Below are 144179 nucleotides of genomic sequence, written 5' to 3' on the forward strand. Positions count from 1 at the left end.
CAAAGTCAGAATTTTTTTCTCAGATGAGTTATTTGTTGTTAGTATTGCCAGCAAACTGAATACATGAGAACAGCAGCTGAACGTAAACAAGAAACAAAGCTTTAGCTAAAAGATTCAAAATATTCAAAATATTTTCAGAAGCATTTTCTCAGAACCAATATTTATATATTTATCATTTTTGATCCAGTCAACATCCAGAATTCACTGACACTCAGAAACAACAATGAGAAAAAAAAAATCAATACTGAAAATCCCAACATCTAATCTGTTCAGGAGAAATGATGTTTTGAAGAAAGAGACTGGGGTTAGAAACTATATTCTGTTTATTTTCTCTAAATGAATTGGACACATTTCTAATAAAATCATGCTTTTTTCATTTATTAGATTAATTTAGGTAAATTAATTATAAAACAATTATTGGAGTTTTAATGTCATGTAGGAAGTGTCATTTATATGCCAATTGTATGCAAAGAGAAAAAGGGTTGCTCCCTTAATTTATTGTAATGCATGCAACATTGAAATATGATTTAATTGAAACAAAAGACAAGAGGATAAAAAGAAACTTTTTTTTTCTTTTTTTTTTCAGAAAAATCCTAAGCATTTGCATGCAAGGCCTTGAAGCATTTCCACATTATAAATTATATATTTATATGCAAATTGACCTCTGGCTTCTCTTCAGAATATTTGGCAAATTGACTGCTAGATTCTACTGCTTTACCTCCACTGAGTTGTGAACTCTTCGCTGAATATTGCTATAGATTTCTACAGCTTTGCATATCTTAAGCTACCATATGTAAACCACATGTGAAGGTGAAGTGGTCTATAAAAAAATGGGTGCATCCAAGAGCTGCCTAACTCCCCATTTGTAAAATAAAGTGTCCATACTTATGCGGATAGTCAAACCTTGGGATCAAAACAAAAGTTTTAGATTGTTTCACTGATCTCAGAAAGATTTTCTCCATTAAAAATTAACTCTTTCATGGTGACATGAATCTATGATGGCTCAAAATTTGTTTATGTGGCTTTGAGGAAGAAATTGTAAAGGGGAAAAAAAAGAAAAATCCTGATGTACTTACAATATTACAGGGAGTGACCGGGAATACCCTGATCACAGAGTCAAATTGTGATCCCTCACAACTGGACAAAACTGCAGGAAGGAATGTGATTACTTAAAATATTTAGAAATAGTTAGAAACGTCTTTGATTTGCTCTGGAATCTCAGATTGAACCCAAGAAATCAGTTCATGACTTCAAGACAATTAATTGTTTTCTGGCAAAATTATTTTGTCAGGAAATTCCTGACCAGCTTCTATTTATGAACTTTATTTCATAATTGTCAGTAATGATCATACTGCTGGAAGGGGTTTAAATCATTCGATTCTGACTCCACAATCTGAGTCAAGGTAAAGGTGACTTGCTAATAAGGGCTGTAATTTCAACATCAAGGAAGTGCAGGAAGACATACAGCAGAATACCATTCTGCTTTAAAAAGGCAAAGAAAGAAATTTATTATTTAATCCTTTATTGTCACTGGAAAAGAAGTCTCTGAGGAGGTGACAAAAATGTAGAAATGTGAACAATAATGCACTCGGTCACCATTTCACAGAATTTAGCTTTTCTCATTATTTCCTGCACAAATAATTTATTAAATATTTATTTTGTTGATTATTGACGTATATCTTCTTGCATTACTTCTTTAGGCTGTTCAATTTGGGGGTTCTTGTTTGAAAACAAAAGAAAGAAAGAAGCATTTTTCTTTGCTTAGAAAATCCTAGATCCTCTCCTAGAGATCTCAAGTTTCAAAGCAGAACTTTTCCAGGTGAAACAAACCCCCTACCCTGAGGCTTCTAAAAAAACACAAATTTCAAGCAGTGGCTTTCTCTTTTGAAATGCCACTGGGGCACATAGTAGAACTGTGGTCATACATCTCATGCTTCCACTCTCGTTTAGGCTAGAATCTCTCACATTAGCGTACACCATGCTTCAGATAACAAAGCAGGCATACACTGTAGGACAGCATATAAAAAGCTGAGCAATATTACCTTACAAGCAAATGAAGCTTTACAGCATATTATCCAGAGGGAGACCCATACTGCTTCTTGAACCTGGGCCACCTTAGTTTTTCTGCCTCTGCAGTGCTTCATGACAGTCCATGTGTGCACCAAGTCCACAGAGGAAGAGCAGAGATGAAGGTACCAAAGCATCATTTCCTGCTAAACAACTTCTGATACATGCCAAAAGTTGAAATTTTCCACTAGAAAGAAAAGGAATTTCCAGCAAAATTCTTATTTCACATTTTGGTGTTATAGACACAAAAAAAATCTGACATTTAGTAATGGAGCTGATACCACAGCAATGACAGAGGAAACAGGAAAAATCTTAATCTGATGTCACATAAAACTAAAAACAAGATTTTGCACATACCACATCTGATAGTGTCTGTTGGTTTCCATATGTAGATTTTGGAGTATGACTTTATAAAATGCTTTGTTTCAAAAGGCTACAATACAACCACTCTTGGTTGGAATAGTCTCACAGAGTCCCCTAATATAATTTTACAGCAGAATTCAAGGCAGTAGTAGTTCTGCTTTCAAATATTCCAAGGGAATATTCCAAGCTCTTGATAATGACTTAAGATAATAAATAGATTCTGCTTTTAAAATATCACTTTCTATTTTAGAAAAATGTATTTGCTTCAAAATGGGCTTTGACTGGTTTAAACAAAAAGCCTTCAGCTTGTGACACAGAACAGGGGGTGGGCCGTATCATGATCTTCAGACACAGTAAGTCTGGACTCATGTTTTAGTACTGGGCTACTCATGAGCTCAGAGACGCAGCTGATCTCCTTCAATCTGGAGTCCCTCCTGGAGTGTTAGTAAATAACTGTTCCACTTAGGCAGGTGCTGTTACAAGGCAGATTATGTTATAATTACATCTATACTGCGGTTGCAGTAGGAAAAACACAGTGTTTCAAAGCCTTAAAGTTATGAATGACTTCAGGTTCAACCAACTTGGTTTAAAATGTGGACTGCGGCAAAAGTACAAATCCCAATAAAATAAAATATCACAGTCACCTAATATAATTAAAGCCAGTGAGCCAAATGATTTACTGGTTAACTCTATAATTCCCCCTGGATGGGAATACATCTGATCCATAGCCAACACTGCTGCAAACATTGTTCCTTTCTCTGTAGCTGAAAATAAATATCTCTGTTGCTTTTTGCAGGGTAACAATCTCTTGCAGGCCATTAGGTCACTGCCCTCTTCAGTGTGACATTAAGCAGAAAAGGTAAAATACTGTCAATGAGAGTTTTGCTATTGATTTCAGCTAAGCCAGGACTTCATTCCACATATTTCCCTCACTCTTAAATTTTATTAACACTTACCTTATCTACCCTAGGAAATTTCAATGGCAAAAAAATATTTGACAAGGATGTAAATCTAGAAATTTGGAATTTAGTGTGAAGGGAGATGAGCTGTGGAAAATTGGATCCACATTCACTGAGACAGTCTCAGCCTCCTATGGAAATCTCCAACACATTAGTACTTGATCCTACCTCTCCCCAGTGTCAAGTGCATCATCTCTTCAGATTTTGGCAGGACAATGTAGTAATAGGCACGCAAAAAGAGTGAACTCTGCCTTTTAATGCTATCCCTCATAAATCACCTTTGTTTGCATAAAGCCCAAGGCAAAGTCCATTGAAATCAGTACAAGCATTTTTAACTTTGGATCAAGCCCATTATGTCTGCTTCTCCTGCTTCTTTTTCTTTTGGCTGAAATGTCACATCTCACTTAAGTGCTACAAGGGTGGCCAGCTGAAGAGATGGAACCAGCAACAGGAGTGTCAAGAGAATACATGAATGAGATATGTATATTCATAGAAAGATCATTTTAAATCAGAATAGCAGAGCAAAAATGCACCAGTTGCTCTTACACACTGATAATTTACACATTTTACACATTATTACTTTGCTGTTCTACAGCAAAAATGTAGTTACTATAGCAACTAGTTTGTCATATGATCAGAATACTATTTTTAATATCACTCAAAGTTACATATTAACATGCATAATATATGGACTGTTTATGGTGGCCGGAAATATATATGCTAACATCTTTAAACCTGTAAGATTTAACTCTTTCTAATTTCCTTTACTGTCTGTGTTTTTTTGTTAGGCTATGTAATTAAAGTCTGTCGAAGACTGATGGAGTAAAACTGTCCTTAGGTCTCCTGGTGATCCTATTCATTTTTTTTCTTTGTGACACAGGAGAACAGAGGTGCCCATCATGTTCACAGCTCAAGAGAGTCCAAGAGGACTGCCAAGATCCAACTGGATGTCACTGAGAGCTTTGGCTTCTGAGTGTCTTTATTACTAGCTATCACTGTCTTCTCCTACCTTTTTGTACCATGCTCCTGGGTTAGCTTATTTTTTTGGATAATCTCCATCTAATAACTCAGTTCCCCAGGGTCACAGCACTCCTGAAGACCCAGACACCGGATGGCTGATATCACACTTTTCAATTTGCGGCTAACCTGAATTTTTCAAATAATGGATTTCCACTACAGTGGACCAAGTGAGTGTAGGAGAAGGGGATGTTCATGGAAAGAATAATTTTAGAATCATGGTGGGAGGGGGCTGTTCACTTTTTCTCTCTGTCTCATTGACTATATTATTCAAAAATTTTTGGCAGTGTGGGGGTGGGGAGATCTCTTACTGAATTTGAAACTCCTATTCTGGGAGCAGAATATTTGTACATTGATTTGCTGCAACAGCCAGGGAATATACTCAGAGCAGAGCTTCTCAGGTTGCTCCAGCTTACAGTTTGTTTTGGAGGCTAAAGTAAAGCATTCCTATTGCTCTATTGAGCCTTAAACTATTTAAGATTGTAACTGGCTAGGGAGGGGGAGGGCTCCCAATTCAAATTATTTCAACCTTTTTACTCCCTGTGGAGGCTTAACATACTGCCAAGCCCCTCTGACTTCAGTTGATGGAAGACTTAGACAGTTTCTACTCCAATGTATAGGTTTAATCTTACAGCTCCCTTAACACAGAACTCCATCTATACCATGCCCTATAGCCTTCAGCAAAGTTGCCCACATTGCAATTCTGAACTCTCAAAGGTGACTTGGAAGTACAACTCAGGTTCTTTCTTGCCATAGGAAGCTTAGAGGAATCAGTCTACATGTCACTGACTTATGAATAGCAGAGATGGTTGAGAGATGCAGAGCTGCCAGAAGTAAGGAAGGAGAACTTGTGGTATTGCTTTTGCATGTCTAAGCCCAGAAGATCAGGTCAGTTCTCGACATCCTGCAGAAAAAAATTGCATCTGTCTCTCAGTACGTTCCTATCATCCATGGAACCTTCAGTATGTAATTGATGCTGCAACCAGAGCTCATGCTGTCTGAGTGACTGTTGCTGGTTGGCTGGTGGGATTAAAAATTTTCTCAAATTGACCCAAACTTGAGTCCCAAAGGAAAGCATCTCTCTCGGTGCTGCAGCAAGCTGCAGCAGTTCTGCCACAATGCTTCTAGGGTGCCCACCAATAATCATCAGCTGAAAAGACAGAGTACTTGCTTTGCAAAGAGCATGAACAAATTAGCCCCTTGCCTAACTGAAAAAGGGCCCAAAAGACAGCATTCCAAAAGGTTTTGGATCATGTGGAGGTTTGCAATTAAAAAAGCTTTACCCTATTCAGTGGCTAAATGGGTTGGAAAAGTGAAAAATATCTTGCTGTAGATAGTGGCTCTGATATCTTGGCATAAGGAATATGTATGTGTTTGTGCAGGAGCACAGAATCATGATGAATCTCCTATATAAATCCCAGTAAATGTATATTTCAAAACTGCTGTCACATAAATATCTGCTTCTGTTCCTGTGCTATTATTGTGGCATTCAATAGAAAGATTCATTATCTATTTACATCAACATTCTCGCAGGCCAGAATAATTTTTGCTTTCTGTTGCGATTATGTTGCATTATGTGTGGCAATGTCATAGCAACCCAAGATAATACAACTACTGTAGGACACCAACACAATATTTTCTGGGTTTTGATTTTGAATGAGACAGAATACAGCTACCCACACCATGCAAGCTATCTACACATATCAAAGATTTAACACAATGCATAGCAATTAACAAAACAATATTTTTTATTGCAAGCAAGCATTTCTCCATAGCATTCTAAACTATTAGAATAACTACAGGCTAGAATTAGAGCATCACAAAGGTATAAGCAGTATACAGAGCAGTATAGTTCATAGGTTTGGTATATTTCACCATGCACTTATCCACATTTGATCTAATTGAACATACATATTAGACATCTGGGCAACAACTATATATCTGTCACATCTGAACTGGGCCAGGTCTCAGATTAATAGGCTATAGGCTGAGGATCACCTTAGGATATATTTACTTGGTATCCAGCACCGCAGTACAATTGCAATTGGAATTGGTAAGAATAATCAATATGTGCATACATAGTAAAATGACATTTTTAGTCACTTGAGACAATGAGTTCAGAGTGTCTTCTCTGAAATACACAGTGATTACAATGCCATGACCTTGATGGAATAATGTATTTAGGCAATCAGGCATAGGAAAAAAAAAGAATATCACCAGCCACAATACCAAATTTTCCTCCTGCTGGAATTAGGTTGTGTGCTGAAATCTCTCTGGTATGCTGGGGATAATGGAATCTGCCAGGACAGAGTTCAGTTTCTCAATACGCTAGGATGCTCACCACAGAGGTCACATCTAGTATTCTGGTTTTGTGACTAATCTAAAATTATAGACAACAAACAGTATAGTTCACACTAGCAGGATACACTGTGCATTAAGTTGACTACTTTCTTTTTCATTCTTTACAAGAGATTTTTTCCCATGCTGAACTAATTTCGTTGCATTGGATGGGACCAGATGACAACCATTTTGAAAATCCTGACATGTATTTTCTATGCATAGAAACTAGACATCTAAAAAAACTGAAATATGAATTATTAGCAGTAATAAAAGTGGTCTTAGCTATTAATGAAGAAAAAAAATACCATTAGAGTTTCGATTAAGCACTATTAACACTAATATATGTTACTACTGGCCTAACGTCTGAAAGAAGGCAAGAGGTGTGCCTGGGCAAACAGATAATAACTGAAATCGATTCCTAATGCAAAATACAGAAAAATGCAATTTCCCTCAAGATCTTACATGGATGCCAAGGCTTTGCTGATTCCTGTATGTGGGAATGGATAAGGATGAGAGAGAGAGGGAGAACATGCTTGGAGGAAGAGGAGGCAGCTTTGGTTAGACACAGAATTAGAATTGCAGTGAGGCTCTGTGGAAAAGCCTATCTAGGGCAGAAGTTGCTGCCTGGAAAAGGCTTAAAGATACAAGTAACAGAAAACAAACTGAAAACAGTGTACAGTAATTTGATCCTCCTGTGTTTGTGACACAGGATAGTGATAATTTTTTGTAAACAGAATTATGTGTAAAATATCTGACTAATATGATTTTTTTTTTCTTAACTGATCTGCAAGATGTCCAAACTACTGGATAGTTTCCTGGATTAAAAATGGAAATAATTTATAAAAATATAGTTGGGGCATAAGATTATTTCACAACCATTTAAAAAGTGTTCATTTTTATAGTGCAGACAAAGCCAGAGTTAATTAACACTAGTCACTGGAGACAACAGTAACTCATTCACCTCTTTTTTTTTTTTTGCTTGTGCTAAATGGATTGCAATTACTCCCCCAGTAATACTGTGATAACAAAGTTTCATACATAGAAAAAGTATTAACAGCATCAACGATGCATCATGGGAAAGCAGTAACTTAAGGAAAAATAAAGTCCTGCTTTTTTGTTCAGATCTGGAAAGAAAAGACTATTCCTAATAAAGAAATATATTCTTTATTTGTTTTCTAAGTCCAGAAAGACTGCAAAGATTCAAACTCAGAAATCTTAAGTAAGACTTAAATATTTTTATAATTACATACATCTGGATTATTTTATACAGATGCTTATAATTAGGAATGCATTATTAGAACAAGAAAATGTCTTTCCTATCTATAAGTTAAGCAGGGCCATATTCTAATGAAACTGAATAAAACTGAGTTATTCTTCCTGCAGGTTTGTTTTTTGTTGGTTTGGAGGTTTTTTGGTTTTAAATGCGGGTATTTTATCTTAGTACAGTTTGCTAACAGAGCTCAAAACTAGCCTAGTTGTATACCGTCAAGTCTTAATAACATTGTTAAAGAACCACATAGAAAATATTGCTTAAAATACTCCTGGGAATGGCTAAATCATTCCACAGCAGTAGAGTATGGACACTGTAAGTGCAAGGCTATACAAAACCCAGAATTTTCATTATTGTCCCTAGGAAATTGTGGATAATGCCACCACTGCCCTCCAGATCAAGCTAGAAAATGAAACTAGACTTTTAGTTCACGTATCTTGGTAAATTGAATTTTAATAGGTCATGAAAAGATAACAGTAGGTTGCTCTATTTAGCTCAATGTGCAGAACAAGTCTTTTAAAAATGCCACTGTAGGTAAAAGCTGAAGCCTACAGGACACAAAATGCTTTAGATTTGTAGCTATTTTGCAATAATATGGCATTTTGTTTTCCAAAGAACTGTGCTAGAGAGGCATGCTGTAAAAATCCAGAGATGCTGCCAGTAATTAGGCAGCTGGGTGGCCTAGAAATCTTCTCCATTACACTTTTGTTTCCTTGCCAGTTCTTCATGTTCTCTCCTGAAAGAATGTTTTGTTTTTGTTTACATAGCTCTCGTAGGCAGAATGAATAAACCTTTTTTTCCCACCAGCCTTCACCGACACAATATCAGTTTCTCCATTTATGGGCTTTGGATAGGCAGTTCAGAGTATTTGGTTTGATCAGAAATAAATTTTCACGCTACTAAAAGAAAACATCTTCATAGTACTCAAAGTATTGTGAACTATCAGTCAGGCAACGTTGAAGATGAAGTTTATATGTGTTTTAGAAAAAAAGATCCAGATGGAAACCTTGGTTAAGCTGAGTAAGGACCAGTCAGGCATCTGCTAAGAAGAAATTCCCCATGGGAAAAACACCTTTCTCCACAAAAGCCCTGATATTCCATCTCTCTCCTTCCTTCCACTACTATCTTTTTATTCTAAGTGTTATGTCTGTTCTGCTGAGATATTTATAATCTCACTATTCAAACCACCCCTTTGGGGCTCTCAGGCTGAGCAGGGCAACCAGGCAATGGGAGCTCACAAAAGAGAAGCTATTTCACTTGCTGCCTGAAATATTTTGGCAGAAACTCATTGAGCATGCATAGGAAGAGATTAGTCAACTGCCCAAGATATTTGTGATCGTTAAATTTGGCTTGACTACCCAAATACGTGGTCCTCACTTAGGGCAACAGATCAACGTTCAAAAATTCATCTTGTTTCTCACAATAACAGAGATTAAATGTTACATTTTTAACATATGGGCTACTTTCACACTTCCCATTGTCCAAAATGAAAAGAAAATAAAAAGAAAACGAGCATGAGATTTTTCAGGGTAATTATTCTCCTTTGGATGTAATCTAATCACAATGTGTTTCAGAGCAAGGGGAGGAAGTTTTAGAAAAATGAATGCTAAACAGAAATAGTTTTCAGCTGTAGTTATTTGTCTCTTAATCAGTAGATACTAAAACAAACTGTAAAAAGAAATAGTTACTGAAAATAAAGTGATATGAACGCAGCAGAGAAACTGTAAATTTAAGCAACTATATAAAGCAACAGTCACGTTGGCGATTTCATTGTAAGATCCCCAAATAAAGGAAAAAAAAGTTTAAGACTTCAGTCACAGAATGTTCTTACACTGAACATTCAGAAACTTTAAAATAAACTTTTTACTATATAAGATAATACATACAATATAAGATTAAATAAATGCTATCACAGAAACCTTAACTCTGTCATTACAAGAGCTTGTAATTTATTATATTCTGTTGAAGAATAAGTTTTTATATTCACCCAGAACTACAGCCAGAAGAATCAGTCCAGTTTTGTGACTGGATTAGATTTTGCATTGCGTATCATTTCTCATAGATACTGTTCACTATTTAACATTTTCAGGCATTTTCATCTCCTGTTCTGAAATGCTCTGAGCTTTATTCTCTGATCAGATATGAATATTTCTGAAACAAATAAAAATATTTTCTTCCTCATTTTGAAGTGGAATCAGTGTTATTTTGTAGTAGATTAAAATTGAATACTCAAAAGATATCCCTTACTTTGCTATGAACATCCTACACAACTACATTCAAGTCACTGAATCAGTTTTTTTGTTTTCCAATGGATAACAAAAATTACTTCTATACTTGCCAACTGCAATGTTTTGTGCATGTAAGTGCTTAGGGATACGATTTAGTAGTAGACAGGTCAGATTGGACTTGATCTCAAATGTCTTTTCCAGCCTGGGGTTTCTATGATTCTGTGAAAGCTATAGAAACCTGGAACGAAAGTGAATTAAAAAAATGTTAACTATCTATTTCCTTTTGCATCTATTTGCAAAACACCCACAATCCATGTCCAAATAACTTCAGGTTTGAAATAGCAGATGCTCTGGGCAGTAGTTTTTGAGAATGCTGTAAGTGGACCATAAAATTTATAGTACATAATAAGCAGATGGATGGAGATACCTGCAGTTGCTCTGTTTAAGGTCAAAATTATTTTTTAATTTCCAAGGGTAACCCTTCGCACTGCCGTTATTTACCTCCAAGAGACATGAGTGCAGTTCCTGTACCCAGCAGAACTGAAGCTTCCCTCACACAATGCCATCTATCCCTAGTGGCAGGGCTCGACCTGCGTCAGCTTCTGTCTTCCACACAAGGGATGTGCTGTGCTTTGAAGAAGCCCACCGCCAGGATAAACAATGCTGCTGTTTGTTTCAACAGCTTAAAATAATACCACCGTATCACTGACATGCCACTGAACATGTCAAAAGCTAAGCCATTTCGCTGCACTGAAGTGCTTTTCCTTTTATTGCCAGGCCTATAACAAGATTATTGAAATGATTTAACAATAGTCAGGCTGCAGCTATAGATACTTGTTGAAAGTAAATAATAAAAGTGTTTTATCAGAATTGCTGTCATTTTCCTGTTGAGGGATACATCTGTTCCATAAGTACATTTTTATGTGTGCCTGCCTTATGTGAACCTGCTCTAATTTAGTTATACTGATAGGTACAGTTGTAGCTTTCATTCTAACAATATTAACAGATGAATAGGGCAGTCATTTCAGACAGCAATTTGCCATGGCTACAGTCAAAGTGGATTGGTTTGAGATTGCAACCTAGAAAGAACAGGGAGTTTTTTGTTATTATTGTTGCGGTTACTTTGTTGTTAGGCTGAGATTTTTCTGTTTTGTTTTTTGGGTTTGTTTTTTTTTTAAAGTGGGCTACTGTAAACAGTTATACAGTAATTTCAGATAAAAATTCATCGCAAGAAAAACTGAATGAGGGCCAAAAACACTCTTATGAAAAAAAGAGTAGGTAAAGTACAGTCTATAAATACAGAAATGTACAGACAATATTACCTGTCTACATCCTGAGTATTGTCTAGTAACGCAAACCTTGATCATGCAATGCAGCCATCTGACATGTATACAAATAGCAGGGACAACTGTAAAGCAAGTTGCATTTCTGTGTGAGGAAAGGAATCTCAGCCTGTACTTGGAGATGCAGGGAAAACACATACTACTTTGAAAAACAAGTATTTCGCCAACAGATTCAAACCGTGAAGGTATTGGCTAAGTAAGTCTAGATGCTGTTGTTCAAAACAGCAATCCCATAAACTTTGCCCAAGCACTATCAGCACCTAAAGGCAACTGAACCCCATCCTAGTGGCACCTGTCCATCTTTGCTACTAAGTAAGTTTCAACCTGATCAATTTCAATCAGCTTTAACTGACAACAATTGTCTCTAATAAAGTTCCACCTAGAAGTTGGTGACTTGACAGAGGAAAGAGACTTAAACCAACATCTGCAGCTAAAGAAAGTTAGGGTTCAAGCTCACAGGTTCCCCTTTCTGTTTGACCTCCTGGCTAACTAACCAAAACTCTGCCAGTGGCCTGGGCACTGATGGATTTTCCTTCCCCAGGGCTGCCCCTATCCTACCCATCGCCCAGAACCCTATATCAGTCCCCCAGGACCGTCAACCCCTGCCTCAACATCACTGCAGCAAGGCTGGTCTTCAGCTCCCCATAGCCCTGACCTACCCGACAACGTTGAGCCAGGCCCTCTTGAAGACTCATGGCCTGGCCTAGTCTCAGCATGTCCCTCTCTCCAGGGAGATGCCTGGCACCCAGGGTTGGGGCTGACAAACATTGATTTAGCAGATTTTCAGCATACAGATTTCCACTGCTACGAGTTTACAGATGCCAGTGTTTAACTCATGTTGCTTCTATTTAATTTTCTATGTGCCTGCTCTCAGCTGGCAATATTCAGGTAGCAATAAAGACCACTGAAGCCCTCTTTCCTTTAATTTGTGAGGAATCAGGAACAAGAGCCCAGACACCCTCCAGAGACAGCGGATTCTGAACAATATTGCAACCTGGCAATAATGAAATCCCTCATCCTCTAGGGGGTTTGCACCTCACAGTGAAATGTAGAAATTCTTAGTTGCTGGAATCTGGAAATATCAAAGTTTGCATTAGTATTGATCACCACCACTGCTCCAAGAATATCTATTGAAGGAAACACTGCCAAAGTCTGCCTATTCCTCTCCTGCTCCTAAGCAACACAGGGCAGACAGTGAAACCTTACAGGGAAACTTTGCAGGAAAGTGCTGGATTGCAAAGATAGCTTAAACTGTGTCAGAAATTCTCTTTTAGTATCATTTTTTCTGTTCCATTGGTTTTGCTTAGAAAAATATTACTTTCCTTCACATTTATCTCCAGCCTCCTCTCCTTTTAAATAATTGCAGGAAGGAGAAGTTTAAGCAATCATCCCTGAGGGAATACCTAAATCAAAGGTTACCTTCAGGTGTACTTTCCTTAAATAAATTTCCATTAAAATATACAATAGAAACAAGATAACTATTTTGCAACACAGAGGAAGGGAGAGCTGCAGCCTGGCTTGATGCAGGCTCTGAAGGGATACCAACCCCCTCCCCGACCCCTCACTCCAGAGCATGGAGGAAGAAATGAGCCCCTCCCGGCTCCCATGAGTCCTGCCTCCGCTTGGCTTTGCAGGCCTGGTGAGAACATTGATGTGAGCTTCTGCAGAGCCAGAACTTCTCCCCAGAATATGAGATTCAGCACAGCACTGTTAAACACATCTGAAAATCTGCCATTTCTCATGAAAAAAAAGTTGGTCCTCCCTCCTCTTCTACAGTGGAGGGAAGCACTTCACACTGTTTGTAATACATCCAAGTATCTTCAAATAAAATATTTCCCTCATGTACCATCTCAGCCAAAAACCTGGAGAAAACCCTAGTACAACTTTTCCTCTGAGATGACAGTCCTTACTGGGAAAAATATAATGTATATTCTGTGACTGGGAAAGATCTTGACGGAAGTGATATGGGATGTCAGAGTGGGGAAGGGAAATAGTTTCCAACATAAAAACTGACCTCTGCTTATTGGGCTTTTTAAAAACAACTGAAGAAGGACTCAGCTTTTTCATACATACACATGTTTAGATAGACATATACAGAGAGAGAGAGATGATTTATACAAATGTATTTTGCATGGTAGGCATCTAAAGCCTAAGTAATTGTGGCTGTTTGTTTATTTTACCCAGCAAAATTACACTAAGATCCTTGAAGACAAGGATTTCTCTTCTCATTCATACAAAATTTAGCACAAGGAGTACTAGATAATACCAAGGATGCCTGGTCAGTGCAGTGGTATAAAAGGTAACTTACTCTTCTTGTTCCGCTGCACTTTTTCTTGTCCTTTGCCTTCATAAAGGCTTCTTCCTCCTCTTCTTCCTAATTACTTCTCAAGCTTTGCTGTTCTTCACTTTAAATTAAAAAAATTCATTAATTTTCAGCACTTTAGCAACCAAAATCTTTTGGGCTCTCAACTTACAGTTGTCATAGACAGCTGCTTATTGTCCTTTACTAATAAAAGCAGTCAAATTGAAGAGACAACAAAGATCAATATTGAAGCTTTCTTCCCCTTCTGAAGTGATTTCTCTGAGTGAACTGGCCCATGAGCAGCAGAACTAGTGAAGCCTTTTGTCCTAAACGTACATGTTCAATAACTCACACTTACACTCATAGCCCCCACAGACCTTGCCACAAGACGTCCAGTTCTTCATTTAAGACCTCTTGCTTATTACCAGGTCCTGCACTCATCAGATGGATGAACCAGAAGTTGCTTCTGTGAAGGCTTCTTGTGAAATAGGCATCCAGCAATTAGTTGAGGAATACATCTATAATTTGGCTGGTCAGCTACACAGTACACAGCTGCTGGGCTCGCAGTCCAGATACACTCTCAGTGGAACTATTAATTTCCTATAAGAGGCTATCCTCTTTTAGCTGTTTGATATTTTTAATACAACTGGTACATTACTATCTTTGAAGACAGTTTTGGTAGAAATTGATAAACGGGCTCAAATAGTTATAGAAGGGGAAAGACTAAGATTTCATGATTGTTTAAGTCTTTTCACATAAAGCCAAAAATGCCTACCCTCAAGAAACATCTTTTAAAAGATATTTCACCAAATTTTCCATGCAAGTGGTTAATATGTCACAAGGAGTAGAAAATCTGGAAAAATATGTTTTCAGACTACTTTTTCTTGGTCCTAGCATCTATTTTTTTTTTCATTTCCACATTAAACAAAAGAGCCAGTCATGTGTAGGTTAATAAAGTGAACACAAGGGAGATGTACCTCCAAATTGGAGCCAGACAGTGAATAACATAGCAGGAATGTACTTAAACCTCAGTACCAGCTCGTGACAAGGTCTGCCTTCTGTCTTAGCCGTTGGATTTTGGAAAAAAAGCTTCAGGAGCTAAGAGAAAAACTTTCAACCTGACAAATACTCCTTGGCTGGAAAAGGCTCCTGTTTTAATTCAGCACAGATGTGACTTTTAATGAAAGCATTATGGCTTTGCAGCTGCATGGATGATACAAACCTTTTTAAAGGAATAAATGACTCAAAATGCTTTATTTTCACTGCACCGTTACGCTTGACCTTTGCTGGGGTACAATCCTAAAACCAGCTACAGTGCTGTTTATGGTTATCTGTCTTTTATCCAGTTTAACACTGGGAGAAACGAGGCAGACTGACTCCTGCTAAACGAGAAAAGAAAGTAGCCCATACCTTCTGGGTGGGACTCAGCATTTTGCAGGATTATGTGCCTGGTGGGTATAGACACCAATGGTAAACAAGAAGGGAAATACCTAAAAGGACCAGGCAGCTAACAGCACAGAAATACTGGGTCACATTAGCACAGAGTCACTACATAACACTGAAAACTAGGTCGATTTGAGGAACACTGGGAGCTTTTCCTACAGCAGTCATTCTCTAGAAAGTAAGCTGGATCTAAGGGCTGGCTATTTGGCTTGTATTCAGACACTCACTTTATGCACGCACAAGATTAAATCACAAACATAATTTCTTCCTTTCATTTCATGCCTTAATACTGCTGGGCAAGGGACAAGATAGACACTTGTGTAACAAGGCCTTTTTTATAGTTAGTCAGGTAGCACCATCTTCATCCTATTTTTAACTTGCATCTCATCAGAGTTCACTAGTTTCTTTCCACACAGCAGCATCTCTGGGGGTAATTTACCAAATGTGCCTCGAGATGGGATAAATCCACTCCTAGAGAGATCTTGTCTCTTAATACATAAAGAAGCTGACTAGACAGTTTTCAGATAGTCATTAAGGTGCAGCAAATCTGACCTTTGTTATTTATGACCCCAGTGAGTAATTAAAAAAAAAAAATCCCAGAAAAATAATGAAGACATTTTCCATCTCACAAAAAAATTAGGACAATAGTGTCCTAAATGAACAACTTTGTTACATTCTTGTAAGACTTTTTGGTCCATCTTCTTTCTTGACATTGTTTGTGTTTGCATATAATTCTCCTTACTTATTTCAGAGAATCACAGAGTCATTTAAGTTAGAGAAGACCTTTAAGATCATTTTCAACCATAAGCCTAACACTGTCAAATCCACCACTAAACCTTTTCCTTAGCTGCCACACCCACATGTCATTTAAGTACCTCCAGGCATGATGTCTCAACCAGTTCCCTGGGTGGCCTGTTCCAACATTGACAACCCTTCCAGTGAACTAATATTTCCTAATATCCAATCTAAGCCTCTACTGGTACAACTTAAGGTCCTTTCCTCTCATCCTACCACATATTACTTGGAAGAAAAGACCAGCACTCTCCTTACTACAACCTCCTTTCACGTAGCTGTAAAGAGTGAAAAGGTCTCCCCTTAGCCACCTCTTCTCCAGATTGAACAATCCCAGTTCCCTCAGCCACTCCTCATAAGTCATCTGCTCCAGACCCTTCCACAGTTTTATTGCCCTTCTTTACACGCACTCCACCAGCTCAATGTCTTTCTTGTAATGAGAAGCCTAAAACTGAACACAGTATTTGAGGTGTAGCCTCACCAGCACCAAGTACAGGGGGACAATCACTTCCCAGCTGCTGCTGTAGTTCTGATACAAACCAGGATACTGTTGGCTCTCCCAGCCTCCTGGGCACAGTGCTGGCTCATATTCAGCCAGCTATTGACCAACAACCTGAGGTCCTTTTCCACTGAAAAGCTTTCCAGCCATTCATTCCTAAGCCTGTAGCACAGCACGGGATTGCTGAGGTCCAAGTGCAGGACCCAGGCCTTAGGCCAATATAGAATCATAGAATCACTAGGTTGGAAAGGACCCACTGGATCATCCAGTCCAAACATTCCCATCAATCACTAAACCGTGTCCCTGAGCACCTCATCCACCCGTCTTTTAAACACCTCCAGGGAAGGTGACTCAACCACCTCCCTGGGCAGCCTGTTCCATTTTGCTGCTGATACATTTATAGAAACATTTCTTATTTTCTTTCACAGCAGTAGCCAGATTAAGTTCTAGCTGGACTTTGGCCCTTCTAATTTTCCGCCTGCATGACCTCACAACATCTTTGTAATCTTCCTGAGTTGCCTCCTCCTTCCTCCAAAGGTCATGAAGTCTCTTTTCTTTTTTTCCTGAGTTCCAGTCAAAGCTTTCTGTTCATCCAGGCTGGTCTTCTCCCTTGCTGGCTTGTGTTACGGCACATGGGGACAACCTGCTTACCATTTCTCAACTTGGATTTCCTGAAGATCTCCACATTACTGTAAAAATGTGGACTTCCAGTGACTGTGCCCTTTGTACTGGACATGTAATATTTTATATCTTCCTGTTGACTCAGTGAAGTTTTGAAAAATATTTACCAATATTCATATAAGACGCTTGTACCAGTCTCCAATAACTGACCCATAAAATGTATGTAATATGCAAAGCACATGAAAATAAAGGAAATAGTGTTCATTTCCAAGGGTAACAACAAAAGGAAATAAGAGGACCCTGAACAATTGATGAGACAACCCTAAACAATGCTGTTTAAAGAGAGAATGTTTAAAGTTATTATTATTCAGCAAATCATTCTGAATGAATTTCATCATTCCTGATTGAAGTGCGTTTTTTTGACACTTTAATTATGAAGAAACTGTTCCTGAACCATTCAATATGAACAGAGATGCCATAAGTTTAAGTAAAATGCTATTACTTCCTCATTTTGCAAAATTCACATTCTCATCCAAATTAAATAGCATTTCTCTGCAATAGAGAAAATGAATATTGCAAAAATGAAACTGTATGCATGGGTTCAGGAACATTTTAATTATTTCATGTTTTATATACATATATATGTGTGTGTATGCTTGTGTGTCTCTGTGTGTGTGTATGTATATTAAGAATGCCATGCTGGCAACTTTGCAACTTAATGAGTATATCTTTTTCCCAAGTAACATGCCCTCTTATCTTCTTGGAAATGAGAAATATTCACTACAGCAGTAAAATGAAGCAATGTTCATTAAAATAGGGTATGTAGGTGACAGATGTCTATTACCACATTACACCATCCACTTAACTTAAATACTGAGCGCTCCATGCGTTCACCTAATTTTATTAATTGTACCCCCCTGCTCCCCATTTATTATTGAGCTACCATGTTTATAATTCCTTTGAACAAGTTTGCTCCAGAATAAAGCCCAAACAATCCAAACAGTATAATGTTTACCTCTCACCCCTCCTCATTTTTCCCTCCCTTCCCTTTTATAGTCACAAATCATTTTTACAAGCTACATGTGATTAGTCGTCAGCTTGCTCCCCTTTTTAAATTTAACACAAAATCCTGAGCTCAATTTGTTTATCTTTAATAAATATGTGCTTCTGAATAATTCAGCATAAGCAGTTACTTCAGGTATTACATCATACTCTAGCTCAATTGATAACATTTTAAGCCTGTAAATCAAGTTTTAAATTTGTTTGACAAGTACAGAACATATGACATTTAAGCTAATGAGTCACTTTACAAATTTATGGCCCCTTCTCATTCCTATAATGCAAGAAAAAAAAGGAAACTTTTGTGCTAAAGTATTTGGATTCCAAAATGTTGCAAACTCTGTTTCACATTTTTGGGATGTGCTCCTCTGCCATGCAGTAAATTTTCAGGTGGTAAAAGGGCACTGCACAGGGTGCAAAACACAGAAAAGAGACAGACCATAACAAGCTCTTTTTAACACTAGGCAGAACTGAACTGGGGCACTTTGCTTTACCATATACATAATAAAAAAAACAAAAAAAAACCAAAAAAACCCCCACCAAAACAAAAAAAAAACTTCCTTAGGTAACAGGGCAGATGTTTGTAGAACTTCTTTTCTTACAAGGCATTTTCAACTCTATTTTGGCTGAAGGAAAGAAGCAATATAAAGTTGCCTGAACAGAATCAGCAACAAACCAAGTGTCCCACATTAGCTCCCTCCTTCATTTTCACACTGAATTGTGCAAAGGGAATAAATGTGTAGAGAAAAAAAAATAGCAGCCTGGATACAGTGAGGTAAATGCATAGATATTTTTGTCTCATTGGCATTAGGACAGTTAGGTTTTCACAGAGCCACTTAGTTCCTTACCTTCCTTCTTTGTCCAGCTCCATTAAAATATAGAACATGCATAAGTGTATTAATTCAGATTACATACTGACCTGATTTATAAGAACAGTCTTCAGGAAGTACTTAACACTTTGAATCTCCAGCTCAGCTGCACTCAGATGACTTATATTGGACTCAATTATCACCTCAGCTTGCTCAAATACAAAATTCCCTGTTGTTCAGGAGACTGGTGGCTAATCAAATGCCAACCAATTAATGAAAAATAAGAGGTAAGATACCAGACACACTGAAAACCACCAGCCAGCTCAACAGGAAACAAAGCTGAGTGAAATTACAATTTCAGAATTATGCTATTAATTTGCAATTGAAGAAGACTAGTTTTGTGGTTAAGAACCTGTAATAGGACTTGGGACCAGACACGTGATTTGCTTCTTGCCTGTGCTGAAGTCTCCCTGAATAATTTCGTATTGACCAATTTCTCTTCCATGTCATTTTCCCACATATGACATTATGATATTTGCACTTGTTTCTCCTCCTGTCTCTCCGCCCTTTTTCCTCACCTTCAGCCAGGAAGAACCAGAACAGCAGCTGCTCTCTCCTAAATGCCTATTACATAGAGTTTCTATGCTACTAGGGATTTTTTATCTCTATCATTATAAAACGGAGTTTCATTTCTTTTTCATAAAAGAATCCAAGCCCCTTAAGGTGTAGGTTAAGGAAATCTGAAATGCAAAATGTTACAATTATATTGTTTCAACAAAAATCTATTACTATTGCTAAAGAAAAAAATATCTATCTGAGGACTCAATGAAAGTGTATCAATCTGCTAATCATAAAATACAAATGGTATGCACATTAAGTTGTTAGCTATATATTTCAACACTATTCAGCCTTACCATATCATGAGCCCTAAGCTTAACTCTGTAGTACTATTTTTTCAGCAATATTGAACTGTGCAAAACCTACTGCAAAATAAATAGAAATAAATATAAATTAAACATGATTCAACCTTAAATAAGTCTGCATATATAATTTTAGTATAAGACAAATAATATTTTTTATTTTCCTATTAAACAATGTTAGCACTTTAAACAGGGCTGTCTTTTGGTGATGTTCTAGGGCTTATATTATGCAAAATATCAAACTACAGGGCCCACTTCATGACTATATATGCCTTTTCTTCCAGCAACCTCAACAATTATTAAACTTTTTCAATTTCTTTTTTGGCTCTACAGTGAAATATATTAATTGAATGAACAATATCCATGCATGTTCAACCAAAAGGGGTTGAGTGACTACATAAAAGCCTTTTTCACCTATATCAACTTGCCTCCTGGAAGATATACTTCTTTTCACATAAATGTAACCGATAAAGACTAAATTTATATTATTAAGACAAAAAAAGTAGAAATACTTGAGTACACAAAGAAAAAAGAACAAATTAAAATGCAACTTTAGCAATACAACATGGCATATCTCAACACATTAAATATAGGAATATATGTGTGTTATTAGATCAATATCCAGAACACACTTGTTCATAATGCATTACAGATGGCTCTCCTCTAATTATTTACCTATTACTATGTGGATACTATGATGCTTAGGGCTTTGATGGTACTTTGAGTTACTGTTTTGACGACTCTGTAAACTTCAAGGTGGTGCAGCATTCCACTTACAAATCCTCTCTTGTTCTTCTATATGTGTTTAACATATGAATTGGAAGATTTCTATTTGCAGGCCAGACGCTAAAATCAAACAACAGTCTGTATCGGATAATCTAAAGAATATACTAATTTATGCTTGTTATTCATTGTTTGTGTTGTTGACCAGCCAGTGTAATGATTCAAAATTTAAGAATTATTTCTCTGTTCATAATGTTTATGTTGTTTGTGTAAGTCTTTGTGAATAATTACGCACAACAACTTTTCAAAGTTATTCAGGACTGTATCTTACACTAACCTTCTATCTACCCTGTTCTAATGGAATGACTTAAATAAACCTTAGTGGAAGCACCATCCTCTGTAGAATCATTCTCTGCATGCAAAATCTTCTTTTTTATAACAAAAGATGCTTCAGAAGAGAAAATTATATTATTTAATGTTATTGAACAAATAACAATGCTATATTAATCAATAGCAATAAAAATGATTTAAACATTCAGAATAATCCTACAAGCATGTACATTTCTTAATATACCATTTCCATTGTCTAGATATAACTGTGAAGTCAACTTAGATTTACGTACAGTTTTTGATCTTCCTGGAGGAAGAATGATGCAAGTCAGAAGAGCAAAGTACTTCAGAAAATGTCTTGCAGGAAAAGGAGACTTTTTGTAATTTCAAGGTGGAAGAGGGCTTCTGCAAAAACTCTTCCAAATTACTTTCTTCCTCTGAGTCAATTTAATCCCTGGGAGAGAATTCTGGACTGACCTCCTTGAACCTTTGTGACCAATGCAATAAAACACTAAAAGACTTAGAGATTAGAAAAGAGAGCCTTGAAACAAAAAAAAAAAAAGTGTTCCTCAGGGCTATAAGTTACACCAGCAGAGTGAGAATGAATCCCAGTGGGAAAAGAAGAAGATCCTGTATCCCTACCATTAATTATCTGCTTCGTAATCTACTCCCATTATAATTGTAATACTTTCCAAATGCAGCTCTCCTTTCTCAAGCCTGCAGCAATGCACATTGTTCCTTGTCTGACAAAACCCCTCTTTGTTTGGGAATTGCAAGCTATGTAAACTGCATAATAGTCTTTAAGAAAAGAATTGGATCTTTGTTGTGCTTATGCTACACATTTCTATTCTGTGTTTTATATAAATGATTTGCCCATAAAAACCATACGGATGTTCCAGTAGCACAACTTAAAAAATACTGATCTACATGTCTAAATGCTGGGTTATTCTGTGCACAGCTTTGATTACTGTATGTGTCTTCATTAATTATGTTTGTTCTTCCTTGTTATTAAAAATAAAGAAAACCAATTTTATTCTTGGGTACAACTGAGGACACCAGAGGCTTGCTCAGAACTATCCACAGGAATAATTTTAACCACAGAAAAATACAGCACATATGTTTAAAAGAGGAGGAATGTACTCATTCCCACAGAACATACAACTCTGTCAAACTATAGTAGGAGCATTATCCATTGGTACAACATAAGCTGCAAACCACTCCTGCACAGGCTGGTTGGAGGCACTACTACTCTACATTCTACTCTGCTTTACTGCCTGACCATCCCACACTGTACTCTGCCTGAAGACAGAAGACATGTTCTTGGGGCAGGGACTAAATGCTGCAGTCTCTCATTGCAGAAGACCTCCCTGGACTTGCAAGGATTCCTCTGACTCTGTTACTGCACATGCTATCAAGCGGGGCATTTCTCACAGCTTCATTTTTGTGGGCCTTGAAAAACACAGGGCAAGGAAATATTCAGAGAAGGTAATAAGGTATGAAATGCACACCTGTAATTTCACAAAAAAAGTCAAATTATATTTTATGCCTGTTTTCTACATGGCCATACATATTGTACACCAGTTTTAGAGGTTTCATTGATTTTTGCTCATGTATTTCACTTTTCCCAAGGGTACAAAATTAACAGAGAACCAAGACTCTTTCAGTTGCTGTTGCTGAGTACAATCTTTCTAAAGCCTAACACCTGAGTATATCAAGTGTAGGTCAGCAATGGGTGGGTTGTTAATGAAATGTAAGAGAGGTCCCTAAAAAAAGAATGAGGCCTCCAGTTTATGAAAGGACTTGTGGGAACTGGGAAACAATTACCATTCACTGAGACACTTGCTCTGCCAGCTGCATACATATTCTCTCCATGAAGACCTTAATCTACAAAGCTGAAACAATCTTTCAGGGAAGGCCAATGCTTTGAGGGGTTCATCATTACAAAGGCAAGGAAGGTAATCAAGAACTAGACACTTATCAGAGCTTTCAGCAATAAACACACGGGTTTGAATCAGGAATGTTTCTAAATTATTTCATAGTTATTCAATGTTCTTTTTCTTCTCTGCTTTAAAATGAATTTTTTTTTCAAAAGATATCCTGTTTGGGTTAGAATTTGTGTTTAAGGTTTGCTGTTTAATTTTCTAATACTTTAAAAACACAGTAGAAGGGCAGTAGTAGAATAATCTTTTTACATTAAGCAATAACAGAAGAGTAATGAAGTGGAATCACAGTATTCAAGTCCTTCATTTACAAAACACTCTTTGATCCCAAACACCTGCATCTTCCCCCAGGCTGAGGGAGCATTTTGACTTAAAATAGAATGTTAGAAGCTCTAGTACATTATCACTTCAGATCACCTACAGGCAACTGATTCTGGGTGTCAATTAATGCTATTACCACCTAATAAATGCTACTTAATGTAAACTGTGGACTATACCTTTGGCTTTGTATACAGCTTGGGATTCATAGTTGAAGAAAAAAAGCTGTTTGCAAAGGGCACTTTACAGAAGCACAAATATTATGCTAGTTTCTAAGCCAGACAGAGAAGTAAAAAGAAACACATGTATTTAATGGAAAGTGTCCCTGCCCATGGCAGGGGTATTGAAAACAGGTGATCTTTAAGGTCTCTTCCAACTCTAACCATTCTGTGATTCTACCTCAAGAGGTAAATTTTACAGTATTTACTTTCAATATGCAAAGATCATGTCAAGACTATCACATATTTAGAGGTTTCAAAAGCATAAAGTCTCTCTCCCTGCACTCTAAAATATTCCTAAAATTGGTCTTGAGGTTGGGGTGGACTAGATGATTTCCAGAGACACCTTCCAACCTCAGCTGTTCTGTGATTCTCCAATAAGTAGGATTAGCGTTCCAGGTGGTGGGCATGCAGTTATGATATAAAACCAGTTATGGTACACAGCCTTTTACCTTTTCAGTCACGTAAGTGGTAGCTCATACTAAATCCAAAATATCTTTCTTTTTTACCTCCATCTTCCTGATAAAATACTTTAAGCAGCAGCTTGTAATCTAAGTTGACATCTTCTGAATTCCTTCCATCTTCTTTGTAAGCATTAATGTAATATTTATAATAAGAGAAGAGGTGTACAGATCTTGGGCTTCCTGTGCTCAGTAGAAAGCCCAGACACAGAAAGATTAGCCTTTGCTGCAGTTATGATATTGTATGAATATGCATCACAACATGGTTTGGAACTGGAAGAACTAAGCATGAATGATGTCAGGACCACTGAGCCTCCTTGTTCTTTCATCTCAGTAACTGCCAATATCTCACCTTCAGATTCCATAAGGGCTGGCACTTACAGCTGTCTCCTGGGAGTTCCCTGGTAGAGTGTCAAATCCCTTGTAAATGAGCACAGAGGAAGGTAAACCCAAGACTCTTTTCCCTTAGGGTTATACTCCAGTTGTTGACACCCTTAATAAAGAAAATAGCAGCACCAGCTTTCCCCACAGGCATAAGCACTGGTGACAGCATGAGCTTTTCCAGCACATCAGAGCTCACTAAAGAGGACATGGACAAATCTCTTCCTGTATATCCTGTTGGGGCAAAAACTGCAGTAGCCATGTGACACAAACAGCTAATCTAGCTATTTACTTCATTTTCCCAGTCCAAATTCATTCAAAAGTTCTGACAACCTTAATTCTTTTTCTTGCCAGAGGAAGCATAAAGCTAGCATAAAAACATGAACTCTAAACCCTGTAATGCATGCTGTAGCTAATTCAACAGAAACATTCACATGCTCATTTTTGATTCAAATGAAATCTGGACTTCACAAATCAGATCATATACAGCACAGCCACCACATTCCTGTAAAGGGGAGTATGTGCTTCTTACCTTCCCAGTGGAGGCCGTTCTATCAACCTGCTTTGGTCAGGATTTTTATGGTTGAGTATAACAGTACAGTTCTCGACCTCTGATGGAATATCAGAACACCTTGCACACAAAAGTACTTGAACACAGACTGAACTCTTCCAATTCCTTCTCAGAACTCTATTAAATTGGGATGGAAGCTGAGCTGCAGTAGCCGGGCCTGTATAATGTGTTGGGTTTGTTGTAATCCTAACAAACAATATGCCATCACTATCTGATACGTTATTTGAAACCCTGCCGAGACACACTTGAAAAATGTTATCTTACAAATGATTTCTGAAGAATTTCTTTTCTATTATAATTAAAAGCCCACTTTATATACACTAGACATCTTATTTCCTTAATTATTTCCAAACAGTTCCTGAATGGTTTATGCATTCATCCCCAAACACACCAGCCTGTTATTCCCCACTGGAATATAACATATGCTGAAAATTAATTATTTGAATATCTAAATGACAAATATGCTTTTCCAATGTTTTTTTACTGACCAAACTCTCCATTATGAATTAAGCATAGCTAGGGAAGTTGACTATTATAAGAAGAAAAGAGCAATGACATAATATGAAGTCTAATTTATGGTATGGACTGGTCATACTACCAGATCTACACTACATGTTGTATGCTGTGTCATAGCTTGAGCACAGGAACCCTTCAGACTTCATATCTACATCAGCAGCTAATTCCCACTTGGCATCATTGCCTAACTGGAAGGGCAATGTCGACCTCTAGACCTCATTAAGGCTCCAGGCCTTGCAGAATCTTATCTCCAAGCTGTGTTGGATAAAGTTCATAATGCCCAAACCTTAACTGCTGCCAGCATCTCAGTCTCCGTGGACTTTTTTCTTTCTTTTGAAAGCCACTTGAGCAATTTCTTACAGAGTTGGTCACAACTGAGTTTTAATGCCTACTGCTTCTTTGATATTATTTTCTAGTGAAATATAGACACAATCACCTATATTTAAGCAAGACCACCATTATTTTTTAATGACCAAATGCCAAAAAAGCTTAAAACTTAATGGCATTTAATCCTGGAATAACAACGTTCTGCAGATTTGAACATGGTAAAGAACAACAATCTTAATAAAACAGAAAAATTAATTTTTTATTGCATAATATCTTTGATTTAAAAAAATTAAATTCTTTTTTGTATACCTTCATGCATCTATCAGGAATCCTAAAATATACTTTGAATTGCATAGAAATACAGAAATAATAGTTTTAACTGAGAGAAAGGCAACAAAATGTTGGTATTTATGTGTGCTCCAAACCCATATCTAATTCCCAATCTAACTGCCTGAGGTCAGTGCCTTGATTCTAACCTTTGAAGAAGAAAACATATAAAGTCATCGTCACATTAATCATAGAATCATACAATCACTAGGTTGGAAAAGACCTTTGAGATCAACAAGCCGAACCATACCTGTCCACTACTAGATCATATCCGTAAACACTTCATCTAACTGACCCTGAAGTCACCTTCAGGGATGGTGACTCAATCACCTCCCTGGGCAGCCTGTTCCAGTGCTTGATAACCCTTTCAGTAAAGAAGTTTTTCCTAATGTCCAATATGAACCTCTCTTGGCAAAGTTTGAGGCCATTCCCTCTTATCCTACCACCTATCATTTGGGCTAAGAGACCAATACCCTCCTCTCCTCAATCTCTTTTCAGGTAGTTGTAGATAGTGATAAAGTCTCCCCTCAGACTTCTCCAGGCTAAACTACCCCAGTTCCCTCAGCCCATTCTGGTAAGACTTGTTCTCCAGCCACTTCACCAGCTTCATTGCTCTTCTCTGGACATGCTCCAGCACCTCAGTGTCTTTCTTGTAGTGAGGGGCTCAAAACTGAACACAATATTCGAGGTGCAGTCTCATCAGTGTACAGAGGCAGAATCACTTCCCCCATCCTGCTGGTCATGCCGTTTCTGATACATTGGCCTTCTTGGCCACCTGGGCACACCGCTAGCTCACGTTCAGTCGGCTGTCAACCAACACCCCCAGGCCCTTCTCTGCCAAGCAGCCTTCTAGCCAATCTTTCTCAAGCCTGTAGCACTGCATGGGGTTGTTGTGTTCCAAGAACAGGACTCCACACTTGGTCTTGATAAACCTCATCCCTCTGGCCTCAGCCCATCAATCCAGCCTGTTCAGATCCCTCGGTAGAGCCTCCCTACCCTCAAGGAGATCGACACTTCCTTCCAACTTAACATCATTTGCAAATTTACTAAGGGTACACCCAACCCCTTAATCCAGATCGTTGATCTGGACATACTGAATAGAACTGGACCCAGCACTGAGCCCTGGGGAACACAACTTTCATCTCAGAAACCATCAAAGTAGCTGCATTTCTATGTGCTAAATCTTACTGTAAATTGTTGTGACCATAATGAAAACTTTTGATATTTGGAAGTAAAATATTTGAAGTAAAGAAGAGGAAGCTGTGAAACTAACTCCTAGAAACAGGTCAGAAAAATGCAAAGTGCAACTATTTTTGAATATGACTCCATATTCAAGCCCTTTTTGACTTGAACATGTTTTTGCTGTAATGTTTCCCAGTGATTTAAGAGGTATAAGTGTAAAAAATTTGTCCCAGGAAAACACAACCAGAGAGTCAGACTGAGAAAAAAGTGAAATAGGTGTTTTTTATGGACAGTGTTTTGAATGACCTAGAAATTAGTAATGGAAACTGCAGAGCAAATTTCAGGCTTTCTGAAGTTCTGGGGATCAGTTGTGGGGTGTAGGTGGATTTTCTTCCTTAAGGTTCTAGTTGCAAAGTAGGAAATATGGTCTTGCTGTAATTATAGATGACATTATAACTGCCAATTCTAAAAGGGAGCACAACTGGTTCTTTTTAAAGTGATATAAAAGATAAGTCCATGAAAAAAAAAGTCATATCTTGATGTAATAAAATATTGGTTGCAGAATTCCTTAAGAGAATGCACAAGCAAACAAAAGTTGCTTGGGAGTTGGATTTATTTTAATGAACTTCCAGAAACATTTATGACATAGCTACCCCAGTGACCACAGGTGGATGTCCCTGCTGAGTAACACTCGGCTGCTCCTGAATAAAACAGGAGAGAGCAAACAAACAGAAGAGACAAAAGAAAAAAGGAAGATATTTATGTCAGGGCACACTTAATGAACACCTGCACTTCACAGGCCTGGGTAACTATTTACCACCCTTTTCCTTCCAGATAAATATCTACTAAGAAATTACTCCTCTTTCTACATCACAGGCAGATTAAATGAAACCCTTGAGGAGTGCATGGAGGCAAACTACACATAGGTTAATTTTCCTTTTTCCTATACCAGGAAAATAATCATTATGGAAGCACCTAATTAAAAAGGAATCAACCTTTTGTGCACGATCATGCTTGTTGCTTTGTAACAGAATGACTATTGATCTGGACATGGAGAATGCAGTTAAACATTTAGAGGTCCAGTTGCTTGGGACCAGAACACTCCGACAGTTATCTATTGGAAAAGCACCTGTGTAAACCTCAAACTGGCCATAGTGAGAGAAATCACAAGGTAATATTACACAAGATAAAGGTCTCAACAGACTTTGCTTCATTGCCTGTTAATGAACTCAGCCGATTTGTCCAGATCTGCCTTCCTTCATCTCCTCATTTGTGATGACTATTTATGCATGGGCATGTTAGGCCTGTGGAAGGCATTTATAAGCCCAAAACAAGTTATCCAAAGAGCCTAGTAGCCTATAATGAATCCTGGGTATTTTGCAACCCGGATGCAAGCTATATTTGCAATCCACACAGCTAACAGGGACCTAGGTGTACAAACACCCCCCACCACAAGAGTGCTCAAAAGCTAATTCAGCAGCCCGTTTAGAAGGGTAGTAAAATAAGCAGCACATTCTAGATACTGCTCCAAAAAATAAAATCCTGATCAAAACATGGAAAGCAATCACTCTCCATTGCACACTGAAAACTAACTAGTAGCAATTCAGCAAGATGAGGCCTCCAATGCTGCTCAGGCCAGGAGCTGAAATTCTGGAAAGTCCAGCACGCTGTTGTTCACAGGCTGATACCTCTTGCTAGAACAGTGTGCCACCCTGCCCATCAAATGGTTCTGCAAACCACTAGTGCCCTTGCAGTATGAAAAACATGTATGTCAGAAAAGGAAAATCTGTTTTTTTAAAGATGCCTCCACAAGTACTGATAGGAATCTAGAATGGCTGAAAAGTGAATCTTAAAGGCTAGAGACAGAAGTAATTTTAATCAAGTTTACTTAGGTGTCTAATCCAAATTAGTCACTTGAACATATCTAGGAGGTTTGTTCCACCTAGCTTGCAATCTTGACCACAGGCTTAGATGTCAGGTCCTCTGGGGAGGACTATTCCCACTCAATGAGCATAAATGGAAATTAAACACTAGTCTAGAATAGCTATAGAGTGTCAGACTGTTTAGACTTGTTTTAGATTACACTTACATCTAGATACGGTTACATCTAGGTACCCGAATATGTATGTCACAATCTCAGAATGAATCCTGCCCTGAACTTATAGCGCAGCCTAGGAAAATATTGTCTTCATGGGTTGAGAAGAAGCTACTTCTTGAATAATCTTCTGAAAGATCTGTAATTAAGTAGAAGTCTGTGCAGTAATTTATTAGCCCCTGACTAATCCAAATTGATCGTTTTCAGATTTTCAACCTTTATGAGCAAAGAGCAACTCATAGCACAGTCATAAAGCAGATCTTCCTCAGGTGTTAAACCTTTAAAATATCCCAGAGGAAATAATTTCTTTCTAGAAAGTCTTTCTATTAATTTTGGTCATCTCTTTACTTCCTACAGTACCATAAATGATAGCGTTTTCATGTTATCTTTTGTCTTTCCTTGTTTCACAGCCTCACGTGACTCCTTTTGTAAGTAGTTACATAATCTTCTGCTGCACTGACCTGGTTCTGAAGAAAACAGACCTTGTATTTTTTATTTTACATGCTAAACAAGAAGAAAAAGGATGAAAATTCTGTTTGCAAAAAATTCTTCACTCATATTTCTGTGTTCTAACTATTGAACATGCAATTTTTTGCATTCACTAATTTTGGAGACATAGTCAGAGAACAATACTTAGAGAAAACAGCAGTACCGATGTTATTGCATGAATGTAAAAGTGAATGCTCCATGCTCTGATGGCAAGAAAGTCAGTCCATCACCAAGGGTCAATTGCTTTTGCTAAAGGTGGCTTAGTTGTCATTAAAACAAATACAGTGTTGTGACAAAAGCATCATCGGAGTTATGCTGCGTGCCCCTTACAAAAGGAGCCTTGACATCTTACAACAAAACTGGACCTTTGTTACAAAAGGCCAAAAGCTGCAAATACTCTATGTATGACAGAAGAGAACAGGAAAGGTCAAAGTGCACCTCCTGGTGTCTTATGTCCTCATAATAGCAGCTAGTGAAAAAATGGATTATCTTAGGAAATGGACCATATACTACAATGGCAGAAAAAGGGCTCTCAGTGCTCTTTGCCAGCCTGACCAGGGGAAATCCTGACCCCAAGTCTCCAGTGAATGAGCAGCTGGGTACCCAAGCTGCTTCACAGGCAGCTTTGGACATCCCCTGTGCCCTGCCCAACATCCTGAACCTGACTGCAGCCAAACCCTTGTGCTACTGCGAAATGCATTCAAGAATGCGGGACACTCACTTTTGGGAAGTGTGAATTTGCAGATTCTTTCAATCACACTGCAAGATGATATCTCAGGTGTTGATACCAAAAAGATAGACAGTGTGTTGTAGTCTTTATAAACAAAACAATATATTGCCTCAAACTGAAAATAAGACAGTAATTCAACAGAAAAAATTATAGACAACACGCAATGCCTGCATTTACAGTCCCTCTTGGCTTAAAGCTTTTCTAACACATCAGAGAGAATCAAACAAACAAAGTCTATATTTTTGCATAGAATGTTTTATGTTCAATAGTTCAATATTTGTGTGTGGCATTATTTACCCTATACACAAATGTAGGCTTTGAGTCTTCCATTTATTCAACACTTCAGAATTGCTAATGCCCATGGGTATATTACACCCACAGGTTTATTCCTATGACAATCCTTACCTCAGAAAATGAAAATTCTACATTTCAAATTAAAGCTAATACTAATTTGCAATTGTAATGTACTGTAAAAGATTATTATTATACACAATGTGTGCCAAAGGAGCTGCCTTATGCTGGTAAGATACACCGTAGTAAGGGCTGCTATGAATGAATGTGACACATGAGAACACAGGAAAAAAATAAATCAAGTAACTCAGTTTACTAACTTTAACAACTCCACACTGCTAAAATAACTTCAGACGCGGCTGATAATCTGCTAGAACACATCAATCTCTCCAGCCTGGCAAGGAAACATCAGTCACATACTACTTGACTGCAAAACAAACTTTGTAACTATGCAGAAAAAGTGATGCCCCCCCATAGTATCTCCCTTTTTTTTTTTTTAATTGCCTTGGCATTTAATTGCCTTGCCTGTTGTAGAATATTTTATCAAGGAAGCTTTCTGGATATATTGCACAAACAGAAAATCCTCAGTGTATCAGTTACAAATCTGCATCTTCCTATTAAGCCTAGATCTATTCAAGGTGTTGAGGTCAATGATCCCTGTTCCAAGAAGCCACTCTGAAACAAAGCTGCTAATGTTTTAACCCAGATCTCTCTGAAGCACTAGCCTGACAAGCTACCTGGTTTTAATTCCACTTCCACGCCAAGGAACCTCCTGCTCCATCACTATCCTCCTCATCCTTCAGAGCTAGAAGCAGGGTACCGGGTTTAACTTGGCTATACCATCTCTAGGACCCACTTCTATAGTGTGAGTGGTGATAATAGGATAAGATTCACTCAGGATGAGGCTGACCTCCTTCCAGACACATATCAAGCCTAAATTACTTGCTCCCTGCATCCTAGAGATTACTTCCACAGGCTTGCTACAGGACATAGAAGTTAATAAATCTTCAGAGTGCTACCATTTCTCAAGGTGTGGTTCCTTGTCCTTAATGCAGCAAGAATAAGAGAGCTCATGCTCTTTGACAGCTTCAAATGCCCTGCAGAAAGGGGTTGCCCATCCCTTATGAACAATTACCAGGGTTCATAGGATTTGTGGCCTGAAACAAGAGAGAGTATTCCCACAGAACACTTCAAGAGGCAGGAGGCAGAGGTGCCAAATTTCCTCTTACACTAATTACGTGCATCAACTGGCCTTATATTAGAAAAGTGTCTTATAAAGGCCTGCATGAAAACAGACCCTTTTGCCATCGTGCGTTGTTTGCTGCCAGTGACTGCGGCGTGCAAGTTACTCTCCCTGATGTGGTCTATCAAGTGTTTTTGCTTAAAGCCAATAAGCTGTGAGAGTGTTACTTGTTCCCCCACCTCCCACTTTTTTTTAATTTTCACTGCAAACACAGCTTATTTACACTCTGTCTCTTTTAAAAATCAAGTGTCAAGCAAGTGCTAAACTGCTCCTATTTGCCAATGTTTCATTAACACCTTATTAACTTCCAACAGCTGAAGGTGACTGGACCCTCACCTCTGTTTATTTCCTCAAAGTAACAGTTAACTGAAGCATCAGGATACAGGCACCCCTGTAAATACGACTGAAAACAAATATGCATGCAGAATATAATCACACACAACTTCAGCCAGATCTGCTAACAGACACATCTAGTTAATTTTATGCATAGTCACATACTATCAAGTTTGGAGCTCAGATTCCTATTAAGAGATGATAATAAAGATCTCTGTGATTTTTGTCCCTAGTCCATATCAGAAACAGGCTAAAACAGGAATACAAACCTTGTACAAATTATGCCAACAGTAGTTTGGTATTTCAGTTTAAATAGGAAGCAGAATGGCCTGATCCTCTTGTGTCATGTAAATCAGCACAGCTCCACTGATTCCCATAAAACCTGTAGTAGTCTACACAGCTGAGACTCCAGCATGTATATATGCACCTTCTTCTATACTGAATCCCAGTCTATGAAGATGTAATAGTAAAAGAAAGAAACAAAGAAAGAAAGAAAGAGAGAAAGAGAAAGGCAAAACCCAAGAAATGGGGCTTCCAGAGCAGTAAGATAGGAAAAATCCTCCTTCAGAGGGATCCCTGAGGAATTAAAAGCTTTTTTTTCAGCTTTCCCATATTCCCCTTCCCTTGTTTCCCCCTCACCCTTTCCCAGTTCTCATCTAATTTGACAGCAGAGAGACAGGAGAGTTTAGATATATGTATCTTTGCTATAACTCTCTTTTCCCCTGTTTTCCATTGTATGAAAAATCTTTCCTACTGTTTTTTGTCCCACACTTCCACACCAACATTCTGCACACCTGCAAAAAGTTGCCAATACAGTAGAAGGCAGTTACAGAGGTTCCTGCTCCCCTGCCTAAGTGGGCAGGGCCTTCTGAGCTTTGCTAATTCTGGAGGAGCTGGAGCTTTTCTGTTTGTTCCCCAGTTCATAATACTGTTATTTTCTTTTCTTTTTTTTTTTTTTTTACAACCACATCACACACATATTAATATTGGGAACTTGGCTATCAGGAATTGGCAGGTATTTGGGAACAGAAGTACAAAGAATCACATACATGATTAATAAAAGATGCAAAAATTAAATGAGATGTTGGTGCCAATAAAAAAAAGCAGTGTACTCCAGTCTTTGCAAGGCAAGAACTTTGAATTATTCTTCTCATCTCAAAATATTGTGTTCAGCTAGAACACTTTAAATATAATTGCTAACTCACAACTTGAGCATTCATATAGCTTATCTGACATGATTAAAACATTTTTGCATCTTCCCAGGAACACTCCCAGGTTTTACTAGTTTTGGGTATAGGTCAGTGGGCAAATTTTAATCTGTTATTCTTTTAGTGTTCACTCTGCTTACTCTTATTGTTACACACAGACTTGTGATCAAAGATTTTAAAAAGTCCGCAGGGCAGTATATTTTATTTGAGGCCTGAAATGAAGGTTTTGCTCTTAGTTCTGTCTCTGCAAGTACATTGGACCCGATTTTGATGTCATTAGCACCAATATAAATCTGGAATATTTCTACTAGTTTCTGTGATGTTACTCCCAATACATGCTGATTTAACTGAGATCACAAGCTGGTCCATTGACCTAAGTGGTGTCAGTGGGGATGTACTGAGAAGAAAATTTGATCTACTAAATTCAAATCCTTGAGGTGTTGTTCTAGCAGCCAAGTTATTTAGAAAGAAAACACTGAACTTGAATGTTGACCCTCCATCCCAGCTGGATCTCCATGTAAACTGTGCTCCTGCTGTAGCCTTTTAAATAGATCAGCAATTTACATTTTAAATAGATCAGCAATTCAAATTAGTGAAATGCCAGAATGTAGGTAGCATGGAGGGGGGAGAACCTAGCACTTACTGAAATTTCATCAGCATTCAACAGTGTAACTGTCCTTACATTTTCTGAGAGCAGGGACTGGTTGGGCTATAAGGATTCAACTCGTGTGTGTCTGTGCCCAGAGATGGCCCAGGGAAAGGATGGGCAGACATGGACACAGCATCACAGATCTTGACCAGACTGACTGGCAGTAGCAGGTGGGCTCAGCCACAAACTTTGCCTAGGAGAAACCTGCCAAGGAAACAGTTCAGATGACTGCAGGAGACACAACCGTGTTCCAGTCCGGTGTGATTTGCTAGTATGATTGTGTCCCATAGGTATCCTCCAGGATGTGGGGTAACCTAGGGGGAGCAAAATACATGGAGCAGAGATGTGACAACCCTGCCACTCACACTGGGCCCTAAGCTGACACAGGCTCATGGGTCAGACAACCCAACCATGCTTCGGCTGCCTCTTGACTGCTGCGTGCAAGCACAAGATAATGACTTTGTGCTCCAGTTCTTCCTTTAAATGTCTAAATGTTTCTGAGAGCAGGAGGTGTTTGCTTCCAGGAGCTCTGAGGTCTGAAATGGATGCAGGCGCCTCTCGGGTTAAGCTGTGACAGCCTGTGGGGTTTTAAATCATATTCTTGGATTTTAGCACCAAAGTAGGTGGTCTGACTCTCACCAAAGATAAATTATTGGCAGTGTGAGCAATGCGTAAACATAGGAAAAAATTAAATGGAAAAGCCAGTGTAAAACTGTATGACTGTGTGATGTTTTCTTCAGAAGGTCCTGGCCTAAGTCAGCCTGTCTTATACAGCTGCTCATCAGGCCTCATCAGACAAAAATCTGTCCTTATGTCTACCCATGGAGCCTCATACGCATCAAAAGTCACTTGCTAATGAGGACTCAACCTCCGCTAGTTACAACAGCATAGAAGCAGCCCATTCTTCTGAACCAAATGTGGAAAAACACAAGACTGACACGAAGAATGAGATTTTAATAAAAGTTTTTTTTATTCACTACTTTTTGTTTTGATTCTTCATTTATTTTTTTCTCCCTTCAGGTGTCTAAACATTGCTGCTGGGCATCGAAAGGACTTTGAGCTACATTATTTCCACCTTTGATCTTCAGTGCTCATCTTACTCTGAATGCACTGGATGATTTTTGGCTAATACAACGCTGCTACAGTGCTCAAGGACAGGTTCATTCCCCTCTGAAGAAACAGTGAAGCCTCAGTTCAGCTACATCACTTGCTTCACACACACAAACAGCCTTTAATTGCTGCTGCCAATTAAAAGCATGTAGCATAAACAACTTGTCCCCATGGTATTGGGTCTGGCTGTCCTTTGCTGAAGGAATACCACGGCATTTTATCTGCCCGCCTCATGCCCTGACACACAGCATACAGTATCATGCACTTCAGTGTCTGCCTTAAAAAGCATACGAGTCGGTCACAACGCAATTATTCTTAATCCCTCCAGCTCTGATATTTGTTCACCTCATGCCAGGAGGAAGAATGGGGGGCAGTTTCTCAGGATAAACATGAACGACTGAGGGAGATCCCCTCAGGAGCAGCTCTGTCACTGAGGATGTTTGCCTCATTGACAGCCCCATGTAGCCTGTCGGCTTGGCTGCTGCTCTCTGCAAGAGAAATGGCAGCATTTCAGGCTGTTAAAGGTGTGATTGATGGGTGCTGTCGGTCCCTACCTGTCAGCCCATTGCACTGACAGGAGTGAGATCCCCCCAGAGAGACAACTGTACACAATGCAGCCCATCCATCCCATTCAGTGAGACCCTAATGTCCTGCTGCAACGCTCCTGGCAGGTGGTAATCTGCTCAGCGAGGCTGGGGAAAGGGCAAGCAAAGAGCTGGGAGCACTGTTTTTGCTGGCAGGGGCAGTGATATCTCTCTCAGAAGTACCTGGAGACACGGGAACTGGGCTGTGAGCGCAGCTGAGGTGGGCTGGCTGCTGCAGAGGGCTGGTTCAGCCCAGGGTTAGGATGGATCCTGCTGCCACAGCTGCAGCTGCTGGGATGTCAGTGGGAGAAGCTTGTGGGATGCTGGCATGACTCCATGGCTTTGCATGTGCAACATTAAACACGTGCAGACGGTTTGCAGTATCTGCTTCTGAGCCAGAGGGATGACAGAGGTGATATAACCATTTACCCCTGCTTGGAGGAATCCCCCACGGATGCACATGGTGGTGCTGGCACACATAGGTGTGAATTCCTCACCCCACAGGAGCAGGGCTCAGTGTCGTCTGAATGTTCCTCTGATTTTACATCAACCTAAATAAAAGTATCCGGTACAAATAACAAATCACCACAGGAACCAGGGATATTTTTTTTTCTATTTTGTGTTTGCTAGCAGGAGTTTTAAGGCTGTTTTTCAACACTGCATTTTAAAGAGAATCTTTTTATCCATGAGAGCATCTAAATCAAACCTCAGACCATTCAGCCAAAGTCAACACAAGAAAGCAACAGCAAGAAAATCCAGTTACCATTCAGCAGCCCCTTCCCTTTCTTGCTGTCCTCTTCTTTTCCCCACCCTCTGCCTCCCAGACCAGTGGTGGTTAACCTTTGTGCAGCTTGATCTGCCTTTGATTGCATCTAGCTGATGGCATCACTGAGGCTTTCGAGGCAGCATACCCCAGTGAGGCCATCCAAAGCCCACTGATGTCAGTGGAAAGACCCCCACTGACTTCAGGGGAGGCTGCATCAGACCCAGGTTGAAGCAGAGCCATCTTTCCTTCAAAACCTTTACTTGACTCTTCATAGACCAGCACTGGCCATGCCCTAAGACTTTTGAGGACTTGCTACAGTGCCTACAAGGCAAGCGCTGCTGGCGCTGCTGGATCACTCTTTTCATCTCATGCCTCAGATATGAGTGCGGCTCACAGCTTCCCTCTCCCCTCCAAATCAAAGGCAGCGACTGCAGCTGCACAGACCGGCAAGTCTGTTTAGTTTCTGTGGGCCAACAGCCACCAGCTGTAGAGGCTGCTGTGCTTTTTGCTGGATGGGAGCTTTTAATTCCAATAGACAATGTGTACAAATATTACCCATATCAAAATTGTTCCATATCTTCCTAACTTAATTAAATGCTAATTTTCTAATGAGGTGACAACAATGGCAACAACCTGTTATCAGCATGCTAGCTAGTGCCTGTAACCAACGGATGAACACAGAACTCTAGTGCTGTTATTAAACTGCATTCCTATATCAATTAATTGCTTTTGCAGCTGTATTATTCTGAAGCTGGACAGAAATGTAGATAGTAATTAAATGGAAAAAAAATTACATTATTTGGAGATTGAAGAGTTGCTTTGTGGTATTTATTATTTTGCAGTGTTGTTACAGAAACATCTCATGTGTTTTCACACCCACCATATGTTAGTTTAGCAAAAAATGGTGGACGGAAAACCCTGGATAAAAGTCCTCCTCAATATGCAGTGAGCATAAATTAGGGTATAGAAGTTTCCTGAGTTTTACTCATACTCAGAAAAGGACTTAGGTGCTTAAAACCTGGCAGAGGTGGAATTTATGTGGTTACATTCAAAACAGAGATTCCCGCTGTCTGCTTCAGGAGGTTTCCAAACTCTCTCTAGCTTCAGCTGGCAGTGAAAAAGCTCTCCAGACATCTTGAATTCTGGTCAAACCCAAGAGGTCTTCAGTCTTAAAAAGTCTAGTTGCTCAACATCCAGTTCAGACACTAGCTTAGTTGGGACCCCAAAAATACGTTCCTCTATCTTCCCCAAGGGCTGGTTTGAGTGCTCTAAAAATTTCTACCAAAATGCCCTGAAATTTGATTTTTCATAAAACACAATGGCAGCTATAATTTGCTTTTGAAATATGGCCACTGGAGTCCTTCCCTTTCCTAAGCTACTGCAGCATTTGAATGGGACATGAAAGACAGTTCAGTGCCTCAATCTGCCTGGTCAGAGCTCACTCCTTCTGTGATACACTCTAGTAAGGAGACATCATCTCCCTGGAAGTCAGTGCAAGATTTTCTCATACCTCTCACAGAAAAGGAGTGGTAATTTCCATCAGGACTGTGATTTAGAGATGTGACGTCTGCTCCAGCTTTGACAGAGGTGGTTTAGGCACCTACCATAAAGATTGTATTCAGATGGTGAAGAATGGGACAAGTCTTCATGTTGGCACAGAAATTCAAAAGCCTATTTAAAAGCCATTCAAAAGTGGGGAAGTACATGGGATTCCAGACAGGCTCCATACTTCCACTTCTCTGTGCCCTATAATCAAGGTAAGGGAATATTTTCCACCCTGGGGCACCTCCATATACTATTCAGGGACCCTGGACACTCAACTAAGAATCAAGGACTGAGAAATAGCATACTGCAATGGCAGAGTGTTGTGATGGGTAAAGCCTTCATTGGTCCTGAGTCCTCTTAAACACTGGGGTTTCTATTTAAGAACCTCCAAATATTTTTCTGCCATCAGGCACCATGCCTCAGAGGTAAAAAGGATGGATTTTCCCCCTCTTTTGGAGAACAGGCTATGTTAACAGAGACTGATGCAGATTTTATTAGGAATTAATTGTATGTACCATGTTTAGATAGTCAGGTAGTGAATGTTCATGTAGAACATCTTACAGCCATTCCCTTAACAGTATGCATCTTGTCACAAAGAGCAACAGGTGAGATGCACCTGTAAACCATTTATCTCAGTGCTTCACACAGTCACAGAAATGATGTTCTACAATGGAATAATAAAGCCTGCCAGGAAAATGAAGCCATAATGTGAAATTCATGCTCAAAACTGTTTAAAAGGATTTGTTTACTGAATTCAGACAAACCTCCAAACTGCCTTCATTGAATTTAGTGCAGTCTGAGTCAAGGCAAAAAATATAAGGCTGATAGTAAAATATGAGTCCATTCACATGAAGCAATAGTTAGACAAATGCTTCTACTGTATTCCTCTGTGTGCCTCTTTCTATACCAAATGTGGACAAATAAACACTTATTGTTCATTGCTGGTAGTTGCTGCTGCTAATAATAATAATAGTGAAATAATTTACATTTAAATAGAAAGTTTCCAGTAAAATCATTCTACAAACTTTACAAAATACAGTGGGACCACTTTAATCAGTTTCTGAAGTGGAGTGATTCACAAGCTATGCTTAAGCATGAATAATGCCAATACGGGTGACAGACTAGGATTGGGAGAAGGGAAAAGTACAATAACTAAGCAATAATGAAAGGGAAAATATCTGAGCTGAAGTTTGTAGGAAAACCACAGCTCAAAACCCTTAACTCTATAGAAAAGTTCTACGAGGTGTTCAGTAATTATTAGGTTTTTGAGATTTGCCTCATAGTAATGACAAAATCTTAAGCTGTACAGCTATCCCAACAATGTACTGGAGGAAGGAAAAACCTGATGGTGATTGGGCCAGTACTGCAGCTTCCCAATGGCTGCGAAATGTGTCCTGAGCAACTCTCAAGATGAAGCCCATGGGGATCACACAGTGAGCAAAATGAACCAGTTTTTAAGATGCCTAATTTCATCCTGATCTATCACTTTAATCTTAATGAATTAGTTATTATTCAGCGTGGTGGTTTTAATTAAAATATTTAAACTATTTAAATTATTAATGATTTAATAATTAGAAATAAGTATTTTAATCCATGACTGAATAATGTATACAACTATTCAATTTATTTTTTTGGAAATGAGGGTCTAACTTTATTCTTTACCCGCTATTTTCAATTCAGAACTATTTAGAAGTAGCAACTCTTCTATACTGGCTTCCTGCAAAATACAGTGAGTGCAAAACATCTTATTTAATGCAGCCCAAGAAAAAACACGTGTGTGGGAGACATAAAGTGATACAGTCTCCTAAAGTTCTGGTAAAATCTGAGTGGTGGTTAGAGATACAGATGTCTGAAAAACATCAGAAAAAAACAAGTCACAAGTAGTAAAGAAAAATAATGTAACGCCAATTTAGAACCTTTACACAAAAAGTTGACCTACTTTGAATGTGCCCATAGAGTCTTTTTCAACTGCAATATTCATGCATATTCCCCTTTTGTTGAGATAACAAACATGGGCTAGCCTGGGAGCAGCTGGAGACAACCCTTCAGAGATCCTGGGCCCACAAACCTGAACACACCCATAAGTATTTAGTATTGCCACAGCATGAAGTGGGTCAGTGTGCCTTCAGACAGGTTGCTGCAGAAGTCACCTCTGGTCCCACTGTGGCCAGGGAGCAGCCAGCCAGGTGGGCAGCAGCTCTTCAGAGGCATATTCACACACCTGCAACTCCATTTCACCTTCTGCTATCCAGAGACTTCTGTTGTTCACTGTACATTCAGGATCATCCAAGAATCAACCCTAAACAAAATCAACCTCTATATGCTCTTAAGTTCTAACTGGAGTTGGATTTAGGCACTGTCCTTCTGACAACACAGTGTATAGGTTCTGTGTCCCCTGGGGCTTCTGCTCATCCTCCCATGTGCATTCCCCACCTTGGTTTTGCCCCCAAGATACTGCTTGCTCAGGTCTACTGCCCAGATAAGCCCTTGTCAATACTTAAACTGCTCAGAGCGCTGATGCAGCAGCAGCGAGCATGGTGACTGCCCTGGCTCTGCAGGGACTCAGGACTCCCAGGGCAGGCAGTACCACTGGGAGAAGGCATAACCATCAACAGATTCCTGTCTTCTCCAATGCAAGCTGCCCTGCCAGAGGTGCTGCACTCTTCTCCATGAGCAAAGATGATCTGTGCCAGATGCAGTGAATCAAACCACTATCTGTATGGTTGGTTTTGATTGGTTGTTTTTTTAAAATGCAGGTGTCAAGCTGTCATATATCCAAAACCCAAGTCATTGGGAACATTAACAGTATTAGTCAAATCAGCTTGGTTTTTCAGAGGGATGAAAGCGAGTGATGTAATTCACAAATAGTAGGTGTTTGTGGGTGGTATCATTACATGGAGACTTTCAAGCTTTTTGTCTTCTGTGTGAGCAAATTTTCATTCTTGGAGAGAATGTAATTGCAGTTCAAGGGCTACGCAAGGTTTATTTTTCCACGCTCCCAGGCAGAGTAAGCTGCCCAGAGGCTTGGGCTTCAGACGGAGGGGCACGGCGCTGCTGTGGATTTGAGGCTCTGGAAGAAGGGGCTGCTTTGCTTGCTAGTTTCTGTCCTTATTTCAGGACCATCTATTGAGCGTTCTGCATCAGTGACTACATCTCCACTGGGACATAGATGGTGCAAAGCTTTTTCCACTGTGTTTTCCAATGAGGAACAAGTGTCTTTCCCAGAGTACTTTATCCCAGTTCCACCTCCAAGGACAGCCGAGATGCCTGCCTCTAAATGATTAAGACTAGCATATAGCAGAGGTTTTACACTATATCTTCTGTTTCCTCCTCATTAGCCTGCCAACTCCAGCTCTCAGCCTAAGCTAAGGTCAAGGAACATCTTGTGAGAGGTGCAACATAAGACAAAAACTCTCACACGTGACAGTCTCTGTATTTCTCAAGACTTCCGAGACACAAGAGAGCTTGACAGCACGTGAACATGTTGCTGGTGGATCTTCTTTTGATATTTGGCTGTGAGGCACGTAAAAGTGGGTAATTTATAAGCTATGATTTAATGAATGGAGAGCTTTATTTCTGCAGCTCTCTAAACTGGGGCAGTTAGGTAGCCTGGTGTTTCCTAATCCTGTTTTACTTGATTAAAGCATTCCTGTTGGCTGGGTGGAAAGATGGGCTACACTGTTACTAGCACATAATGAAAGGAGGCAGATATCATTAGTGACATAACTTCTCCCTCAGATTCCATCAAGCTGAGGCCTCTGCAGTTCCTCTGGAACAGAATTAACATATTTCTCATTGAAATGTTTTTTTTCTCTCATATTCAGCTGCATAGATTTCCCTGTTAAAGATATTAAAATATTTGGTTATCTGTAATGTGCCTGGACTTTCACAAAGGTTCATTTACAAATGAACCCTGCTGCTAGGTCAAGGAAGGTTTATTTTAGCACTTGCAGTTTCTATAATGCCGAGTTGTTAATAAACTGATCACCTTTTCATCATGTTTAGCAAGAGAGATACTTCTCGTGATCTTGACTCTTACTCCAGAAGAGCAAGACTGCACTGGGGTCCTCATAAGTTTTCTTGGGTTTGTGCCACTGGAGGAGGGAGTGCACAAGAAAAAGCATCTGGCAGTACATCTGCATCCAGTCCCTGCTGGCATCCTGAGATCTGTCTGCCCAGGCTCACTCTTCCTTTCATACAGTTTGACATATCTGGTACCCTGCTGCCAGACAACCTCAGCAAATATTTCTTTCTCCAAGGAAGGCCAAGTCACTTTTTCAGTTTCTTCATTTCATGTTGATCTCATTACTAACCTGATAGAAGAGTATATAGCCTCTTATGCTTATGGCTCTCCAGAAGGAGTCTACTGAAGAACCTTGAGCTGAGCAAGTTGAAAGCCCTGATCTATGTGCAAAGATAAAAATCAGCCTGCTCCAGATTGATGACCTTGAAGTTTAAATTCTTTTCAAAGGACATGAAAACTAAAATGGTAACTGAGATAAATGTTGACGAGTGGATGTTCCAGATCTGTTCCTCAAGGCTTTGCAAGGAACCAGCAAGGAAGTGCTAAAAACCCTTAGGACAGCTCCATAGTTAGCTGATCAGTTGAAAGCTATAATTTTATTCTGATATTCTACATCACACATTATTGTACATACCCTCTGGTAGACACTTTGAAGGCAACTGAATAACTCATGACTTAACAGGAATACTTTACTTTTCTTCTTTAACTTCTGGGAAATACAAGATCATTTTTCATTCCAAGTTGGCAATGACGATCCCCAACTAGTGGTGGAATAGAAAGAATAATAGCTTCGTGGAAACTACTCTAGAGATCTGTACTGTAAGGAGTGATGAATATATGACAAGGGAGTCCTTTATAAGAGTGCAGTGTAGTGAAAACTTCCTTTCTGGATTTATATTATCTTTTCAATTTAACACATTTTATGCCTACGCATATCTCCTGTCTGCAGGAATTATTCTTGTTTCCAAAATACCCTTGCTCACAGAAGGCATGTTTTCTTTCTCTTATCCATATATTTTACATGTACAAAACAGAAGTTTTCTTCTTTTGTATGTAGGAATTCATTTAGTAAGAGACATCTCTTCTGTGTTTAGGAGCATAACAGTGCAACAGAAACACTTGTCCATGTGAGTTTGTGAGTTTGTGAGTTTGAGGGTGCAGCAATCACAAGCAAAACAGATTGTCTCAGATTCATTGCCTCTCCATCACCCTGTAACACTGACATAGTCCAGTCATACCAGTGTATATATGAGAGATTGAATAACACAAGTGAAGAGTCTCGTAAGAATTTATTTTGTTCTTTTCAGCTGTCCTTCAGGCATTACCCACTCCATCATGATATCAGCTTGAAAAATTTCCTAATATGTAAAGTAAAACTTGTTGACAAGGAAAAATTTCAAAATCATTGCTCCTGTTAGAGTCATATATCTGACATTTCTGTGGAAAATTTACCATATTTCAGCATCACAGTATTTGGAAAAAGTCATATATATTACAAGAAATTCCTGCTTTAAGGCAACCTTTAGCCAAAGGGAGGTAATTATCATTCTATAATGTAATATAATAATATTTATAACTTGCCTTATTTTAACTAGAACTTGCAAGCCTTTATATATATGGGCAAAGATGGTCACATTGCATTCACAAAAACAGAGTAGGTTTTAAAGGGCTGCTCTTCAAAAGAAAAATACATATAGCACACTGGGAAAATTTTCCCCACTTTTATCACCCAACTTTAAATGAATTTGTGGCTTTGGTAATGATCAATGAAGAAGTCACTCTACTCTCTCCTCTGTTCAGCATGTCCCATTATTACTGGTGCAGCAGAGACACAGTGGTACAAAGGTAAAGTACTGCCTGAGCAGCTTGAGGATGGCTGTGATAAACAGAAATGATTGTCTGCCTTTTAAGAAGGAACAGTCATGAGCTCATTAGGGCAGTGAGAACGCAGGATACCATTGTTAAAACAGCCCTACTTTAAGTAGAAAACCACATCACCTTAGCTTATCTTTGAAAGTGAGAAGCTGAAGGAAGCCATCAAAAGGCAAGGAAGCAAATGAGGACATAAAACCTGACTTTCACCATGTGGGCTGCTCTGAAGACTCCTCAAGCAGGAAAGGCTAAATAAAGCTGTCTTGACTTCAGAATTTGTGTCTTTCCCAAATGAAAGCAAATGTTACTATATTACACAGTAACAGCTACTTGAGCCTTCTTCAGCTTCAGTCAGGAGAGAGCAGGGGAGAAAGCAGGTCACCCCCACCAGCCCCTCCTTGCAAAAGGATAATCACAGCTTTCCTAGCAAAAGCAGTAGGCATGAGCCTGGTGCTGTATGACTGGAAAGCAGTCCCATGGACATTAGGGGAAACAACTATGCAGGAACAACTTTCAAAAGAACAACAAAAAAAAACAATTTTTCTGGTACCTCCCTAAGAACCTAATAAATAAAAGTAAAAAGCCTGAACATCTCAGCTTCTATTTATTTGTGGTAACAAATCAAGCACCAGTAATGGTAGGAGACTCACCCTGTAGGTTAAGCTCTGCTGTTCTTTTTTGTAGCCTGTCCAAAAAAATCCAGGACTGCAACCCTACTCTAAAGACCAGCAGCTCCCCATTGAGCAAAGATGATGCTTTACAAGTGCAGAATCAGCAAAAGGTCTCCCCTGCCATTTCTCTCCTTGCCCCTCCTCTGTGCTGACAGTACAACAGGAGAAGAAACTTTCTCTAGTGAAAATGCAGACATTGCCAATATCAGTATATTTACATTCAACTCGATAACAGACACACAAAGCTATCCTGACTTGATATAATGTGACATTTTTTACACGAAGGCAATAGCATTTAGCCTGACCTATGCTTTGTGTAAATCCCCATCTATTCCTTACGTTAACAAATGAACCACTGATCCAATGAAGAACTGTTTCATTTCAGACATCTTTGTTTCCTCTTGGACCTTCTTTTTTTCCCTATAAAAACCAGCAAGTTGAGGCAGCTCTGATTTGATACCAGAATTAGCTTTACTTCCACCCTCTTCTTCTTGAGTGAGTTGTGAGAAGGCTGTCTAGTGGAAGAACTGGCCGTTTTCCTTTGGTTTTCTTCTAATTTAATTCCTGGAGAAACTGTGATAGGAGAATGACATCAGTTTGTCATCAAACTCAATACTCATCTCCTGTAGACCCGCTCTTTAAAATTCCTACAGACTCCTTATGAAATGGAAAACTCTCAAAGATCTCAATTTTTCTAAGTTCAGCAAAGAGTAGGTCTTCGTAACTCACATTTATAACTGACCTGTACAAACATCTTTTAGGGACAATTTGGGCAAGTCTTGAACTGTGCTGCAGGGCTATCAGCTTTTATCTGCTTTCTCAATCATTCAGAATAAGACAACAGAATCAAGCCTATTGTTTGACTAGGCATGTGTTTATTTGTGGCTTTAACATGCAAAACCAGTGTAACAATTATAGAAATTTGAAAAAAATATAGCACTGAAAAAAGTACTCATGCAGAATGAGTCTTCTACTTGAACTACCCTTCACAATCACCAGTTAGTTGATTTGTCCCAGTATTTATAGTTCATCATTACAACTGCCAAAACTGGCAACCACCAGGACTGTTGTCTCAATTAAGAACAGTAAACAGATTGTTCTGTTTTTAATGAAAAAAATCTAAAATGTAATACTTCACAGTTTAACATGTTTATTCATTTAAACAAGCTAAAAAATAGTGGTGTGACATCTGCTTGAGAGACACTGGTACCTAACATTTTGGCTGTCTCCTTACCAATTTGGTTGTGATTAAGGGAAGGATAAAAGAAAGAGTAGAGAATTCTGACATTTAAATGCATTGATGAACTACAAAACCCCTTTTTCCACTTTTAGAGAAGTGTAGAAATACATCTACAAAAGAATGTGTTACAGCAAACTAAGAGGATGATGGGGAAAAGTGTTGCAAAATATCTCTGTTGGCTCTTTCAGGAAAAAATATTGTAAGCATAGATCACAGGCAATCTTTGCCAGTTTATTCATCTCATGGATTCATTACCCAAAGTGCAAGCATAATCCACTACAAAATCTCTTAAGAAGCAGTTCCAACATCACATTTCTGCTGTCTTATTGATGTGCCATATTGTTATTTTCTTAGTCATAAGTACCACTAATTATGCTACTGTAAGTAAAACTTGAAATGCAACCAAGATCTGTAGTATCCTGTTTGCTGGCACTCCAACTTGTCTAGTCCTTATTTCGAGTACAGTCCTTTACTGTACTGAGAATTTGACCTTCACCAACTGCCTCAGTTGTGCCTTATAGATACAATCCTGTAGCAGAGCAAAATGAATCATCACTCAACTGTGAGCTGCTAGCAACATTTTCCTCTCTGAAAGGGCAGCATTCAAAACTTGGCCCTAGGTCAGCAGAAAAGCCTTTTCCATGACAGCAATTTTCATGGAAACGGGATAAGCAGTTTTATAGGGCTTTCACTGTGCCTTCATTTAGTAGGGCTGTTTAAAAACTGTTTGTTTTCAAACACAACTTGTTAGGTGAACCACTCTAGATGACACCTAAATGAACAGATGAGTTTGCTTGTGTTGTGTATGTTCACAGTTACATGTTGTGGTATAATCTTGTAGTCTATGTGTTGGCCCCGCTACAGCTGGTCTGATGCATGGAATGAGCTATGACAGATCCTGAATCACATGTCTATGTGATATTAAATACAGTGTTCTTCAAGAAAAGTTTAAATATATCTCTAGGGTCCATTAGGGGAATGCTTAACATGCCTCCTAAGCTTCCAGTAGAATGTATTTATGGACTCTAGGAAATAGAGTTAAAGCCTTTCCTTGGCAATGTTCACCAGCAGCAGTAGTAAAATTACTGCATTGAAGCTTCTGTCCTGAGATGGTCTACATGTTGCTTCTGCTTTTGTAGGACCAAAGGGAAAAAAAAAACTACTGAGGAGAGATTTACTGATCAAAATTACTGCTGGAAGACTGTCACGCCTTCCTAGCCTGAGAATCTTCCAGATGGGACATCCGCTCCCACTGACAGAGGAAGGACCCAGAACAGGCATCTCTTCTACAACCTCTGCTGGAAAGAAGTTCATTTTCCTCCATAAGCAGAAGGTAACAACAATACTGATGTCTACCCTTTCCCCAGAGGTAAACAGCCTTGAAAAAACTGCCCTGTTAAGCCAGGGCCACTGTGTAAATTGTTTGAACAGCAATCTTTCTTTGAAAAAAGTATATAAAATTATTACTTACTGTCTGAAGTTGATAGGAGCTACATGGAACAACTTCGCAGAAAGAAACCTGCTTTATTGGTATTTGGTAAGATGACAAGGACAGTTCTCTTTATTGTCTTTTAAGTATTCATAGGCTATGCTTAGTTTTTATATGAATTTAGGGGCTAGAACTGCCTACAATAATCCAGATATTCTAAAATTTGTAACACTGCTCATATTTGAACATTGCGCTGTTTAGATTGCTTTAATGTCCTTTCAGTATATATAATTCAGTGTGACACATCCAACAATAATAAGTGCACAAAAATAGTAAAAATACATTTATTATTAAAATAGACACAAAGCAACTCATACAAAGATAGGTGGTCCAAAAACCAAGAGGCATTTAATCTCAAATACAATTAAGGGCAAAATAAACCACGTTTCCAAGACTAAAATTAGTCTCTACTTTAAAATATCAGGCATGGATAATGTAGTGCTCCAGAAAGCAGAAATAACTTCAGGTTCGGTTCTGATTTTCCCTTGGAGTAAATTTGTTGTAATTTCAGTGAACTCAGGGGAATCATAAACTTGTAAGCTCAGAAACAAAACTGATTGCTAATATTGTTGTGTTTGTGCCTTTTAGAAAACCAAGGATGAATAATTTGATAAGAAGTGGGAGCTTTTAGCTTTAAGAAACCTATTGACATACTCCCATCAGAAATTACTGTGCTGGTAAGAGAACAAGTGTATTTGCTGCAATATTTGCCATGTACTTCTGTGTACACTGAACAGAAGTCTACTCAATTTATGTAAGCAAAAGAAAATTTTCTTGTTACATAAGAATATCTTAATTATGAATGAAAAGGCCTAACCTAAATGAAGCCAACAGATGAATTGCAAACTATGGTACTTGTAGGCAATATGGACTGATAAGCCACAAAGCAGGAAGCTGCTTCAATCACACATATACATGCTTCTAATATGTCTATAAGCCATAATTATGGGAAATGCAATCTTCCTGTTGTAGGAACTTCACGTTCATAAACACGACAGTAAGAATAGCTTTCTTTTTCATATAACTGGTTCAGAAAGTAAACTACAAGACAACCTGCATCATTCTCAGGCCACACATCACCCAGGGAGCTATGTGCAGACATTAAGAAAGCAATCCTTCCAGCTTTTTATGGAACAAGAAAATTGCTCGTGCAAAGTAACAGGAGAGTTCTGCAGCTTCTGTGACATGTGGTGTGACACTGCTGAAGTAAAAGGCATGTCACATCCAAGGAGACAGCTTGTGATCTGCCTTTCTTTCCACTGAAAGTTTGGCCATGTGTCAGATTATGCTTCATCATAAATGTCACGTGTTGCTAAGTGTTTAATCATGTGTGCAAGTATCACAGAATCACAGAATCACAGAATCACAGAATAACCAGGTTGGAAGAGACCCACCGGATCACCGAGTCCAACCGTTAAACCGTATCAGTGGACTATGTCATATGAATGCATAAGATTTTGTGTTTGTAACAGCCAAAATTAGAAAATGAGAACAATTTGTACATATATATTTATGCTTCTCTTTCATATTCTTAGAAGGCTGATGTACTCTGAATTTCTAGAGGAGTTATTTTGCATTGCATAAAGTGAATGAGGAGTATGACAGATATGAAGTGGATCCTTAGAGACTCGTAATGTATATGGTTTAAAAATTAACCTTATTGATCTATGTTCCTTAAGTGGTGATTGTGGGACTATGTCAATTTAAAATAAAAATATTTTCCATTATAATACTTGCTATGATTTATATCCCCTTGTCTTCAAAATCACTATAAGAAACCTTAGACATGCATTTCTGGAAAAATCAGTAAATATCTCAGTTGTAACTAAACCTAAGATTTACCCCTGAAATTGTTATCAAAGATAAAGCCAAGCTAGTTCGCTATTAAAATTTTTCTGGAAGTCAATCTGCCTAACTTCTTTGCCACATTCAGCATCAATGTCTCTACACTTTTCTTGGTATCAAAGTGAATCCAAACTAGAGAAAGACTGACCACCTTTTTTAAAAGGATCAAAGCTGAATCTTTAAAACCACAAGCTCAGTTATATGCCAAAGCCAATGCAGAACTGGATAAAGCCAGAATTTTACAGCTCCCTGCAGCTGCTTTGTCATATGAGTTTCTTCAAGTGGCTTACGGTTATCAAAGAGATCAGAAATGTTATCTACAGTGCATATTCTGAAAAGTACTTTGCAAGAACTGAAGGATGTCATGGGGCCAAGATTTTCCCAATTATTAGCATCCATGAAAAAAAAAAGTTTCTTAATAGTTACAACTTCTTACATTAGTTTGATGATTAAAAAGATTGTATAATTGGAAAGCGATTTTTATACAACATCCTAACAGGTAGAGCAAGTTGATACCACAACCAGCAGGAAGAGTATAATTAAAATACAATTTTGACTTTATATTAGTAATAGAGCAATACACTAATTAAAACCAACATTGACTGAACTTTCTATTTACACTAGTTCAGACAGCACAGGAGGCAAAGAACTGTGTTTCAGAGGCATATGCGAATGTTAGAGCTTCTGTCATCCAGGTGCCATTTCTGACAGAACACATGTGTGCTGAACAGTTGGCAAAAGAATGAAAAAGATTACTGCAGATATATGGGAACACAGAATCTGGGATGACATAAAATTAAGTCCATATAGGAGGTGACAGACTGCTTCTAAAAAGATATTTTTCTCCTACAATGTCTTCCATCTTTGTCCATGTGCGTGTCAACACATGCACAAGAAAGATTAAAAAGGAGAGAAAGGATGAATATTTTTTGATATATTTTAAGTACAAATCAAGAGAAGACTTTTTATTTGGCATTTCTGCTTTCTTTTGAGAAAATAAAAAGAAACATAATTTGGCTATTAGGAAGCTTTGATTTCTAAATTTAGTCAAGGTAGACTCTCCTCTTATGAAGTCAGCATCAATACCCAAGATAATAACAGCACCTGTCTTTTGCTATCAAAGTTCTCTGCCTGAGGAAAAAAAAATGTAAACAATAAACTTCATGTATTGTACTGCTGCCCCTCCTTTGGTGTTAACCAAAGACACTTGTCAGGCATAAGTGTTCTCTTATTTTGACCTGGAATGTAGAAGTGACTGACGTATTGCAAAACTTTGGACTGCAAGAAATGGCATCATTTACTGACTCACAGCAAATGGACTGTGTGTTCCTACATAGTCTGGCTCAAGCTGAAGAAATCTTGACGATAGATTCTTTGCATCTGTTAGTTTTCATCTGGATCCAGATCAAGGTCAACTTCATTGGAAATGTTAAGATAAAAGAAAGCATAGAAAGCAAACAAAAATACCAGTATAGCTGCAAGGACAAGGGCAACTTCCTGTAGAAATAAGAAAAAAGAAATTAAAACTTGTTACAAATTGTACCATGTTTTCAGATAAATCAGGAATAAATATTATTTCCATTCTATAACGCAGAGCAAAATAACACCAGGCATATATAATTGCATAAGGCATTGATACTTTAATGTTTTCTTCTTTGTGATTACTATTTCAGAATGCTATAATATCCATTGATTTAATAAAGATTTTAGTCTGATATACTTATTTTGAGTCTGATATACAGCTGGAAGTAGGATATTTGGCTTATAAATCTTTAGTCTGACTTAGAAATAGGAGCTTTACACCCTTTTATTATACTATTCCTTCTTTTTTAAAAGAAAAGGCAGAATTCACAAACCACAGTTTTGAATACAAATTTAAGTTATGAATTTACACTGTGAATTTTGATGTTTTCTAGCAATATGTTACTGCTTTTTGCCAACAAATTTGTAATTTTTTAATGAAGCAAACACAGTATGGTGGAAGTCAATGAAAATTGCTACCTCTACCTCCCAACCTCCTGGCATGCATTACAATATGGAGCTTCAAAATCCTTCAGAATTGGACGAAACTTTTCTGCAATAAGGCAAAAAGCACAACAATTTGCACTTGCACTTGCCTCTCTTCCCATAAGATATTGCAACTTGCTGCATCTTTCCTAATTAACATAAAAGAGTCTTCCAAAGTATACATGATTTATAGCAGCTTTCAGAAGCAGAAAAATGTTTTTGCAATACACGTCATACTGATTATGTGACTGCCTATTATGTTCTATCTCATGGCTGGACTTTGTTTAACTCCAACTTTAGATCTCAGATACTATAAAACACAGTATGACCATCCTCTTTATAACCCTACTTCTTTCGAAGTCACAGTAATTCAAATTTTTAAGTTTTTATTTTCCTGGAAAGGACAGCATGCTTTCTATAGTCTTGACTCTCATTTTGCTAGACAATGAAAGAAGAAATATAAATTTGAGAAAAATCCTCATGTTCCTTCAGATCACAGAAAGTGCCACTTTCACAGCTAACAACATGCACTGCTTCATTCCTTATAATCATGATAGATTTTTTAACATCAAACACCGAGATGCTTAAAAGGAACAGGTTAGTTGTACACCCCCAAAACAGTTTTTCCTCTACACAAAGGAGTAACAACCTCCCTCCAAATCTCAGTTTCATGTTCACCTACAAAACATCTCCATCAGAACAACCCAGCTGGACACTTAAAAGGAGAGAAGAAAACTAGTTCAATGACTTTATAACAACTAATCTGAATTGGTACAGAAGACACCACATCCTATCTACTCTGCCAGTTGAATTGAAAGGAGATGCACCTAGAAAATCAGACTCCCTTTACCATCCAAGGAAAGAATCTGACTCTCTTTGTTGTAGGATCCATTGTGTCTTCAGGCCACTGAATTCCTCCTAAAAATACCTATTTCTCTCCTTAAACTACAAGGGCAGTGGAGTTGGTAATTGGTGTGGAAACCTGCACTGTAGGTTGCATTCCATCCAGTATTCTCTAGATCAGTGGTGGTTTTGTGACCAACTTTGAGTGTCCACTGTCATGAAGGATTTAAAATTGTGCAGTTTCATTTTTTAAAGTCTAGCCCATAATCTGGCGTTCTTCTATCGAACAGCATTGAATTTGTGTTTACATGGATGCATTATATAGTTTATCAGAATGTCGGATCAATAATTCAACATATGCCATCTAATAAACTTTGAAATACTACTGCCTAGTTGGCATATGCTCTATAGGCATCTTTGTTCTATAGAAACCTTTGCTTTACATTTTATATGGATGATTAATTGAGATGTAGCTTATTTTACCACATTAAAATTGCTCCTGTATATTTGCTGAGGCTGTTTGCTACAAATATCAACTGCATCATCCTCTGAACCCCATCCTCCTTATTTCATATAATTTGATTAAAAAAAAGAAAGTACAACTAATTCACTAATATATTAAAGAAAAGTGGTTTTGGCTTTGTTGCAGTTGCAACACGTCAGTATCTCACAAAAGGGCATGGCAGCATCAGACAGGTTTCATTTATTTCCTTGTATCCACAGCTGTGCTCCCAGACCCATCTGGCCACACAGCTACTAATCTTAAGAGGATGTAATAAACAAGTGACATACAACTGCAAGCTCCATCTGCTCAGGAGAGTGGACAACAAAACCATACAATGCAGGCACCGTTCACACTTGACACAGAGAGCAAATTCATTCCAGTATTAAAAAGTCTTTTCCCTTGTTTGGATGCCATGGTTGCCGTGCTTTCTGCTTTATAATAGGTTCACCTTCCATCTCTCTTCTCCCCAGTCTCCTTTATGAAATGCTGTGGTAGCAGCAGCAAAATTTTGGGGAACGTTCACACTAAAGATTTGTTTTCTAGGAAATGGAACTGGGAAAATCTTGATTTTTATTCTCAGACTGCCCAGTAACTGCTCTGACAGGAGTAGTTCTTTAATTCCTCTGCCTAAGTTTTACAGTGAATAACACTGAGATGATAATACTACTTCCCTTACGCAGGCATTAGGAATCGGGTGACTGGATCAGTATTTATTAACCCTGGGAGTGAAAAGACTTATTAAATAATACCAGGTTTGAGAATTATGCAAGAACTTTAATTTTGAGTTACTGAAGAAGGCAGAGTAACAAAAATCTAAAATTAATGTCCTAACAAAGGACACCTGGCTCTCGGCTATGGATATGCAGTATCTTAAGAATTGCACCCAGTTTATGGACTTTTATAAACATAATTTTTGCAATGTAAATAGCAAATGAGATGCTACACCACTATTCTGTCTTTGCAACAACAGTATATATTGTCATTTTAATTTGTTTTATACTTATCAGGCTTTGCTATTTGTATTTTAAGCCATGCATAGAAATGAAATGTTAAAATACTCCCCGCTTGGCATATATAGCTCCCTTTCTCTAGCACTTTATGGATCATCCCCATCATCCCTCTGCAAAATCCATTTACTCAGAGGATTTCACCATGAATAATTAACCAATATAAAAAAAGTCCTATAGAAATAAACTTAAAATGATCCCAGGGCTTTTCACCTTTTTTGTTTTATAACATGGTGCAAAACACTAAGAAATAACATCTCTGGTCTCAAATCCCAAAGTGCAGTCAAAGAAGGATTTAAAAAGGACAGAATTTGCTATTATACTCACTTGCATTTAGAATAAGGTCTGTAGAACCCTCCTGATTTCAGCTTGGTTAAGTTTTTTCAGAAAGATTTCCATAAAGGAAACACATGCCATTACAGCATAATGTAGATTTAATTTTCCTAACATTTTTTGTCAGTCTTACAAAATTTTTTTTGTAGGTCTCTCACACCAAAATTCCTGGATAATGTCCTCAGATTCACCCTGATGGAGCAAGTTGCAGAATTGGCATCTAAATGAGATTAATCAGGAGATGAAAAAATCGGGCTGAAGAAATAATGTTGGCTATTATGACACAAATTGCTGTCTTTTAAATGCTAAACTATCCCTAGCTATTTCTGAAGAGATGAAAAGAAAACCATGCTGACCAAGGATAGCTGTGGAAATAAAACAAATATACATGGACTTGACAGTCAACCTTTTTATCTCATATGATTTCTAACTGGAAGAACTTAACTGGACATTCACTGTAACCATTTTTTAGAGTTTCAACAGAATTATTTTTGTTGAAAATTAAAAAATGGATGTTTACTTCCTTAATTCAGGACATTCTACATATAATACAAGGCAGAAAAGTTATTTATTACCTTTTATTGGTAATGTTTATGTTATAAAAGTTTACTGTAAAAAATTCAGATGCAACAAAGATCATCACTGTCTCAAATAATGAGAACACGTACTATTATAGAGTCATCTAAAAGGTCCAGCTATATAATCACAAAGCAACAGGATTCAGTTTAATATAGCTAAATGCAAGACAATATATACAGGTATCAAAGATATAAATAGTACTTACAAAGCAGAGGACTCTGCCTTGAAAGACTGTGAATCTAAAATGGTCTTTGGATTTAAGGAGCAACCACTCCCTCAGTGTGATCTCTGGATGTGCAAAGGCAGAGGGATTTCCAGCAGGGAGATGACAAGCATTTATTTGACCATAGAGAAGAATAAGAGGTAGTTTGGTTACAGCACATGACTAAGTAACCCATATTTAAGTAAGTCATTTCACACTGTGGGGTCCTTCTATCCTGTTTATAAGAACCTCTCAAGGTCCAGCTGCGGTTTGATAAGCTCAGTCTTGAAATAAGATGCCATTTCCTAGAAGCAAGAATGACTGAACATTCCAGTTACCTTAGGGAAAATATGGTCTTCCATGGCTGCGAGTCTTTTACAGTCAGATCTTTCAAAAAAAAAGTGTATTTTTATCTAGCTGTTGGGAAGAATTCTTCAGCTTGGGCTTGTGTGAAAAGGAGGTTCTGGCTACCAGCCTTGGAAATTGTGAACTCAGCCCTCCGGACTGCTCTCCTTCAGAGCCCTGGGCAGACTGCGGTTACTTACATGCTCAGCGCTCTATTCTAAACCCCTGAAGTACCAGATTGTTAAAAGTAATAGCAGCTCATGCTTCAGTGCTTCAGACTTTTTTTGCATAGGATTGGAAGAAGTTTTCTTCTTTTTCAGGAAATTCTCCCCTAGTTGTATTGATTTCATTCCTGGGATCTGAGGTTTTGTTGCTGTCAGCTCTCCTTTGAAATGTTAGAGATTGGTCATCAGTAAAGACCAAAGCCTACTGTTCCAAGATGGCACAGAATCATAGAATGGTTTGAGGTGGAAGGGACCTTAAAGATCCTCTAGTTCCAACGCCCCTGCCATGGGCAGGGACACCTCCCACTCAATCAGGCTGCCCAAAGCCCCATCCAACATGGCCTTAAACACCCCCAGGGATGGGGCAGCCACAGCTTCCCTGGGCAACCTGTGCCAGTGCCTCACCAGCCTCATGGTGAAGAAAATCCTCCTATGCTCCTGCTTGATGCATCTTGTTCACACAGTCAAACCACTGTGATTACCACACTTAAATGTAGCAGTCTGGCCGTGGTCAGAACACGGCAATATGATTTTTTTTTTTCTCTTTGTACACATTTTTCACTTCCCTTTCATTTCAAAGTCAGGGACCAAAGTCAGATTACTGGGATCACTGAGAATATTACACTTTGTTCACTGGTGGCACATTAAGCTGCCTTGCTCTTTATGTGAGGCACATAATTTGGTTTAAAGACCCAGTATTTTGGCTGTTATAAAGTGCTTTGACTTCCTAGAAAGTATCTGGATGAAATTTTATGATCTGTAACATATAAAAGGCCAGATCAAATGATCTACGAGTCCCTTGTGTCCTTAATTTCTGCAAAGCTATGAAACTGTATTCCCAACTTATCCTGGCAAATGTAGTTCACTAATTTAGCAGATTATGAACAGTGTGAATTCAGAGAATATCCTTTGCCAAAACACACTAGGAATGTCTTGTTTATTCATACATAACTTGTTCCAGATGAGATAAACTCTTAACAGTGAACTAGCTAGCTAAACAATAGATTAAGTAGCTATGCAAAAGAATGACAGACAGTAAGCTCTCACTTTATTAGGAATTTTTTTTTCTTAGCTTTATCAATGTTTCTGATAATTCTCTATGGAGAAGTATTCTGCAGCTGATTATGTCTTTGCAAGTGGGTGTAAAATACTACTGTTCATATTTTTGTCTAACTTTCAACAGGAGAGAAAACTTCATCACCCATCCCATGGACCACTGATTCATTCTTGTAGCCTGTGAAAAAAAATCTCACCCCAAGAACTCCCATTACTTGCAGCCTCTGCAGACAAACCCCCAGCTATTTGGAGCTGAGCTTCCACATTCCTCAAACCATTTTCTGCTTGTTACCCTCCTGCTGGCATCTCTTCCTCACCAACCAAGCACAGAGTTAGCACTAACAGTGCAGATCTCTTGCTGCTCCACCTGGTAAGGAAGAGCAGGTGGGCTTCCACCAGCACGAGCATCCTGCAGGGGTACAACAAAACAACCATGCAGAGAAAGGTCAGAGGTTCTCTTTTTGGCACTGATACAAAGAATTTTGTCTTATCCAAACACCAGGAGACATACAGCATACTGTTTTCTCTCCAAGTGGTTTCTCAAGGCAGGGGTCCTTCTTTTCCAAGAGACACCATATATTTTGGCACTGGTCTACATTAGTGTCATATATACAAACAGAGCCAGCACAATAGCTCTGCTATGATATTTAATTTTAAAACAAGTTTAAAGAGCAAACATTAACTCTGAGTTAATGGTCACCTTGCTTGAACTAACTTTTGATAGCTATTAGTGTTTAGCTGCCTCTCTGACATTATCAATATGGATAAAATCTTTCACTGGGAAAATTAAAAAGTACTAAATGCCAGTGACTGAAAAAAACTTTGTTACTTTAAACCTTGCATTAAAATGACAAGGCAATCAAAGTTTGACAAGACAAGCTAATTAGTATGCCAGCGATGAAATGTAAGGGATCTCCAGGGGATTGGTTCTGAAAAGTTTTATGTCATTTATAGGGCCTTTTTTTAAAGTGAATGTTGTCAGTTCTTATGGTGAAATACACAAGTTGAATTTCATTATCTTCATAGAAATTAATGGCTAAAATCCCTTCACTATTTTCTAGCCCTCTCTTCCACCCCCCCACCCCCCCCTCTAAATACTACACCAAGTCTTAGGTTTTACAGCCAGGAATATAAGGGCTTCAGGACAATAGTGCAAAACAGCTCTAGGGGTATCAATAAGCACTAAAAATCCTATTGTTTTAAGCAGCAGTATGGTACATATTGTCTTAGGTATATCACAGAATTACAAAAGCATTTTTCTTTCCCAGAGAGCTTATACTTTTACATGTATGATACGGATATCCTTCCTATTTTTATTAACTGCAACTTAAGTTTTTATAAGAAATAGCTAATATATTTTGAAATACTGCATCATGCACTGAAACCTGGATAAACAAATAAAATACATGGTAAATACACACATGCATGTGTTTTCTCCAAGATTTATAAGAACTTTGGACATTTCTATTTAAAGTGTTGCCTATTTTCTGCATTACACTGCAGATACACCACTTTTTTTTTTTTTCCTTAACACAGACTGAAGTTAGCCAACTGTCATAGTACAAGGTTGGGGACTGCATCATATAGCTTATCACGATCTGAAAACTTTGCTAATATGAAGTGACAACTGTGACGATATCTTCCCAAAGGAAGAGCTCAGGCACACTCAAAATCTCTGAATATTAGGAAACAATTAAAGGAATGCACACTTAAGCCTCATAATAGTTTCATAAATGTACATAACCTGATGGGATCTCAAGTCTGCTGACTCTTCTGACAGCCACAGACATGAGGAATGAGGAGAAGACTTCAAGAAAATCTTATTTCAAAATTTATCCAGAAGACAATAGACATGTATCTGGGATAACATATGACGACTGCTCTTGGACAGCTGGAGGAACTTAACAGTGGACTGAGCAAAACAAGCCCTGTCCAAGAGATGGTTATGGGATCTCACAACAGGGAAAAAGAAGCCATGTCCCTAAGCAGCCTCTCCTCGGGTAGAGAGGGCAACTTCCCTGCAGACACTCCAGGTGCATCCACTGCCCATGATGATGCTCTCCTGAACTGGAGGGATAGAGTAGGGTGAATAGTCATCACTCTGAGATGGGAAGAAATGCAAGTTTACCCCAAGACATTAAATATGCCTCGCTTCCATGCTAAGTGTTGCAGGGTCTGCCAGAAGTGCAGTTTTATTCTACAGGGATTGTCCATATCCTGGTAGAAGTATTGTAACATTTAGTAAGCCTGAGATTGTTGGCATTAAGCAGCCTCAGTGAGAAGGATGCATACAAAGGCCCTACTTTCCTTCCTGCACATGCATGTACCCAAAGGTAAAGGTGCCCAACTTACCTTCCCATTTGCTTTGGCTCTGTTAGCTTCTCTCAGCAATTAGGAAGCAAAGCAAAATGACTGTGATCTGTTTGTGGATGATCCACATCCATATTTTATCGTTCGTATATGCAAAAAATACTACAGCCAAAAGACAATATTTCAAAGACTACTTTTTTAAAAGGCAGAGGCAGAATTGTAGACCTAAGACACTGCACACTGCAACTGCCCCAGAAATACAACTCATGACCTGAAGAGCATGTGTACACCTTGATAACAAAACTCATTCTTTCCTAGAAGTCAATGAGTGTTCTGCTACAACATGCAGGAACTTACTTGCACAAAATAAACCATTCTTATTTTTTTACTCACTAACACTTGATTTTTCATTATCATATAATTACACATAAGCTTTCCTATTCTCCCTCATTTTTAAATAAGAATTACTTAAAAAAATAAGGAAACAGAACAGGTTTTGAGGAACCAAGGTTCATATTTTTCTTAGTTTTTGAAAGACATGCAAAAAACTTGCACGTTTTAAAAGAACTAGGATATACAGTAAAAGTCTCAAAGTAGAACACCAGTTTCAAAAGGTCATGTCATTGAAATTAAAAGGAAAAGAAAAAGTAAAATTTAATAAGAAAGGAAGGGGAAAAAAATTGAATTCAAAAGGTTAATAATCTATCCTTTAAACAAAAAAGGCAATCTACTTTTTCTCATTAAAATCTGACACACAGCACTAACTGAGGAGATTATGTTGTGAAAACATACTGCATCGCGTGGTAATGCTTGATCGAGATCAGCAATCAGAAGCAAAAAGAAAGCACTGTTTTGTGATTATAATAGCAAATTCTGGAAGACAACCAAATACATCATCTGGCAGCTCAACAGCTGTTACAGCATGGTAGTAATACCTTGGCATTTGCTATAAGCTATAACTTGAAAAAATTGATTTCTCATCTGCCAGAAACAAGAAAATGTTCTTTTAACATTTCTAAAGTTTCTTTCACTAGAATACCCAGATGTTTGATCCATTTCTTATTTGTTCAGTTTTTACCCTCACTGCTAAGCTAACTGTATGTCAATCTGATTAAAAAAAAAGTTTAAGGGAAAAATTCTAGATGCATCTTAAATAAACAATGTATGTTCAGATAAATTCTGTTTTGATGACACACTGGGTAGCAGATAGCACAAAATATTCCTAATTGTCCTCCTTCCACCCATTCATAGCTATGATTAAGTAACCATTATTATATTTTATGCCTGTCTGAAAAGTTTCACTTCCAAAACAAAGTTCAGTACCTTTCTGTGTGTTCTGTTGTTATTTCAGCCTTCTTTTCCATGTCAGAGGCATTACACAAGGGTGAAGACTGAGATAATAATGATGATAATTTACAACACTTAACAAACCCAGTCATTAAATTACTCCTAGGTATATGATAGGAAGAGGAAGAAGGAAGATGTTTATTGTAATTTTTATAACTACACAAAATCGTTAAAGCATTTGTTCTGTGTGTAGCAAGGCTCCCTGAAAAGATCAATTTTCCAAGCATACGGTGCTTTATTGACCTTAAAGTAACTATGCAGCATAACAAGGATGTGGACTACTTAAAATCTTCTAGCTTTTCAACTGTTCCAGTTATTTTAGGGTTAAGCAAAAGCAATCTATCATAAATATTTTAGATTCTGGCATTCCACTTAGATTTGGAAGTGTCATAAACAATATCTCTCAGAAATCAATATTCACACAGCATATCTATGGGGAAAAGAAACAACATATACACAAAGGTAGTATAAGCTATTAAACAGATCTCTACCTTTACGCCTAGTGCAGTTTTCTTGGCCTCTGCTTTTAATCTTGTAGCTCTTAACATAGGCCTGGTTTTCTTATAATCTTGCTTTCCTAGAGTAGAAAAGCACATTTAATGAAAATTATGCAAAAAGAATATAAAGAATGTCAGCAATTATTTCAGTTGAAAAGTCAGATCTAACATTTTGAAAAGATCCCACAGTCCAGCACTTTAAATAGTAGCTAGTCTGTAAAACAGGGGCTCCATCTTCGGATGAACAGTCCTTAACACAGACAGAAACAAGCAAGAGCTGACAAATCAGCATAGAATTCAGTACTCTAGAGGGACATCAAAACACATGTACAGACAGCCATACAGTAGTACAATGATATTAATTGTTTAGTAAGCATCAAACAGAAAATATGTATATTAAAGGTGGATGATGGTTTTCCCTCACATTTCAATCAAAATAAAATTTTCATTATAATTTTTTTTGGTAAGTCACCTCTAAGGCATATATAAATGTGTAAAACAGGTTATTATTGCAAGTGTAAACCTTTTATTCTTCTGAACCGTAACATTATTTTCAAGTATCAGAATTCAGATATGCATCTCAGTCCAAGGAAGTGCTAATAAAACCATTGCTTCACACCATCTGCTTATAGAAACATGCTTCTTTAAGTCAGCAGTAGTCAAGTTACAGACACAGCCACAAAAGGAGAAGAGGGAAAAGAGGAATCTGTGAAGAAACTGCTTAGAGGGGACAAGCTGCAATGCAACCACTCTGGCTTTTCAAAAAAGTTCTTTCCCTTTCTCCCCTTGTAATGCATACACATTCTTTGCCCTTTTTGTCTACTTCCAAAGCTTAGCTACCATGCTTAAAGCAGAAATATTTGGCCATTTTTAAATCACTATATTTACCTAGTTGTACATTAGCTTTCATTATGGTTACATTTAAATAATTTAACCTCTCTAAAACTGTGCGCTGTCATTTTGTGTATGTAACACTTCCTTTTCCTCAACCACATGTGATCTTACATTCAAAATCAATAGTGCAATTTTCTCATTTTATGGTCACTTTCAAAATTCTGGGATATTATAGTGCAGTGGCAGAATTGGAAAACAAAGGTTGTCTCCAGTGATATGCTGGATTCATGGGAACACTTCTCAGCCTTTGTCTACCCTTTCTATCACTCTGCTCATATTCAAAACAGAGCTCTCCTCTAGAGTACTGTGGATTCTGAACTCGTATTACTCATTTGGTTTAATTGTGTGATCTCTCCTCAACCCTAGGGATAATATATTCATCCTTTGGTCAAATATTATTAATAAAAGATCTGAAATAACTTAGAAAATACTCAATGACAAATGGAAAAATAACTGAAAACATGTCTATTAAAAAAAAAAAGCATATACCCAAGTAACCTTCATAGAAGATGGAGTGAAGAAGAGATGAAAGAATGACTATTAATGTCTGATGCTTCAATACGTTCATCCAGTCAATATACCTTATTTTCAGGACACAACCATTGCAACATTATTCTTCAGATGTCAATGATATCTCATAACAGGAGTATAGTAATTTTTTTTTTAAAGTTAGGGAAAGAATTGCAGGAGCCACCAAAATGGCTAAGCTATGAGACAAATCCAACCAGAAAGAGAACATGTTTCTTCTCCTTAAAGTACTGCAGTCATATTTTTGTAATGGAATAGTTAAAGTGCAGTAAGAATTTCCATTATAAATGGCAGGAGTTTACAACTCATAAAAATTCAACCCAGGCCAAAATTTGGAATAGATATACCCCAGCCCTGAATTATTTTGTTTATTTGTTGGGAGACAACTTTCAATAATGTGATGCAGCTGTTCTTACTTACTTGTGAACAAACTATAGAAATTTATCCACTGGAAATGTCTTAAGCATGAAAAATTACCTTCGTTTAGAAGTATATTACTAACAAGGACAAGGTTCAATTTCAGTTCTCATAATTCAGGTTTGCTGATCTACCATCTGGGTCAAATAAAAGAGGACAGTCAGAGGTTTCCCTTCCAGTGACGCAACAGCATTAGATAAAGAAAACTAGAAAGCCTTTTAAGGCCCATTAGGAATGGGAAATAAGTTGTCTACTGAAACAAACCTCTCTTTCCTCCTATGGCCCATTGTCCCTCCTCCTCTCCAAGGTTCAACAGTGAAGGTGATATGAGCAAGGGTAAACATTGCACAGATGACTAAGCCTATGAACTTGATCTAATTGTATGACTAAGTCTACTCCTAGAACAGAGAAAGCTTGTTGGTATTCTTTCAAGTGCTCTGGTACTTTTTATTCCAGTATCATGGCTATGGCTAAGACTGGATTCTACTTGTCTGCAGAATACTTCCAGATTTATGTTAAATCTGATATGAACAACCAAACCTCCCTATATAACAAATAGGTGATTTTAACAATGACTTTAGAGCTGGTAGTTCTCCAAATCTATGCACCTGCCATTAATTTACTACTCCTTGCTAAGTGTGATAGGCAAAAGGGGAAAAAAATATATGGTAGGGAAACAGTCTGAGTCCACCAAGTGCAAAAGTTTAAAAAGGGCATCTGTGCAGTACTTTGTAATGAAAACCAGATTCAGCAATTGTACTAGAAGACTCTTAAAACATCTGAACTTTCTGAGGCCTTGGGAAAGACATCTGCAATACAGGACTATAAAAAACTATGAAATGCAAAGCCCCTACCATATGAATACTGATCATTACCACCTGGAAAACAAGCAAAATAAATAATACAGGCTTCCTATGTTCTTTTGGGTCTGCGACTTCAGCCAGTTGGAACATGTATATTCACAACTCCCAATGTTTTATCTCACCCTGCAAGCCTTCTTGTACCTTTATCTGTCAGTCATCAGCTTAAGTTGTTTCTTCTTTCCAGGAACTGACCGTCAAAGCCAGTTAAGATGGACTCATCAGACAAAGCCCCATTTCTCTGCTTTAACCATGTCTATTTAAGACAGACACTGAGTTTTCTTGAGGGAATGCAGGAAGGCAAGAAGATGCTAAAAAGACAGAATTGGAAAATTTCCTGACCAAACCTTACCTTTTGTATTACTTAAGCAAAATCCTTTCCTCTTCTTCTTCTCATCGTTAGCAATTCTTCAGCTCAGCTCAGCTCTTCTCCATCACTTTCTTTTCATTTTTAAGGCAAAGATCTTGTCCATGATAAGGTAACTTTTTTTACAGACTACAGCCATCATCTCCATGCTTGTCCTGCCTCCTGCCAATCCCTCCCAAGACCAAGTGCAAAGACCATCCACCTTTCCAACTCACTGTCTGAAGTTGCCTTTGCCCCTTGGAATTTTTGCAGAGCTCACTTTTAATCCAACCCCTCTCTTCTATCCTACTTGTACAGTTTTTCCCAGCCCTCTGGTGGCAAAATGACCTCAGCAGATGACGAACCAATTTGTGCCCTTTTTACAGATCCTACTTTGCCACAGGAAGAAATGAAGACTATGCTACTAGCTACAGAACTCTAAAAAGGTGACAGTAAGGGTGAAACACAAGGACTTTTTGACCTACTAAACACAGTTGTATTGTGAAAAACACCAAAGTGTCTCCATCAGAGTAAATATGAGGAATTCATACAATATGCAACCTGAGTTTGTCTCTCCTCGTGTAACTAGGATTAAAAGTCTACAGATGTCACAAGAATTTTTGTGATTTATCTCTATTCAGAAGGCAAACTGAGATAACATATATCTTTTATTCAATAATTTAAAAACAAATTGGAGATCACCCAACCTGGTATATTCAGCATTCTTTTAAACAACCACCCAATGACACCATGATTAATGCAAAACTTAAACTAAAGAATACATACAAGCTAGACTAGTTCATTAAGTTATGGGTGCTCATTTTTTTTGTAGCCTAGAGAAATACTGCGACATTACCAGGTAGTATGTGTTACACTGTACTTTTGCATACATACCAATCTCTGTTATACATGTAACTGAGAACGCAACATGCTGAGCACTATATTTAAGAAAACTGTCTAGATTTAAGACTGTGTTTAAAGATGCTGTCGTTTTAAGATATGACCTGAACAAATCTATAGAATAACTTCACGAGAAAAAAATTCAGATTCCCAACCATTCCAGACATTTACTCTTTCATTCTAACAATAGCTCATTACTGGAATTGAATAACAGAATAAAGACTGGCTCTCTGCTTTTCAATTCATCAGGTTTAAGCAGAAATAGGACTGCATCTTTGGCCTTTGTTGATGCTGCTGTCCAAGCTTATTATCATATGAATATCTGGTTATTGTTTTATAAATGTTCACATTTCGGAGGCTCCCTGCTTTCTTTTCTCTCAGTAGACTTTACAATATCCACCTTCATTATCATCATATGGCAGCATTGCTCTTTGCCTGCATTTGCTACTTTAAAAATTAATGCACTGCTATTTTCTGAATACTGTACTGCATAAGCTGCTTATGAGTACATTAGGCTATCAAGCAAGCACATGCAGAAAAGCTTCCTAAACTGTTATTCTTTCAGCAAAAATACAGCTGGTTCTGCTTCAAAGGCACTTCTTTTCACCTGCAAATGGACTTGCTCCTACACTTATTCCTCAATTCATTGTCTTTTATTTGTGTCTGCAAATCTTTAATTGCCTTTAATTAGAAAAAAGTAAATTCAGTGCTTTAATCTTGCAAATACATTCAATCATAATTCTGTCTGGGATGAATACCAAGTTCTATTCACTGACTGATCTTTATAACAAAGGTATATAAATTTATTGTCCGTTTATATAGACCACACCAATTAAGCCACAATGGAAAAGCAAATAGATAAGAGTCAAAATATTTGAAATGAGAAATGTGCAATCTAAATTTAATTACTCAGACAAATTATTTAAAGATGAGTTATTTACAGCATGCCAAAAAACCTGACAGATAGTAAAGTTTGCTAATCAACATTACAGACTTTAAATTCATTTCAGCACTTTCACTATAATTTGTAACAACCAACAAACTGCTGTCCTGAATCTTTCTGCGCTGGTATTATACTCAAAACCAAAACATTAGTAAGACATTTTCCATACAGTAGCAATCCATTTCATACATTAAAGTATTGCTTAAGGTGTAATAAAGCTACAACTACTGGGTAAATTTTAGTTACAAGTAGCAGTTTAAAGTATAGTGATGTAACTGATGGTGAAATCCACATCAAAATGTACACAGTTAATTAGAAACTAGAGACAGAATGTGGTGAGCTTTACTGTCAAACTGGAAGGGTGAAATCACACACCTAGTTAAGCTGAAATAAATGTTCTTATTACAATTATTGATCTAAATTACTGAAGGTTCCAGAAACCCTCCACAAAATCCCACAGAATAAACACAGAACAAGAAAACAGTCCACTGGTCTTTTCAGAGCTTCCAGTCTGACTTCAAGCATCTCTTCCATTTCCCCGCTGTAACAGGGAGAAAGGGAAAGTTAGATCTTGCTGGCAGGGGAGAAGGTCCAAGATGTAGGAAGGCTCAGTCACACTATCCTCTACAACATCCTCACATGCAAAACGTAGACGGTCACAGGCATTGCACCCAACTTCAGATCTAGGTGATTGCTTGTTTAGGTCTCTCTTTACTTCCCACAGAGAGACTCCTGTAAACAGTGAGTTGCAGTTTAGGAGAGCCTAGAGTGCTCCCTGGCAGCACCTGCTTTAGAGAGAGCCTAGAGTTGTTCATCACCCAAATCAGGAAGGCTGGGTTAAGCAGAGTACACCTGAGCCAAGGAAGACAGATATAAAGAACAGGTGCAGAAGGAGAAATGGTTTCCTATATGACTTTATCTGGACTCTCAGGACGCTTGTGGACATGGCCAAATTACTTTTGAAGTAATTATGTGAAGCATTACTAGCACTACAGAGAGAACACTGCAGAGCCATGAAGGGACTGTAAAATGCATTTAAAATCACAGCTTAGCTGGTGGTTCCCACTCTTGCTTAGCTATGCCGTGGCAGTTTCCAAGCCAGTTAGCTGTGTCTGTACTACAGAGCCACTTTTGTGAAGATGTAACAGAATTATCATATTGCTCCTTCAAACCCATTCCCGTGTGCTAGCTACGTTTGCTGGGGCTTTAGACTCATAGGATAGTTCAGGTTAGAAGGGACTTCTGGAGGTCACCTAGTCCAACAGAGCCACTCAAAGCACCGCCAAATTCTAAACTGCATCCAAATTGAATGTTAACTCCGGTTGCTCAGGGAGCTAGTCTAGTTCAGCTTGTCTAGCTGAGTTTTGAGTATTTCCAAAGGTGGAGATTCCATAACCTCTCAAAGCAACTTTTTCCAACATTTAACCATCCTCCTGGTAAAAACATTTTTCTTCTACCTAATTAGAATTTCCATATTCTAATTTGCCTCTTGTCCTACCACTGTGCACCTCTGAGAAATGTTAGGTTTCACCCTGTCTGTAGCCTCCTATTAAAGATTTGTAGACAGCAATAATCTCTCAGCTGACCCTTCTCTTCTTAAAGCTGAACAAACCAGCTCTCTCTGCCTCTCCTGGTATATCCTGTACTTCAGATGGTCATCTTTGTCCTTCACTAGACTCACTGTTAATATGTCCACGTCCTCCTTCCAGTTTTCTTGAAGATGGGGACAGCATTTGCCTTTTTCCAGTCTGTGGAACCAGCTAAATGGCTTGACAACTCAGTAAGAACTTGGCCACAAAATCACACTGCCTTAATATAACTAAAGGGCACCAAAAGAATTCACTAGGGTCTATAAACAGCAAGTCAATAGACTAAAAACTTCAAATCAGTTTGCACTTTCAACAATTCATAACTTTAATTGGGTTTTAATATAAGGGAATATAGCTATTTTTTTACCTACATGCCCTGGGACCTCTCAAAACTGGGCTCTATCACACACAGTAGAAGAATTTTTCTTTAAGTGCCTTTATTAATGCCAACAAGTTAGGTGCCTGGCGTGAGGAAAGAAGTGTTTTCTTGAGTACTTTGTAACATGATCAGAACTATAAACGTACCTAGGCACCTGGTTTCTAAGGTGAGTATACAGAAGTATATGATTAAATATCTTTGAGAGATTTTACACCAGTCACTGTATATTCATAAACATAATTTCAATCCAGTGAAACTCTGAAACTCTACTCACATATGACACATCTTAAATACCCACAACACTATAACTCTAAAACTGGACATAACTATTCATCTAGGGTGCTACAGGAAAATAAGAAAAAACAAAATTCCACAAGAATTTCAGGCCTAACAGTTAAAATTGAACAGCAAATCACATATCAGCAACAGTGTTATAATCTATGTTTCAGAACCAGTGACAGAACTCTAGTTCATTTTTCCAGAAACAAGACCAAGCTTTCAAGCATACATTGCTGATTTTGGGCTCTTAGTGTCATACAGACATATTCCATGACCGCTCTTTTCCTGAGACGCAGAAGTGAGATTTTCTTATTTTTAATTGCTGTGATTCCAAATGGAGTTTTTGGAGTCTTAGGTTAAGAAAAAAGTTTTCATATGTCTTATACATACTCAAGAGTATGTCTATTCTCAAAAAAGGCATGAAACACCCCCCCCCCCCCCCATAGCCTCTCTCTTTTTTATTCAGGTTTAATGGCAGCTCAAATCACTGACCATTTTTCAATTCTGAGAGACAGAACAGCTTGACACTAATAATACATTTGCAAGGACACATCATCATTTAACACAACATTAAGTGCTCAGGGACAACTTTTTACCGCAGACACAATGTGCTCTGAGCTCAGGGTTGACATTTAATGCTACAAAGATAATCCAACCAGTCATTCATGAGGGGTAAATTAATTTTCAAGTAACTATATTTCAACTTCAAGCCAACAGGAAGGATGCATTAAAATGAATAAGTTCCTTTTACGCTGAATGCAAGATTAAAAAAAAACAGCTCCCCCCCCGCCAAAGCATTCTTAAGTATACCAAGGTATACCCATTTAATTATTGCTGTCTTTCCTGATTCCAAAACCGAGGTCTGGTAATATTTGTTAAAAGTAATATTCTGACTGGAAACAAAATCCCTTAGAAAATCCCTCAGAATTCATTATAAGTGGCCACGAGAAGTAGCATTTCATTAAAGAAATGCTTTACAGTTAAAATTTGTATTAGACTTACATTGACTGTAATGAGCAAGAATTTATTTAAATTAGCATGGTTTCTGGTACTTCTTTTAAGGAATATTTTACAGATCTATATAAGCAATTAAGAAAAGAAATTCAGAAAACTAGTTATCAATAATGTACAAAATAAAAAATAACAAAAATACTTTAAATTAGCAAATCAGTCAGGTAATTTCACTGTTTTCAACACCTATAGAATATACTCAGCAAGATCATAATAGAAGATCAGCACTAAAAATATGCTTATCAGATGCTATTTGATGGGCAGTCCTTTTTCACGCCTTTCAACACTAAATAATCTTTTACATTTTTTTGCTCAAGTCCAACAGGTGCATGACTATAGTCATTAAAACGTAACAGCGCTATGTAAAAGGAGTATCTTCAATACACAATGGCAGTTCTTCAATTAACCCTTCCAACAATCTCTTTAATGTTTCATACTCAAACAGACAAGTACGAAAACATTAAATACCTTTCTTAAAAAGAAATTAACACAATTAATTTGAAACAGATCACTGGATGGGTGTTTCACGATTCCATCTAGATAATATGTACATGGATTAACATGTACATGTAGTTTTGCATACATTTTTACTACTTTGCTATGGAACAACTATAAGCAGTTGCACTTTCATATGAACAACCATGTTTTAGTATAAAAGCTGAAAACGAGAAAAGCAAAACAAAAATACTACTGCTTCGGAGTGAAGTACCCACCATTAATACAATTAAAAGTCATATATTTATCAAACATTTGATTAGATGATTTTTGTACAATGGAAAATATCACACTATTTCTTTGATTATGAGAGGCATGAAAAAGGCAGTTCAATGCAGAGTAAGAAAGACATTCAGGACATAGTCTTTCTGCCTTTCTGAGACAGACTGTGTCCAGCTGTAACTTGGCTTACGTTGATGTTATTTAACTTTGTTGGCTGGAAAGAGGAAAATGCATTACACGCCGAAATAAGTGGAAACAGACTTATGGTCAGAGCTTTCTAGGAAGATGGAGGTAGTGTGCAGCATCACCATTCCAGAGCTGCGCAACTCTGCAAGTGCTCTTCTGGCCTTTGCCATCTCAGTCCCTAGAGGCCTCAGACATTTTTAATACATCCTGTTTGAAGGTACACTCGTAACTCTCTTAATAGGGGAAAAAGTTGAACAGAAAAGGATCTGCCAGATAGAAGCTAAGCAGCAAAGACAAGAGAGAGAGAGATGATTATATCATTGATTACATCATTGATTACATCATTGTCACAGATATTGACCTGGAGGACACACCCACCAACCTAGTTCCACACGGGGACTACACAGCCACAGGAAATCAGGTCCTTAAAAATGGAGATGGCACAGCCTCACTAACTTTCCAATGGTGCTTCATTGGGTTTATAATGAAAAGTTTCCTTATGTCCAATACCTAAATTAAATCTTCCTTATCTCCCTTAACTCTCCTCTTAGCATATTACTCTCATGGCAGGGGGGTTGGAACTTGATGATCTTTAAGGCCCCTTCCAACCCAAACTTTTCTATGATTCTACTTTTTGTCATATCCACCATAGCCTTAGAGGACAGTTGGTTTATTCCCTTCTTCTTTGCACAGTGCTTTTATATATGTAATGACTGCCATTAAACCTCTCAGGCCTTCTGCTCTCCAAATTGAACTAGTCCTTCAGTATCAGTCCTTTTCATTTTCTGAGCTTCTCTTGCTTTTCTCTGGACTTTTTTTCCCGATCTTTGTACAAAATTGAAAACAGCACTTCATCTGATGATTTATTGGCATCTTTTATATATATACTCTCCTTACACACACATTCAATCACAGTCTGCCTGTGAATCTGCTCACTGTTACAAACTCTCTAAAATTATTGCCTAAGCATTTCTTACCCATATGCAGTCTGTAGGTTGATTATTTCTACCCAAGTTAAGAATCTTGCCTTTTTCCCTTTTGGGTCATATTCTGTTTTTCCAAGCCACTTCATAAATTTCTAAAATTCAGTTTAAATTTTAATTTTAAACTATGACCTCTTTACTGCCTCCCACACTGTTATAATTTGCAAACTAAATCCATCATCCTACTTGTAATTACAATACTGGGTCGAGGACGGACCACTATGGATCCCTCATTACAACTTCAACAAACAGATAATAAACAATACAATAAATAACAAGAACAGCTTTTGTACCAATTTGGTACCCATTTTACACAGCTTCATATTCCTGCATCTCTAGTTTGTTTACCAGGGTGCATTGTCAAAAAGCCTTTACAAGGTCAAGGCATATGGCATCTCTTCCTCTTCCCCCAGGTTTGCTATTCTGTCAGAAGAAAGTTGGATTGATTTAACAGGTCATGTTGGCTGTTGCTTACCTCCTTGTTGTACTGTAGGTGCTTACAAAATACTGTCTGTCCCTGTCCTGAAGAGTTTGCTGTGAAGGATGAGGAAGTTGCATTCAATAATTTATGAATATTATATGTCCCATCTGTTTACTTGTTACTGTGATGTTGGCTTTATAATTACTAGAGGTTAGTGCCAATAAAAACTAGCCTGTGCTTAGGCAGGAAAGTAGGAAAATACTACTAATAGTTCTCCACAGAGAGCATTTAAAGACAATAAAGGAAAATACAGAGACTGATGACGAGGTCATCCAATTCAGTCGCCCACAATAAAGCATATCCACATAACAGATGTTCCACAAAACACCTTCTCTGTTCTTCTGATCCCTGCAACTACATAGCCAGAAATATCTCCCATTGCTCTCTATAACTGCCTGAAAGGAGGTTGTAGAGAGGAGGGTGATGGCCTCTTCTCCCAAGTGACGGGGGACAGGACAAGAGGGAATGGCCTCAAGCTCTGCCAGGGGAGATTTAGGCTGGACATTAGGAAAAAATTCTTCACAGAAAGGGTCATTGGGCACTGGAACAGGCTGCCCAGGGAGGTGGTTGAGTCACCTTTCCTGGAGGTGTTTAAGGCACGGGTGGACGAGGTGCTAAGGGGCATGGTTTAGTGTTTTATAGGAATGGTTGGACTTGATGATCCGGTGGGTCTCTTCCAACCTGGTTATTCTATGATTCTGTGATAAATTTCTTTTAACCTTAAACAGAACAGGAGCAACTGAGGTCACAGGAGAATCAGATTCCTTACTAGAGTATTTTTTTAGGAAAAAAACCAAACAACACACACATAAATGATTCTAAGACCATGAACAAAAGGAAAGCAATACTTCCTCCCCTCTTTCCACACAGAAGAAAATCCCTTCAGCAGTCCTACCCTATCTGAATCAGCAATAAATTCTTCCAGACCACACCTCTGGCAAAAGTTTATCCTCTCAAGCACGTGAAGAGGACCAAAGCAACCACTGCCTGAAGAATGTTTTCAATACCATTAATTTGAAATTTATTCCAAATTACTCTGGTGTATATCATGCTACTGCCAGACAACATCACTAAGTCATTCACAACAGTGGTTACTGAATAAGCCCCACAACATCACAAGGTACTACATATAATATTAAATCTTCTACATAAAGGGTCAGTGGTGTTTCAGGAGGGGAGGATCTCTCCCCCCTGGGCTGTATTTAATCCCACACCACTGATGTGTGACCAGGGCCTGTCCATAGGGGATTTCAGAGTGGGACTGTGGCACCACATGAGTCTGGAGGTCAGGTCCAGAAGAACGGCACAACCATGATCCTGCATGCCTTACCTTCTGATCCAGTGTCTTATACAGTGGATAATGCATTTCTCAGAACTGAAAATAAATTGGATGCTGTCTGCCAAGATGCAGTAATTCCTTACTAGTAAGTCATATCATTCCGAACCAGCTGTATATTACAAGACCATCCCAAAATACAAGTTGTAATTTATTAATTCTGCCTAAGTAAAAGGTTTCCAGTAATACTGTCAGCACTTGCAGTTCTCACTTCAATGAAACATATTGCAAAGGATGCTTTGTCAGACCTATATATCACTGTCACTCCACAAGTCAATGCACTGACAGTCTTAGCAGAGGTGGATGTTACAGGATACTGTGAAAGTGATTATGTAAGATGGAGAAGCAGGTTTTTGGAGTCTCACTCTAGCATTGCAGAAATCAGAGGCTTTTAATGGAATTAGTGGAGAAGGGAACATCTCTTGTACACATCACCATTATCCCTCGAGATCCTAAAATTACTTGTGAGGAATAATCTCTCCAACTCACTCATAATTTTAGCACTCGTAAGAACTACGCATCTTCAGTTCGCCCATACTTTAAACTTCTTTCCTTCCACAGAAACACCATCTGACAGGTCTTAACTAAAAGTGAATGACAGCAACAGCAGCTTACTTAAAAGTGTAAAGGAAATGCATATTTATGAGCACCCAGAGTAATAGTTTATGGACCTCAGAACTAAAGGTGTAATAACATCTTGAAGGCATATTAGGAGACACAATTTCAGCTTCAAAAGACAAACTGGGCTTCAGCCAGTGATGAAATCTGTATTTGTGCTAAGATGATTGGATAAAGGAGCCTGGCTAACTTTAAAATTTATCTTTATTTTCCCACACATACTACTCCATTCTTATCTTTTCCCTTTCTGAAGGCTTGTAGAAAAGGAACTATGTCTGTATCCATGAAGCGTATTAAAACATGCACAATAATGGCATCTTACTCCTGACTTCACAACAGGACTTGCTGCCTTACAGGTGAATGTCTAGTATCATTCACTAATTTTGCAGTCTTCAATATATTATGAAGAATAGCCAGGCTTTACTTCACATCTTCTCTTTAGACATATAAGTTTGTAAAGTAACTTAAATGCTGTATTTTTCCTATCACTTTGCCATCAGAGTGACAATAATAAATTTACCTGAGACCCTGTTACCATTAATTTATCTGAGACCTTAACTTCATCATCCAAAGTCAGTGCTCTGTTGATGTTTTTGTGAATGAAGTTAGTAGGCTTTAGTAATAGCCTTATTTTGGACATAATTATATTATAAACAATTTAAATAGAAAAATACATGTATTAGGCAGTTAATAGATACATGGATTGCTCTCAGAATCATTTTTTTTCAAAACTTTATTCCACAGTTGACCTTTTAAGTACGCTTCCTCTTGTAGAAAACATACAAAACTGGAAAGAGTAAAATAGTCTACCATCTGGAAAACTATTCAGTTAGAGCAGATAAAACACAGAAATGTTTTCTGTTCCTGAATCTTCCATAAAGTTATGTATTGTATGACCTTGGGAAATCGCTTCTTGCAAGACTTTGGAACTCATCAAAAATTCTGAAATCCTGGTCTAATGGTGTAACAGAATCAAAAAACATGCATGAGTGTTATCTATTAGAGATGATTCTCTGATGGCCTATATTAATTTCTTTTTAAAGATTTTAGAATTATGCTTACAAATATAATGGGAAACAACTAAAAAAAGTATCTGAAAAAGTAACCAAATCTGCTACTGACCTTTCAAGTCAATTTCTTATTCATTAAAACTGTGTGCTAAATATTTATAAACTCATGCACAAAACAATTTCAGCTTCTGGAATTAAAAGCATACAAAATTAAACAGAATTAAACATACAACTAATTTTTAGCTATGCCAGTTTCCCTACAAAGTGTTTATATCGGCACTGCTCTGATCACAAAGGTCCCATGTAACCCTTACTCCACTCTGTCTCCCCTGCTGAAGAAGCGCATCTGGTATGGAGTCACCCAGTATGTTCTAGCACGATACAGGACACGTGACTTCAGCCATGCACCATTAAGCAACCAGTGACTTGGTACTAGTTTAAGTGCATCTCCTGCAGGAATGTCCTGATGTGCAGCATCAGCAAAGAAAGTCCCCCACCTTGTGTCATGGTGGGCTCCCAACAGACAGGACAGGTATTGCTCAGGACAGATGAGAGAGGTTATTTGTAAACTACCTGAACAGTTCTCTATTAACATTTCTCACTCTGATTGATTCCATTTTTTAAACATATCAGAAAGGACACATCTATTATACATAGCATGCAGAGTGAAAAACAGTCCATGCATTTCTTTTTCAGAGTAATTTTTCAGTTCCTCACAACCCAGAGGTTTGTCTCGCATTCGGAGTGTGTTGTTTTTCTGACTGTCTCATTTTGTAGATAGATAGATATAGAAACAAAGAACAAAACCAAGTCACATGCCCTCACCATGGCCCATTTTTCAACAGTTCGTTTCCTCAGAAGAGATGAGAGACAACTTCACTTTTGGCAACAACACAGTCTTTATGACAGACATACTTTCTTAGATCAAGAAAAAGCCAGTGGAAATGATTGTGTCAAGTTCTACGAATTTAGCAAAGGGATTTTACATATGCAGAACAGAGGACACTAAATTATTAAAACAAAACTACTGCAATTAACATTTGAGTGAAACATGCATGAAATTAAGATTTATATCGAGTTACTTCTTAGTTATTTTGATACAAAATCCAAAGGCATGGCATAAATACAATGCTAATTTAATGCTCATGTTCTAATCAGTATTTTTTTTCTTACAATGAAAGGGCTACAGAGTGTGACAGAAGCACTCGCTGACAGTTCACTCTGTGGTGTGCTAGTGCTTTATTTTCTTATTGTTTTTCTCCACAAAAATATCATAGAAAAAAATCTTTAGGCACCCACTCTATTTTTAACACACGTTTGGATACTAGCAAGTTCAAAGGAAGGCATGGAAAACTCAAGGAATAAATATAAAGTTGTTTGCTCCTGACATATGTACCAGAATACAGAACTGTAGGAATTTTTATCATTCTGTGATAATCTACACTGCTCAGAAGCCCCTTCCTCTTTCAGCAGCTAAGTAAATACAGATGATAAGACTCATTGATCAAGTTGCATGAAGTGCAGTAAATGAGGCAAGAGACCAATGCAAGATGACAAATGCATTTATGGCCAGTGTAACAGAGCAGGACCAGAACATCTTTACCTCCCTCAGCAACACGATTTGGGTATGACCTTGACCAAAACATGCACATTTTGATTCATCAAACATGCAAGCAGTTCTAGATAAGTCTTCCTTCTTTAGGGTTAGGAGAGGTGCAGAGATTTGATGAGGTAAAATACAGAAATGGTCTTACCTCATTCTTCTCAGAGGCCAGCAATGCATGCCATGATCAAATATCAGCCTTAGTTGATATGTCCGTGAGATATGTTAGTGACATAAACATATGTTAGTCTACATAAATGCATGTGCTTTGATCTCTTTCTACTCCAGGTGTTTAACCAACTATAATTCACTCTAGCCAATATCTACCAATCCCAAGACTTACTGAGAACAAAAGTCTTTCAATGTTCCCTATACTGGTATGCACTTCCAAAACCTCAAGAATTTTATGGCGAAGATTTCAGTAATGCTTAGTGCTGCACACCCACATCTATTTCCTTAAAAAGGTGCTAAGCTAAGTTAAAATAATTCTTGGCAACTGACTGATTTTGCATATGCCATTCAATAAACAAATAGAATCATAGAATCATAGAATCATAGACTCATAGAATCATAGAATCATAGAATCACTAGGTCGGAAAAGACCTCTTGGATCATCGAGTCCAATCATTCCTGTCTACCACTAAACCATGTCCCTGAGCACCCCGTCTATCCATCTTTTAAATACTTCCAGGGATGGTGACTCAACCACCTCCCTGGGCAGCCTTTGCCAGTGCCTGATGACCCTTTCTGTGGCACATGCTACAACAGCTAGAGCCAAGGGGTAACATAGATAAGTCCTGTCAAAGACTCACCGCTGGGGATCCTCTGAGAAATTGCATAATATACTTACTACTAGACTGTTAAGTATTGCATTTCTACAATATGAAGAATAAAAAGAGCAGCAACACCAAATGGATACCCAGTAGTTTATTAAAAAAAAACCCCAACAAACAAAACAAATAGGAAAAGACAATATTGTGGAAATGTTTTGACAGTTTCACTACATTATATTGAGAGCACAGGCACTGAAAAAAAAATGGTTGGTGTTATGACCAAAATGCGGCTCTTTCCTTCCATTTCTCTCCTTTCAGCCTGTCATTTCAGCATGAATTTCATATTCTTTTCAACAAAGAGGAAAAAGCCAATGAAATTCAGAATTATGTTTTCAATTCTCCAAAAATTTTGATTTTAGTGAAAATACTCAGTATTAGTTTTTCCACAAGTAAAACTACAGTTAGAAAGTTATGGTAATCTTTCCAAATGCATTTTCTAGCTATAAATATCTCAGAAAGCTGCTCCACTTCACAGTGAAACTTTGTCCATATGGAACATGTAACTAGGAAGGACTTGGTGAGCTACTGAAATCCAGCACTCTGTTAGTGAAGACACCGATAGCATTCAGTTTGTTCAAAACTGATCATAGAAAACGATCAGGTGGAAAACAAGTTAGAGCTTCGGGGTTTTTTTTTTGTTGTTTTTAGCACTACAAGTAGGACATTACTCAAAAAGCTCGATCTTCTATTGGTAAGAAACTGACTTCTAATTTCCAGCTATGTTTCTTTATGAACAATTTATACACAGTTACAGACTGTAAATATATGGACTATTGCCTTCCCAAGTGTTTACTCCCAAAGCATCCACTGAAAGGAAGTGTAATTGTCTTAGTTTGTGTTCAGCCGTGCTAAACAAGGCTCTTCTTGGTCATCCTAATAGTTCTTTCAACTTCCCTCACTTTAAATTCATCTTTCTTAAATATGGATGAGCAAAGCAGCACTCAGTATGTCAAACACAATCTCCAGTGCCGTATTTAATGGTTTTGATATTTCTTATCTCTGCTTTAAGTACACAGAAGGATAAGATACACTTCTTTTTTATGACCATACTTTGGTTGATCATCAGAAAGAAGGAGATCTTTCTGCTAAGATTTCCAGTTGATGTACTGACAGTATTGGTATTGAGATAGATGGTCATCAAAGTAAAGATATAAGCCATGTTTTAAGATGCTGATGCAACTCACCCTGACACCCCCACATAGTGATGTATAAGAATTGCTATACCCTTAGTTTTCCATTTCTTCATCAGTAAAACTCTATGCAAATATTACCAGCATTTCAGAAACAAATGAGAACAATGGCAGATAATATCAGAATCATTCAAGATGGAAGGGAGCTGTGGACGTTGCTTATTCTAACCAGAAGCTAGGTCAGGCTAACTTCAAAGCTAGATCAAGTTTGCAGACGACACTAAGCTGGGTGGAAGTGTTGATCTGCTGGAGGGTCGGGAGGCTCTGCAAAGGGGTCTGAACAGGCTGGACTGCTGGGCAGAGTCCAATGGCATGAGGTTTAACAAGGCCAAATGCCGGGTCCTGCACTTGGGGCACAACAACCCTATGCAGTGCTACAGACTAGGAGAAGTCTGTCTAGAAAGCTGCCTGGAGGTGAGGGACCTGGGGGTGTTGGTTGACAGACGACTGAACATGAGCCAGCAGTGTGCCCAGGTGGCCAAGAAGGCCAATGGCATCTTGGCTTGTATCAGAAACGGCGTGACCAGCAGGTCCAGGGAAGTTATTCTCCCTCTGTACTCGGCACTGGTGAGACCGCTCCTCGAATCCTGTGTTCAGTTCTGGACCCCTCACCACAAGAAGGATGTTGAGGCTCTGGAGCGAGTCCAGAGAAGAGCAACAAAGCTGGTGAAGGGGCTGGAGAACAGGCCTTATGAGGAACAGCTGAGAGAGCTGGGGTTGCTTAGCCTGGAGAAGAGGAGGCTGAGAGAAGACCTTGTTGCTCTCTACAGCTACCTGAAAGGAGGTTGTAGAGAGGAGGGTGATGGCCTCTTCTCCCAAGTGACAGGGGACAGGACAAGAGGGAATGGCCTCAAGCTCTGCCAGGGGAGATTTAGGCTGGACATTAGGAAAAAGTTTTTCACAGAAAGGGTCATTGGGCACTGGAACAGGCTGCCCAGGGAGGTGGTTGAGTCACCTTCCCTGGAGGTGTTTAAGGCACGGGTGGACGAGGTGCTAAGGGGCATGGTTTAGTGTTTGATAGGAATGGTTGGACTTGATGATCCGGTGGGTCTCTTCCAACCTGGTTATTCTATGATTCTATGTAGCTCAATTCTTTGTACAACTCTATTTTCAAAAAAATTCCAGAAATGGAAATGCCAGTACTGGGCAACCCAGACTGATGTTTACACTCCTTAATTGTGAAACTTTTCCACAACGATTATTAAGTTAGCAACATGCACAGCCCTTTGACAGTCTTTTGACAACAAACAAATCCTCTCCAGTATCTAAACGTTATCAGTTTTATCTTCACAATTACGGGTTGGATTTTGCTTCCAATTACCAGGATGAGCATCTGCAATAACTTTGTTAAATTCTTCACCACCATAAAACCCAACCTTCCTCCTCATGGCCTGACTGTAAGAAGAGTTTCTCTTCAGATTAAAAATTACCTGAAAGGTACCTGGATAAAGCAAAAAAGTTAACACTGTACTATGCTTTTTAATTTCTCTTTTTGCATCAGTGGTAGAATGAAGATGGGGAAGACGATCCCCCGTGACTCAGACTACATTTTTTCTGCTTTTGCTACAGTCAAAAATTTTATTCTCCCTCTCTGAACAGTACATGAAAGCACTTCCCTCTTCGTTCTTTTCATGATGACTGCTCATTAGAATTTGATACTTTTCTTTGCATAAACACAATGGAAAAAAGCAAATATGACCTGTTAAGTCATTTGGACTGAGACTCTTCCATGGAATATATGCTACAGGGTCTGTGGTTTTCCAAGCTGCCTATCAAGATACATGGAGCCTCCTGTGTTACAGACATTAGTCTGATTTTCTTGTAACTCTACCAACCGTTTCCATCTGGTATTGTACTTAACAGGTTGACTTTGAGACATTTCACAGTATGAAGTATGTTAAGGATTGTACTTTCAGTTCTATTTGATTTGCAATTTATTCAATGTTTCTCCCTGTGCAGCTCATTCTAGTTTGCACAGTCCCCATCTATTCCAGAAAAGACACAGTGGACTGCAGCCTACCTTTTCTGGCAAAATGTTTCTTCAGAGATAATCCCACTAGGCAATTCACTTCATTTCTTTCTAATGCTCAGTAGGCAAAAATATGCTGCACTATACCTGAACATTGTGGAAAAGGGTTTGCCAAAAAAAAGGAAGTGCATTCAGGTTTTGGTGTGCCTTCCACATGTATGGAAGACAACATCATTGTTCCCTGCAGACAGCGTAAAATACCTCTAAAAATACATACTGCAATTTTCAGTAAGTAGTTTGCAAGCAGCCACTCCATTTTAGGGACAAAGGGTTTAACAGGGTCATTCAGTGCCAGTTGGACTCTCTGTCAGAAAGCAGTAACAGGCTTGTTTAGCTTACAAGTGCAGATATGAAACACCCACTCAAACTCAGGATTCTCACCTGTTAGAACAGATGCCTACAAAGATGATTCTTACACATACCCGCTTATTGCCTGCAAAAGACGTAGGAGGCTTCACTTGCATTCTACTCTACCTTAAAATTTCCTCCAGATCTTCGGTGACAGTGACCAAAGGTCCCTCGGGCCAGGTCTACACAAAAAGTTGCACACTCATTCTGCCTGTGATGTGAACTGGTTAGGTGCAGGCCAACTACAAATCAGGAGATACATTGCCACAATACAGCATTGTGGCTGAGTTAGTTAATACTGCTAAGAGGCAGGCTAACACAAGCACTATGCTCCAGAGGTACTAAGCTGAGGGATTTAACGCACACTCGGAGTGCAGACTCACTCACAACAGCTTCAGCGAATCTGGGCCACGTTCTCATCAGTATGCTGTAACCTTGAGCTGAAGGGACCGTGTCTAATGCTGAGACACTGTTTCACTCCATATGCTACTTCATTATCCAGCTCCTCTCTGTTTTGACTGCCAACAAATAATGATGTTTTTCAACACTTCTCCACTAGGAACAGAATGCACAAACATCACATCATAAATGCCACCCAACATCTGCCAGGCAGTTACCATCTTCCCATGACTATCACCTAGGCTGAACCTGAGCAAGTGATTTAGTGACGAGCTGTGTCACATCCTCTTACCTATCACACCCTAGATCATTCAAACCCCAGTTCTTATGAACAAGAAAGCCCACAGGTATTCAGTTAAAATACCATAGGACACTTAACTCTACCAAAGAAAAATGCAGTCTAAAATTACTGTTACTTTGTCAATGAAAACCCAAATATCACAACTGAAGATACCAGCATTGCTACAAATTTTACAGCACTAATGCAGATTCAATGATAACAATAAGATATTCACAGAAAATAAACAAAGGAAAAGGCAGGCTTTTATCCACCTTTCCTATTTTAAATGCAGTCAAAATTCTTTAAAAAACTATCACTTAATACATGAGTTACTTTAGAACAGTACCAATAGCTTAGCAGAGCAAAACTCAGTCAGTCCCAAGGTAAACAGGTTATTCCTGTAGCTGAGACGATGACAAAAACCAGATTTCAAGTAAAGTATTTCAGAGATTAAACAACAGATTATATTGTCTTATATTAGCTGTAAATTTATTAACTGCAACCAGAGCACTCAGTCAGGGCGGAGTATGATTTCCCACATTCCACTTCTTATTGTAGACCTGTTTGTTCACTTCATGGTGCCTTGCTGTACGGATGCAACTGCTACACAAATGAAACATCTCAAAATAATTTTGAAGTGTGAATACTTCCAATAGTGTTTATTTTAAATCTGCCTTAACCACTGAGGAAAAAGCTAGTCGTGTGATGTTTGTGATTTCTATAACTGTAATTCAAATTAAGCAACTGGCATTTTATATTTTCATTCTAGCAGTTTCAGCTTACTAAGATCGCTTTGCCAGTGCTCTATTACTTCATTTCCCATCCAACACTTAGAGCCTACAAGTAATATGTAAGGCCTAGCAGACAATCCCATAAATAGTTCAAGAACTTGAAAGCTACGTATAGCCTTTTTCTAACTTTCTACCAAAAAAAATCATGATAGAAGCAAAAGCTTCCACTGAAAAAATGTTTTTAGTACAAACTAGTTACAGAAATCCCTGACATTGTACAATTAGTGAACTGCATGATAGCAATCACCAATATGAATAAATTAATTACAAAACCCGGAGTACTGTTCTGTGATCATGCTTATTCTGAACATAGCCATCTAATGCATTTTTTGTAAGGCCATAAATAGGTGCAATACCTGCTGAACTACGTAATGCACATGGTCAGATCCTGAAACATGAAATACAAAAGTCCCTTCAGATAAACCTCTTGAATTGAGCCAAGGGTACTCTATGCCTTAGTTCTTAGACCAGTGTCCTATGCAATGCTCAGCAGACTCCACATTGACTTTATTTCTGCTAGTCCAGAGGGTAGAAGAGCAACAGAAGTTTAACAGACTGCAAGTTTAACCCTCCAAGGCAGAACAAGGGCTGGACAAAACTTAAAAGCACCAAGGAAATAGCACTAATTCTCATAGCACTGTAACTGAAGAAATGCAGCTACAAATAATGTCCACCTTAAACTTCTATAAAGCACATCTTAATAGAAGCATGTGCACTGGGCATTTCATTCTTATACTTTGTGCACTATTATGCAAATTTATAGTTAACTGCCTAACTGTCCTTGCATTTATATTGACACAATATTACCTACAAATAAAAGAACATGCACCACACACAAAGAATGCATATAAATGAATATTTTATACACAGAAAAATTATATCTGAGATTTTTTAGAACTGAATGTCTAAACTTAGATTTACAGATTCACATTCAGATATGAGTACTTCAAAGTCGATCCTTCATGCATATCAGCTAAGATTTTCAAAGCCTGGTACAAGAATTTCTAAAAATGTTAAACTGTTCTGCCCCTGAATGTAATATATACATGCTTAGGTGTCTATAGTGAAATTTTTATATATTTCAGAGAGGATGCAAAGAGGTTGTTCGAGGTTGATATTTTTCATTGCACAAATGAATCCACTGAAGAACAGATCAGAAGCTGAGAGTAAGTACAAGCACAAATATGTATCACTGCAAGAGCCCTTACAAGAATTGCAAGTGCTTGAAATAACACCATTCTGAAATGTAGTTTGGCAATTGGAAACAGCATGTCAAATTTCACTCTCATTTACACCTATAAAAAATTCGTAGTGACTCCATCGAGTGCAATGGTGATGTTGCCGATGAGATTGAAATAAGAGCAGACTATAAACTTCCATCTGTATAAAAGTACTGAACAAGCGCAGTATAAACGTAGAGTAAAACTAGTATAATCAAACAACTTCAAAGAAACAATAGAGTTTTACTGTGGAGAGGGGATAGAACCAAGGATTAGATATACCACCTTCCTCCTTAGCGTTTATGCAGAGTGTGTGCATGGTCCCACAATCCCTGGGCTCTGCAGCCACTCCTTCCATCGCTGTTCAGGTGGTGGCTGCGTCTGCCCAGCAAATGAAAGTTAAATAATAAGCTTGCAAACACGAGTGCATATCCAGATGTACCACCACTTCTTATGCTCTAAGACAAAGCAATACAACACAGATTTACTGTTTTGGACTTTAAAAAATAAGTGATCACATGCTGTATGTGCTTAAAATCTATCACCAGCCTTCAGAGAACATATTTAAAAACATCCAAATCAACAAAAAATGTGGATTAAATTAGTAGAGCCAGACTACGCTTTACATCACAGCAGTGTTCTCCTCAGCCACTCCTGCTCTAATTTGCAAGAAAGTGGTGACACTAGCACAAAACTGAAATCAAAGCAGCAATCATTGCTAGATCAACTTTTGTGACAAGAAATTAATTCTTCATAAAACTTCCTCCCAAACAAAAGGGACCACAAAAACTATCATGGCATATCACTGCAAAGTATGCAAATCAGCATAGGAAAAGATTCCAAAACTTACCAACAATCACACATAATAGCAAAAGGAGGCATTTTTTTTCCCCTACTTCTTCTTATTATGTGCTTAATAGTACCTTTTTAGTAGAAAAATTCAAGATAGTAAATGTAGTGTTCCGTATGTAAAAAAAGAGACACACCATGCAAAGGAATTGCCTATTTCTTGAGCTGGTTTTACATCCTAAACACATAGTAGGAGAGGTCTCTACCCTATTTATCTCAACTTAAAACATCAAGTATATGTTTCTGCACTTTTCCTCCACTACCTTTCCCCAAGTAAGGAGGTGACTTTTGTTCACTTTGTGGTGAACAAAAAGATGACTAATTAAAAACATTGGTTGGAGAATTTTCAATTCATTGACATCAGTCCTGCTACTGTTCTGCCTGCGACAGTGGAGAGCAATCTCAATGATGCAAATGCTGCCTTCTGGTCCTGTGCCTTTTCTTAACAGGCCAAAGATACAGGAATTCCTATTTTGTGACAAATGGTATAATTTTGAAATTTTCAGCTCAAATATAGTCCAACTATTTTTGCTGCTGCTGCTGTTACTGTTGTTTCAGAAATGAAATTTAAAATTTTGATCCTGATAACAAGCATTTCCTGATTCAAACCAAACCAATCACATTTCAATTCAAAATATGCAATAAATTTCAGAAGAATGTATCTAAATGTAACATTTTTCCTTTTTGGGGCTAAAAAGGAAGACTGTTAAGGGCCAGTTTGATTTGAGTATGTAATGGGACTACTCAGGATAAGGAAGGCAGAGGGATATTAACCCTGTAAAAAAAATAGAAAAGATGAATAATAACGGAAAAGAGAGAAAACAGTGAGGTGGTACAGGGTAAAGATACTTCTTTTAGCAGTACAGCAAGTGCAGATGGCAATCAGCTGCAAGAAAGGCTTCCCTCTGGAGACAAGGTGGCAACATGTCCAGCTCACAATTGAGCCAATGGCCGGAGATGGGAAACCCAAAGACTTTCTGGCTGCTGCCAGTTCCCATCTATCCATCCATCCATCCATCTATCCATCCATCCATCCATCCATCCATCCATCCATCCATCCATCCATCCATCCATCCACCCACCTCGCCAGGGTTTATTTTTTCACATTGCCAGTGTAACCGTACTACCACAAACACTGCTTTCCTTTGCAGTCGTCTAGTTGACAGCTGAGCTACTCTGTGTAGGAAGCTGCAAGGCAAGAGAGCCCATACTCATGCTGAAAGACAAGCTTTTCTCCATCTCATTGGGTTGCAGTGGGACCATAAGCCTTGACACTAGGATGAGATGTCTTTCTTCTGGATGAGTCGCCAGTTCCCCAAATTGAGACGTTTCAAAAAGGGGGTGACTTTACCCACAGAGTCTTATTTGTCAGTTCATGTGGGCAGTTCTCTCTCCCCTCCTGCACTGCTAACAGCTGGGGTCTTGGGACTCACACTCAGTCCCCTTCACCGCCCCATTGCTCTGCATGTGCTACATCAACAAGCACCATCTCCACCACTGAGCTATCATGTTCAGCCTAGCACCTTAAGAATTTATTTTCATTCATAACTTCTACTCTTTCCCAGGGCATGTATGGAGCCTTGTTTACTCCAAAGATCCCCTGGGCTATACCTATATAAGCTCCAGCCCCTAAAGGACCAAGCGTACAAAAGATAGAGAACAGTCAATACGCAGACCTCTGAGTCTACAAATAGGAGGTCAAATGATTGGCAAACAACCTCTCCTCGTGAAAAATTATGCTACAGCAACACAATAGTAATGGGAGCCAAAAGTATGTCTACATTCTGTATTTGTAGACCAGGTTTTCGTTATGCTATAATCCTCTCAGTATGCCTGCTTAGGATCCTGCAATCACACAAGTCATGAACACTACCCACAAATCCTACAGCTTCCATGCTGAGCAAGCGACACACCAGATGAAGAAGGATGGAAAATATAAATGTGGAATTGTTCTGGGAACTTAAAGCACACATAACAGTAAACAAAGCAAATATGGTGCAAAACCTGTTGCTATTTTCACAGCATTTGCAGAGCAAAGCTGCATAAAGGCAGAAAGATGCATACTGCCTCACACCTTTCCTCCAATCCCAGCAAATTAAACACAGCAGCACAAACAGCAGCAGTGAGAAGGAGATGCTATGCAGAACAGCTGCCCCATTTGTTGCTGCACTACAGGTATATGTTTGGGTATGTGAGAGCAAGCTGAATAAAGAGCGTTGAAATTACTTTTCCTCATGACTCCTTCAGACTCTTGGCTGCTCGAAGGGAACTGAATGGAGAAAGATTCCCTTGGCAGCATGCTCCCTCCTCCAGGCACAGTCTAAGCCAGTTTGAAAAGGCTGCTGCTGCTGTTCTATGTTCCACTTGGGGACAGTCTTCATGAAGTTGGTGCCAGTTTTGTCTGTAACTAAGAGGCTGCCTCTGCTCCCCACAGAAAAGGCAGTGTCACTGTTGGATCCCAGAGCACTTGCTGAACAAGAGGCAACAGACAAATTTTGGCTAGTGGCAGGAGAGATGGCTGAAAGCCAGTCAACAGAGAAGAGCAATATCAATCTCTATGGTGAAGGAATCCCCTGAAAATGCTACTGAAGCAAATACCAACCAGTAACAGCACGGTGGCAAATAAGATACAAGTGATCTTGCACTCATGGAGGAGAGAAAAAAGCAAACAGCTGAACTTATCAACATGAACCTGAACTGTGGCACAGGGCAAACATGTGGCATGCCGTATGGAAACTCAGAACAAAACAGAAAGCTTGGAACAAAATGAAATTAAAAATCTGCTTTTATTTCAAATTACTCCACTAAACATCTAGATGAAAATTATGTTGAAGTTGACATGACTTTGTGACATGTTGTTCCTTGAAGACTGCCATTTTCCATTAAAAAAAAGTATTAAAAATGTTTCAATCTGGTTGCTTTCTATCCATCATGGCTAGAAAACATTAAATTATGAGCTCAAAAATAACTCCATATCACGAGTCAGCAAGAGATAGCTCTTCAGCTAGCATCCATCATATTTTCAGGAATGCATAGATTTCAAATGTCTGGAAAGGAAGGATGGCAATCACTCCAAGCACACATTTAAAAATTTAAATGGGTTTGATTAATTATTTTTTTTAAATACATGCCCCGTGTAGCCTCCCTTTGCCCATTGTCTCTAGATATAACCTATCTGGGAAAGGGAGATAAAACATCCATCTTGAAAACAGACGAGCCTTCCGTCTCTGTTCTCTCCCAAACAAGAATGATCCTCCCATGGACTCCACACAGTCACGGAGTATGGCAGCAGTCTGTATTCTGTGTGGTCTTCTACTGAACAGCCTCACACTTGTTACGACTCCCTAATTTCCCTTATTTGGGTCATAACAACACTAAAGCATCCCTGCAGAAGTACTTAAGCTGCCAAATCTAGGGCTTATTTGTTGAAGAGATTTTAACAGAAAAATTAAATTCTGCCTGTATAATTTTCAATAAGTATCTGAGTGAAATCAGATCATGAAGAACTGGATCAAGAGGAGTTAAAATTTAGGATCTGGAGCATCTCTCCTGTGAGGAAAAGCTGAGAGACCTGGGACTGTTTACCCAGAAGAAGAGAGAGCTCAGGGGAGACCTTATCAATGTATATAAGTACCTGAAGGAAGGGTGAAAAGAAAATGGAGCCAGGCTCTTCTCACTGGTGCCCAGTGACAGGACCAGAGGCAATGCACACACACCGCACCTAAGGGCATAATGAGAGTAGAATGATAGCTCCAATAAGCTCAGCTACCAGGCCCAAAGCTAGCCCAAAATGCTTATATGTATAACTCAAACATGTTCATAACATTAAAGTATAAAACCATATTCATAAAGTCTCAGGTCTCCCTCTCACATTCATTAAGTTCACCGGTGAGATCAGAACTAATTTCCATTGGCAAACTCCATGGCTACATTAGTGAATGACCAGAGTGGGAGCTGAAATAACCATCATCGAGCAAAGGGCAGTGGCTAGTCTATTTTAGTTCTTGTTCTCTGTCCTCTAAGGAATACTATAATCACAGAAACACCTCCTAGGTAATATAGTTTATTTGCCTGTCTGTGTGAGATTCTTCCTTACAATAACTTCTAACACTTGCTTTTGCCAAGTTAAGAGCAATGTGTCGCCTCTAAGGAAAACGAGCCTATTATGAGTCCCTTCAGACACTGTATTTTGCAGTACCCAATGGATCACAGCACTGTATCGTGTAACGGGGAAGATGTCAAATTGTTGATACAACATGCTATCACAAAACCAGAGTCAGCTACACAGCAGGATCCCTCCGAGTGCTGAGCCCCAACAGAAATCCTCTTGCCCTCTTGCTACAGCACAAGTCATCTCCCATGCTCCATGCACAGCTCATGAGTCCTGGAATGTCACAGGTGTCAGATGTGCAACCGTGGTGCCAGGCAGTGGCAATGTACAAAAAGTAGCCCAGGCTGTGGAACAGCAGGAGCTAATTTTGTGAGTCTCACACTTCAATGCAGCTTTGTACCTCACTGGACTTCCAGTGACCCAGCCTGCTCTCCAGGGATCCCACTGGAGATCACCAGGCTCTTTCACCCTGTGGAGGACTTCAAAAAAACAACTCCAACCACGGTCACCTGAAGGTGTTCACAAAAGAAAGACAACCCTAAAGGAGATAGATGAAAAAGAAGTGATCATGATGAAAAACACTTGGAGAAAATGCCAGAAAGCTGATGCAATCCTCCTCTCCCCAAACACCCAGTTACACATGATGAGTTCTTCTGCAGATAAGCTGCAGGGCTCCGCTTCTCACCACACCCATTTGGGTGAAATATTTGTAGTGTCATCTTCTGCTAGTTACTAGTTCCCTTGTGAGGTTTTTTACGTGAAACCTAAATCACAGAAAAGTGGAGAGACCATCTATTTAAGCATTTTTCCAGTATAACTGCTTCAGATTCATAAAAGTACTTAAAGGTTTTCAGCTACATTTCTAACTATCCCAGAGAATGTATTTAGGAAGCCAGCCACATTAACTGCCCAAGATTATGACAGATCGAGCATTCCGCAACTATTTAAAAGAAACAGAACATAAAATAGTCCCTTAATTCTAACTTTCAATACAGAAAAGACCATTAAAACACCTATATGAAAACAGTAAGGTAGCACTAAAATATTAAGAGATGATAAAAAGTAAAGTTGTTCACACACCCTAGCTCTTTCACTATGAGAATTTACATTATAAACTGTCTTTTTTTCCCAGACACTTGCTATTTTTCTGCATATTAAAACACAGATGTGGGTACTTAGCAACTGTAAAACAAAGTCATGTACTTAAACAACTGAGTATAGATTAAGGTACTTTATTTTATATATGTACTTTTAAAATACTGTGTCTGGTTTATAACATTATTTAACACCTAGAGAGACAGAATCCTCATATAAGGATTCAAAAAATAATTCACTTACCTTTTCACTTAAGCAAAGAAAGAGGGAATTGTGTCTGCAATGTTGGCACCTGTGTGAGTGCATGTGCATACTTTGTAACAAGTTACCAAGATTTAGAATGGGTAAAAACAGAAAAAAAAACTAGGAAAACAAATGATTACAATATTAAAAGTATTCCATTAATGTAAGAATAAATGTCACTATATGGTGTAATGCTCATATCATTCAGCGTATCAAAAAAATGTTATAAAGCTGCAACAGTATTTTGTCAGAAATGCCCATATTTTACACAGGAGACAAACAGGAAAATCAGGAAAGTTCAAACAGTTTAGAAACATCATGTAATCACTGCACTGTACTGCAGTGTTTCACTACAATTTCAAAACACAAAACATTGACTTTTTCCAAGTTACAACAAACACTACCTGTATAAAAGCGTTCTTGAATGAATTAATCAACAGCACACAAAAGATGTTTTCCTGGAGCATGCACTATTTTGTACCACTCACAGTGAACTGATTTTGAAGAGGAATAAAAAAACCCAGACTTTTTTTTAAGCACACAAACATCTCTTCCTATCTCTTACCTATTTGTTTCCTGTACTGGTCAACAGGAGTCCTTGCTGTAGAAGCATCTTTTCTACCCATTGTTTGCAATCCAAAAATCACTGTTAGTATAAAAAAAAAAAAAAAGCATTATTCCTAAATAAGTCACTAAGGAAATCAACGACTTATAACATCAGAAAAAACTGTAACAAGCAACATTTACATGATTATACACAAAGACATAAGCCTTCCCACAGTACAGTGAGACACTGGAGTTAATCATCACTATTCTGAAGACTACTTGATAAATTCTAAACATACCTTTTTCCCTATTGCATGGGTTATTAACATTACAGAATGCCTGTTAGTTTGAATAATAAAAGGAAAAAAAAGGGATTTAAACTGATTGCACTGTAATTCAGCATTTGGTATCATTTGAATTACATTCCTATAGATTTTTTTCTTTAGTAACCAGGGAGTGAATGTAGTATTGTGAGCTGCTTGTACTGTTGGCAAACACATTTACTTTACACCAGGGAGCCCGAGGCAGGACTGGGCATGTGTGCAGCCACAGATGTAACTGCTCAGGAAACCCACCTGCAGATGCAGCCCTCCAGCCACCCTGAGCAGAGAGGAACAAAACACAGCAATCTCACACTCTCCTACCTCCCTGCCATGGGCTCTAGAGAACTGTGAATGAAAAGAAAGTGGAGAAAAAAGGTAAGAGCTGGGGCTGTGCCCATTTTACACCTCTCAGCCAAAGTACTGAGAGTCTAAATCACCTTCAATACATGTAGGCAACAGCCACCACAATTCTTAAATGGGCTTCTCATGCTGTACAGTGCAAGAAGGCGGCACTAGAGTTGCACAGAGAACTGAACTATTCTTCATCCGAAGTAACTCTTTTTGATACTCCAGTGCTCCCATAGCATCCACATAACTGAGCGTCATCTGAGTCGCATTTTAGCAAACTCACAAGACATCCATTTAAAACCCTATCATGTCCTATTCATGCCCTTGCAGGGCTGCCACTCAGATGATACAGTAAGATTCCGCAAACATGTTCATTTCACATCTTTTTCCACAGTCAAAGCATACCTGGCTTTTATAGTCACACTAGTTCTTGACCATTTTGGCTGAGCTGAAGACATCGCTCATCATAGTGATGGTAAGCCCCACCATTTGACCACTGTTATGACGCAGGCATCCCAACATCAACCACTGTGCTCACAAGAAGACTAACATTTTCCAGAAGTCATATTTACCATTCAAGTGCAGAAGACACACAACAGCCAGCACTTGCCTTTTCCCAGCTGGCTTTGGTGAGCACAGTGCCAAGGGCAAACTCTGGCTGAGCCACCCTGGGTAGCCACAAACCATCTGCACGTATGGCCCTGGAGTATCTGCAAGAGTTTTCTGTCCTTCCCCATGCCCTGCCAAGACACACTGTCTGGGAAGAGCAACCCTTGAAAGCACTCTGATGCCAAACCGTGGGCACAAAACCACGCCAAGGCACTACCATCAGCATCACAACCCTGCGTATCCACCATTGTTTCCTTCATTGCTTCAAACGAGGTTCAAAGTACAGCTGCAGGAATGATCCCATCAGCGATTTGTGCCTGTTAAACCTCCAAAGTTTCTTCTTTTTTTGTGTGTTTATTCTGCAAGAAACATTGGCATTTATTGCCAAGTGACAAAACCAGAACAACACAGATGGAACAAGGCTCCTTAATTTAAAGTTTGGGACAGCACATAAAATTAACTTTGGCGCTCAAAAATCACCAAGATCTCTTAAAAGGTATTCAGGAGTAATACGGTATAAAAGAATACCATTATTTTTTAATCTGAACCAAAACTCAGTCCTAGTGTTCTAATGTTTCCATATATTACTTTGGTTTAATTCAGAGCACACGCACATTAGGTTGGACATTAGGAAGAAGTTCTTCACTCAGAGGGTGGTGGAGCACTGGAACAGGCTCCCCAGGGAAGCAGTCATGGCACCAAGCCTACCAATACTCCAGAAGCGTTTGGACAACACCTTCAGACACATAGTGTGGATTTTGGTGTTGTCCTATGCAGGGATAGGAGTTGGACTCAATGATCCTTGTGGCTCCCTTCCAACTCAGGACATTCTGTGATTCTGTGTAAAACACATAAGTAGTGAACTGTAATCCACTGGGGATTTTTTTCCCAATCTACTATGCTTTCCAGCCATTTTCTTGACTGAGTTTGATTTCTCATATAATATTCACATCACAATAATGAAAGTGGAAAGTAAAGTAATACCTGACCTTTCAGCTAGTTAAGGAGATAACAGATACATTTTACATTGCAAAACTAATTCTTGGCTTATTTTATGCTACTCTTTTCGACCTGCCTTTTGCAATTTCAATAGCCTACTAGTGTTTAGTTACAAAACATCAGCTGTACATTTCTGCAGTTTTACCAGTGCCAATAAAACATAAGAAGAAAATGAAGGTAAAATTTACTTCCCAAATTAATATGAGCCGCAGAAATGCTCACATTTGTCGGTGTGGTTCGGTGTCACCGACTCCCACATCTAGAACCTCCACTCTCTTTGTTCTTCAAAGCAATGCAGTAATCATCATTCATTTCCACTGCTTTGATGGTTAGATAGCAAACCCCGAGAAACCCATGGAGACATTAGCACATACAGCCGCAACGTCTAATAAGACAGCTATTTGCATAAAAGATCAGCCACAATTTAAAATGTGTTGTGATAGATGTGGAAAGGGAATAACAGATCTATATTAGCATGTGCAAAATCGAGATTGTTTTCACAATTTAATTCCTCAGGGACAGCGGCTCATCACCTTCTCTTGTAAAGAATCCTGTGTTCCCTGAGAAGCAACTTGCCATGAGCCAGAGTTAAACTAAAATATGGATTAATAAGATATAATATTTAATATTTATGAATCGTTCCGTAGGAGTGGTTTCCAATGTAACTTTCTGATCACATTTCCACAAAGGAAAAGCCTGGAACCTTTATGAGTCATAAAACAATTTGAAAAGTGCCTTTTCCCCATTTAAAATAGCAACGGCTATCCTACAAAAATTGGTCATCTCAACTTCACAGTAAATGATGTTTGCACTCAAGTTTTTCCACAGCAGTCTCCGGCTGCTCCTCTGCCTCAGTCATCAGCAAGTGGAGGATCTGATTTTTCCTCTATTTCTTTGCCGAACCTAAGGGAGGTCCCTGGAATTTTAATGACTACATACCCATTTAAAAAACACACAAAGGAGCTTGTCAATTCTCTTTTACAAGTTACTAAAAATACTTCAAGAGTAATTTCAGATCATTTAAAGGCAACATGAGCCATTCTCAATGTTCAAGTTTTTACAAAAGATGGTTTTAAGAAAATTAAACAAGGCCCACCTGAAGGATTTTTTTGTTTGTTGCTAATTCAGATACTACAAGATCAAAAGACTTCTTTGTTTTTGTGGATCCCTCCCCTGTTTTTTCACTCCTTTTTTCTTCCTGTCTAGTAATTCACCTGTGAAGGTTTACACCCTCAGAAGAATACATGATTTTTCCTTTTCTCCTCCTTCACTCAGAAGCAATGACTGATAATAAATTGCCTACTATCACCTCCAACTGTTAATAGTGGTTCACGAGATAAAAAGCAATGCTGAATGACCGTTCAAGGTCTGGCGACAGGAGTGTTCAAATCCCAACTCACGATTCTTGATGCATACACAGCCTATAAAAACCAAAAAAGCAAATTAAAGCAATGACTTTAATGAAACAGAAACATACCATGAATGACTTCAGAAATACTAATAAAAAAATAAGTAGAGGGAGTATGTAACACAAAGATTGCACTATGTGCATTTGTGGTGCAATACAAATTATTACTAAGAGAGATTAGACTTAAAAGTGTGAACCAGTGAACACTCAAAGATCCACACATGTGCATGTGTACAAACTTTCTTAGTGGTGACATTTGATAGCATGTCTGCATTCTTAAACAATAAGCTGCCTAGCTATTAATAGAGAGCATGTTAAAGAAATAAAAATAATTAATGAAATAACTGGGTTTGCAGCTGAAGTATGGCTAGTCAGTTGAGAGAAAACCAATTAAAAATTCAGGACAGAAAAGAACCACTACAGAATGCAAAAGAACTGGATCATTGAAAATGCAGGTGAATGCGCAGTGAAAATCTGCACACACACAGAAGCACCTTATCCTTAACTGAAAATGGATATCTCACTTAAAAATCTTTTTATGTTGTTGTTGAATGCAATGCAGATTGATAATCTGAACTCAAAAGACAAATAATTTTTAATTTGATTCAAAGCTTAATGATGTCAATGAAAGCATTAGTTTTTCACCAGTCAATTCCATAGCTTACAGTACAACACATTTTAAGTGGGAAGCTGTCTGCATGTAGGCATTTTGGAAACCACTGGTGTTATTTTAAATGGCTTTATTTTAGCGGACTGCCAGAGTATAGTAACTAAGATCTGCCTGTACAGCAGTGGAAGAAATACAGTGGAAGTAACCTACAGCAAAAATTGCAAGAATAATGCTGCTGAATACTTCAACCAGACTTTAGCCAAAAGAAAGAATTTAAAAACCCTCACTACTACCACTATTTCAAAAACCATACAAATAAACCAAAGAAGACAAAAAGAAAAAATGCATTCATGTTCTAGTGATCAGTCTTACAGTAGTCTTAAACACATCTCTGGTGTGCAGTCATCACATCTGCCCTCAGTGCTTCCTGCAGAACGTAGCTCTTAATTTCACTGGGGATTTATTTCATTTTCTTTTAATAAAGGTAATTTAACATCTTTACTTTATTTAGCCTTGAAAGCAGCAGAGATGATTTAAATTTTGTTAGATTTGGGAAAATGAATAAAAAAGTGGGATTCATAACTCCAATTGGAACAAATATTGCTAAAATAATCTTTTAAGTTCTACACAAGGACAAAAAACACTGTCCCATATCCCAAGATTAAAATAACCTAGGAACTGAAAATTTTACTCTGACATGCATCACGCTGTTTCATAGTTTCATGTAAGCAGTAGGAACAAAACACACATTGTTACTTCCAGTAAGTCCCCTTTGCAGTCTAGGGAAAGGAGCTGCTCTGGTGTTTGTTAGTTATGAACCCTAAGAAATTAGCTCCAAATTTATTTAACAAAAGTAGCATACAGGTCCATAATAATACCCAGCATATTCTCCGACCCATTTCAAAATCCTGAGGCAATATATTACCAAAAATAAATTTCATTAACAATCCAGATTAGTTCCACCTAATTTTAGGAAGGTGAGTGAGACACCCAACTTATGCAGGAGGCCACTTCTGATCCTTTACAGTGAATGAAGAAAGAGATGCAATGGTAAAGTAACCAAATTACCTCCAGCAATCCTGCTTTCTTGTTATGCTCTCAAACCTCCTCTAAGTACCTAAAATTTGGTGGGATTATTTAAGTCCAAACATTTGCATTTGCATCTCTCTCTTCTGGTACACTTAAAACATTTTTAAACATCTGAACAGTTGAAAAGATTATCATTAATTTCATGACAGCCAGGAAAAAGTGAAAATTTCAAGGACTGCAAAACCTGAGTAAGATTTTTTTTGAAGACTTCACACTTATGTAAATTTGGGGGTTTTAAGCAAAATGATGGTATTAGAAACGTCAAAGGTTGCTTCCATTCCCAGTAGAGTACAGTTTGTCACAACTTCTACGGGAAGAATAATAAAAAAGTACTAAGCCAAAACTCATTTATAAAACCATCATTTAGCAATTGGTGCTATACTTGTTACAAAAACAGTATGACATTTTGCAGAAGAATATTCCTATTTGTACTGCTTCTATGCACCTTACATTACTTTTCATTATTGGGATTTTTTATTTTGTCTTCAGAACCAAACTCCCTACTCACTTCAGAGACAAGGAGAGCTACACCATCTGTGAAACATATTCATTTTAATATGAAGACAGATCTTCATCTGAACAAACTTAAAATTCCAAACGTTCAAAGAGGAACTTTTTTTTCATTTTTATGAATATATGACGGCATTGGTGTTTCAAGAATATAGCCTTAAAGAAGTTTATGAAGGGAAAAAAGTGTACATGTGGTCCAATTCTGCCTTGCCAGGCAGTTGTATGAAGTATTTCTCAGAGGAAAGAGTCAGCTCTGCTAAAGGCAAAATGACACAATAAATGATACCATATGCAATATCTCAGAACAACATTCTTCAAAATAACAGGGAGGTGGTGGGGAGGTGGGTGGGTTGGGTGAGTGGAGCCACTGTGGTAGAAATCAGAGGTAAAAAAATGGGAAGAAAACAGACATCCAGACCACCCCAATGTCCAGAGGCACACCCACCAAGGATGGATACAGATTCCATGGTAACAACCATAGATGTTGTAAAGCCACCTCTGTGGTCTGGGTGTGAGTATAGAGGACACTGCTGCCACCACCACCATCAGGACTGCATAAGATGGATATGAATTCCACACTCCGACTCATGCATTAAAAGTTCATCGAATCAAATGCAACAATAAGAAACAATTAATTGAAGCAGCAGCAGCGAATCTTTTGTGGTTCAGTTAAATCCAGGCAGTTTTATTCCCTCTTTGATCCCCACCACACACCCCTTCAGCACTTATTTCCTTTGATAAAGTAGGGAGTAATTTAAAAAACAGGTATAAAGCTAGAGGTCATAGACCTTAAATTTCTAAACCAGCTAAGTCTGCCTAACCACTTCACTTCTAATATGTTATGAAGTTACATTTTTTTAATTTAACTGAGCGCCGTGCGGTTTCACTGACATCTTATTCCAAAACCTCAGAAACTTAGTTTTGCCTTGCTAGGTGTTACAACAAGGGAAAAGAGACTTCTTTCCCTTCTTTAAATCATTAAACAACCCCTCTACTGTTTCCTCACTTTAGTTTTGGGAAATGACAAAAATTCCATTTTTTTCCAAATGTTACTCCTTTCCTGGGACTGCCACAAGTCAAGCTTGCTATAAACTTGGGTGCTTTAACTATACACACTTATTAATTCCACATTTGTGGATTTTAAACTTAGGCTCATTTCTGATGGAAGAGAAATTCTTATTTCTTCATTAACTAATAAGAAATATTTAGGGAATAATTATACTTTCCCTTAGCATATCCATCTTAAACTACAATTCACAGCCATCCAGAGGACAGACAGTCTGTTTCATGACAACTTCAATATCGCAAAATGGGATAACAACCTTCAGTCAGATTAAATCTTGTAACTTTTGAAGTTGTCCACACGCGCAAAAAAAATAGAGCAATAAGTAATTCCATATTGGTCTTTCTGTTTGTTTCAGTTGCGCTTTTTTTTTCACTTGCCTTATTTTGGACCATTAAAACCACAAAATTTCTAAGTGAATTATTGAAAACTTGAAATAGTTTCTTTGAAGAACTATATCAAAACAAGACACCTTGAAACTGCTGGAATTTTTTCTTTCTCCTTACGCTGTTTTTTTTAAAAAATCCTTTCTTAAAGCATGTTAGGCTAAGTTTCAGATTTTTTCCCCATTAACTCTAATATTGATATCCAATCTATTTTGACTTCATTTTCATTGAAATTTGTCTATCAATTGAGAAGAAAACCAGCTCTCTGCAAATAGTCCATTCCTGCTTGACAATAAACCTAATAACTGAAAACCAGAAGAGAAAACAGCCACAAATAAGCCACACACGGACAAAGCCGGGAGGCAGACAAATGTGCCCTTCTGTTATATATTTCACTGTAATATAATACGATGTCCCATCATACATGACTTCAAGTCATAATAATTGCTAAAACTGGTCACTGTGTTTATAGACTAATGATTGCCTCACTTCTTACCTTACACAAGTATGCATAACTTGAAACCAAGCTACAAACGACAGCAGCAAATAACACTTCAGCACACGTAGACCTAATTGTAACACTTCACCAAAACTGAATGATTAGTTCTATTACTAAACCTGGTGTTGAAAGGACTTAAAAGGTAATCTTTCAATCCAGCACTAAGAATGAATGTGGGTTTTTTAACTTTCTCCGAAACTACTGCAGCTCAGTAAGTATTAAATAGACTGATCTATGAATGAACAAAAATACGTTTATGCCACTTTTCTTGTCTCACATCCTGTATTATGCATTCGGGAAAGCAACTCATCTTAAAAAAAAATAATCTTTTTTAGTCACCAGGCAAAAGAAACATTAAGTGTAAAGAGTTTTAATTTGGTCATTTTGGCATGTATATTTCCTTCTATTTTTTCAATAACTGATTAAAGACAGAATAACATATTAATCGTCCTCATAATGATCAGAAAATAAGCTGATGTGGATTTCCTTACCCTTAACGCGAGACGTAATTTTTTTGTATTTTTTCTTTAAAATTGTCTCAGGTGAAAATCGCTGGATAAACCAGAAGGTAAGTCAGTATTAATGTATCAAATGTAAAGTTCAACCTTACAGCACTTAATAATGAGCTTAATAGTCAGGCTTAGTGAACAAGCTCATTGAAGTTAGCAGCAGCATTTTCAAAACCAAGTCCTACTCTATTGGTTTGAAGGATTAGGCCATAATTGGGTGAAAGGTTTAGTACAACTTAGTAACAGTGGCTCAGTAGTTTCCAAAATAATCTAAAAAAATACACCAAGCACCCTCTCTGCAGATTACATCTAAATTGTTCAAGACTTCGCTCTCCTGAAACCTACCTAGAGATCCCATAAAAGGCAATGATTTTTAAGATAAAGTAATACTGTACATGATACCATCTCTTCAGGAGCTTTATGTTTTATTTAGGCAAAAAGGGAATATAAGATTATTGATATCTATCAAAAATCTCTATCTTGAACAATTAAAGGAGTGGGTCAAAATCAGGCTGAAACCTTTCTATGCACCAAATGAAAAAATAAACATCAGATAGTCATCAGAAAATATGGCAAATGGTTTACTTGCCTCATTTTAAGGCAGAGCATGCTAAATGTGGAAGGAAGATAAGACAGCAGAAAGAACAATCATAAATCAGGAGAAAAGTATTAGTTGAAATAGCATAAAGTCACATGAACGCCTGAAGGTCCTGGATGCAACCATTTGTGCAAATATCTGCCTGGGTGTTTTTCACAGCTTTCTCTGTAAGAACACAGGATGGGAGGACGCTGCATTCCCGTCTATTTCCATTGCTCCTGAACAGTGTGCTTGTGTCACGAAGAAGAAATTTTACCGTAGGGTCCATTGTCTAGGAGAATGCCAAGGGAAAGAATGACACCTAGACCAACACACTGGAAAAAATTACTCCTTTTGACATTTCAAGTCACGCAGTACATGTGAAACTTTATTTACTGTAAAAATATTAGTGAAAGGCAAAATTGAACACTTGTTCTCAGCTTGCTGCTTTTGCAGCTGGCACATTTTTTAAGATCCTGGGTTCTGACATGTGAAAGGGAGGCTTTCTCTGGCCTAAAAGATACCCTTGACGAGAGAACCCTACACTTCAAACTAGTTAGAAATGGAATGGCATAGTTATGAGACTCCTAAAAGACAGCATTTAATAAGTAGCTATCAGCTCACAAGTATCTCTTCAGAAACCCTAGCCTGAGATAAAATGGCAGACAACAATCCACTCCATTTGATCCAATTTCTAGAGTGCATCTCTCTAAGCACTGGGGGTTTGCACATACCCTTGGCTAGAGTCAAAGGAGAAAGCAGGCTTCAGCACCACTATAAAGTTTTATTAAAGTTTTATTACGAGCACAGGAGTACACTGCCTGAAACCTAGCCTTATAGACTGCATACAACACAAAAAAAACTGCTAGACCATACAGTAAAATGAGTTCAGTCTAATTTTCCTAAGAACAAACAGATTCAACTTCAACATTACTAGAAAGCGTAGGTCTTTTCCCTTCTTGCTACAACCACGCGGTCCGGCCAACACTGTACCAAAAGCTGTACAGTCCCATAACCCAGCTTAAGAAGTTTAGGGAGAGCTGGTGTATTCTGCAAAGGACTTGAGGCAAGTTGCTTCTGCTTTCAGCTTCCAAAATATCCCATGCACTCCGGTTTACAGCCATCCCAGTTGCTTCCACTCTGATTTGTTGCTTTTTTTAATGAGAGTTAATGAAAATCTACACCAATGTATTAGAGGAAAAACATTTTTCCATTTCTTAGCTTAAGTCTCAAGGTTCAAAAACAGATAAGAGACAAGCTTGCTCAGAGGACCATTGCCCTGAGCTTTTTCCTACACACTCCATTCCCTTCCCTTGAAGTCCCAAGGTACAGTATGTATTCTAGACTCCTTCTATGGTCAGGATACAGAATTGTACCAAGCTTATACAATATACAATAATTTTGTGCAATAAATGACAGTCTGCAAGTGCTTTGAATTCTTTACTCTGCATATATGGCTATGTTTTAGTACAGCACCCACATTTAGGTCATAATTTCCATGGGTCTATATAAACATGCATGAAGATAAACAGACTCTCTTCCCATGTATAACTGGAAGAATTCATCCAGAAGCTTTGCTTTGTAAATCATTTCAAATGTATTTTACTGAAGCCATAAAGGATATTAGCAACTGCACTGGGACCTTTGTTTTAAATTATTATGATCTGTTACTTTAACAGAAGTTACTAATATTATTTAACCCCACTGGCGTACTTAAAATGAAAACAGTTTGAAGTTTTTTTAAATAGGTTTTGTCTCTATAATAATCAGTTTTCCAGAATACCCTCTTCCTAGGTTATTTAGCCTGGTGGTCTGCTGCTGTGTATACCCAGGCTTTCAAATTATCCTATCTTTCAAAATAAAAAGGTAAACAGCAATCTAAGAATGCTTTGTTAACCTTTTAACTCCAACTTATGGAAAGATTAATTCATAAATTAAATAACATATGTCCAAAGCAATTCCAAAGAAAGCAGTATCCATCCTTGCTTTTAACATTTTTATAACTGCAGAATAAAGTAAAAAAAAATATTAGGTGCTACAATTTGTTGTGGTTTCATTGAAACTATATTTATGTTTAATCACACCAAAATCTAAAGTTGAAAAAAATATATTAAAGAAAGCTTTCCACAATGCATATTTACAACAAAAAAGAATCAATGCCTTCGATGCCCCTTGTAATGGGAAGAAATGACAAATTCACACAGATGCAGCACAGCCTTGCCTAGGACACAGAATACTATGTGTGTAGGAGGGTCTCTGCAGCAGCCAGGTAGGATAGATCGCTGAGCTTGCTGAGGTCCAACACAGGTGAGGTAAGGTATCTGTGTGGTAAGAAACATCATGGCAAGCTTGAGCCCCCTCTCAAGTTGGGGTTGTTCAGCCTGGAGAAGAGAAGGCTCCAAGAAGACCTTATTGCAGCCTTTCAGAACGTAAAGGGGGCTTATAAGAAAGACAGACAGACTTTTAATGGGTCCTGCTGTGACAGGACAAGGAGTAATGGTTTTAAACTATAAGTGGGTAAATTTAGACTAGATATAAGGAAAAGATTTTTTACAAGGAGGGTGGTGAAACACTGGAGCAGGTTGCCCAGAGTGGTGGCAGATTCCTCAGCCCCGGAAACATTAAAGGTCAGGTGGGACAGGGCTCTGAGCAACCTGATCAAGTAGATGTTCCTGCTTATTACCAGGGGTGTGCAGATTAGATGACATTTAAAGGTCCCTTCCAACCCAAGCTATTCTATTGTTCTACCAAAGGTAGTAACATTAACAGGAGTCTCTGTCTTCCAGGACCACCATTATGCTTTCAAATGTTTCAGGATGTGTTTTTCATAGAATTAAAAATTAGACAGACAATTCCAGCACTGGTCATGTTGCAGGGCTTTAAACTAATGCCCTAGCTCTGCCCCCACTTCTACTAGGATGCACCAGACCTCCTTGCCATTGCCCTGTGCTTGAATCCCCTTTGGCTACAGGTACTTCCTCACAAACCCAAAGTCTTCCCATAGTCACAGCTTTACAAGATGGAATCTTCCATTCTGCACACACATCCAGCATTCCTCCTTCCTGGACTCATTTGCAGACAAACTGCGTTTTAACAGACTTTTGTTACCATGATCTCAGCCAAGCTTTAAATTTCATCCACTCTTCATCAATCCAGTAATCATTGAACCATCCATACTTTGCCACTACTGCTTTTATATTTATACTCAGACAACTGACTAAAACAGTGAAAAGCATCACACTCAACACAAGTCCCCACAGGCTCTCATCTGTTGACAGTGGCCTCCAGACATTCATTCTAAGTGCTGGCAGCTCACCAGCTCTTTATCCATTTTATTGTTACTGCACAGTCCTAATTTTTAAATTAATTTTAGTTGAGTAACAGTAAATAAAGAAACTAATCATATCTAAATGCTAGCTATACAAGTAGCATACTTTCAGTTTGACAGCCAAGACACCAAACCACAAGAAGTAATGCACTGCTTCAGGTTAGCTATTTCTTTTTGGCAAGAACTAAGTAATACAAAACTAGTCTAGCAGTAAAGCAAGTGATGCAGTCTTAATTGGAGGCAGTGTAATCAGCTCCACACACAAGTGCAACACTAAAACCACCTACTGGACAACTTCTATGGCGTACGTACTACATAAAAGATTTCTATATTTTCATGTGAGCTTTGAGGCATGATCACTTCTAGGAGTAGAAAAAACCCATGAGGTGAGAGTTTAAGTAGAGATGGTGATATGGTAAGCCAAGTACTGAAATGTCCTCCATGCTGACTTGGTGCTGTAACAAGTTTTAAATACAGGTAGTTTAAATTAGAAAGGCTAAAACATGTTCAACTTGAAACTACAGGGGAATCGCATAAACAAGCTGTTGGTATCTCAGCGGCTTTAAGATGTTGCTGACCCCAGGTGTTTAATCACCTCTTAGCCAGGGATGAGCAGCCTGTAAGAAAGGGAAACAAGAGGTACATTCTTCCCCTAGGACATAGGATCTCACTCTCAGCCTATGCAACAGCACAAGCCATCCAAAAAGAAATTCAAGTTAAGGTGAGGGAAGCAAACAGAGATGCAGGTATTGCAGGCTCTTCCATACAGACTGCAGTCTGAGGGGTGGGGAGAAGGCGACCAGCTGGCAGCATCTTAAACTACAGCATCTAAGGCTTCCAGAGCACATCTGTCAGAGCCATTTGTGAATAAATTTGAGCATAAGAGTTTGTAGAATTGAGAACTTCATATGTAAAGATTACAATGAAAACACAATAGATAAAAGCACAAAAAGCTACAAAGGCTGATTGATAATGTAAATGTGAGAGGGAATTATCATGGGTAAACTTAACCTTTTCTTCATTTACACCACACAGCACAGCCGGAGAGAAAACAATTGAAACTTTGAAATCTACTACATTTCCAACCCAATCTGTTTCCCACTATAAAAAACAGTTCACAACATAAAAGGTGATTTTGTTCCATTATTTATTTTATTTTAATGGAAATATACAAGGACAAATTTGGCTTTCTGGCTAGAGGTAAACAACTACAGGCAATGTAACTTCATCTTTTATTGTGTTGTTTTACTAAATAATAGAAATAACAGCATTAGTAGCCGACAACAAACCTGTGTACAAAATGTTGCACTTCAGTTTGTCCTCTGGATTTTAACTTCCCAACACCATTCTCAGTATTAACCCAGCACTAACCTTTGCTCTTTCCCTCTCTCATACTTGCCCTTTCTGGTATAGGTGACTTCTCCACTGTAAGCTTCTGCTGTCAGAACAGTCTTTCCCCATTTATTCACTTCACCAGTTCAACATCTATTTCTGAATTTCTACTTCACCTTTCCTCTCTTGACTATCTCCCATCCTTCTTTACACCTGTTCTTGGGTCTACATTGCCTGATTTATCAAATCGTGTCTTGGTTCTGACAGTAAAACTTAATGTACAAAGGACAATGCCAAGAACAACCACAATACATGAATAAGCAATATATTCTTGATATACAAATTACCATATTTAACACTGCACAAAGTCCTGGGACATAGTAAACAGTATTGTACAAAGCTCTGTGGTATCATTGCAATATGCAGTTAGACAGGCAAAATCACTAACTGATTTTAGCCTTGCTGCTACAAAAACGCAGAAGAAATAGGAAACAAAGGGATTAGCACTGTCCATGCCAAGCATGCCTGAAGTAAGTGTTTACTCGGCCAACTGAATTACAGAGGTATCTATGCGCAGCTAGGGATACAAAAGCACCTGGGGTGCCTTGACATTTTCCCATGACCTGCAAACATAATTCTACAGAATAAAAATGTATCAGGAATCACAGGCTGTGACAAATAATTTTGGGATATTAAAGCTGCATTAATGCAAGTCTTTCTTTGAAAAACACATGCAAGTGCTTTATCTTCTTCTGTAGCAATACCAGTGACTGACTATGTTTGTCATTACATGGAACAGAGTTTCTTCTTAAATGGCAAACATCACAGTTTTCCTGAAACTATGTTTCCTTCTTATCTTCTTTTCAAAGGAGAAAAAAAAAAATATTACCTGCTTATTCTGTGTGTCAAAAAGATTCAAACTGATTATTAAGGAGTTGTAACATAAACTGTGTTTCCTCATCTCTACCAACAACACCACGCCGATTATGTTGTGCATAAAAATTGCAATAATATATGAGATCACTAGCTTGCTAACTAAGAACAGTTTCACTGTGCCTGTGATTGATAAACTCTGGAAGTACTAAAGCATTGAAAAATGTTAATCTTTGTAATAATCTCCTCAAAAGTTTTTATAGTAATTTAAACAATCAATCATTTTAATATTTAATCATTGCAGACTTCATTTGAAATGAGGATAGCCATTCACTGAAATACACTTCATTTTTTATTTTAAAAAATGATCAGCTTGGATGCATTCTGTAAATCTCTTTGCATTTTTTCCTCAATAAAACATAAATCTGCAAGTAAATGAAAAAAATCTACAAGAGCAGAAAAATTTAAAGCAGAATTTTTTTCAGTAAACATACACTTCCACAGTGCTGTTTCTCAGTAGTAGCCATATTACAACAATAGTATCATAAGAGGGTCGGAGGATTCAGGGAGACTTCTGCTGTAAATGAACATCATTAGCTTCTTTGTCTACACCTTACAACCATGATTTGTTCTCTTTATGTATCTCATAACACATAAACATAGTAATTTACTTATGAAGAATAAGCACTTAGTAGTGACTCACCTCTCCAAGATATATTAAGCTTGGTTTAGGGTTTTTTTAACATGTAACCCAATTTTGCAACATTAGCCTGCTTTAGAAACATATAAACACTTCCCAAAGTATCCAATCCTAGCCTATAGTTCACAATTTGTCTTGCCTAATGAAAAATTTAGATTAATATATAAGTATCCTAAAGGAAATAAATCCAAGAACTTCTGTTTATCAGAAAAATCTCATGGAACCCTAAAATTCCAATTGCAGTTGACCATAACTAATCTTCACGGTATTTGGGTTTTTTTGAAAACATTTTTAAAACTATGTAAGAAACAAAAAGTAATTCATGGTATCTAAAAAAAATCACAGAAAAATCCAAGGAAAATCTCTTCATTGCACTGCAAAAAAAAACAACTCGCCTTTTTTTCTATGTGAAGTCTACTAAAATTGAATGTTTCCTGGAGCTACTGCCATAAAGTAACTGAGCTTAAGTTGTTATTTAAGACTGAGCTGCAGGATTTGGCTGAAATATTTGAACAAAGTAAATCGTAGATATACACTGGACTACATAATAAGTTAATAATGAGCTGATTTGACTAATCTTTGCTTTGTAATTGTGACTAGTAGTGACTTTGAGGATTTTCCCATACCTGCTATAAAACTTGCACACAAACTCACTTCCTTTTCTGAAGAGGTTGCAGAGAGTAATGGCAGGAGCTATGAAATTAGAGAACTAGCAAAAGTGCATGTAGAATCTTCCAATGCATATAAACTGACTCTGTAAATTCAAGTCTATGAAAATAAAACAAGAAAAAAGTAATAATAGCACTGCCTTTACTCTTGATTTTATGAAGAAAGGATGTATTTTGTTGCATTTGGCCTTTTCCTACAATGTTTTTAAGGGAAGATGTATGGAAAAATCCTTTTCATTCAATGCGATGCATTAACTGAATTCAGGAACTCAGCTGCTTCCATTTGTAATGCAAGAGATAGTCCTGTTTTTATGGAACTTAATAGAAACACATATTCATGTTTGTAGGAACAAGATTTACAGCTAATTACAAAAGGAATTTTACCAGTGCTAACAGTAATCTCTGCTTTCATCATTTGCTTTGAAATACGCCCTCAAAACCTCGATATTTGAAAAGTTCTCTCATCTGTGTTGCAACAACTGAGTATTTTCTACATTGCTTTTGCAGATACATATTACTAGTTCAGAGAGACTAAGAAGTTAATTCTAGAGCATTGTTGTAATCTCTGCTTGGTTAAATTAATAAATCAGCTCCACAGAATTACAGGATTGTTGATGTTGGAAGGGACCTCTTGAGGTCATACAGTTGGGTTCATCTACTCCTGGCTCAGACAGGTTCAGCTAGAAGACTGTACATAAATTACAGGATTATAAATTACAAGATAAATTACAAAAGGGATTTACATATTTAAGAAAAATAACAGAAAAAAAGCCAGCAATTGCCCTTTCCCCAAAAGAAAATATGTCAACTGTTTTTATTGGTGTGACTAATTTATTTCAAAGTCCACAGTTCTTTGTTTTCTCTATGCCCTCACTGAAGAGTACTGACCTGAAGCAAGCCTACTCTTCGCAGCTTCCATGAAGACAGAAAACAAGTCCTAGATGGGTAAATTGTACTAATTCATGATCAAAGATAATCATGCCAACAAAACCATCTGGCAAATTTTTCCTTAGTGAGCAGACAAACCATTTTCTGAACAAGGAACCTTGTCCCTAGTGCCTGTTGTACCAAGAGGTGAAGTGATTCAGCCAAAGAAGACGTGCCAAATAGCACTACTTCAGAAATGGTTCAGTTTTCCCCATAGTTGTAGATTTTTGTGTATCCCTTAAGCATCACTTTCTAGCTTTCCGCTATGGAAGTCACACATCAGTAGCAAAGGCTGGAAGAAAGTCAACACATCTTTATTAACAGTATCTTTGCATCCAGATTAGCTCTTTAGGAATGAGCCCAGACCCGAACTGTAACGACCTTGAGCCCTGTATGACATGTAGGTCATTTACTGTGTGCGAACACGCGTGCCTTACATACAGCCTGGTCATGCCATAAGATCTTTTAAAAGAGCTTTCTGGTACTGCCCTGTCCTCACAACTACGTAGGCTGACGTCAGGCACTCCAGTTTTGAGGGCCACACGAACACGCTGGCAGAAATTCCTGCCAACACTTCACACTGCGGCTCCCATATTTCCCTCCAGGATCTTCCGAGCGTTAAAGTGCGACCAGCGCACAAAACACAAAGGATTCCAACAGTACCCGGAACACGACACGCCTGCCAACTCCACCCCGCCGGCTAAACACGCCCGGGCTGTGTCGGATGAGCGCTGGGGAAGGCCGTGCGCCCGCGACCCCCAGAGCCCCCGCAGGGCGCGGGGCAGCCCGGGGCGCCTTCACACCCAGGGCCCGGCCTCGAGCGCGGGTTCGTCCCCTCCGAGCGGGCCCCTCCGGCGGCGCGGCCAATGGCGGCGGCGAGCGCTTCCCCGCGGCCAATGGCGGCGGCGGCCGGCGCGGCGCGCGCTCCCCGCCCGCAGGCCAATGGCGGCGGCGCGGCCGCGCGCCCCGAGGCGGCGGGGCAGAGGCGGGGGGGGGGCCTGGTTGCCGTGACGACCGCGGCGCCCGCGGGCCCCTCGCCCACCCCCGGGCAAGCGGCGCGGTACCTCGGGCCGAGCGGCGACAGCTCCGCCTCCTCCCTCCTCTCTCGGCCGGGGACGCTTCCTGCCGCCGGGGCCGCCCCCCGCCGCCACGCCTCCCGCCCGCCCCGGCGGGGCCCGGGCTGCCCCGACAGCTGCGGAGGCTCCAGCAGCTGCGCCCGCAGGTGCGGCGGGAACCGGCCCGGCGGGTGCCGGGGGCCGCGCTTTGGGACACGCTGGCAGCTCGGCCCTCGGTATTTTGGCATCATAGAATACTTTGGGTTGGAAGGGACCGTAAAGATCATCCAGTTCCAACCCCCCTGCCCTGAACAGGGACACCTCCCACTGGATCAGGCTGCCCAGGGCCCCATCCAACCTGGCCCTGAACACCTCCAGGGATGGGGCAGCCACAGCTTCCCTGGGCGACCTGTGCCAGTGCCTCACCACCCTCATCATGAAGAATCAAACAATCATAGAATACTCTGAGTTGGAAGGGACTTTTCCCATTTGCCGTGACTTATCAAATATCATGGAGAGTGGCTTGGCAACCACATCTGTCAATTCCCTCAGGACTGTAGGGCGCATCTTATCAGATCCCATAGACTTATACATGTTCAGGTTCCCCAGGTGGTCATGAACCTCATCCTCCTCTACAATGGGAGGGTGTTTGCCCCCCTGGTTACCATCTTGATGTCCCATGACCCAGGAGGGGTGAGGAGAGCAGTTATCACTGAAGACTGAGGAAAGAAAGTTGAGTACCTCAGGTTTTTTCTCGTCTGTTGATACGAGGCCACCACTTTAAACCATCAGTGGGGGTATGTTCTCTTTAACCTTCATCTTCTCATTGACATAAGTGTAGAAGCCCTTCTTGTTGGTCTTCACTTCCCTTGCCAAGTTTAGCTCCAGCTGCACACTGGCCTTCCTGACCTCATCCCTAAACAACCAGGCAGCGTCCCTATACACGTCCCAGGTTACCCATCCCTTCTTGCACTGCCTGTACAGTTCCTTCTTGTTCTTGAGTTTTACCAGCAGATCTCGAGTCAACCACACTGGTCTCTTCCCTTTCCTGCCTGATTTCCTACATCTGGGGACGGAGCACTTTTGCACTTTATGGAAAGCATCCTTAAATATTTCCCAACTCTGTTCTCCTCCCTTGTCCCCACAGACCATGTCCCAGAGGGTCCTACCAAGTAAATCCTTAAAGAGCTGTAAGTCTGCTTTCCTGAAATTTAGAGTCCTGACTATACTCCTCGCTTGTCCCATATCCCTCTGGACCTTGAACTCCACCAGTGCATGATCACTGCAGCCCAGGCTGCCTCCAATCCTAATGTTACTGATAAGTTCACTTGTATTAGTGACCCTCAGGTCCAGTATTGCATCCCCTCAGCTGAGGGTCTCTATCAGCTGGGTTAAGAAATTATCTTCAATGCACTCCAGGAGTCTTCTCCTTATGTCTAGTCTAAATCTGCCCTTCTCCAGTTTATACCCATTGCCCCTAGTCCTATCAGTACAAGCTGTTGCAAAGAGTCCCTCCCTAGCTTTCTTGTAGCCCCCTTCAGATACTGGAAGGTCTCTATGAGGCCTCTGCAGAGCCTTCTGTTCTCCAGGCTGAACAACCCCAACTCTCTTAGCATCCTCCCTTTGCACCCTCAGCTCGGTTTGTACCGCTCTTTTGCCTGCCTATGTCAGAAACATAGAATGAGAAGCAAATAGCCACTTCCACATCATCACCATCACAAGCCTGCTTCAGGAGGAACTTACTTTTAAGGTCCTAAAAATATAATACATGGGATAAACCCTGTCAGGTAATCTTTCACCACGTTGAGATGATGCCAGGTCCTTTGCAACAAGGAAATCATAGAATTACAGAACGGTTTGAGTTGGAAGGGATCTTAAAGCCCATCCAGTTCCAACCCCACTGTCATGAACAGGCACACCCTTCACTGGATCAGGTTGCTCAATGCCTCATCCAGCCTGACCTTGAACACCTCTGGGGATGGGGCGTCCACACCTTTTCTGGGCAGCCTGTTCTAGTGCCTCACCATACTCACAGTAAAAAAATTTCTTCCTAATACCTAATCTAAATCCACCCTCTTTCAACTTCAAAACATTACCCTTCATCATATCACTACACTCCCTGATAAAGAGGCCCTTCCCAGCTTTCCTGTAGGGCTATTTGAAGTACTGGAAGGCTGCTATAAGGACCCCACAGAGCTATCTCTTCTCTAGGCTAAAAAAGCCCATCTCTCCCAACCTGTCTTCATATGGGAGGTGCTCCAGCCTTCTGATTATCTTTATGTGCCTCTGGGCTCAACTTTAACAGGTCAATGTCTTTCCTGTGCTGCGAACTCCAGAACTGAATGCAGTACTCCAGATGAGGTGTAGTACTCCAGAGTGGAGTAGAGGAGGAGAACCCCTTCCTTCACCCTGCTGGTTACACTTCTTCTTGTGCAGCCCAGGATACAGTTGGCTTTCTGGGCTGCAAGCACACATTGCCAGCTCATGTTGAGCTACTCATACATCAGCTCAGCCAAGTCCTCCTTCTCAGAGCTACTCTCAATCCATTCTCCACCCAGCCTGTATTTATGCTTGGGATTTACTTCAGTGTAAGAAGTAAGCCACTGACTCTTGGAACAGCTTTCTGATTAGCATTGCAAGTGCATGCTTTGCCTCCTGCAAAATAGCAGTCGATAACCAAGTGTAACACTCCTCTGAAAGGAAAAATACACAAAAAAAGAAATATTTGCATTTGTTTACCTCTGTGGCCTAGGAAGTGAAAGCTATACTCAGCTGTACTTTCCGATGTTTCTAGAGGACACACATACTGTGTGGAGAAGGAGCCTACAGAGAAGTTGATTAATCAGAGCTTGTGCCTGGCATGCATACCAAACCACAGCGTTTTCCCCAGTCATCTCTGCAGGCAACCTTGATGGATGGCTTGAAATGAGACAGCTTTCTTAGAAATACAGCCAATCCTGGGTTTGAATGATGAGGCACAAAGCCTTATTTGTACCTTTTCTGCCAGGAAATCTCACACTAAGGGTGTTTAGCTTCTTTGAACATGGCAGTTCACAGGACACAACCTGGTGGTGTGTCTTCCCAGGGTATCTTGTTCCCTGGGGGATGAGGGTTGTCACACTCATATGCACTGTGGACACCACATCTGAGTTTTATGTCTGTTCAGAATTTTCATCAATATTTTATGTCATTCATATTCTTAACAGTAAGCGTGGAACCATAAGTATGTAAAATATTTTAATAATTTATTTTGATTCATAGATGGTTTAATATCATTCAGTTAAACCCGATACATGATTGTGCTCATGGACATTTGAACATAGTATTTTGCACAAACAGCAATCAGGTTCAAATAGCTGTTGTACCTGATTTTGCATTATCTGAACCAGTCCTGAGGAGTTTGTTCTTGTGAATCCTTGTAGCAAAATACATTTAGTCCTAGTTCAGTTTCACCTAATTTCACCTGATTACAATATTCATTTCTCCACCAAGTTATTCTAAGTAATAAACCTGTGTATGCCCAGCAGCCTCGATACTGAATCTATAGAGAAGAAGTCATAAGGAATTATGACTTCATGAAAACAAGCTCTACAACCACTGAGAAATTTTCACTATTTTTAGTCACACTGAATTTAATTTCTTCATTCTTAACAGGAATCCTTTTATGAGAAAAATGTTTATTTCCCATTACGAGGTTTCTTCTGCAGGGAAGGCATGCACATTGGTGGAATGGAAGAAGGGCAGTTGACGTTTAGATGATAGAAAGTACTAGTAACATGCTTGCTGTGTTTTGTAGAATAAGAACCAGCCTGGGTAGAGTATATGTGGGGTTTAGATATTTATAGCCTATCTGTTACAGGTATAAATACAGAAGGGATTAAATTACTAAATATGTAAGTATACGTGAAATGTATATCAGTCAGATAGGAATATTGTACTGATCTTGCCATACCCATCAGTTTGGTGCCATATTCCCTGAGCAGATGGATTTAAAAGTCCAAAAGTGTTTTTTTAAACTTACAGGGGTTTATTTAACAAAATTTTGGACCAAATATAGTGCCTGTTGTTTTCAGTGATTGTCTTTTGCTGGATTTCTCCCTACATCTCATTTTTTCACAAGATCTTCAGCTTTACTCTGACAATTTGACAAGAATCTGTCCCTTTTTTGTTCTCCTTCTACGCAGTGGAATTCAACTTAATGATTTGTGATAAATTTTTGAATAGAAATTAAGCCTACTGAAAATAAGCTTCCTTTTCTTATTTATCTTTTGCAGAGCTAGAAGCAGTCCCTGAGCTTTTAGAGTTCAGTAGATAAAAGGTTGGCAAATGATGCTCAACATCTTTGTTCCAAGTTGACAACACAGATTAATTTAACATACAGAAAGCTAACTCCCCAAAATGCAACAACTTGTCTACTGTCTAATCTGATGTCTCCTCATGTATGTCTAACCATCAGGTTAGGCTCAAAGATGTGAAAAAATGTTCTTAATTATTTTTCTTTCATCCTTTTTAGAGTCACTATTACTGAGTAAGAGTTTTGCCCCATCTCGCATCCAGGACTGCAGTATGAACGTTGCCAATAAAACAGCTGTTTAATTGATGCTACTATTCAGTCTATTGTTAAATCTTTCAGGTAATATCTTTCTCCAGAACTTCTAAAACATACAGTATTCCCCATCCAACCACAAAGCTGAAACTCTCTTTATGCTCCTGTCACTTCTTAACAATGTCGTTTCTGGAGGCTTTGACAGATAGTCTTGCTCTGCTCATATACAACCAGAACTGCTGCTGAAAGAAATAATCCCCTTAGCTCATCCCTTTGTCCATGTCACTCCTCACTTTACACCTCTCCAGTGTTTCCCAGCTCTACACTGGCTCTGCATGCACATTGCCTTCATTTTGAAATCCTTTATTTCTATCCTGTTTTGTTTTCACTTAGCATTAAATGTTGCTTCTCACCTCTGACTGACCTAGGATAATGGTTCCACTGTGCTGTTATTCAAGTTTTTTTTTTTTTTAACAAACCCTGTTGTGCTTGCTCCCATGTAACACTATGACTCTAAAATGCATCCAAAAACAGAAGTACGGCAGAATGGCTACTCTAACTTGAGGACACTGGTGTGCTGAGCTTACTCTAATCATGTTTCTCCTGTATTTCCCATTTCTGTCCATTAGTTCATGTCCTGTCCTACATTTCATTTGCAATCTCTTCAGCACAAGTGCCTTCGTCTTGCTCTTTGCTTGGTTAATATTTAGCACCACGGTCCCTAAAACTGGACATTCCTAAAACCTCTGCAGCATAGCCCATAGCAGAGAACCCTGGAGAACTGCCCTTACACCTGCTCCCACAGGGATCAAAGGAATGCAGAACCCATCCTCTCCTTCCAGCCTTCCAGCTGAAAATATCCACACAGTGTCAGTCATGATAAATGGTGCATTTTGTGATGCAGACAGCCTGCCATTAGGACAAACTCATTTCACTGAAGAGCCGTCTGATGGTAATGACTTGCAGTCACAGGCTGACCTAGGCTGGCTGGAGTAAGTGTGCTGGAGGTGAAAGGCTCCATATTCCATTACCAGTACTCTGAGCCATCAAGTCTGCTCCATCCCACTACTACTTAATCTGTATTGATAGACTTGGTAGCATTTTCCTAACTGCTATCATCCATACAGATGTCTGCCGTCATTTTGTTGATAGTCAATCAATACTACATTAAATGTTACCTTCAGTTTATCCTTAATTGTCTAAAGTAGATGTGGTATTTTCATTATTTATACAACTGTGCCATTAAATTATGCATTCCAGATTAAAAGAATAAAGGACTTGTTTACATTATTATTATTGCTCTGGCATCAACTTTTGGATTTCTGTGTAAAGAAATTAATCTCCTTTCGGAGGGGGAAATAGGGACTGACAAGCAGTAGCTCCTGTTGCCTCTGGGACATAATTATGCTTGCGAATACAAAACTAGAAGAATCATAAGCTTAACACAGTAGACACTCTTGGAAGTTTCATCTCAGCATGAAGCTATGTTTTAATTATTATTTTTGTCTGCATTGTTCAGATCGACAGTGCACCAACTAGAATAAGTGCTTATCCTAGTTAATTCTTCATGAGGTTTATGTCACTGGAATATGCATTTAATTTATTTCCTTTTACTTTTCTTAAGCCAGCACTGACTAAGTGGTTCTCTGTAAACATTCAACAAAGGTTTTACTGCTTTAAGGCCATATCCAAACCCTGTTGAGTCAATCCAAAACTTCAGAGGTCTTTGGAACAGGCACTATTGCAAGACAGAGGTAAACTGTAATTTGTTTGGGGATCTTGCAGAATACCTCCTCCCTTGTTTATATTGTACAATATTAACAGGTTTCCTATATAATAGAGATTATCTGGTCTTATGAATTTAATTTGAACATTCTAATGACTCATGACACCTGAATAATTTTAAATATATATGTATATATCCTGATTCAAACTGAAGAATAATAACATTATAATATATAGTGTATTTTCTAAAACAGTCCTTGGAAATATGATTCGATGTAACACATATAGTTCTTACACCTCAACAACTGTCATCTGTGTTGTGGGAGAAGATTTTCATATTTACTGTTTTAATTAGATAAATGATACATTTCATATTAGGAAAAAGCATGTATTTTGAAGATCACTGTGACGCTATTTTGGTTCATTTTTTAACAAAAACTAACCTCTTAAGTATTGACATAGTAGTGATCTGTTATAGCATCAAAGAAAAAGCTCGGCATCCAAGAATGAATGTGAGCTTTGCCATGCCAAAATTAACCAAAGAAATGCTCTGCTCCAAATATTAGTGTGGCCTTCTAGGAAATGAAAACTTATTTATAATTGTATAAATTATTTGTATTGTACTTTGGGAGCCAGGTTCTCCGTCTTGCAGGATAGTGTCCCAAATAACTCAGTTGACAGTTCTTCTCACCTTCCCTCAGAAATCTCCATTTTGTATGAATAATAGAATATTCCGTTACTTCTGGAGTTGATCTCACTTCTGTCCCATCCCAGATCTATGTGTTAACTGAATTATGCAATGTCTCCCTGTCTACATTACTATTCCATTAGCTAATACAGAGTTGAACACATCAGCAGGAGAAACAAAGAAGTTTTCCTCATACAGCCAGTTACCCAGGAACAGAATACTTAGGGCCTTCTCCTAGCAAGTGTGCGTCCTGAAATCCAGTCTTTCTTTTGAATCAAGTAGAAGAATGGGCTGAAAAGAATTCCCACCAGATGACTACCCTTTCCTCTGGGCTGCAAAGTAAAACAGGAATTTCTTCTCCATGAAGAGTCTAATCCTTGTAAAAGGTGTGACCTAAGAAGTGCCACCAGACCTAATGCTGTCATGCCAGTGAAAGTGGCATGCTGATACAGCATGAGACTCTGAGAGTCTATTATCTAAGGAACAATTAGATGTTGGAGTAATAGTTAGGTAACTGAAAGATTAGATGCCAAAGTCCCTTTGGATCTCCAGCCAAGAATACTCTGTAAGACCCCAGCCTCATGAACCTCAGTCCATTTAACACAACAGTGGAAATTTACTGGGTGCTCTGATTACCATCTCTGAAGAGCTGTCTGAGCAATCAAAATCTAATAACGAAGAACTCCGTAGAGAGGAGGGTGCTGGCCTCTTCTCCCAAGTGACAGGGGACAGGACAAGATGGAATGGCCTCAAGCTCCGCCAGGGGAGGTTTAGGCTAGACGTTAGGAAAAAATTCTTTACAGAAAGGGTCATTGGGCACTGGAACAGGCTGCCCAGGGAGGTGGTTGAGTCACCTTCCCTGGAGGTGTTTAAGGCACGGGTGGACGAGGTGCTGAGGGATATGGTTTAGTGTTTGATAGGAACGGTTGGACTCGATGATCCGGTGGGTCTCTTTCAACCTGGTTATTCTGTGATTCTGTGATACTGCTAGAAAGAATATATATATAAAGAGCTAATCACTGGGAATTCAGTCTCAACAAAGTGAGAGTAGAAATGAGGCATATACTTTTTCTAAGCATTATACTAGAGTCCCCATTGTTTTGCTGAATAGGTGTATTTTTAACTGGCAGAAGAGAAGACTTTTTTATTTCTTATTGCTATTGGTCTCCCTTTTTTATTAACTACTTACTAGAGTTCTCTCAGCAGTTTAAATGCCTTATCATCTTTCATAACACCCATATTTACATGACATAGTTAATTAATCTTCATTGCCGTCCTCTAAGATAAGAGGGTAGCTGCAAAGTTTTACAGGTGGGAAGTGAGACACAGAGCAGCTGGGAGGATCAGCACATCTGACTTATGTGTCAGGGGAAATGGTTAAAACTGCAATAGGAAATAGAACTGGATGGATATTACTTATGAAGGAAGATATCTTACGTACTTAATGCCTTCTTAGGTACTTAGGTACCTAGGTACTTCTTAGTTCTTAGGTACTTAGGTACCTAGGTACTTCTTAGTACTTAGGTACTTAATGCCTTCTTTGCCTCAGTCTTTAATTGTAAAGAAAGTCGTTCCGTCTGTGTACAAACCCAGGAGCTAGAGGAGCAAAATGAGGCTCCCATGATCCAAGAGGAGCCTTGCTAGCCCGACTAGACACCCACAAGTCTATGGGGCTGGATGGGATTCATCCAAGGGTATTGAAGGAGCTGGTGGATGTGCTGGCCAAACCCCTTTCCATCATCTTCCAACAGTCCTGGAAAACTGGAATGGAGTCTGGCTGATGTTGTGCCCATCTACAAGAAGGGTCGCAGGGAGGACCCAGGAAACTACAGGCCTGTCAGTCTGACCTCAGTGCCAGGGAAAGTCATGGAGCAGGTGATCTTGAGTGCTATCATGAAGCACATGCAAGAGATCCAGGTGATCAGGCCCAGTCAACATGGGTTCACATAAGGCAGGTCTTGCCAAACTAACCTGATTGCCTTCTATGACAAAGTGACTCGGCTGCTGGATGAGGGAAAGGCTGTGCATGTGGTCTTCCTGGACTTCAGTAAAGCCTTTGACGCAGTTTCTCACAGCATTCTGCTTGAGAAACTGTCAGCCTCTGGCCTGGACAGGCGCGCACTCTTCTGGGTGGAAAACTGGTTGGATGGCCGGGCCCAGAGAGTGGTGGGAAATGGAGTTATCTCCAGCTGGAGGCCAGTGACAAGTGGGGTTCCCCAGGGCTCAGTGCTGGGTCCAGCCCTTTTCAATGTCTTTATCAATGATCTGGATGAAGGCATTGAGTGCACCCTTAGCAAGTTTGCAGACGACACTAAGCTGGGTGGAAGTGTTGATCTGCTGGAGGGTAGGGAGGCTCTGCAAAGGGACCTGAACAGGCTGGACTGCTGGGCAGAGTCCAATGGCATGAGGTTTAACAAGGCCAAGTGCTGGGTCCTGCACTTGGGGCACAACCACCCTATGCAGAGCTACAGACTAGGAGAAGTCTGTCTAGAAAGCTGCCTGGAGGACAGGGACCTGGGGGTGTTGGTTGACAGCCGACTGAACATGAGCCAGCAGTGTGCCCAGGGGGGCAAGAAGGCCAATGGCACCTTGGCTTGTATCAGAAATGGCGTGACCAGCAGGTCCAGGGAGGTTATCCTCCCTCTGTACTCGGCACTGGTGAGACCGCTCCTCGAATCCTGTGTTCAGTTCTGGGCCCCTCACCAAAAGAAGGATGTTGAGGCTCTGGAGCAAGTCCAGAGAAGAGCAACAAAGCTGGTGAGGGGGCTGGAGAGCAGGTATTACGAGGAGCGACTGAGAGAGCTGGGGTTGTTTAGCCTGGAGAAGAGGAGGCTGAGGGGAGACCTCATTGCTCTCTACAACTACCTGAAAGGAGGTTGTAGAGAGGAGGGTGATGGCCTCTTCTGCCAAGTGACAGGGGACAGGACAAGAGGGAATGGCCTCAAGCTCCGCCAGGGGAGGTTTAGGCTGGACATTAGGAAAAAATTTTTCACAGAAAGGGTCATTTGGCACTGGAACAGGCTGCCCAGGGAGGTGGTTGATTCACCTTCCCTGGAGGTGTTTAAGGCACGGGTGGACGAGGTGCTAAGGGGCATGGTATAGTGTTTGATAGGAATGGTTGGACTCGATGATCCGGTGGGTCTCTTCCAACCTGGTTATTCTATGATTCTATGATTCTATGATATCTTATGATTTTTGTAGATGAGGGTTATGCCTCCTGTGCCTGTTAGAGTCCTTTGTAAGAGTCACCTAAGCATGCATAAGGGTGACTGGTTAAAATATTATAGCTGGAAAACTGAGATAAAAGAGAAGTTACTTCTCTTGTTGAAGTCCTAGAAAAAATAGATAGAAATAACAGGTGGTTTTGTACCAGTGGGGCAGTGGCATATTCATAATGATCTGTCTGGGATGACTCAATAGTAAAGCAACAAGATTTTCTGATTACACTAATTAATTAAAAGCAATCAAAAGTAAAATTTCAAAGATTAGCAGAAACATCCCATAATGTTCAGGGCCTGCATTTTAAAATGGCTTATGAAATACAGCAATAAGGGCTTCACATACACCACAGGATAATACAAATACAGGACAATAAAGGACAAATAAGGGACAATAACACTGTCATCAGTGGACTGGCTGAGGGTATACTGTGCCCCTTCTAACCCAAACCATTCTATGATTCTGTGTTAAATAGGACTGGATACAGTCTTGACCCCTGCTGGTTACTGGCCTCCAACTAGGCTTTGTGCCACTGGTCATCACCCCCAGGGCCCAGCCATTCAGCCAGTTTTCAACCCACCTCGCTGTTCATCCGGCCCAGATATCAACAGCTTGTCTGTTAGAATCTTACAGGAGATGGTGTCAAAGACCCTACTAAAGTCCAGTAGGCAATATCCCCTGCTCTCCCCTTGTCTACCAGGCCAGTCATTTCATCATAGCAGTTTATGTTCTCTCCAAGGGAACAACTTCTTTGCTATAGCCTTTCCTGCCGGTCTTTGGGACTTGAGATCCATGAAGGCCCATCTTCCTAGTAAAGAGTGAGGCAAAGAAGTCCTTCAGTACCTCAGGGTTTACTATGTACTGTGTAATCAGGGCCCCTGTCTCATTAAGCAATAAGCTCACATTTTTCCAAGTCTTCCTTTTGTCTCCTAAGAAACACACTTGTATGTTAGGTTTACCCAGAGCTGATTTTGATGCTGAGGTCATGGCACATGCCCATAACATTATAAAGTGTTCCCTCTAACCTTCTAGAACAGTGTGGCTACCAACAGGCTACCTCCTAGTAATGATTCCTGGTGGATTATGACTCCTGCTTCAGGAAGTTTGAATGGTTTGGAAACTTGGGAGTAGTTTGGGAGAGAGCTAGCTAGTATAGCACAATACTTTGTTGGGGACTGTTGTAGCTGTTTAGTAGCACAGGTGATGAAATCTAAGTGCCCAGGATCAGGGTTCGATGTACTGCTATAGACACAGTCTTAGGGAGCTTTTACTGCTCAAGAAAGAAATCCTAGCATCACTGTAGATGGTTCTCTTAAAATATCAACTCAGTGTTTAGCAGGGATCCAGTAATCAAAACAGAACAATCAAAGCTGTTTAGAAAGAAACAGAGAACAAAATAGAAATCATCGTTATACCACGATATGTAAGAACATGTTTGCATCTTGAGTACTATGCCTTGTCATGCTGTCTCAGGAAAGACAAACCCACAAAACATTACAGAGATGGGTAACAAGGATGATCAGATTTGGATGCTGTAAAAGAGAAGATTAAATTGATTAAAGCTCTTCATCCTGGAAAAGAAAGGTAATGTGAGAAGAGGGACACAAAGTCATTACTTGCAGAGAGAGTGAAAATAAGGAGCAATTATTTGCAATTTCCAAAAAATAAAAAAGAGAGTACACAAAACATGAAATCAGGCAGCAACTTTAAAACAGAGGTCCCTGCCTGTTTCTTTGCTTTGCCTTATCTGTGGTAATCAGCGGACCCAAGTGTCTCCCCTGCTCTGCCCATCACATACAGATGCTGTGGATTTTGGTCCTGCCAGTGAGGGTAGTGCCTACCCTGCAGCTGCCAGCAGCTCCTGACCAACCTTTCTTGTGGAGGAGCTCTGCTTTTGCCCCTTCCTGAAAGGAAATTTGTAATTTAGCCAAAACGCCTTTGTATACATATAGATTTACATCTCAAGTGGATAAGTATGATATTTGCCTCTTCTTAAAAAAATATTTTATGTTATTTTAAGGTTACTACCATCAGAGTAGCATTTATATCATTGTTAAGGCTGCTTAGAAATATTTCTTCTCATTTAATATCTCTTTCATGTGGGCAGACTTCTATTTATTTTATGTATTTTATGGATGGGTAACAAGATTATTCAATTAAATGGATGCATGATTCAGACCAAAGTAAGTATGGCTCCTGCAGAGCTTTGTCTCACTCATTTTGACAGGTTGCATGTATTTCAGAAAAAGTGTAGTTCATCATGGACATTAATGCAACAATGCCCATGTTCCCCAGATTAGTAGTTTGCAGTCAGATATGAAGGCTAGGTGATTGAATTCACAGTGTGTATATCCTGTTCATTTAAAACTTGCCCACTTACTGTTGTGCTGAGATTTGCAGAGCACAGGGACGTGAGTATGAGAGTGTTGTACACTCTGCAAAGAAATTATGGAAATCCAGAGATGGAGAATTAGTCATTTTTCTGCTGCAGTTTGTTTCCACAACTAATAGCTTTCATAGTTAAGATCAACAGATAACTGCCAAAGAAAGTTGTTCCTAATTTCTCTTTTGAATTAATTTGATTCTGTCTTTCAGCCATTGCCTCTTGTTCTGTCTTTATCTGGTAGAGAAGTCTTCAGTATCTTTTTACAGTGAAGGTGCTTATATACTATCATCAGACCCCAGTCTAACTCTCCTTTATAAACTGTATTTATTGAGCTTTAAGAAGTTTTACTGAGATTTCATATTAGTAGGAGTTACCTTTAGCTGTCACGTAATGTTTACAGTTATTTGCTGGGGTCTATCTAATTTTTCAAAATGCTTTTGAAAATATAGAAGATAGAAGTGCATGAGTTATTCCAAAAATGATCCCATCAGTGAAAAATTCAGAATTAAACTATGTCATTAACCCTGACTATTACTTTATTACATTATTTTATATCCAACAACTGAGTACATGCTTTTTCAAAGATTTGTTTTGGCAAACTGCATTAAATCATTGGGAATCAGTGACCATAATAGTTTCTAATTTTTTTTATTTTTTTTTTTTTAGGATAAAGCCTCCCATCTTTGTATGTATCACTTGTAACAGTTTGTTTGGCTTTGTTAAAAAATGTCTTAATGGTTCCACATTAGCAACAGATTCTTATCACTCGATATTAATTCCATCTTCAATTTTATTTAATACCTGACAACCTTTCTGTTCTCATTTTTTATCAAAATGAATTTATATTTTAACTGGAGCTTTGGCAAAAATTGTAATGTGTGTGTCTTGCAGTCATTCCCTGCAAAACCTCAGCAGAAGTGTATTTTCAATAATAGCTACTTTTTTTTTTTTAGTTCACTTTCTATTTCTTAATAGATGCTCTATTGTTTTGTTATCAGGAAAGTCACACTTTGCCATTTCTTCCCACAGACACAAGTGGACAGCCAAAATTTCCTAATTAGCTTAATAACAAATTAATAACCTGAAAGCAGGTCTTTTAGTTCTGCAGCCTTTGCCCCATTGATGGGATGCATCATGGCTGCAGGCCGCTGAAATGCAGGAGCGATGTCAAGGCTGCCCTCTGCACCACATTTGCTGCTGGTCCTTTCTTGTTGTCGGGGAGGAAGATGGTTACAACTCCCTTGCTGTAGCTGGCATGTCATGACTGGCAGGACTGGCCTCCCAAGCACCTTTTTCCTTTGGTAATGATTGACACAAGCCAGAAGGATCCTTCCTAGAAAGACCCTGGCATCACTTGCTAGGAGAAATAGATGGGATTTTTACATAGCCTGAATTCAAGGACAACGTGGATGCCTTCTCTGTCAGCACTTCAAACCGCTTATGTAAGTAAAGACATAACCCATGTTTCTGGGCTGGCCACAAGTAGAGAGATGTAGCATAAGTAGTTCCTTAATTCCCCTGGACTGTGATACAACTTTGTGAATTTCATTCTCCCCAATGAAAATTGTATCTAAATGTTATCAAACCCAGAGTTTGGATGCTTGATCTTAAACTCATAATGGCAAACAGTATTCATGGAGAGCATCCCCATTATCCTTGTTTTGCAGGGGTTGGAATAAGAGTTGAGTAGTAACAAGCTGGAACTCCTCAAACCTTACAAATAATTGCCAAGCGCTGCTCCAGTTAACTATGAAAATGCTGACCCTAAATGATGTAACTTTGCACTGTAATGTTTTATAATAGCTGCTGTAGATCATGGCTCTTCTTGATGCTGCCCTGCTTTAATGACTGTGTGGATTCTATTGTTTCTTAAATGAGATTTATATCAGAACTATGTAAATATAAGCTAGAATTACTTTAAATGGTTATTTTCAGGGTTAGCATAGCCAATATGAGCCATCTTTTCATTTTCATCTGCTTAGAACATAACTGACTCAGTATCTTTATTCCAATAAAACTTTTACCCAGATGAAGGGCAGCCAGATCTGACTGCAATTGCTTTGATGTGTTTGTAAATATATTGTTACTAATGCTGGTAATGCTAATGATATGTTGAACTATGCACCATATAAATGTGAAATAAAAAAATATTCTTTGCCTGAAAATTTCTAAAACTGAGCTTTGTGTAACATTAATGAGCTGCCCTGCAACAACAAAATATTGGACACTTGAATTCTGTATTGACAAAGAGGAAGTGCATGCAAATAATTAATTAGCAATAATTCAACATGGAGAATTAATACTTACCCTACATAACAAGGCAAAAGGTAGCACAGCTGAAAACCAGTATTATTCTTAGTTATGAATATTTCTGTACATATTTTTCTTTCAGCTGGTATCTAATCTCTTCATTCTTACTGAAAATATTAGTCGTTGCAGAGTTACATGCAGAAATCCTCATTCTGCAAACATTTATGCATATGCTTTATATTATACAATCCACTGCTAAGTTAAGAAAAGTTCTAGCTTCTAGGGACTTCAGTTCTCAAACACTTCATTTAAAAATCAGCTTAAAATAAAAACTTTTTTTGCCTCCTTAACAGACTGTACATTTTCACATTAGCAGAATAAATAATAAATTAATGTGACAGGAGGTAGGATAAGTATGAAGACTGAAGTGCTGCATTTACAACTCTAATGTGTTTTGAGAAAAATCTGATCAAAGGCGTTTTATGAACAGAAATTTTCTATTTCCCTTTTGGGTAAATTATCTTTACTGTGCGAGGAGAAGTACTACTGGGAGCAGAAAATCTTGTTTTGAAATCTGTTTTCCTAGAATGAGTGCTTTACTTTCCAGTTTCAGAGCCAGTTAGTCTTTTTCTAGCACTAATCATGCAAGTGATGTCATAAAAAGTAACTTTTATAAGTTTTAATCACATATATTTCAAATCTCAAATAGGCTGTTTAGACAATACAGTATTTAGAAGACCCTATTATACCATGCAGTAGTGTGTGATGAGGAGATGCTACATTTGTTTTAGGAGAGAAAGAAATCTGTATTTCATTTGTTACACTGCTAACTTCACTTTAGGTAATTGCATTCAGCTTTATTATTGCCCAGAGCAATAACTGATTGTTAGTTATTGAAGTCTGAAATGATTTTCTCATTTCCCAGGGGAATCTGGAGATTTACATGGTGCACAGCAGTAACTAATAGATATAATCTGGTCATAATGTAGCCCTATAATGTGTTATTTACTTGTTGAGAACACGGATGTTGAACATTTTAACATTTCCTCAAGAAGTGTGGCAGATTTTACTCATGATATGTGAGCTTTAAGCACGTACTACTCTTAGTTTCACAATGGCTGAAATGTCAGTAACCATTAAAAGGTGTATAAAACACTGAAGATCACGCACCTGTACCTGCACAGCTGCACCAGAACCTGGACAGATTTTATCCTTGATTTCTAACATGTATGCACATGAATTAAGAATAACCTATGATAATTAAATTTTCATCTACAACAGATACTTGTTAGTTTGACTTGGAATGTTCTTATTATATGAAGATAATTACACCAGGACAGAGAAAGGCTTTTATGGATCAGAGCTTGCTTTTCTTGCTCTCCTATGAATTATTTGTATGTATTTCAGTGCCAGTGTATGTGCAAACCTGGGTATTTTAAGTAGCTGTGTGCATTGTTTTATGAATGCCTTGTGCCATTCTATAGGCAAAGGACATTAGCGGGGTGTAGTCACAAGCAAAACATCCCTAGACATATTTTGGAAGCAGTGGATGTTTTAAAGATGGGATTGAGTTGCCTGAACACAGGCATCTAATGCCATTTTGTATGCCATGGTGTTTTAAGAGCCTCCCCATAGGAATGGCACATAAGGCACAGAGACTGCAGGACACTTTGGCCTTCTGAAGCAGCCTGGTAAACTACTTTATGGGATGCTGGGTGTCTAGTGACACCCCTTTTTGGTCAACAAACTATAGTTTGGAACGTCTGCTGCATTGTTTTCAGCATCCAGCACCAGGATCTCCAACCTAACTGGTCTTCTTTAAGGCAGTAAAGTAAACCTTAAGTAGCAATCCCTTTAAACTCAACACTTTCGTGGTTCAGGTGTCTGCCTTTGAAGCCACATACAGAAAGAGGGTCTTAGAGAAAGTAAAAAAGAAACTGTTCTGTAAACTTGGGTCCATTCTGGCTTGCTTAGTTAAAATAGTCAATTCTGAGGTTACAGTAAAATGAGCTGTTAATGTTAGTTAAACCAATAATAGGAAGTAAAGTGATCTTAGCCTTATAATACATATTGGCAATGCAAGTATGTTATACATGATATTCAAGTAGATAAAATGCCAACTGCTGATTGTATAATAGTGGTAAACATGTTTTATTAAAATAGGTTTTCCTTTCCATCAAATATGAATGTTTTATGAAGGTTTCAAAGTATTCCTCATGGAAACATTAAGGAATCCGTTCTTCTCTCAGTCCCCAGGGCATTTGTGACTGTTATTCACTTTAAACCTAATGAGAATTACTGACATAAATACCTGGTGCATCAAGAGGCAACCAGGCTCCTAATCCTTTGCATTTTCATCATCCTTTCTGCACAGGCTCCACCTCTTCCTAGGCTGCTGCTGCTTCCTTTCTTGGTGGTCATTTCCTCATACAAAAACATTCCTGCTAATGTGGGAGCATCTTTAGTATTGAAGATTGGTTGAGGAAAATCCTCCTCCTTGCCTAATCATTCTGTGTTACTTTCTTCATCGCTACAGACAGACCCTATACCACACAGCTAAAATCTGGATGCTGTTTTATTGGGTGGGGAGGGAATCAGAGCCATTTCTGCTCTCTGGATTCAGCTCCAGACTGTTTATTGTCAGGGTGGAAGATGAAAGGAAAGACAGAAGGAAGAAAGCAGTAAAGTGGAGACTGTAGAAGAAAAGGGTGGAGAGTGAGAAAGGACAGAACGGGTCTGTGCTCTGATAAAAACTAAATATACAATTAAAAGTTCAAAGCCACTCCTTGCCAAATGGCAATCAGAAAGAACAAAATAAATGAAATGCAAACAACACCATCCTCCCTTGAAACACCAACCTTTACTAACCTCCCTCCCTCACAAAATCCAGAGCAAACAGCCAAAGCTGTGTCCTGGAGTTAAGTGTCCTTTTAAAGCCTTTGTTAGCTTTTTTACATGACATGCTTGACTGACAGTTCCCCATCTATCTCAAAGCACAATCCAGAAGGAAGGTTGGTTGTTTGTTCGACTCTTCATATGCTAGCCTGGATTCACTGCCTCATCTGCACCTGCACAAACTATAAATAAAATCATCTGTAGCAAAAAGACTGGGTTCCAGTGGGTAATCTTACATATTATGTCGTGATGGATCACTGCTGATAACACCTACTAAAAATGTCACATTTCACACTAAAGCCATACATCAGGTAACTCCTGCACTGGACTGTCAACCAAGGCCATATATATAATCACTAACAGATTTTGGCATGAATCTTTTTTTACGGATTTTAGTAAAAATTAAAATGGCTCATTGTCTCCAGTCTTGTGGTGACAGTCATTTTCCTGTATCTTCATTCTGACCTCCCACACCTTCAGTTGTGCTACATTCTCTGCGAATTCTCTCTTTTTTTTTTCCCACCTAATTCACCTCCTTGAAGCTCCTTCCCTTTAGAATCATAGAATCATAGAATAACCAGGTTGGAAGAGACCCACCGGATCATCGAGTCCAACCATTCCTATCAAACACTAAACCATGCCCCTTAGCACCTCGTCCACCCGTGCCTTAAACACCTCCAGGGAAGGTGAATCAAACACCTCCCTGGGCAGCCTGTTCCAGTGCCCAATGACCCTTTCTGTGAAAAATTTTTTCCTAATGTCCAGCCTAAACCTCCCTGGTGGAGCTTGAGGCCATTCCCTCTTGTCCTGTCCCCTGTCACTCGGGAGAAGAGGCCAGCTCCCTCCTCTCTACAACCTCCTTTCAGGTAGTTACAGCGAGCAATGAGGTCTCCCCTCAGCCTCCTCTTCTCCAGGCTAAACAACCCCAGCTCTCTCAGCCGTTCCTCATAAGGGCTGTTCTCCAGCCCCTTCACCAGCTTCACCAGATTTCTTTTGTTGCTGCATGTTATATAGAGGTCCTATATTACAGAACCTTTCAAGCTTTTTAGCTAGCTTCTAATGATAGCTGCCACTGCAGTACTTCTGTACTTTTGCTAATACCAACTCCTTCACATTGGACCTTTTAAATTACATCAGGACCTTTTAAATTACATTCCGGGGGAATTTTTTTCTGATAAGCTAAAAATCTATACAGAACTAGAACATAAGCTTTGAGAACTTATCATGTAATAGCTTACCTTGGGAGTTTGCTTTCTCTAATTATTGGGTTTTTTACAATTTCTGCTATAGGCACATGTGTGTTCAGAACAGCAGCTCTCAGTTTTTAATGTATCCTTTCTATACAATTCCAAACATTATGTGTTTGTCATAGCTCTCTGCACCCCAAAATTATGTTCTCTTGTGGTGAGACCACTTCTGCAAGACTCATGAACCATATTACAGAAGAATTAGATCAATCTGGAACAGACAATGAAAAGCTTTGGATGCTCAGGTAAATAAGAACTATTTTGTATGGCAGTGAATTAGGAGACTTGGAGTTTGGTGGAATATATGACAAGGGAATGGGAATTCCTGGTATGAAAATACTCAAGCTAGGTGATCATGCTAGTCAAATAATGAAGATTATGGCAATACTTTTATGAAAGAGTAATACAATGACAGACCTTACCATGGTGACTTTTATGTGATTATAAAGATTTCTAACCATTTTGAGGCAGAAGGACTGGAGTAGTTTTCAATGGAAGTATTTGTAGCAAGTAATTTAACCCTTTTTAAGAGAGACATTAAGGAAAGTGTTTCATGTGGTGCTTGTTATAGCCAGGATATATACTTAATCGTCCAGGGGTCTTTACTGTTCCTTGCTTTTTGTCACTGGCCTTGAAAACGTAGATGGGAATACTATATCCCTTTCTTGATTGCTATATAAACAGTCACCTCTGCTGTGTGGCTTTACCTTGCTGACTTCCAGTCTATCCAAAATGCTGTTTACATTTCCTCCCCTGAACACATCTATCTGATAAGATCAAAGTAATCTTTTTCTGTTTTAAGTGTATTAGAAAAACAGACTTAAAATGTATTAGTCTTTGCTATCTTCATTAACAAATAGGACTCAAAATGCATGATCCTTGCTAATGCCTTAAAGAACCAACTCTCTAATTTGGTAAACCTAATTTTATTGAAGCCCCAACAATCTATTGAATAAATATGTCAACGCCATACATATCTTCTTTGGCTTACTACCATTTTCCTCTTTCAGATGGATTAACTCAGCAAATAAACTAAATACACATTAACTGTATTGACTGTCAGGTGAATAACTTATTAATTATATATACCTAAGTTAAATTGCATTATCGATAAAGAAACCAAGACCTATTAAAATCAACTTCTAAAATTAACTGTTTCTATGCTTACTGCTATTTGGCATTCTCAGGCTGTGTGCTAGAGCTAATAGCAATTATTGGCTCCTTCATTTCCAGAACAGACTTTATTAGAAAAAGTGCTATCTTTTGGAGGCAGTGGAAGTTTCCACCTTGTGCTGTCCATCAAAGGCTGACGTGCCAGCTTGTGCAACTAGAAGGGAAAATCTTCTCCTGAATTCAGTTTAGAGCTTTTTATGATACCAGTAATTTTTGCTGCTCTTCTAATTTCTCAAAAACTGTTCTAATACCTCATGGCATCCCATGCCAACATCTTTCTTCTTTCTAACTTTCTGAATGAAAGGAAAGAAATATTTAAGTGGTTGGTTGTTTATATGCCCGTACAAAAGACTCAACTTGCCTTCTAGCTGTTCCTACACCTCTTCAAGGTTTGCACTGAAACATGATTGTGTGTTTCCTAAGGTCAAGACCGTTATAAGGACAGTCATAAAAATTTGCCTAGAGTCTGAGACACTAATTTTAACGCTGTATCTCTTCACTCTCTAAAGGGACATGTGATAGCAGAATTGCTACTGATTTGTTAAAAGGTAAGATGACAAAGCCTTTAGTATTATTCATATTGTCTTCCGTTAAACTACTCAGGAAAACAAAATGATCTGAAAGAATAGAATGACATTTTTGATGATGGCAGGGAAGCTACTGCAGTATTCTTGCAATGCCCTACAGATTAGTAAGCTTTATTAGTAATAATTCAGCAAGGTGAGAGCCATCACCATGGAATACAAGTGCTTTCAGGAAGTAAATATCACTGTCCCTGGGTACATGGGGTAGCTGTTCTGAACTGCAACACCCAATTCTGCGTAGTCTATTACATAGTCGTCTTCTCATATTTTACATCTTAGGCTGCCACTATTTGTTTACAGCAAAAGACTGCAGCTCTTCTGACTGTATCATTTTTAATTGACCAGTTTATGAATAGAGAAGAACTACAGAATAATGTTGTTTTTCCAGGCTTTAGGGGATTATTAAATGACCTTTTCAACTCCTGGAGGATAACCAAAAACAATGTCTTGCAGTTAGAGTGAGAATTTTTCCCTGTTGAAAATTGCCTGTTGTTTTTATTATTGTAAGAACTGGTCCACTGAACTTAGCACAGCCTCTGAGGTCTCAGTGAGAATCCTATGATTAATGAGGTAGCCATTAATGTCAGTAGATTGAACAACTGAAATCTGATTATATTAAAGTGCTTCCCAAACATTAGGGTCACATTAACAGTTTATTGAAACAAGCTGATAAAATTTAAAATGGTCATCTAATTCCCTAGGGTTCCTAATTGTTGCATGATAAATCACTCTGCAGAGAAATCTATTATAATGTTCCAAATGAGAAAATGTAATTTACTGTACCATTAGTGGGGTGTTTGAAGCACATCAGTTCTTTCATGGGGGACTTTTGCCAGAGTGAAACAAAACTCTGTATATGGAGTTGGTTTTTTTTTTTTGTCTTTTAGTTCAAGATAATGCTCAAGCCTTGAGTGGCTTAAATTATGTAAGAAAGATGAGGCATCTTATGGAAACAAATGGTCTGACAGTGACTTGCAAGTCTATTGCTAAAGGTACAGCATGAATAAGCATTCATCTATGTGTACAGTATTACTCTACTTACAAGCAAATTTTTGCTTAGGTTAAAATGTTTTCATGGCTCAATTATGGTGGCTTCTTAAGTGGAAAGAATCAGCTGAGAATTCACACTTCAGAACCTCAAACTCAGATGCTGAAACAAATCTCTGTACAGAGGACCTAAGTTACTCAAATCAATATCTGCAGGATTGGGGTCATCTTCATCGTTTTCTCCTCCTTTTGGTGTCAAATTTTCCTCACACTCATTTGTATTTTTTTTTTCTTTTCTCTAATTTATTCATTGTATAAATTTATTATTATTGTTCTGCGCTTAGTAGAATTTGAGCTTCAGATATTAATAGATGTGTTTCATTTTGTGTGTGTGAATAATGTGATTCTTAAACTTCATAGTTTAAAAAATGTATTTCTATATTTGGAAAAACGGGTTTAGATCTCATCAAAGCTATTATTAGAGTGAAAAGAAAAATCAGCTTTTCCCCTTTCGTGAACAGAGTGCTAAAATATTGTAAAATGAACAATTGATGTCATAGAATGCTGACCTTTATGGTGGCTGATGGGATCAATGAAGTTAGCTGATGATATCAAACTGAGTGGCGAAGTAGACACTTTGGAAGGGAAATCCACCCCACAGGATGAGCTAGATAGACTGAAGGATTGAGCTAACAAAAATATAATCCAAGAGAGCAGTGCAGTCTGAGATTTACTCAGCTGGGGAGCACACCAGTGGAAAGAGACCTGAGGGTCCTGGTGGGTAACAACCTTAATATGAGCAGTGTACTTCTGTGGCAAAGAAACCAAATAGGATAGTGGGTTGCATCATCAAGGGCATCACCAGCAGAGATAAAGAAGTCATTATCCCACTCTATTCAGCACTTGTCAAGCCACACCTGGAATACCCTGTTCAGATTTGGTTCCCCCTATATGAAAAAAAAATGTAGACAGACTGGGGAGGGTCCAGAGAAGGACCTTTTACTACAAGGGTGATCAAAGGACTGGGAAGCCTGGCGTGGGAGGAAAGGCTGAGAGAACTGGATTTGTTCAGCCTTGAGAAAAGAAGGCGTAGGGGAGAACTTGTCAGCATGTTCTAGTATTTAAAAGGTGGCTACAAAGAAGATGGAGACTCCCTTTTTACAAGGAGTCGTGTGGACAAGATGAGGGGCAATGAGTACAAGTTACTCCTGAGGAGATTCCAGTTGAACAGAAGAGGAAAATTTTTCACCATGAGAACAATCAGCCATTGGAATAATGTCTCCAGGTGAGTGGTGCATTCCCCAGTATTAGACATTCCCATTTCAGATGGACAGGGCACTGGGCCGTCTTGTTCAGACTATGATTTTGCCAAGAAAGGTTGAACCAGATGACCCTTGAGTTCCGTTCCAACCTGTTATTCTATAATTCCATGAAATATACTTTGCATCGTACCATTCGGTCCCTGGATTTTTTTTTGAAGTGTGTCATTCTACCTGTGACAAAATTCTATTCACATTGCATATGAAGAGGAATGCGTACATGTTTCACATTCAAAAAAATGTGTGCAGAATGTGGAGTACTGCTTGAGCTTGATAGCATCTGGGAATCTCTTCTGCACAGAAGAGTTCTGTGTACAAGGAGAAGCACAAACACAGGACAAAAAGACATGCTTCAGTAAGTTTCAGAGGATAAAAGGAGATATGTCAAATGGATATAAGGAAGTCTAAGGGACTGTTAAAACAAGGAGCAGTCTCAGCATTGTTGGCTGTAGGTTTCACAGAAAAGGAAAATTCTAGGCTGGCTGTGCAGAGAGTAATAAGGTGCAGCTTTGTGAAAATTTGCTGTTCCCAGAGAAAACACATCTGGAAAAGGAACTGCTGCCACTGCTTCTGTTTTATGCAGTGGACAGAATAGCCTCATGGGAGACTCAAGTGTAATTTGCCAGCCTTAGTGTCATGGAATTCAGGTTAAGGAGGATTCAGAATCATTTTTGAACAGAGAAAACTCTAGATTCTGAAGAAACAAGAAAACAAATAAGGTGACAGTTGAAGGGCAGTGTTTTTTATGATGGGAAAATAATTGTTTTTGTAGTAAGAGGAAGGAGCAAGATGAGATTAGACAAAAGAGAGTAAGAGAGTGACTCTCAAGTCACATTCTTCAGGGGGCCTGGGGGAGATCAGGCAGAAGATTTAAAACAAATTACATCTTTAAACTGTGGAACTCTTTGCTAAAAGATACTGTGGAGATAAAAAGTGATTTTGTTTTGTTTTGTTTTTCAAAAAGAGTTTGGACTTTTATGTAAGACAGGTTCATTAGTACCTACTAAACATAACTGACCCAAAGGAACCTTTGACTTAAGAAGTTACTAAACGATAGTGGGGGTTATTTTCTTTTCTTTGCCACCTGCTTAATGCTTTGCTTTCAGATATAAGGCACTAAGTTGTACGCAAAAAGAGTCATTAAAGATGATGAACATACTTGTCTTTATATGATGCTGATGAAAATACCAGACTTTCATAGGCCCCTTTGAAACCACTGAAATGGGTCTGCCTGACCTTTCTGAGAGACTGAAGCCTGCCTGGACTTTGAATATAAAGCACAGTTCCTTTTTAACCTCTCATATCTTCCCATGGCCTGATGGGACTTGGGGATCCAGCTGCCTTTCCTGTCACAAAGCCCAGGACTCTTTTCTGCATGAGATCCAGACCACTATGTTAGATCTGCTTTCTCTCCCCTAGGCTGGACAGCTCTTGGTCGCCATCTCTATTCATTTTTCGTCCTTGAGTTAAGTGTGTTATTTTCAGTTGATCAATTGTATGCCCGCACTGAAAAATGGGGAAGGGGAAGAAAGAAAGTCCTAGAGGCCACTAAATTTTGCTGTAGAATACTTGTTAGAATAATGCACTTCTTTGGGGTGTTCCTGAGATGAAGAGATGGAGTGGAAAGGTGAAAGAAAAGGTATAGAGGACAGATGAAGAACTTCATCCAAGGAAGAAGTAAGCAAAGGTGAGCTAAAGAAAGGAGACAAATCTAGGGATAGGAATCAGCATGTTTCTGATTCAGGTTCAGTTGTGACTGAAGTCACTCCAACGTAATCCTGATTCAGGGCAACATCGTTATTCAGTTTGGGAAGCCCAGCATAATTTGACAGAAAAACGTAGAGAGATATGTGACAGGAACTGGACTGCATGGCAGGGCTTCTGCCAGGGAGAGCTTCTGCTTTTCTCTTCTCATGCTTGTGCATTCTCCTGTCTTCTCAAGACTGACACATGGGTGGAGGATTTGAAAAGAAATATAGCAACACGTGTGAAGATCATCTGATGCCATCACCATAACACGGGGAGTGGGGAAGAGGGAAGGGAGAAGGTTAAAGTCTTCATCAAGTGTGTCAATTCAGTAAATACTAGGGCTTTTTTTGGGTCCAAGTTCACCTTATGCCTATAGATGGAGTAATCCTGTCTCTACTTGCCCTTGTAAAAAGTCCTTCCACAGCTTTTTTTGTACGCCTCCTTCAGGTTTCTGGAAGGCCACTATAAAGTTTCCCCAGAGCCTTCTCTTTTCCAAGTTGAACAACCCCAACTCTCTCAGCCTGTCCTCATATGGGAGGTGCTTCTTCCCTGTGATCATCTTTGTAGCCCTTCTCTAGACCTGTTCCAACAGTTCCATATCCTTCTTATGTTGAGGATTCCAGAACTGGACACAATACTCCAGATGGGGTCTCATGAAAGTGGAGTAGAGGGTGAGAATCATCTCCCTTGACCTGCTGGCCACGCTTCTTTTGATGCAGCCCAGAATATGGTTCGCCTTCCAGGCTGTGAGCACACATTGGCAGCTCATGTCAAGCTTCTTGTCCGTCAGCACCTCCAAGTTCTCCATGGGGCTGCTCTTAGTCATGTATTGTAACCTGTACTGAAACTGTGGATTGCCCAGGCTTAGGACCCTGCCACTTGGCCTTGTTGAACCTCATGAGGTTCATACTGGCCTGCTTCTCCAGCTTGTCTAGCTCTCTCTGGATGACATCTCATCCTTCTGGTGTCACAACTGCACCACTCGGCTTGGTGTCATCCGCAAACTTGCTGAGGATGCACTCAATTCTGCTGTCTGTATTATTGATGAAGATATTAAACAGCAATGGTCCCAATATGGACCTATGACAAACACCACTTGTCACAGATCTCCATCTGGACATCAAGACATTGACCACTATTCTCTGAATGTGACCAACCAAACAGTGCAGCCATCAAATACGTATTTCTCCAATTTAGAGAGAAATATGTTGTGGGTGGCCTTGTCAAAGGCTTTACGGAAGTCCAGATAGATTACATTCATTGCTCTTACTGGAAAAAAAGTTGAAAGCACACACTGAAGCCCTATCAAGTGTTCCACCTACGGTGTGGCTGCAGGATCCTCCACCAGTTTGTCGTTTGTGTACAGATGGTGTGTGCCTGGGACTGGTACCTCATTCAAGCCTCCTCGCCATAGAAGTCACAATGTGGTCTGACAGTACTGGACCCATACAAGGTCCCAGAAAATCAAACGCCTATCCTTCCTTCTTTATGTCAAATCAGTTGTTAATGTAGACCTGCCCTCAGTGTCCCCTCGTTTCTTGTCTTTGTAAATCCACATCAGTGAAAACACAGCACAGAGGAACAAAACCCCCCACATCACTGAGATACACTGATAGAAGTGCTGAGTTCAAGCGGTCACCAGTGGAAGTAACAGTGCTCAACTCTTTGCCCAGAGGACAAGTTTGAAGATTCTGCCACCCCCACCATGTCTGACTGATTTTCCTTCCCATGCAGTAAAGAAGTGAGAAAAGGAGGAGGAAGGGATGCGGAGCTGCCCAATGAAGCACAAACTTAGCTTCCATTGCTCTAAGTTGTCATGCTGGTTACCTGAAAAGGCTTGCTTCTTCAGTCCAAAGGGGCACTGCATTATACTCACTGCATTACTGAAGAACTGGCAATAAATAAATAAATAAATACATAGAGTAATTACAAACTAATAGATTTGTAGACTGTTTCCCTGACAGTAACTGATTTCCAAGACTATGTGATGTTAATTCACTGCACAGCTATTAGTTTGGGAAGAACAAAACTGTTCATCATTCACACGCTTTCTCTCCACATTTTTGTTCTTCAAGAGTTGGCTGACTTTGAATTGAAGACCACAGAGTTACAGTGGCTGTGGATGTGCCCCCACAGAGTTTTTTTAATACACTATTTTGCTGGAAAAAGGTTCTTCAGATATAACTTGTCTGTCAATTTTCCCCTAATTATTATTATTATTATTGCAATCTATGAATGATATCTATGAATTTCTGTGGATCTATGATAACTATGGATTTCTAGGTTTTGGCATTAGAAATGTGAATATTGCCTAATGTGCAATTCAGCTCCTCTGAAGCTGCTGAAGGGTTCCATGCTGGTTTGCAGGGACTGCTTACACACAACATGTTGCAAATTGGCCCTTTGAATGGTTGGCAATAGAGGTTTTTGTGATACCCTTTGTGTGAAATTGCCGTCCTGGTTTTGGTAAAAACTGACTGAAGTCAATAGAACTACTGCAGAGATGAATTTGGACCTTTGTATTTTGTTTATTCTGAAAAAGAAAGAAGAAAATAAATTGCCTTTATGGAATAAGAAAACATGCATAGTATTTACCTGAAAGCTCTCAAAAGCTTTTTCATAAATATATGTTGTATTTCCATTCATTTAAATGTGTATTTGTCTTTTTACAAAAAACCTACTCATTAGCAGCACAGTTAAATAAGTGTTTTGGGTGTGTAGTAGGAGTTTCATAGCTCAAGTATGATTTACCTTATCGGCTATAATGACTACCAGGATAAATGCATATTTTGCTGTAACTAAAAATGCATATTATTAATATTTTTATAATAGTTTACATTTATATAGTGCCTTTCATCCCAAATACTGTAGGGTATTATGTATGTGAATAATCCTATTGAACTGGTGTGAATAGTGCATTGAAACCGATGGGACTATTCACACAAGCAAGACTATTCACATGAATTAGAGCTGTAGAGTCTGGCCCTTGTTCTATAATATATTTTTCCTCCGCAAAATTGACACTCGCCGTACATGTTAGTTTTATGTAAATTAATTGGAGAGGAGATGAAATTGAAAATGCTGCTCTTTTCAATGTATTTTCAGAATTTAACATTTATGAATAAGGGTAGGATGCCAAATAATTTAATATCTCTCTCTCTCTCTCTCTATCCCTCTCTCTCAGGAGTATATTAACATGTTAGTTTAGTGCTGATTTGAAATGAAGATGTCTCTTGTTAATGGCTTACCCCAAAACTACTTACTACAAAAAAGGGGCTTAACCCTAGAAATTTTTACTTAGGAAGGCAGGTTTTAATCATATTAAGAATTTTGTTTCATTCAGTGAGATTACTCACATGAGTTATGATTGTGGGATTAAGATTAAGGCCAGATAAACCAGTGGATAATATAATAGATTGCTTTTTGGTCTATATTAAAGAAACATTTTGCACTGAAACAGCCACTTGAAGAATCAGATTTGGGTGGCAAATACTTGGTTTTCAGTGCTGCTTTTCATTCCTGTGTGTTAGAGATGCTCAGGAGGCAAACTTTTTGCAAGATTCAGAATATGTTATTCTTTACTTTACCAGGTCTAACTTGTCAGCATACCAGCAGTAAAATTCCATGAGAGAAAAATTTAATTTGGCACTATTCCTTATGAAAGGATTCTTGCTCTGTTCTGCTTCATGTTGGTTGTTGCTGGCTTCTCAGCCTACCCTGGCCTATGTCCACTCAAGCAATTGTGGAGCCACACACTTACCAGGCCAAGGATTTCTCTGGCAGAAAAATAACCAACTATTTTTCAGCCAGTTTATCTTTAACTCTTACTATTTGCCTACCTGAAGTCCATGACAGCACAAATAGCTATGCCAGCACCAGGGAGAGGATGATGCTCCTCTTAAACTGTGAAATGACGGAACCACTTCTATCAAAATTGCCCATGAGATTAGTGTGCAAGGGCTCAGGTCACTGGGGACCGAAGCATTGGAAAGCCATAACATTCAGTGACAACTCAAGTTGGTTTTCCTTCAAACAGGAACAGAATTATGTACCTAGGAAAGATATCCTAGCACACAGAGGAAGGACTGATGGTATTCAGGAGAAAATAGCAACATAAGGTTTATGTGGGCTCTTGAGAGGCTCTTATTCGCCACTCTGTACGTGGGACAGTCAGGATTAAAAGAATTTAAGAGATTGCCTGGTAAATTGGGAAAATCAAAAAAGAGATGTGGCTTGGTTATTGATAGCACAATAGCTGAAGGAGTCACAGGAGAAGCAAGAAACCTCCCTTTAGATTCCCATGGTGCCTGATTTGGAGCATTGAAGCTGCACACTGGATGAAGGGAGCAAGCCTCTTGCTTTACTTACTTGCCTTTGCAGTGCAATGCAAAGCAAAGGACCTCCCACAGGAGACACGAGAGGTGACCTACTCCAGAGGAGAGCTCACCCTGGCAGATGTATGAGACCAGGGCTTACGTTCTTGCTCTAAAGCAGGCAGAGTGGTGATAAGAAAGAGGAGAGCCCCATTAATCTGCTGGTTGAGTAAAACTGAGCATATCACTCACATCAACCCTAATGTCTTGAACCATGCCTGGTGAGGAGGCAGGTCTGGGAATGAGTCCTAGATGAGAGTTTTCAGGAGTGATCAGTGGGGATTTGCTGATTCCCAGATTACCCAAGGGGTAGGCAGTAAGGTTATCTTGGACTGTCACATTGGCAGGCGTATTGGCAATTCCTTGGTGTATAAGGAAATGTAGGCACTTGGGGATTTAGATGCTTTTGAGGACTTCAGTTTTTCCTATTATTGAAGTGAAGTACTGCAAGTGGCTAAGCGATGCCTACATCCCTTTGCAGATTATTTCTAAATAGTTGGAGAAAGTGTAATTTATTCCATATATGTAATATTCCATGTAAAGCTTCCTGTGCCCTGGCCTAGAGGTTGTAATATCTCACCTTGAGGAAAAATCACAGCCACAGAAGGAATGAGAACAAATACTCACATTCATTAGTTCTGCATATCGTATCGCCAAAAAGGGCCTTATTCTCTCTCAAAAAGCAAATAACCATTCAAGGGCATTTAAAATTCTCTGTTTGGAGTTCTTAAAGTGGGCAGCAAAGTTTTTTTCAGCAAAATTTTTAAGAAAGCATATTTAATACTTTGTTTTCTTAAGTATTTATTTCAAATAGTACAGATTCAGTATGCTTTCAATACCAATGTCATACTTAAAATTAATCACAGTGTCGTACTTCCTGTGATCTTTTCAGAACGTAATAAAACAGATTGTTTTTAATGGCCGTTCCAGCAATGAAAAATATCTGTGTTAGGTGGAAACAACAAATTGATGCTTTTTCAATTCCTTTTAATGGCATGAGGATCTTTGCAACATGCTGTGAAAAATATTCTCTTAATGATAGGCCTGTGGCACAACTTAAGGAGTCATCAAGAAATAAATGCTCTGCTGTCTGGCTGGCAGCTTGGTGTCCCTTAATTGAAGTATTATAAGATTCTGTGCAGAGTAAAGCCTCCAGGGTTTTGTAGCTAAATGGCACGGACACCTCTGATGAGACATGCAGATGAAGATGTGTCAATACAATCTTCACCAATTTGCTGTAATAGCAGAGACTGATTAATTTTATAACCACGGGTGCTTCTATTAGCTAACCTAAGGAATGATTTAGACTTTATTAAGCAACTTATTTCTATCTTTTTCGAGAGACTTTCTACAACATAGTTTATCTCCAAGTGCTAGACAGCAACACTTTTTCTAGTAAGGATTCTAAATTTGTTGTTTAAGGAGGGATCATGAGCATAACTCAGTTACATATAGCTTAGTTGAGGTGAATCTTTGTGACTTTGCAAATCAACTGCATTTAGGTTGGTGTTTCTCAAAAAATAGTGTGTCCTGATATCCTATGCAACTGAGATGGCAGCTCCTATATAAATTTTTAATGTATGAAAAGGGAAATTGAAGCAACTAAATTGAAAGTATGTGGCTCTATATTTTTATCTTTTTTTTTCTTGCTAGACAATAAAACATTTAATATTTTATTATAATTGCTTATGGACATCTAACATGATTTGGTTACCCATAATCAACCAACACTTTATATTTCAGGGCTTCCTTCAATAAAATATGTATTACTACATGGACAATGAATTTCATGATTGCTCTGTACATTGCTGGCTGTGCAGTCATGCTGTGCTTTCTTCCAGGATTAAGGCACCCAGAATGATTCGTGTACATCCTGGACACAGCACAGTTAAGAAATTGTCTTTCTTGTATGGATGGAAAACACAGGAATTGATCACTATCATCAGTTTCCATATCCATTCAGCAGGAAGGCTGATGCCCATGTTTATTCCATCACAAATGCCAGCATGACTCCCACTGTGGGGACTGTATGTCCTGCATTGTACCCTACTGATGCCTTCTGACACGGAACTGTATCCTTATTGCTGAAGGCAAATATTTTGCCATTGAGTGGAGACGACCCTCCCTTCTTGTGAACATGAACATCTTACTTACCAAGAATACTGGAGACAGACTGACCTCAGCTTTTCATTTTTCTATTGTTTTGGGTTTTTTTTCTTTCTTTTTTTTCCCAACTAGACAGCTCTCATACAAATTAATAAAGAATATGCTGTTCACAAAGTCCCCATATCACAAATTATAGCCATCAGCGTGGATATAGAGTAAACCACTTTCAGACCATGGATCAAAGTTTCACTCATACACAAATGACATAGAAAGAAGCTCCTGTGCAATCATCGTGATCATGGGTACATTATAATCCAGTCTTGTGCTTGTGCATTTACTGTCTGATTCTGGGATGGACCCTTAACTACATGAACTCATCTGTTACAAGGCAGGAGAGCTGCGTACACAATCTGAGGTTCATATTTTTTCCCCTACTAGCAGAAAAGTGAATGTAGGAGGATGTTTCTTCGGGTAAGAACAATTTTCTCCCTTTTCCTCTCCCCTACTGTTTTATTTATTTTTTTGCTTATGTGCACGTATATATTCATTTCACAGTACTGTCTGAATTCATCAACATTTTCAGCATTTGTTTGTTTGAAAATTGTTCTCATTACTAGTTTCATACAAGTTCTTCTCCTTTACCAACTTATGAAATTATGAAACAGTAATAAATAATTCCTTAGTAGTGAACAAAAACATCTCAGTTGTTCTGCATATATGCAACTCACTTTAATAGCAAGATTCTTCATAATAACAGTGTGTTAATACTTCATCCTTGCAGGCACTTGAAAGTCCAGTATACAGAATTTATGTGAATTTCTACTTTTTTACTTACCTAACATCTTCTGAAGATCAAATTATTTCTAACTTTGCTTCCCATAGCCTCCATATACTTTTTTCTCATGTATCTGGTGCTAGCCACATGCCAGTGGTTGTCTGGTCTAGCATGACAGATCCAAATGGCTTGTCACTGAAGATACATCCAAACAAATCATTCTCCAAATGTTTGTGGCAACTTTCTGGTGAAGAACAGAAACAGCATCCCTCTGGAATTCAAGCAAACATTGGTGATCACTTTTTATCATACCTGCTTTGCTTTTTTCTCCTTCCTGTATCTGTAGGCTTCATTTCCTCCCTTCTCCCAACTAGGATCACTAACATCCCCACAGTTTCAGAGTTGCAGGTCAGAATCAGAACAGCATGCAAAATCTGGCTGCTTTACGTCAAGCAGGTTCATGCCAGCTATATCTAGGCTGCTTCTCTGTGTATTTCAGGCTTGATTCTCCTGCAAAGATGAAGAAGAGTGCTGCTGATTCAGGTTGCATTCTTGTTAACGTGAGTAAGAACCAGCTCTGATGCTTACATTTCTCACTGTATGCTGCTGCAGCAGCTTCATGATATCCTACCTCCAATCAGTTTTGCCTTCAAGACCTTCACATGGAAGTGAGTTTCAGGCTGCTGAGGAAAGGCACCATGGCATTTGCTGAACATCCATTCCCTTGTTGAATTGGAAGCACAGAGACATGGTTGAGAAATGTCTTTAAAAAGTATATTCATATGTGTGGGTCTCTGTATGTTTGCATTTACTCATTAATCACTGGAAATATGCCTTAAAAAATTATGTATGGCTAGATCACTTTCCAAATTATAACACAGGCTATTATTTCAGCTTATACTTGTAACTCAAGCATTGCCCCTAGCACCATGCCCTCTGCATCCTCATGGAGAGGCAGGAAGGAGAGCTAAGCTCAGATAGGCTCATTGGCACCATATTACCCCATCCAATGAGGCTCCCTAACCCTTGGAATGGTGCTACACCTAACACTGATTGAATCACTAAGCACTATTGATTTCAGCTTTCTAGAGAAGCCATTCATACAACCTACAGTGTATAAAAGAGCTTCTATTCTCCTTGAAAATGATTTAATATAAATAACTAAAATAAATGTCAGTGGGAGATCTGTGAACTTATTAAGAAGAGGTGGACCTCTTGATATGTTGCACGTAGACTGAATGTGTGTGCATACAGATTTAAATAATGATACATGTATTTTCAGTCCAAGTCTGGCACAGCAGCAGAATGGACCTCAGAGTGAGTGCAAATACACCAGGCAAATTACATAATGTGCATCTGCATAGGGAAACCCAGAGCCCAGGCACACCATGTTGATTAATTCTACCCAAGAGGCTCCTAAAGGCTGAAGAATGCATACTCATAAATGTGGGCTGCGTTCCTGAGTCACACAGGCAGACCCTAGAGACCCGTTTGCACCCAGCTTGACAAGGTGGTTTTGTGTCTTTGAGGGTGACCAAAGCAGGGAAAGAAATTCTGCCTTACAGCTAGAAAGAGACGACTTGGGTCAGTCCTGCTTGTCAGCTGCATGGATGTGCTGTTTTCTTTGATCATTTGATTCGGTTACAGATTCCTAACAATCTGAGCAGGTTTTCAGTACACGCAGAAGACTTTTTCCCCTCTGCTCCCTTCTTGCTGAAGCGTGAGTGTAAACACACTGGCAGACACTGGGAAGGAGAGACTGTGTGCCTTCCCCAGCTTCTCACGTTGGAAAGAGGATGACAGTGGCTGTGCAGTGCCTGCTCTACATCTGTGTGCGCCGGGAGGAAACAAAGAGCTCCTGCTTCGCAAAGAAGCAAAGCGCAGCCCCAGATTTTTCCCAGCATCTCCCAGTCTTTAAATAGTCTTGTTTGTTTATGCTTTCTGGTGGTGAAGGATAGAAAAGAAAATATCACGCCAGATCCAGGCATTTCAAGTTAACTCTGATTCATAGTCTGCTGCAGGCAGTAAAAATCTCTTTATCATGTCTGATAGACTCTAGGTCAGGCAGATACCAAGGCACTAACAAGATCTAAAGCTCTACATACATGTACACACACACACACAGATAGTGTTCATACAGCATATATATCTATGCATTGCTTTAAATTTTCATACTAATATAGCATACTGCTAAATTATAAAGTAGCCCCATTGCTGTGTAAGCTTTTGAAAAATAAAAACAAAAAATATCTTCCCTAAAAATGGACAAGATTTTTTATGTTACATGTTCTTGAGGCATGACAACCATTGAAAAAGCTATTTAGCCTGTAACATGGTTTAATAAAAATAACTTGTCTGGCAACGTCTGAAAGCTTTCGCAGCTGCAGGGGTACTTCTTGGAAATAAATTTGTGTTTACACAGGTGCAGCCATATTTAACAAAATTTTTATATGCAATGCAAACAGCTGCCTGTCTGTTTTCTTTGGCAGAGCTCTTTCCAACTGAAACAATTTGTATCAAACAAATCTCTCTGTGATACCTATACAAACAATAGACAAAATTCTTGCGAAAGGAAAAGGTTTTCAATAATATGTCTTTTAGATAAACTGGAAAGCAGAAGCAGCCAGATTAGAAAAGTCTGGCCTTTCATGAAATATTTTATATTTGAGAAGACCTCAGGAATTCACCAGAGAAGTATTAAGCACTCTGTAGGATAACTCAGAGAGTTTTATTAAGTTACAGACAAGCTGAAGGATGCTATGATCGGTAAAAGATGCTTGGCAAGTTGGGTTTCTCCTTGACAACAGCACCCTAGGTACTAAGGTACACTGTATTATTCAAATTTTGTTATATTTTTATATTTAATAACTCTTTGCCAGAAGTTTTAGTCATAAGTCAATTATCAGGTTTTGGCTATAGTGTAAATACTTAGTTATTGCTTTTTTTCATTGTATGAAATTCTAGTTCATTCAGAAAACTCTAATTTAGAGAAGCCTTAGTAACCTTGCCTTTTACAAATTCTTTACAAATACTCATGCTTTACAAAGGCTGCCCTATTGCTAGCTTACTTTCTTTCTTTCAGTCAAAATTCAGAAGATGAAAAGTCTGTGGATTTTAAATTGCAGTCTGGAGTTCGAGTTTCATAGACACCTTCCTCAGCCTTCTCCATTCCCAACCAAAACAGCAAATAGTAAAGATTTCTCCACTTAATTCATCTTGGTGTTTACAGTTCCTTCAACTATTAGTTCATGTATGCAGGTTTTCTGTTTCATATTCAGCAAGAAAAATGTTAGTGTTAATATTTGCTGCTATTGATTCAAATTGTGTGCAAAGATTATTGTACACATACAGAAAATGCAGCTCTAACATTAAATATCACCTTAATTATTTTAATGTTTATTCTACCCCCAAAAGAAGAGCAAACACTCCAACAGTGTTATCTTCTCACGAATTATTTTTTTCTTTCTTTTGCAACCATGCAGAATAGCACGTGAACCTATGCATGTGATGTATTTGATTGATCCTTCTACTTTGTTTGAAAGTGAAGTGGAGAAGGTAACAATACTTCTGGCATCCTCACTGCAACAGAAAGCATGTGTCTAGATGAAGATTTTAATAAATTATATATTTTTATAACTCCACTGACTTCAACAGAGGAGTCAGTGGGCTTTGTGCTATGCTTGCATTTGTGTGAAGCTGACACAGCTCCTGAGTGCTCAGAATGACAAATCTGCGCTCTCTTTCTTAGTGTTGCTGCAGCTCTGCAGAAAGCTCTTCCACAAAATGCAGTTTTATGTATCAGCATTGAGGGAGCTTATCATACCCTCTGCTAGACAGGGTGCTGGAAGCATTTTTTGTGAGGTGGATTGTTTCTTCTTTCCCTGTGGCTTTGCCCTTCAGTATAAATACAATCCAACAAATGAACTTTTAAAGTCTGTTCTACACATGACATATTCACATATCTCGCCAAGATGTATTTACATGTACATACTGTATCTCTATATAGAATGAGGCAAAACATAACCACTGGTTGGAATCATGGCCACTGAAGAAGACTCTGTGATTGTACATTTTCTATACTTTTGGAATTGTCCTGGCCACCTGTTTGAACTTTAGTCGGATGAGCTGTGAACCCAAAAAACATATTAAAGAAACTTGTGCTCCATGTGAAAAGGCTGCTTTATGTTTATATGACTGCACTAGCTGTGAGAAGCAGTTAGAAAATGAAAATTCTTTGTGGTTATTTGGCTTCTCTTTCCCATCTAAATGGCATTTAAAACATTAGCTATGGTTTCATTATTTGTTTCTAAGTTTAAGAGACATGCTTCTATCATCCAGCATGCCTACACATTTGGTAATTGTGTAAGCTTTATGGTTTCAGTAGGAATAGATTTACAAAGTGAATGAGGACTCCACATACCCCTAAAGGTTTAAAAATTTCAGTCTATGAGATTCCACTCCATTGCTTTTAGCTGAACTAAAGCCTAGGCTAAATTAGGAACACTACTCATGACAACCAAGGAGTCAGAAAATCCAGTACCTAGGCTTACAATAGAAATCTTTGT

General features: G+C 38.8%; 1 protein-coding gene across 1 annotated transcript; it reads right to left on the minus strand.

The window, feature by feature from the left end:
* Positions 1-48660: 48660 nt before the first annotated feature.
* TRIQK (triple QxxK/R motif containing) lies at positions 48661-107662 on the minus strand. The gene is made up of 4 exons (XM_069854349.1): positions 107602-107662; positions 89799-89879; positions 60760-60845; positions 48661-51007 (listed from the first exon to the last, which is right to left on the minus strand). The coding sequence occupies exons 2-4, from the start codon at positions 89857-89859 to the stop codon at positions 50894-50896; spliced, it is 261 nt and encodes an 86-aa protein (XP_069710450.1). The 5' UTR covers positions 89860-89879; positions 107602-107662; the 3' UTR covers positions 48661-50893.
* Positions 107663-144179: the final 36517 nt, after the last annotated feature.

This window comes from Phaenicophaeus curvirostris, chromosome 3 (genome assembly GCF_032191515.1).
Source record: "Phaenicophaeus curvirostris isolate KB17595 chromosome 3, BPBGC_Pcur_1.0, whole genome shotgun sequence".
Lineage (NCBI taxonomy): Eukaryota > Metazoa > Chordata > Aves > Cuculiformes > Cuculidae > Phaenicophaeus > Phaenicophaeus curvirostris.

Excerpts from the sequence above, each read along its gene's own strand:
- TRIQK (XM_069854349.1), bottom strand. The coding sequence starts at position 89,859 with ATGGGTAGAAAAGATGCTTCTACAGCAAGGACTCCTGTTGACCAGTAC. Across the intron at positions 60,846-89,798 it reads CCAGTACAGGAAACAAATAG|GAAAGCAAGATTATAAGAAA; the intron begins GTAAGAGATAGG and ends TTTCTACTCTAG. Across the intron at positions 51,008-60,759 it reads AAACTGCACTAGGCGTAAAG|GAAGTTGCCCTTGTCCTTGC; the intron begins GTAGAGATCTGT and ends TTATTTCTACAG.